The 121896-nt window shown below is 47.5% G+C and overlaps 1 protein-coding gene and 1 long non-coding RNA gene across 4 annotated transcripts; both read left to right on the top strand.

Annotated features, from left to right (window-relative positions):
• Nucleotides 1-1768: 1768 nt before the first annotated feature.
• On the top strand, nucleotides 1769-121640 carry AGAP2 (ArfGAP with GTPase domain, ankyrin repeat and PH domain 2). Of its 3 annotated transcripts, none has more exons than XM_081898514.1 (19): nucleotides 1769-2282; nucleotides 94009-94067; nucleotides 95090-95177; nucleotides 96229-96314; nucleotides 97613-97754; nucleotides 99421-99555; nucleotides 101965-102062; nucleotides 102707-102859; nucleotides 104115-104201; nucleotides 104313-104417; nucleotides 105153-105315; nucleotides 109218-109319; nucleotides 109443-109589; nucleotides 111490-111549; nucleotides 112830-112981; nucleotides 114011-114101; nucleotides 115337-115559; nucleotides 116576-116831; nucleotides 119324-121640. In XM_081898514.1, exons 1-19 carry the CDS (start codon nucleotides 2123-2125, stop codon nucleotides 119528-119530), a joined length of 2514 nt encoding a protein of 837 aa, XP_081754640.1. In that variant the 5' UTR covers nucleotides 1769-2122; the 3' UTR covers nucleotides 119531-121640. The 3 variants fall into 3 exon arrangements, with proteins under 3 accessions (XP_081754640.1, XP_081754638.1, XP_081754639.1); XM_081898512.1 differs by lacking the exon at nucleotides 1769-2282 and adding an exon at nucleotides 49677-51369; XM_081898513.1 differs by lacking the exons at nucleotides 1769-2282; nucleotides 111490-111549 and adding an exon at nucleotides 49677-51369.
• Nucleotides 38767-39847, top strand: LOC309363075. Its single transcript, XR_014165223.1, has 2 exons — nucleotides 38767-38924; nucleotides 39673-39847. It is a non-coding gene; the product is annotated as an uncharacterized lncRNA (long non-coding RNA).
• Nucleotides 121641-121896: the final 256 nt, after the last annotated feature.

The raw sequence follows: 121896 nt of genomic DNA on the forward strand, positions 1-121896 counted from the left end.
CCGGTGTTATATGGCTTCCCAGACAGCAAGACCTCCCTCTTGGCCTCACTGATGTGGCCCAAAGGAAAGCAGAGCAATATGTTAAGCTGGACTGCAGGAGTTGCTGGAAGGAGGCGTGCAAGGGACTCCACACCATATTTGTGTAGGGTTTACTCCTTAGTCTTTTCTTCTCCCAAAGATATTCTGCAAGGCAGCGGAGGTTTAGGATCAGAGTTGTCCTTCTAGATGGGCTACCTTCCCAGGTTGAAGAGCCCCATCTGCCTCTGACTTCTTTCTACGGCATGTGCAGAAACAATCTGCTTGACCCTGGGACCCTGTTGGTCTTGTCTGCTCATTCGGAGCCTGTCTTCGCATGTAGGGGAAGTCCCTAACTTACCAAGGGTTTGAGACCCAATTGGTTATACTCCCCTGGTTTAGCCGGCTAGTTGAAGCCATTCCTGGGGTGTGGCTGCTGTCTCATGCTGACAGCTTCTAGGAGCCACAGGTGAGAGTTGAGAGCAGGTTGGGGACCAAAGGTGGACAAACAACCCCAGAAGGAACACAATGTGTCCCTCACCAGAGGTACTACCCCGTCCCTAATGCCCCAGTATGATTACAATCCTGGTCAAAATAGGCACACCCTAATTTCATTTGCTTCTTGAAATTTTGCTGGGGCTTATACAAATCTATGGTGCAACCACATTTGGAATACAGTTCTGGTCAAAAAAAGGCTCCTGTAGAGTTGGGTGAATAAGAGGTGACATGATAGAAGTTTATAAAATTATGCAGGACATAGAGAAAGTGGACAGAGATTAGTTTTATCTCTCTCTTTCTCATAACATTAGAACTCGTGGAAGAGTCAGGAACTTGCTTCCAAGAGGAGGCAGTGATGGCCACCAACTTGGATGGCTTCAAAAGAGAATTAGATGCATTCATGGTGGAGAGGGCTCTCAGTTAGTACTAGCTGTGATGGCTGTGCTCTGCCTCCACAGCCAGAGGCCATCTGCTAAAGGCAAAGGACCCCTGACCATTAGGTCCAGTCATGACCGACTCTGGGGTTGCGGTGCTCATCTCGCTTTATTGGCCGAGGGAGCCGGCATACAGCTTCCGGGTCATGTGGCTAGCATTATTAAGCTGCTTCTGGCGAACCAGAGAAGCGCATGGAAACGCCGTTTACCTTCCCATCAGAGCGGTACCTATTTATCTACTTGCACTTTGAAGTGGTTTTGAACTGCTAGGTGGGCAGGAGCAGGGACTGAGCAATGGGAGCTCACCCCGTCGCGGGGATTCGAACCGCCGACCTTCTGATCAGCAAGTCCTAGGCTCTGTGGTTTAACTCACAGCACTATCTTTTTTGCTACTGACTACCAATTTCAAGAAAACACAAGAGGGGAGAGGGCTCTTGTGCTTGGTAGGCCAGTGTGAGAACAGGATGCTGGACTAGGTGGCCTTTGGCAAGGCTCTTTTCATGGTCTTACGTTGGTGAGGTCACCCGTTAAAGACCCAAGTTTGCCTTTCATCTCCTGGTGCTGGTTTCTCCTTGCTAGGATGACAGCACACACTTACGAAAAATGATGCGTCAATGTTGGATGGGTGTGTCTGCAGGCATGGACGGCGATGACAAACTGCATGCCTGTTGGCCTCTCAAATGACTTCACATGGCCCTTTGTTTATCTAGGTGCAGCTGCCAGAAAGAAAAAACAAAACAAAAAAGCATTGCCATAATTACACCTTTTGGAAAGCCAGAGCTCCAAACACCTGCCAATCCTGTCCCGCCTGCTTTGGGAGCACCCAGTTCTGCCTGAGATCCTTGGAGGATGTTTCACACAGCCGGGGCTGAGAAGTAGCTGCGCTGTATTTTGGTTGTGCTACGCCCTTGCCTGGTGTCAGAATCAGATAGGCATGGGGGGACCGAAAGCAGTGGCTCTGAAATGTGACGCTCTGCTCAGGAAGTTCAACTGACACAGAAAGAGAGAGAGAGAGAAACAGGCCAACGTCTGAGAAAGGTCGGTGTTTTATCTGCGCATGAGGCACACGTAAGTTTTCTGGCAAGAGAAGACACTGAGCTGGGAGCTGTACCATGGGCTGAGATCCTCTGCCTGCCCTGTCAAGAGGTTTTGTGGTGTTGTTTTTTACGTCCATCATGAATGTGCAAAGGCAGTTGACATCTGCAGCCATCCGGACTGAGGCACAGAGATATGAAGGCGTGAAAGTGCAGCTCAACAAACTTTTCCGGCTGGTGGAGCTGGTCGGGGACCCACATCTGAAGAGCAGCATCAAGACTTCCCTGAGCATCGTGCGAGGTACGGGGGCTGGGCCTTTCAAAGGGAGCGATGGAGGGACTGTCTGGGCAGGCTGGAAGCATTTTTCTCTCGGACCACTCATTTAAAAACACTTTCTGTTGGAGTGAACTCTTCTCCCCCTCCCTCCGCACTTCTCCTGGGGCCGTTAATGGGTCAATCTTTTAAATTGCTTTAACTCTCTCAATTTGCATATACCACAAAGCCTCAAAGTCTCTGAAAGTCTTGAAGGAAGGGAGTGGTAACCCGAAAGAGTCAAATTGACTCTTGAAATGAGAGGGCTCTAACATCCAGATAGAAATGTATTGTAGGTAAAGTTGCCAAGTGGTGTTGTTTACTGCCTCCTGCTCCTCTGCCTTTAACAGAAGCATACATGACCAACATCAGCAGGTGACAGTGCTTATCTATTCATGACAAAAAGCTTAACCAAGCTGATGCTAAAGGCAGAAGAGCTGGTTGTTCCCACCAACTCCCACCCCCACTGGCAACCTGGTTACCTTGCCAGGTGTACCTTGCCATCATCACAAACTAGTCTGGGTTGGGTGGGGGCAAGCTTCTAATCTGACTGAACTTTTAGTTCAGGATTGTGGCATCATTTTCAGCCTGAGAATTACCTTCCCTCGTGGGCCATCTTCTGGGGGAATTCCAGCTGCACAAGAGCTGGACTTTTCTATGCCCATAGACACATCTATTCAACAAGCATTCTCACAGCTCAAGAAGACAATCTGGCAAGGCACAGAGATGGGCTGGTGAAGGGGGTGGCCTGCGGATATAGGGGTGGGGGGTTGCCTTTGGAGATTGTCAAAGGCTGTACAGCAAGGCTGGGAAGGCCGCTTTCAGACCACAGACTGGAGATTCCCTAACCCCACTTTAGTTGACTAATCATACCGGTGAATTTAATACATAATATTTATAATGAGGCCTCTTCCTAGAATGTCTGCTTCTTCTTTTCGCAGTGGCTTCCATCACACAAAAAATGGAGAGGGGGCACAATATATCCAAAAGCTAAGCATGAGCACTATTAAACCCCACTGAAATCAATAGGGCTCAAGCATGCGAAACGTCATCAGGATCATGCTGCAAATCTGCACCCGTATGAAAAGCATGCAGGCAGTATTGTACCTAATTGATGAGTAACAAGTACATCTACTCAATGGATCAGCAACCTGCCAATGAGTGCCACAGCACTGGGCTAACTGTTAAGCACAGGTGTTTAATTTGTTAATGCATTTGAAAGCGTCAATTTAAAGGAAATTAGTCTGCTCGTATTTAAATTTTTGACTGCCTTGCGCTGGTCACTTTTCCAGCTTTGTTACACCAGCGCTGCTGTGATGCTACATTTGCACAGCAGCAGCCTGACAAATGTTTAGGATAAGAATGGAGCAGAAATTATATATGTAATGAGGAAACAATGGCCACCTGCAGTCAGGGGCCTCCATCAGCTATTAGGATTATATGCTCACAAGTGACTCGGTTTGCTATGGCTACGGCTCCAAAGTGCTTCCATTGGGGGGATTTTCTACTAAAATAAAACAAGACAACTGAACAGCAATTAATAAACCATGCTTAAAATATATAAAAGCATTATTTTTTTAAGAAGTGTGTTTTAAGCATAGTTTATTAACTCTTGTCCAGAGGAAGTCCTTTTGGGGCCAAAATGCATTGGGCATTAATAAAAAGCCTCACTCCCTTCAGCATCTTTTGAGAATGGTTCCCTTTTTTTCTTTTTGTCATTTCCGAATTTCATTTAGTAGGGTCAGTCTGCTTTATGGTTCCTGTTGTTTCGTCAGTGTGGCTTGCTATAGCTGTCAGTCTTCAGCGTTCGACTGAAGGATATTTAGAAGCTAAGAGAGCTGAGTGAGGAATGGACAGGGCCGTCCTACCCATAGGTGCTAGGGGGGTGGGGCACCCGGGCGCCGGGCTCTCAGGGGTGCCAGGCTGAGAGTCCAGGACCCGAGAGTTAAGTCTGGGGAAGAGCCCACCCGTTGGTTGGAGTGCCACAGCTGGCTCTTCTGCTGCTGCGAGTTCAGGGGCAACTGAGCCAGCGAGACGCTAAAGCGGCCAGGCGGATCTTTGCACCCCGGCGCCGCATGTGCTTAAGACAGCCCTGGAAATGGATGTGTTCCGTCTCTAGCGCATGTGTGTGTCAATGCACACACACATGCATGTGTAAGGCTCTGTGGCAAACACTGGCATTTTGCATCCTGCATGTGCTGAGGTGTCGTCTGCATGGTTGATATTATGGTTGATATTATTTTATTTATTAGAACGTTTTTATAGTGCCTTTCACATCGGGTCTTGCGAGGTATATAATAACTTTAAAAAATGTCTAACTTAATATATTAAAAAATGCATTAGGAACATAGGAAACTGCCTTATGCTGAATCAGCCTATTGGTCTATCTAACCTGGAATTGTTTGCCCTGACTGGCAGCAGCTGTTCAGGATTTTCAGGCAAGGGACCCTCCCAGCTGTACTCGGAGATGCTGGTGAATGAACCTGGGACTGCTGTGGCTCTTCCCTTTACAATACAAGTGAAATGCCTATTATTATTATTATTATTATTATTATTATTATTATTATTATTTATATCCCGCCCTCCCCAGCCAAGGCTGGGCTCAGGGCGGCTAACAAGCAATAATAATAACAAGTTGAATGATTACAACTTAAAAACAAAATTAAAATACAACAATTAAAATATTGAAACATTAAAATATTAAAATGCAGCCTCATCACAGGAGGAGAAAGGAAAAAGGAAAAAGAAAGAGGGGGAGGGAATCAAATTGGCTCCAAGCCAAAGGCCAGGCGGAACAACTGTGTCTTACAGGCCCTGCGGAAAGAAATAAACCTTAGCAATAAGATTGTAAGGCAGTGTTTTGCTTTTCCAGCGTATCTACATCAAATCACCTTCTTGGCTTTTAATGGAATGGAGGAAAGGTGGCAGCCCAGTCGTCGTGTGTACTGCAGGGGCGGGCAGATGTTGAGCTTGCCAGACCTACTTTTTAAAAATTAGAATTCCAAAATGAACTCAAGAGAGGCAGGTGCAAAAGACGTAGAGCAGGTGTGGGCAGACGTTGGCCCTCCCTTGCTGAGCTCCATCTCCCAGCAGCCTCAGCAAGCCCGTGCTTGATGTTATAACTAAATGAACAGGGTGCCTCGGAGCACATTCTGAGCCTGGAAAGGTATTTTCAGTGCCACAGCTGAACAGGGCTGGCCATCTTTTCTCAAGAAGTGAAGATGCCCCAAGCTACATCAGCAAGCGTGGAAGTTCCCACCTGGCCAGCTTTCTTTAACTCGGCAGCCTGATTTGTCGCTTGCCGATCTACTGCAAACCATGCAGAAATCTACCAGTAGACTCCGAGCTACCTTCTCCTCAAGCCCCTTCAACAGCATTGCAAAAGTTAAACAGAAAACCCCACAAATTCCATATGTAGCTTCCCACACAAACATCCGATTCCCAGGCATGTATTTGCAGCAACTTAGAGGCAGGTAAGATTCTCACACACGTGACAATAGGCAGGCAATATTCCGTACTGGAAAGGCAAGCTTGTACGAAGCCACAGTTTTCCCCTGTGCTGATAAAATGTATCTGAGCTACATGTATTGGAAGAAACTGCTTCATGCAGTCTAAGTTTTCTGGATAGTAGATCTCATGCAAGGAGGTATGTGGTTATGCATGTAGGTTTTGCAATTTCCTGCACATTTTCTCCTGACTGCAGAAATTCAAAGCAGAAACACACAGAGTCTCATTCAGAAGGCTGGGTAGGAGAATGCGATGAAGATTTTTTTTAGCCTCCTCCCATTTACTGATATCCTGTCTTTACACCCATGTGAACCATGTAGTTTCAGGCAAGGGACTGACAACTTATGGGGGAAGTTGTCTCTTGACCATTTGCCTTGCTGACTGGGGCTGATGGAGCACAAAAGCATCTGGGGGAATCAGGTCACCCATCTCTGTTCTAGGCACTGTGGTTGGGAGGGAGAGAAAGAGAAAGAGACACAGGGGATGTTTACGAACAGCAGTAATCAAATTTGCTGAAATGATATTTTGATGAGAGGTTTAGTGCCCTGCACACAAAGCAGGTAGGCGGCTGGCCCAAAACTAGTTGCCGCTGTTACCAGCACTGTTACCACTGTGAGAATAGGATGCTAGACTGGATGGACCATGGCCTGATCCAGTAAGCTCTTAGGTTCTTATGAACTTCGTGAACTGAGGTCCTGCAAGAAACTGGTCTAGCAGCTCAGCCCTTTACAAGCTTATTTAGCTTCTTTGATGAGCTGAGAACATTGTTTAGGGAGAAGGAACGAAGGGAGGGAGGGAGGGAGGTGCATGTGTGATAGCTCATGAGGGGAAATGGAAGGGGATAGGTGGTGAAATTTCAAGGTGGAAGTGATGCTAGGTAGTTTATCTCACGAGATGTAACAGTAGCCAGAACGGCAATTGTAATTCCAAACGGCCATTGTATTTCTGCACTTGGTATTTACAGTGGTACCTCGGGTTAAGTACTTAATTTGTTCCGGAGGTCCTTTCTTAACCTGAAACTGTTCTTAACCTGAAGCACCACTTTAGCTAATGGAGCCTCCTGCTGCTGCTGCACCGCAAGAGCACGATTTCTGTTCTCAACCTAAAGCAAAGTTCTTAACCTGAAGCACTATTTCTGGGTTAGCTGAGTCTGTAACCAGAAGCGTATGTAACCTGAAGCGTATGTAACCCGAGGTAACACTGTATAGGGCTTCGGCAATAAAGCATGCAAGATTCAAATGGGAGGAGGGAGCAAGATTCTTAGCAAGGTTTGCTTCGCGCTACATGGAGAAATTAAACTTCTAACGAAGCACTGTAGCTGAAGAGCCTTTGTTGCGCCTTGTCTTTCTTTAATCCCTCATAGTAATACCCAGGTTCAACAATTGTCCCCTATTTTTGAAGCAAAGGGATGGTGGCGGCTTTGCCATCTGCACTTGGAACACAGGCATTTATCGTGGTTACAATAATAGTCACTTTGTGTAGCAATGGTGAACTGGCCATATACATAAATGCTCCCAAACAGGCTCTATTCTGCTCTGGTGCATCATTCTTGGGCCCTTGGTGGTTCAATATTTGTGTTTAAGAATCTGCAATGTGATAAAGATATATTATTTTGCTTATTTTTTAAAAATCCAGGGCACCATCTTGTACTGAAGCACATTACAACGGAATTAATAAACAGCTGTAATAGATAAGAAGCTGTAAAAATAATGAAACACAGGTCTGCAATTGGGGTGTGTGTGTGGAATATTGATGCCCCAAATGCCTTCTGAATGAAAACAGTATTTCCTTGCTGCTGGAAGACTAGCAGTGAGGGGAAAGAACATACTTACCCCACCCCACCATTGCGGCGGGAGCTCCAAAACTCTGGTGCCGCTGTAAAGGAGGCTGTACTATATAAAATCCCTCCTCTCCAAAGTCTAAAAGTTGTTCCCAATTCCCCCTGAAGTGTGTGTAGCAGAGTGTGTTATGTGAATTATGGACCGTCCATCAGTGGCGTAGCGTGGGTTGTCAGCACCCGGGGCAAGGCAAGTAATTTGCGCCCCCTAACCCGTGGATTTGCGCCCCCTAACCCCCAGATGTTGCGCCCGGTGCGGCCGGCCCCCCCTACACCCCCCACGCTATGCCACTGCCGTCCATAGACAACTCTGTGCCCCTTTAATATACACACGTGGAAATACCGGCTTATCAGCAGTCCCTAAAAATGATGTTCCAAGTAAACTGGGCTGACCCACACAAGGGAAGGTCACCATGTGGGTATCTCAGAAACAGGGAAAGTCTTCTGGGCCTTCTGGGCCTATTCATGTGCAAGCACCATTTATGTGAATGGGTAACCTTGTGAGCCAGGATGGTGTAGTGGTTAGATTCCAACCACAGGGTGTCTTTAAGGGTGTTGGACAAGGACAGAGGAGACTTGGTTTCACATGCACTCTCAGCCATGAAGCCAGAGATGGAGGAGAAATGGACTCAGAATAAATAAGCCCTATGGAATTCAGTGGGGCTTACCCCTAGGCAAGTGGGTTTAGGATGGCCGCCTTAACGTAATAAATAAATCAAACAGCACCTGTAGATTGGCAGTACAGTCATACCTCTCGTTACAGACGCTTCAGGTTACGTTTCTTCGGGTTACGGACCGCCGAAACCCGGAAGTACCAGAACGGGTTACTTCCGGGTTTCGCGCAGCTGCGGGTTGCGGACTCTGCGGGTTGCGAATGTGCATCCTGCATGGATCATGTTTGCAACCCGAGCATCCACTGTAAAATGTAGCTGCTCAGGAATCAGCCTGGTTGGGCTGAGTGACAGCCCCAGTGTGTTGACTTGTGTTTTGTTTTGTAAGGTCTGGTCTTAAGAGCGCAGCATAGGGTGCCCATTCATCCAGATTTTCCCAGACATGTCTTCTTTTTCTTCTTCTTCTTCTTTTTTTTTTTACAAATTTCTCTTTTACAAATTATTCAGACATTTTCATATTTGCCATATTACAAATTTTTGACTTCCACCAGCTCCTCCCACAATCCTCATATTTTATATTGATTACGCATTTCCTTTATAATATATTGCCAGTTAATAATATCCTTTCTTCTCATTTTCTTTTACAATACCCTTTCTCATCACAAAGCCTCTTTAAAACCGACTAGCGTTGTCTGTTCATCACAGATACTTTCCAGATAAATCGTAAACTTTCTCCAGTCCTCAGTGAACTTGTGATCTTTCTGGTATCTAATTTTCCCAGTCATTTTATCTAGTTCTGCAAAGTCCATAAGTTTCATTCTTATGGACCTCTTTTTCAAAGGTAAAATCACTATTCAGGGCGGATTTTTTAAATTTTGCAAAATGCCCTGGGTTTTATTTTTTATTGTTTGTACACCATTCGGCTTCGTGGTGGTGAGGCCTTGGGCAGCCTAGGTCTTGTGTAATAACCAGCCACCAGGCCTGGTTTGGCCTTTCCAGGGCCGCTCAGCATGGCTTGGAGACGCAGCGTCTCGTGAGCAGGAGGCCGAAGACAGCAAAGTTAAGGCCCAGCTAGAAAGGTGTCCTCTTTTTTGCTCTTCGGAATATGAGCATAAAGCTCAGCCTCTGCTGGCAAGGGGCATAATGTATGCCAACTTCTTAATTCATTAATTGTAGAAAATGGTTTCATTTCCTTAACATGCATGTGCAACATCCCACCACCGAGTGTTTTGGGGTGCTTCCCGTACCAGCAGAGATCTATGTGAAAAGTCTGTCAGGGCGAGGGGGAATTTGATGGGAGGGAAAAGAATTTAGACAGAGATAGTGTAGCCTTATGAGGCTTTGCCCTCAGGTGGGAAAAATATTGCGCCTGGGAAAGGGAAGTCAACAGACACTCAAGGAATAGTTTCGGAGAAAAGGCTTTTATTTCTACCATCCATGAACTGGTAGAAGGAGCAAGTGTGATAAGTCACAAAAAGCATGCACGAGTTCACAATCATGTGCACAAGCATATATACCCCTTTCCAGTTCCCTCCTCCTTTCTCCTCCCTCAGGAGTCCTCTGAGCATGAACAGAAAGCTGTCTTGGGACTATTAGGACTCTTGGCACCCTTCCCAGGAAAGGGGTTTCAGAGTGTTCAGATATGTTTCAATCTCTTGTTCTGGCATGGTTCCCGGACAGAAAGCAAGTTGCAATGTGGTTCTTTAGCAAGAAGGCATGAGAAAGGCCTGAGAAACAATGGACTGTTCTCTACCTTTGTTACAGCAGAGCAGAATGTTTCTGATGCTTAGCTGCTGAGAAAATGATTTTGAAAAGCTTTGAGAAGCTTTGAGCCTGCTTTGGTGGGGGGTGACTTCGGGCCTAGGTGGGGTCACTTGTCTTCACCTTCCTTCAATAGGAGAAGGTGGATGATTTCAAACCCATGATAAGCAAACCCATGATAATTCAGCCTTGTATTTCCTGCGGGTGACTTGCCTCATGAGGGCAGCACTAGGCTGTGAGGGAACAGGGAAGGCATGAATCAGCCCAAGGCCTGAGCAGACTTATTGTACAGCAGCCGTTGTCTAAAAGCACAAGGGAGAATTAAAAGGTGTTTAATGCACACATTAGCAGTTTAAAACTCAGCAAGGCCATTCCCTCTGCACCCGTGTGTTTCAAGTCATATTTGCATGTTGCTATACACACCAGAGAGGGGGCAGGGATGCCTTCACCGAACGCACATTTCCTGTTTGGTTCCCCCCTCCACACACACATCTGCAACACCCCTGAACTCCTTTTCACAAAGCTGTTGTCTGAGCATGCGCAGTGGCGGTCTCAAACGTACACACCTCAGTTTAAACTGCAAAGGGAATGTGGATTACAGTGGTACCTCGGGTTAAGTACTTAATTCGTTCCAGAGGTCCGTTATTAACCTGAAACTGTTCTTAACCTGAAGCACCATTCTTAACCTGAAACTGTTCTTAACCTGAAGCACCACTTTAGCTAATGGGGCCTCCTGCTGCCGCCGCGCCACCAAAGCACGATTTCTGTTCTCATCCTGAAGCAAAGTTCTTAACCTGAAGCACTATTTTTGGATTAGCGGAGTCTGTAACCTGAAGCGTATGTAACCTGAAGCGTATGTAACCCGAGGTACCACTGTATATGTTTTCAAATCAGGTGGAAGCTGGTTTGAGGGGTAATGCATCAAACAGCAGCGTTTCTCAAGAAGTTGCAGGATCGATAGGGATGATAGCTCGCATCCGTGTGCACAGCTTCAAACACCAGTGGTAAGACAGCACAGGAGCCAGAGCAAACTGTAATGTGTGCACAGCCTTGGAAAACTGTTGTTGGGGACTGCTTCCACGCTGACCAGCTTTGGAATGGAAAGGCTAGACTTTTCAACGGCCTCTGGACTCACACACACTTTCTGATGTTGCTGCCAACATCATGTGCAAGTTGAGAATTGCACCCAGCGGATGCTACAACAGCGCAGGCTCCCCAGCCCTGGTATGAAACTTCTGGGATAGCTCAGTTGGTAGAGCAGGAGACTCTTAATCTCAGGGTCGTGAGTTTGTGCCTCACTTTGGGCAAAAGATTCCTTCATTTGCAAGGGGTTGGAATGAATGACCCTCAGGGTCCTTCCAACTCTACAGTTCTATGATTCTATGAGGCGCTATTCAACCGTCTTAGAGACTCCGCGTTTCGGGAGGGTTTACTCCTTAGCCTTTTCTTCTCCCAAATATGTCCTTCAAGGCAAGAGGTATGGATTGTTCCCTGGGGTTTTCTCCCGAAGCTTTTCTCAAGAGTGAGTATGGCCGCAAGGCAGTGGGTGTTTAAGATCAGTGCTTATTTCCCCTTCCAAGGATGATGAGCTCCTTCTGCTCTCTTTGACAATACTGTACTTGAGATGAAGAAATCATACCATCCACTTGGCTTCAGTAGGGGGGTCCTCGGAACGGAACGGGGGAGGCAAAAGAAGGATACCCTAGTGTGTGTGCCCATCCCTTGCAATGTTTGTGCGCACTAGAGCCTGAAACAGCAAGTGAAAAGCGCTTGCCTCTCTTGTCACTTCCCATCTTGGTGGGGACTCGGAGACATTGGCTGATCCTCAGCAGCTTGAAATGGATCTATTGAGCAGTAGCAGCAGGCAGCTAGCTGCCTAAAAGGCACGCCCCTTCCTAAAGGGAGCAGCAGGGGGAACCCCTTTGCCTTGATATCCAGTCCGTTGGGGTTAGCTTCACAATGGGGATGAACAGCCCTGACAGCAGAGAGCTCCCTCCTGCTGTTGGCAGCAACAAGGCGCTCTTCTGTGTTCTCCCCAGACAAGTGCCACAGGCAGAAGTATAGTTTCTCCCAGCAGATGGTTGCTAATATACCCAGAGACACATGGCAACGTAAATCCATAGATGGGAAGACCACCTTGGATCTGCAGAACTGGTGCTTTTGCAAGTGCTACCCAAGGTCTGTTCTGCACTTGTACGGAACCGATCTTTCACTGTGGCAACACCCTGGAACTCCCTGCCTATTGATATGAGGCAGTATATTGTTCTGACACCATTGGCTCCCTTGGGAGGAAGCGTGGGATAGTAATTTCATAAATAAATGCATGGTTTTGTTTAGGCAACCCTACTGTAATATGTACAACTGACCTGCATTTTAATAGGTAATTTTCTTCTTTTTGAACATGTAAATTTTTAACTACTGCTTTTATTCGTATTTGAATTATTTTTTAATGTCAACTTGTTTTTAATTTCTGACTTTTATAGATAATTGTAATGTGTGTTTTATGTAAAGTGTTCAGACGTTTTGACAATGAAGTGGTATGCAGATTTTGCTGAGTAAGATAAATATTCACAAAATATTTGCCACTGTGTGATGGCCTATTGCGTAGTATATGGAAGATGGAAATGGAACCTATGCAAAAAGAAAAAACATGAATGAGTGCAGGTATCTAGTAAACAAGGAATATATTTTTAAAGGAACCTGGAAATCATATTCAAAAACATTTTCAAAGATTTCACTTAGACCACATTCATACCATCTATTTGAAGCCCTATGATGCCATGGCTTTCCCCCCAAAATTATGGGAGCTGCAGTTTGTTGCGGGTGGTAAGGTAAAGAGACCCCTGACCATTAGGTCTAGTCATGGACGACTCTGGGGTTGTGGCGCTCATCTCGCTTCACAGGCCGAGGGAGCCAGCGTACAGCTTCCGGATCATGTGGCCAGCATGACTAAGCCGCTTCTGGCGAACCAGAGCAGCGCACGGAAACGCTGTTTACCTTCCCGCCGGAGCAGTACCTATTTATCTACTTGCACTTTGACGTGCTTTCAAACTGCTAGGTTGGCAGGAGCAGGGACCGAGAAATCCTGTCGTGTGGATTTGAACCACCAACCTTCTGATCAGCAAGCCCTAGGCTCTGTGGTTTAGACACCTATTCCCCTCATGGAGCTACAATTCCCAGAGTTCTCTGGGAAGAGGGATTGATTGTTAAACCACTCTGAAAAATGTAGCTCTTTGAGGCGAAAAGGGTCTCCTGACAGCACTCAGCACACGACAATTTAAAGTGGTATGATGTGAATGTGACCTTAAAAAAAATCATACCCTCCAATATTTCACCGATGAAAATAGGGATGTCTTATTCCATTGTTGTTGTTGTTGTTGTTGTTGTTGTTGTTGTATTTCTATCCTGCCCATCTGACTGGGCTGTGCTAGCCACTCTGGGCAGCTTGAAATGAAAATATAGTAAGACATTAAACATAAAAAACTTCCCCATACAGGGCTGCCTTCAGATATCTTCTAAAGGTTGTATAGTTACTTATAACCTTGCCTCGGGGATTGCATAACTCCATACCCTCCAATGAAAATAGGAACGTCCTACCATACCCTCCAACTTTTCTCTGATGATAATAGGGACGTTGTAAGGAAAAGCAGAACATTCCCGGATCAAATCAGAAACCGGGACAGCTTCTGTAAATCCGGGACTGTCCCTGGAAAATAGGGACACTTGGAAGGTCTGAAATATTAAAACTGCTCCACTGTATTAATTCGAGAAAACAGTTGCATTGCTCGTGGCTCATCTGGTCATTATTAACACGGTTGAATTTGGCTTTGGCTAGCAGCTACTCATAGAATTGCATATACAAGAACTGGTCTACCCCTGAGTTAGCTTGCTGTGTTGGCATGAACGTGCTTTGTTGAGAGCACACAAGTATAGCTGGAAGTCAGCAGGGATTTCTGCGTAGGTGAAAGCACCCGTGAAAACCACTGGCTTCTTTCTGCGTTCTGCAAGTAGGGTTGCCAGCTGACCAGAAGGAAAACTGGAATGGCCTGCTGTTGTGTCTTTAATAGCTCTGGATATACAGGATTAGCAAGTGATAATATTTATTTACTTCCATGCCTGTGCAAAGCTTCCCCTGCTGATTCCTGCCTGAGCTACAGAGGTTCAAAAAGTGGGCAACCCTATCTGCCAGATAGGCAGATTATAGGCTATGCTGGAGTTGATATGAGACGTACAATGACTCCCCTAACATGTGTGTGTATGTTTGTTTTTTACATCCCTACTGCAGAAATGTGAATTTGACATTTTTCCAGTACTTTTCAGTCTTGGAGGTTGGAGAGGCTACATGTAGATTCTTACATTATTTTTTAAAAAACAATTCTATACCTGCTGTTCAATTCAGTATTTGAATGCCGTTAGTTTGATGTTGAGGATGTGCAGTTGTAATGTGTTTAATATGAAATTCATTGGTGCTATAATGTTTTCTAGGCTGGTGACAGTCACAAGATGCAAAGCCTATCATTTGTTTGATTTAGCTATTTTTAATGTAGATGTTCGTGCACTACAGTAAAACGAGTTCTGTTTTTTTTTTTAAGCCCACCTCAAACTGTACAGGAACTTTTACTTTGTTAATTATACTAATGGAACTTGATATTTGACTTTGCTTAAAAGCAACTGATGCAGTCTTTTAAAAAAGGCAAGGGTTGTGCAAATATGTGTACACTGTTAAATCAAAATTCATAAGTGTTAATTGGAATATTTCAACTTTATTTGATTCAAGAAGGGATATTAGCCCTCCTGTCAGAGCTGCCTTTTTGTGCGTGTGTGTGTGTGTGGAGGGAACACAATATCCATTTCCATTTGTGTGTTTTTTAAAAGAATAATACTGAGATATTGCAAAAATGTTATTTTTCCAGACTAAGGTTTGTGCAAGAGTGGTAAAGAAGTCTTGTACAAAGTGCCTCTATTAAAAACCGGAGCAAAATAAAGCCTCGTGCATGTGCCACAATTGATCGCCCAGTTAGTCTCCCAAATGCACGGTGTGGAGATTTGGAGCTACAGCTCCTCCTACCTAACCTGGTGGTTGTTGTAATTCAGATGTCCCTTTGCCATGCAACAGTTGGTGGAAATGGACACAATTATATTGTGTGGACCGCCTGAAACAAAATGGCTTAGGTGAGGAGCAGATGGAGGCAGGGCTGTGGCATTAGAAATATATTAGATCACCCCCTGCCCCTTGGAAATGCCACTCCCTGTCTATATTACAGCCTCATAGCCACAGCTGGCTGTTTGCCTATAGCAGGGATGTAGAACTTGTGACTCTCCAGATGTTGAACTACAATTCCCATCATCCCAGAGTATTGGGCCATGCTGGCTGAGGCTGCTGGGAGTTGCAGCCAGAATTCAACAACACTGAGAGGGCCACAAATTCCTCATCGCCAGCAGCAGAGCTGCCATTTGACATTGTTCTTAAGACAGAGGTCCTGTGCTTTCAACAGCTGCTGAACCAGAAGTCTGCTGTGATGCAGCGATGGAGAAAGCTTCCCTTGTTGAACTTCTTCTGCTAGTTATGTAGCCATTACAGGCTCAGAGCTGCAGCTGGATATGTTGATATTGCAGATTTCCTGTGGTCCGTATGGTAGGCAGTTAAATGTTCTGATGGTGTGCTGTGCATTATCAGACGTAATTCAGGTCCAGAACCCAAGTAAAACCTGCTCAGACGCCTAACTCCTTGTGCTGTCCTTTATCTGAAGTGGCAGGTTGTAGTTTGGAAAAGATGGACCAGAAATGTGGATCTGGACTCTAGTTTGCCGATAGTTCCTGTTTCTGCAGAAATCTTCTCCAGGGACAATTTCTAGAAGACCCTAGCAAAGGCAGCTGGAAATCCAGTGACGAGCTCTGACACCTAAGACTCTATTGCACTACAGCTTGATATTAAAGTGGATGTTGTGCACAGCTAGCTAAGGGAAAGGTAGGGTTGCTAACTGACTAGAACCATTCCAGCCTGACATGCCTTTGACATTGACTTGAAATTGGTTTTTCACAGCATGGATATCAGCACTATCGCCTGCTAGGATCTGCACATCACATTGCTGTTAAAGGCAATAGCTATAGGGATGCACATTCTGGTGTGGGGAACAAACCTCACTTCACATATCCGCTTGTAGAGGCTGATCTGGTGGTGAAGGATCAGGAAAGAGATATTGGAGTACTTGTGGTGGACTGCTCGATGAAAATGTCGACCCGGTGTGCGGCAGCTGTGAGAAAAGTGAATTCCATGTTATCATTAGGAAAGGGATTGAAAACAACAAGAACCACCTGCCAATATCATAGTGCCAATGTACAAATTTATGGTGAGACAACACTTGGAATACTCTGTACAGTTTTGGCTGTCGTATCTTCAAAAAGATTGTAGAGCTGGAAAAGGTTCAGAGACGGGCAACCCAAATGGTCACAGTACTAAACCAACTCTCCTATCAGGAATGATTACAACATTTGGGGCTTTGGTGAGTAAAGGGGCTGGGGGTGCGATAAAGATGCATAAAGAATTTTGCATGATGCAAAGGAAGTGGACAGAGAGATGTTTTTCTCCATCTCCCATCATACTAGAACTGAGACCATCCAATGAAGCTGAACGTTGGAAGAGTCAGGACCGACAAAAGAAAGAACGTCTTCAGACAGCACATGGCCCCTCCCTGGTTCTTGGCTTTCTTGCAGGCATTACCTGCAACTTGTCATTGATGCAATAATGGTGCATTAAAAAGGTAAAGGGACCCCTGACCATTAGGTCCAGTCCTGACCGACTCTGGAATTGTGGCGCTCATCTCGCTTTATTGGCCGTGGGAACCGGCGTACAGCTTCCGGGTCATGTGGCCAGCATGACTAAGCCGCTTCTGGCGAACCAGAGCAGCGCATGGAAACGCTGTTTACCTTCCCGCCAGAGCAGTACCTATTTATCTACTTGCACTTGATGTCCTTTCGAACTGCTAGGTTGGCAGGTGCAGGGACCGAGCAACAGGAGCTCACCCCGTCACGGGGATTCAAACCGCCGACCTTCTGATCAGCAAGTCCCTTAGCAGGGTGGGTGGTTCTCCCTAAAAAAAGGGGGGAAGGGTTTTTTAAGAAACCCTTTTAAAAGTTTTTAAAGAAGGGTTGGCAGGAGCAGGGACCGAGCAACGGGAGCTCACCCTGTTGCGGGGATTCGAACCCCCGACCTTCTGATCAGCAAGTCCTAGGCTCTGTGGTTTAACCCACAGCGCCACCCGCGTCCCTTTTAATGGTGCATTAGTGGTGGGTTTATACTGGGCCGCACACATCATTCCCCTTTATCAGCTGTTCTGTGATGCTTCCCTAATGTTACCATATTGCTGCCGTCTGGAGAGATAATTCTTACACTGTGGCACCACAAAAGCTGGAACAAAAAACAAAAAATCCCAGGAACATTTGTGATGTGAGAAGTTGCAGGATTTTGGCCAGAAGCTACAGGGCATGCAGATATCGCAAGCAAAGCAGCATGACTGCCTCAAAGCTTTTGCAGGCACGAATTGAACTGAAAATGCAAATTGCATGTAACCACCCTGATAACACCATGAGTGCAAGTCGTGATGAATGCTTAATAAAAAGGAGGCCTGCAGGGGACCACATACTTAAAACTGTGGAATTTGTATCGGCCATCAGCTTGGATGGCTTTAAAAGGGAGTCAAACAGATTCAGAGAAAAAAAGGCTATAAATGACTATCTGTCACGAACCCCTAATAGGTGCTTCACCTCCTTCATGGTATTAAGGTTGCCAACTTTTTACTTTTCACCCTGCTCCTATGCCTTTAATAGCAGCCTGGTGTGTATAAATTTAAGCAAGTGAAGCTTTTCCTTACATGGGGATAAAGAGCTGGGGAAAGTTTCTTCCCCTACTTAATTTCGGATTACCATTCTTTTTTCATTTTTTAAGTCAGAGGAGTAAGGCTAGTTTTTTTTAAAAAAAGCTGGCAAACTTCCATGGCAATGGCTTACTTTGATTTAACTTTTCAGCACCATTCCAGGAATTCCTGCCTTGCTTGTTTAACATAAAGCAAGCATACCTATTTTTCTCTGTCAAATCCTTAAGCACATGATTGTACTTCTATGTAAAAATAGCAGGAAGTGGCTTGCTAGGCCATTATGTAGATATGGGTTAAGGGAGAAGGGCATCATGAGGCCTCAGTTTTTCAGGTTGCAACCCACAGCTGCTGAGCGCTGTGGTTTTCCTGCCAGACGCAGCTTACTGCCTCGTGTACTACTGATTTGACAAGCTATCTTTTTTCCCTCTCCCACCCTCAAATGTCTAAATGTAGGGTTTTCTGTGTAGAAAAAAACCCAAGTGATCATTCTTCATTGATTCTAGAATAAAATATTGTGTGTATGCAGCCTCTGGGAAGCAACTTGAGATGCCCATCAAATACATGCCCCTCTGAAGCACTGGCAGCCAACCTTTGGTCCTCCAAATTTTGCTCATCCCTGAGCATTGGACACACCGGCTGGGCCTCATGGGAGTTGGAGTCCATTGGCATCTGGAGGGCCACAGTTTCTCCCCTCCTGCTCTAAAGGAGAACCAGGTTGAATCGGATCAAGTCATTGCTCTCAAGAAATGACTTCCATTCACTCAACCAAACTTCTCTCTTTTCCCCTGGCCGCCTTATATGCTCCAGAGGGTTGAGGACAACCCTAGAGCAGATTTTGGGAGGGTACAAGGTAGGAGGACGGATAGGGAGGAGCAGGAGGGGAAGTCCTATTGTGTAAGTGGAAGTTGTACAACTCACAATCTTCAGATGGAAAAGGGAGAAGAATGTAATGCAACACCACCCTATGTCTCTGTTCATGGTAGGCGAGTCCACTGACATCCTTCTTCAGGCTGTATTTGGCCCAGGGAAGTCTGTAGAGTGTGATACTCTTAATCTTAGGGTTGTGGGTTTGAGCCCTACATTGGGGAAAAGATTCTTGAATTGTAGGGGGTTGGACTAGATAACCCAGTCCAATTCTGTGATGGGCGTTGCTATTCCCTCTTCCACTGCCTGTGGTGGAACTCCTTTCGTGCAATCCTTTGCTGGGCCTTAAAGTCAGAGGCACCTGAACCCTGAACTGGCTGAAAGTTTCCCCCTGTACCTGCAACTTTGTGGAACAGCAAAGAATGTTGTTTCCTTATCAATAGCTAACTGTGCCCAATATATACAGTTTCTAGAATTTGTGCTGCTCTGCATGGCATGAAAGTCCTCCACGTAGGAAATATGCACAACCCATGCTGCATACCCTGAAACCAAATATGGACAGAAAGTTTATCAGCATTTACTGGATGTTCTCTGATTTGCTGTAGATTAGCAGAAGTCCTGAATCCTAATTTTTCCCTTCTAAAGTGGACGGGAGATATGAAGGAAGATATGTGGGGCAACAGGGCAGGGGACCAAGGGTAGGGTTTTGTGTGGCAGGACTGTGAGCTCAGCTCTGATTCTGAAAACAAGTTCCTGCACTGAGCATGTGCTCAGAGGCACTCTTGTTCTGTGAATCTGTTGGCATGCTTCCCCACCCCTGCCACCTCAGTATTCTGCATTTGGTTGTGCTGGGTAGGTCTCAGGGTTCTGGTAAAAACAAAATAGATACTATAAGCCTGAAGTCTCCCCACCCTCACAAAAAAAACTTGATACAAAAACAGAAGACTTGTCAGAGTTTGTTCAGTCACAATAAAAGAGGAAGCGCGAGAACGAGCAGAAGGCTAGTGAAGAACTCTCCCCTTGGCCTTCATTAAATGCTTTGTTGTGTTATTGATGGTCTGAGGAAAGGGAGAGAGAAATCTGTATGTCTGTTGCCAGAATTTCTTTTAATGAAAAAAGGAGATATCCTGGAGTTGTGGTATCTGCACGAGTGAGTTATAGAAGCCAGAATGTTCTGAAACAAAAGTACGTCCAAATGTTCAGTGGCAATGCCGCTGCGTTCTAGAATAAAGAGCATTTACATAAAATAATGGACATCTGGCAACCCTGACGCAGGGCCAGGCGAATGGAACAGGAAGTGCCCACAAGAAATTACAGTCACCATCCCCAACTCATCAAAGCTGTAGCTAATTGGTAGTGCAATGCTGTGCATGGATATGGTCCTCTCAGGCTCAGTCCTTGGCATTGGCTGATGAATGGCTAGGAAAGACCTCTCTGCCTGCAATGTTGGGAAGCCACTCCCAGCTGGAGTATGTGGATGAAGGGTAGCCAACGTGGTGCCCTGCACATGTTGTGGAATCCCAACCCCCATCATCTCTGACCATTGACCTTGCTGGCTGGGAGTGATGGGAGTCCAACAGCTTCTGTAGGGTACCACATTGGCTACCCCTGGGACAGACGATGGTCTGATTCAGTTTAAGCGATCTCCTTTATTTGAAGCTCAGTCCATTTGAACAATGGAGAGCAGAAATTGAAGGGCTAGGCAGAGCAGGACTCTGAGAGGGTCTCTAGGAAGGCTACCATGCCCTTCTTCCTTGGTATGGCATTCTCTTTGGGATGTCACATTGCTTTATTGGCACCATTAGAAACATTGCCGCATCTCCAACCCCAATGTCCAGCCTGGACACTGAGGTCCACCTCTGAGGACCTTCTGGTGGCTCCCTCACTGCGAGAAGTGAAGCTACAGGGAACCAGGGAGAGGGCTTTCTCGGCAGTGGAACCCTTCCTGTGGAACGCCCTCCCACCAGATGTCAAGGACTTTTAGAAGACATCTGAAGGCAGCCCTGTATCGGGATGTTTTTAATGTTTGATGTTGTATTATAGTTTTTATATGTGTTGGAAGCTACCCAGAGTGGCTGGGGCAACCCAGCCAGATGGGCGGGGTATAAATAATAAAATTATTATAAAGCTGTGAATCAGGATAATTCTGTGTTATATGGGGTGACTGATCCCTGCTGTCTTGAGCATGCTTTACTCTAGACGTGCATTTTTATACCCATTACGTGGCCGGAGAACGGCATTGCAAAATTCGGGGGAGTGTGAATTTAGAAGGGTGGCTGTTTCAGTTCATGTACTGTTTTGGAAAGCATGAATTTGGCAGTTTTGCCTCCAGATGTGAACTGAATTGAATTCTTCCCCTGTCCATACCTGCATTACACTGAACTGGTCACCTGCCATTTCTGACATCGGCACTGAAATCCACTATGTGGAATACCGCAGACTTCTTACAATGGCTAGATTAAATGTCCTTGACTCTGTGATATTGTGGGGAAGGTACAGGGGAGTACCATATGCCCAGAGAACCTGTCATTGTGCCATGGGTGTGGCTGAGTCCACCAAACACATTCTCTTGACTTGCCCTTCTTATGCAGAGGTTAGACAAAATTTTATAGACCCACTCCTATGTCAATTTAGCTTCCTACCCGAAGAAAACCAGGTTTTACACTTGCTGAATAATGTCACTAGAGCTATACCTTCCTTGGTGGCCAAATTTCTTTTTTTAGCTTTTAAGCGTCGCAAGACTATAATTGACTGTATTGATATGGGGCTATCTGTTTAGCCCATTTTAGTGTTGGCTAAGTTCTAAAATCTTCCTGGATGTTTTAACTGTGTATTGACAAATGTATTTTTTTCTGACTGACGGTCGAATAAAAGGTTGATGACGATGATGATGATGACATCGGCACGTTTCTTGGAAGAGCCTGTCTGCCACCCTCCTTGGCAAGCATCTCCTGCCACGTCTCTTCCTGCTCCCCTTTCCCAGACTCATGAATGGTCGTGTGACTCAGGACTCCTGCCTCCCCTTCTCTCTGTAGCTGCCACCTCACTCCACCCCTCTGCCCCCAGCTGTTCTCTAAACTCCAGGCTGACACACATGTAATGGCAGGGTGGTTTTATGCTAGTTCCCTCTCCTCCCTAAGAGGTCTAGGCCACTGCGCAAGTACAGCCTAGCGCTTTGGCAGTGCCTGCCACCTTACAGGCAGCGGCATCACCCGTTCAACCCTGTCCTCACTGGAAGGCACACGTGTATCTCTCCCCCCCCCCATCTTTCTCCTTGCCTGCCACCTTGCTGCATCTGCTGCTCTAGACAATTGCTGCCATCTCCCACATAGCAACCCAGCATTCTGCTGCCATGACAACAGGACAGCGTGGGAAGGATGGAGGGTTGCTAGGGATGCGATGTGGCACCTTTCTTGGAGTTGATTACAGCCAAAGCATAGGTGCTATAGTACCTTTAGCCTCATGGTGGTAGGACCCTCAGTTAGGACACCCTTCAGGTGAAGCATGAAATGACTTGCATGTGCTATTTCCAGACCCTAGCAGGCTGGGTTAAGTGGATAAAATTCCAAATGCCTGTACTTTTAAGGCAAGGCAAGATTATGTGTTCTGGTCCTGTCTGAGGCACTTCTGCCTGAGTGAAGTTAGTAGGCTGTATCTGGTCCCAGCCTGACATTTTGATATTCCAAAACTGTGCAAAACAGCACACATCGCTCAGAAGATGTACACATGCAAAAGATCCCAGGTTTGGTTTCTGGCATCTCCAGTGACAAGGGTCAAACTCTGATTGGCCAAAGTCATTTCTTTCCTGGCTCCTCCTCTGGGTGGTGCTTCCTGAATCAAAACCCTTGAACTTCCTAAAATCAAATAGTTTCCTCTCCTTCTGAGTTTGTGAGTGAGTGTTTGAGGATGTGATGGGAATATCCTGTAGACCTCGAGCAAGTCAGAGTACAAAAGTCCTGCTGTAAGGCAGCTTTCTGCATTCTAAAAGGGAGCAACTATTGTCCTTATCATTTGTATGTGAACATCCATAAGGAATATTTGTGTCTTCTGACAGCAGAGGAGAATGATGATCTTGAAGATCAGTAGGTCTGGCCAGGCCAACACCCCTGGCATATCCATTCTGATGTTCTTCCATCTTCCAGCTATAAGATAATACATCTTCTGCACTTATATCCCTGAAACATCATGCCCTTTAGTTCATATTTCCCTTTGTGAGAATAGTTCCATATTGTCTGAGAACCTGGCTCTTGGAAGCACTGTATAAAGGACATAAAGTAGGAAAATAAAGGCTGATTGTCTTAATCTGCATAATTTATTCTGAGCACTATTTCCGCTACCTCCCCTTCTAATTTGTGCAACATGAATACAGCTCTGGATTCTGGGATTTTGAGGGAGGGGGGGAGAATCCCCTCTTGCCAGCTTAGCTCTGCCTATTTGGATACCAACCATGAAGCTGCACAAACACCAAACTTTTAAAGCACTCCCCACAAGTTCTGGGAATTGGAGTTTACCTAATGTTGCCATATTTCAAAAAGTGAAAATCTGGACACACAAAAATGACATTTTTGAGGAAATTCAGCAAAATCTAGACTTGTCATGTCCTGATTTTCCTGGAAATTCCAGCGATTTCTGCCCAGACACTGCTTCCGACTGCCATATTCCAGGTATGTCCAGGAAATTCCAGACATATGGCAACCCTAAAATTACCCATCACAGAGCTACAATTGCCAACTCCTTTAGCCAACTACAGCTCTCAGGGGAAGTCAATCTGACAAGGCATTGGCTCCCTTAGAGCTGGCTCTCCCTTTAATTTTTTTTGCAGCCATAACCACAGAAACCATGGTTGGTTCACTAGATGGAGCTGCAAAATTTGGCTTGCCTGGCTGCCTCCTGTGGCCTGCTGTGTGGGCTTCAATCCCTCCTGGTTTCATCGTCTGCTTCCATCAGATGTGCCAATGGGACACGGAAGGGAGCAGGGAGGGGAAAGAGCATGCAATGCTGCAAAATGAATTAATCCCCCAAACAAAATAGTTCTGCAGCATGAATAGACACGGTGCTAAAAACAAGTTCAGCCAAAGCACAGGGGAAGACAGCAGGGCGTCCAAGGAGCATCTGAAGCCAACTCACTTGACTTGGCTTGTCCCCCACCTAACGGCTGCCTTTTGGTGTGAGGTTCCCTTTGGGCACTCTGCATTATGGGAAGAGGTACGGCTGGCTGAGCTGCACAGCAGAGCAGGCAGTTGGATAGAGAAGGCGAACTGAAGGGGGGAAAGTGGCTTAGAGTGGCATGGCATGGCTACTAGCCGTGACAATCTGGAATTGCAGGGCAGCCCTATTCTGTCAAGGCTGAGTTGGGGCCATGAGAAACCCCATCTAAATCCAGGCCTGAAGACAGACCCTCCAGGTGTCCCTGTTTTGCAGGAACAGGCCCGGATTAACAGAAGCCGCCCCGGTTTCTGATTTGATCCTGGAATGTCCGCTTTTCCTTAGGACGTCCCTATTTTCATCATTGAAATGCTGGAGGGTATGGAGTTATGTGACACCCCCCCAAGCCAAGGAGATAAGCAACTATACAACCTTTAGAAGACATCTGAAGGCAGCCCTATAGCAGGCATGTCCAAAGTCCATTTTGGGGGTCTAATCCGGTCCCCGCTGGTTGGTTTAATCTGACCCCTGTGGCAGTTTAAAGCTCAACAACTTCAATCCTTAAAAAAAATGGCCCTTCACTTCATCAAATCTGGCCCACTGTGAGGGAAGGGTGTTTTTTTTTAATGTTTAGTGTTTGGGTTTGTTTTTGGTTTTTTACGTTTTTATATATGTTGGAAGCTGCCCAGAGTGGCTGGGGCAACCCAAGCCCAATAATGAAATTGTTGCTGTTGTTGTGGAATAGGAAGTCACTATGATGGACAAGTCACCATCTTAATTCCCATATACGGATGGGAATAGGAAAGGCTGTTTGTGAGGAAGGCTGAATAAAATACTCCATGGAGGAAGGATTATAGAACACACTGGTGTATAAAAAATGCTGCCTATGCTTCATGAATAATGCTAACCCCTATTGTGACGTCATTGTGGTTGGTGATGTCACAGACAAGGGACAGTGACTTCAGGTGTGACTTGATGTCCAAGCCCAGTGGGCCAACACGGATGAGGGAAGTGGAGGTGCGAAGGACTGCTGTGCTGTTTTAAGGACTGCTTCCCAGGATTGCAAGTGAGTCAGACACACAGCCTTTTCTCCATAATGTTCCAGCCCCTTTAAGGACATCCTTGTCTCGTGTGTGTGGGGGCGAGGACTGTACTTTGCTGCTGTCCTTCCACATGGCAGGGCGGAGAAAGGGAGGGAGGGAGAAGGAGGGAGGGGAAAGGGACAAGTGCGTTGCAAAGCGTGACTGAGAGAGTTGCATCCCACACAACTCGCTGCTCTGCTTGTCAAAACCTGGCAGGCTGTTGGGGGAATCAGCCCCTTGGAGCAGCTGAAATGGAGGGGGTTGGGGTGGAGAGAGCAGGGAAGAGAATGAAACCCCTGCGACTGTTCCTGGGAGAGGATTAATTTGGCAAAAAAGCCAGGTATTGAATAAACTAATGGGTAAGAACTCTCCTTTTTTTAGCTGCTTCTTTGCTGCCAATGAATCTGATTCCCCAAAGCCTGACTCCTTTTCATCTTCTGTCTGAAATGAGGGGAGGAACCAGCTGGGGAACCATCAAGGGCAGAAGGCTGAGAGTCTGGGGAGAGGCGGTGGGACAACGGTGGGAGGTCAGAGAGAGAAGACTGAGGAAAAGAGGGATCAGAAGCTGAGAAGGTAACAGGGCTTAGTGAGCGGGGAGAGTCTGTGGAGAGGGCAGTCCAGAATCAGAGGCTGAAGCTGAAGCAGGAGGGAGGGAAGAGGGAGGCCAAGAGGCAGAGGCGAGTCAGGCTCCCCCTCCTGCAGCCACAAACTCCCCTCCCTCCTGGTCTCTCAGAACCAGAAGAGGCAGGAAAAGGGTGAAGGAGAGAACTTCACACAAGCGCAGTCTCTGCTTGCTTGGGAAAAACCCTGGAGAGGAGCGGACATATGCAACTCCAGGACATGAGCTGCCCTGACCCTTTGCCAAGTCTGTGAAGATCTCCATTGCCTCAAGGACTTATTCCTGAGAGATGGATTGGTTTAGGTACTGCCTGTGCTCAGGGTAAGGAGCCTCTTCTTCAGGTGGCAGATCTGGGGGCTGCCATGGAAAAGCAGCAAAATTACAAATTACTGAAATCTATTTTGAGAATTTTTACTATGATGGGGGTGCTGTGTGGATTTTGCACCTCAGGCATCCCAACATCTTGAATCATCACTGGTCTGGGGATATATATATATATATACTAGTGCCTGATAACTGCAACAAACATTATCTCAATAATCCTTGCAGCAAGCCTATAAGGTAGGGCAGTATTATCATTTCTGTGTGTAGGTGTTGGGATGTAGGAAGGCATCGTTTTCTGTTCTGCCCTGTATCAGATTCATACAGCACTGCTTGCCTTCCACTGCAGTTCATCTTCCACCGAAAACTACGTTGCTCGTCTCTGCCCACAGTGGTGAGATTACATAATTTATGTAATTAGTTATGTAAGTTACATTTTCATTACGCTCTTCAGCCCCATTGATTTCATTGCAAAGGAGGGGAAACATAATCCGTTATGCATTGTTTGCAGGCTGAAAGCAACAGCAGTAAATACCAATCGTATTCACTGGACTGATTTACGTTCCAGACATGAGACAAATAAGTGAACCCTGGCAATTTCCACTCCCGTCTATGTTTTAATCAGAATCCTTAGCTGAAAGTGATGAGGCAATTCTGGCAGGCCTAAGGCTACCTAGTCAGCTCATGACTGATGTATATTGGAGTCAGGATCCTCCCCAGCTCACAGCCCTTAGCTATTATGCTACACCAGATCTCAGCTGCAAGGCTGCACTATCAAGTTCAAACTTCACCACAGCCAGGAACTCAGTAAGTGACACCAGACAAGCCATTATTCACCCTCAACTCCACCCTCTCCTGTCTGTGGGAATAATCCTGACTTTCCTTGTAACAGGAACGGGGAGCCTTTGGTCCTCCAAATTATCTTGGGCTCTCATAAGGCTCAAAAAGCATGGGCCAAGGATGATGGAAGTTGTAGTACAACAAGATTTGGAGAGCCCCAAGTTTCCCATCTCTGCCTTAACATGGTTGTACGAGTTTCTGAAAGGATGTTTGTGAAGCCCTTTGAGTACTTAGGGGGGCTAATTCTAGATAAAGGCAATTAACATAGGTTAATTGTTCTTCATCTACCTGGAATACTCCCATTTATTTTTCCCACCCATCCAATGTGCATGCGTATTGTGGGAATTCAAATCTTTGTTAATGATTCTGAGGGGACACACACACACACACTGCTTTTCAGTAGGGGCAGTTCACCCATGAAATAGAGAATGGTTGTTATTCTGAATTAATGTGGAGTACACAATACAGGTGTATAGGATGCATGCTCTACAGCCAGAGTGTGTGTTGCTTCCTGTGTGTGTTATTGACAATAAGTTGGCTGTTCCTTGGCTTGCTGGATGAGTTCAGTTGCCTGCCAAACACATTGGTGTCAATTCACATATATTGCAAACATATTTGCAGAATTTCAAATATACCTGAAAAGTTCTGATTAACGTATGGTGGTGCTTGTTTTTGTGGTTGGTTTTTATATGGGTTTTAACTATATTATTTGTGCCATTGTAAAGCCACTTCCGGCCTGCCCAGGAGGTGGGGTTGCGGGCTTCGCACCCACCCCCACATGAGCGGGGGCTGGTTTCAGCCCCCGCGAGAGCAGGGGAATCCCGGCCGCAACTCCCCCCCCCCCAGCCAGCCAATCGGCTGGGGGGGCGTGGCCTGTCCTATTTAGGGCCAGTGCAGAGGGGGCTCGCCCTCTTTTCACCGGCTAGCCCCCACGTTTTCCCACCCTCCCTCCCTTAGGGTAGGCTTTAGGTAGGTCTCTGACTTTGCTATGGACTTCGGTCTGTTGCCGCAAGGGGCATGGTAGGAATTTTTCCCAACTGGCAATTTACAGCCATTCGGTTTTTCACCTACCTCGTAGCAACTCGCCACAACTCCTCGGCATTGGCGGTTAGGCATTGGTAAGAAGAGATTAAGAGGATGTGGGGGGGGGAGGAACGCCATCACCTCCCCCCCAGAGAATGAAGGGTGGTCCGATAAAGGACTCCGGGGGGCGTGGCCCTGTCCGAAGCCTATGGAGGTGTGGGCCAAAGGCACGCCCCCGAGCGGTGACCCGGGGGAGCTCCTAGTTGACGTGCCTCAGCAGGAGACTCCCCCTCTATGGTGTTAACCCTTCCCGTGTCTCCAGCAAATGGGCTGGAGCCGGATAGTCGATAGGACCAATGCCTAAGCCAATGCCTCTCATTCCTGAATTCAATAAAGTTGTGGCCTAATTCGCCCATTTAACCTTAAATTATGGTGCCTTGTGTCTTTATTTATCCTGGTGGGGGGCAGGAACTCGCCACACAACCCACCCTGTAGTGTTATGGAAAAGGGCAAGGCCGGCCCACCCATGAGGCAGACTGAGGCAGCTGCCTCAGGCAGCAGAATCCGTCAGGGTAGTGCTCTCGTGGGTAGCCTGCCGTCGCCACTACCACAAGAGAAGCAAGGGGAACTGGTGGTAACAAGGAGAATGGGCAGGGGTGGCACCTTCTTGTTTCACCTTAGGTGGTGACATGGGATGGGCTGCTTCTTTTTGAATGGCATCTAATCTAACAGTGTTGTTATTATTCATAGAATCATAGAAATTTAGAGTTGGATGGGACCCCAGTCCAAACCCCTGCAATGCAGGAATCTCAGCTAATGCATCCATGACAGACGATGTCTGGGTGGAGAGTTCAATGGGGGGCAACCCCAGTCCCAGAGAGTCTGCCTGCTCACATCTGTCTATAAGGTTGCACAGCAAGAATTTCCATACCTTTCACCGTTCCTAGAGAATCAGCCATACCATGTGAGCCATGGACAGCTTACACATGGCTTTTCTCTTGAACCTGCAGGCTGTTTGGCAAGGAAAGTAAATCTGTGTGTTCAAAGTAACTTCCCTTTCCATGGTTACCACAAATACCAGCCCAAATGCTTCAGAGATGAGGCAAGGCTTCTGGGTGTGTCTTTTAGTCAAACATCAGAATCTGCACTCTCTGTCTCCGCAGCAAATTAAACCCTGCTTCAAAACTCCCTCCCAGTCTCTGTTTGCGAGAACTTGCGACTTTGCAAGGTCTCTTAAAGCGGTGCAGGGCTGGCTCAGGGTGGGCAGCGGGAGCAGCAGGCACCCAGAAAAATGGGCCCGGGGTGAAGCCAACCAGTTCTTGCTTTGTCCCCACCCTCCTCTTTGCCGAGTTGTAGAAGGTCAACACTGAGGATGGAGGAAGCTGCCCCGGGCAGTGGCGTAGCGTGGGTTGTCAGCACCCGGGGCAAGGCAAGTAATTTGTGCCCCCCTACCCGTGGATTTGCGCCCCGTAACCCGTGGATTTGCGCCCCTAACCCTAACCCCCAGATGTTGCGCCCGGTGCGGCCGGGCCCCCCTGACCCCCCACGCTACGCCACTGGCCCCAGGCAGTGGCTCCCCCTGGACCAGTTGTATGTAAGGAGGCAGGCAGGTTGGGCCTGGCTGAGGGCAAGTAGAGGTTGTTGGGGCATTGGCCTGCCCACCCTAATGGACCTGCCTCTGAGGCTGGAAGGTCTCTCCAGAAGGGTGCAGGGCCAGCCTGCCAAGCAGTGTGGGTTGGGGGAGGCTGGGACTGGCATGGGAGAGGGAACTCTTCCAGAATCAAGCAAGCAGACCTCTGATGAGAGTTGTAGGCCAAAACAGCTGAAGAGCACCAAGTCGTTGAAGTCTGCTTTGCATTAATGGTGGCTTTCCGTTTTGCTTTTGGATAGTTTGGTCCTGAGATAGACATGGTTGTATTTTCCATTCTAATTTACTTCTCTTCCTCCAAGGAGCTGAAGAGCAGTTCACATGTTCTTTGCAAACAGTCTTCTTAATGCAGATCCTTAGCTTCTAACTTCAGCCGTTGAAGCTTATCAGATGCCTTCAGGCAGTCTTCTAGGTTTCAAGCTTCCATAGCCGATGGCTAATTCTACCCTGGGCATTTCTTCACAGGGGGACCCTTTTTCTGGGCTCTAGTGGGGGTTGGAAAAAGATGATGAAGCCAGCAGGAAGCTGGGACAATGTGGGTGCGTCGCTATGGAGACGCCAGCAGTACTATCACTGTGATGCAGGGTGCCATTCCTCAACCATCCTCTTAGTATGGCATGTTCCTGCATTGCTGAATACTGCGGGAGATCCGTGTCTAAAGGAGAAAAATGGAAGAACTGGGCTATTCCTCTGTGCGTTCCTCTGCCGAAAGAGAGTTGGAAATGGGAGAAAGAACACCGTCTAAGGGTTGATACATGACCAGCTCATGCAATGGCACCCATATAAATTGCAGTATTGGGAGAGGACGTGGCACATATATCTTGACATGCTATATGTATTCAGAATCCTGATTTTGCAACATGCAGGTGCAAATAATAGTACTGGATCCCCAATGCTCTAAGCTTTCATAAATTCCCAGTGCTTAAGGGGGTGAGGTTAGTGTGAAAGTTAAACTGTGAGAAACTAGGAAAGGTGGGGGCAGGGCAGCCCTCTGTTATTGCCCTGTGGACTTCCCTACCCTTCACTATGGTTAAATAAGCTGAACAAGTTGTGCCAAATAAGTGTGTTAATTTTGTGTGCTTTATACTGGTTGCAAAATTCAGCTTTTCTTGATGCAGGCTTTTTAAACACCAGAACAGGTTGCACAGGTCCATTTTATTCAGGTGCACTTTTGTGCACGCTCATCCGCACACAAGCACTTTAATAATAATAATAATAATAATAATAATAATAATAATAATAATAATAATAAATTTATTTATATCCCGCCCTCCCCAGCCGAAGCCGGGCTCAGGGCGGCTAACAACACCAAAGTAGTGCAACATTATAAAAACATTATAAAAATTAATTAAAATCAAAATTGATGGCAACCATAAAGTTTTGTAAAGATTGCCAAAGGAGGGAGTCAGGCTGCACCCTGACCAAAGGCCTGGCGGAACAGCTCTCTCTTGCAGGCCTTACGGAAAGATGTCAAGTCCTGCAGGGCCCTTGTCTCTTGTGACAGAGCATTCCACCAGATCGGAGCCACAGCCGAAAAAGCCCTGGCTCTAGTTGAGGCCAGCCTAACCTCTCTGTGGCCTGGGACCTTCAAGATGTTTTTATTTGAAGACCGTAAGTTCCTCTGTGGGGCATACCAGGAGAGGCGGTCCCGTTTCATTCAACTCTTTCTCTGCATTTCCCTTCCAGACTTTAATGAGTGGTGCTTGATGGGATGCATTTTCACTTTGTCTTGGTGTCCACTCCCCTTAACTAATATTTCCCCAGCCTCCATGAGTTTCTGGAAACCTGAGGTCCATTGTGAGCATGCGCCCAGGTATTTATCTACATGTCTGCAAGGTCAAATTTTTAAAAATTATTTTTGAGAAACACGTCTTTTGATATATCAGACTTGCAAAAAGCAGCGGAACATAGGTCAACAATGTGGCCCCCACAGACACACATGAGCCTTCAGAGTAAGTAAGTAAATTTTTATTTATACCCCGCTCTCCCCAGCCAAGACCGGGCTCAGGGCGGCTAACATCAAATATCAAATACATTAAAACACAAACAATTGATTAAAATGCAGCTTAAAAATTAGAATCAGGATAAAATCAAATGATTGCCCATGAATTACAACCATAGGGGTCAGGAACCTCAAATATTTATCAGGGCCAGCTATCCATGTTGGTCCCACATGAGCTGATAAAAGGGCCAAAGAGGTAACTTACAGGGTCCCATAGAGGGGTGGGGGTCAAACTGGGCCCAGACCGAAGACCAGGTGGAACAACTCTGTCTTGCAAGCCCCGCGGAAAGATGTCAAGTCCCACAAGGCCCTGGTCTCCTGCGATAGAGTGTTCCACCAGGCTGGGGCCAGAGCCGAAAAGACCTTGACCCTGGTTGAGGCCCGTTTAACCTCCTTGTGGCCTGGGACCTCCAAGATATTATTATTTGCGGACTGTAAGGTCCTCCACAGGGCATACTAGGAGGGGTGGTCCTGTAGGTACGAGGGTCCTAGGCCATATAGGGCTTTAAAGGTTAAAACCAGCACCTTAAACCTGACCCTGTACTCCACCGGGAGCCAGTGCAGCTGGTATAGCACTGGATGAATGTGGTCCCGCGGCAAGGACCCTGTAAGGAGCCTCGCAGTGGCATTCTGCACCTGCTGGAGTTTCTGGGTCAGCTTCAAGGGCAGACCTGCCTTTCCTGACACCTGCAGGGACCTGTCCCCTTGCCTTTCCCTCTGGTGAATGGAACCTCTTTTGGCCAACATAAGACTTTTTCTCTCCATTATAACAAAATAGTTTCAAGCCTAATTGCAGCCTGGGGTGATATGGGGTTGCAGCTCAGGTGGGGAGCGCTGGGTGCACATGTGGTGTCCACATCAGTATTTCCGGCTTGCAGATATTTTCACGGGCCCACAAAGGTTGTATGTGGAAAGATCTTGGCCACTTGGGTGAGCAACGCTAGATAATACGGTGCTGTGTTAAGTGCTGTGTGGATCTTCCATTTTAAATCCAGATGGTTGCAGAAAAGCAACACCTCCTCAGTGCTAAAGGGCTCTGAGCATTGAAGGAACGTATGCTTTGCAGTCAAGCATGTTGAAGATATAAGCGTGTGAGGGGATTTAAGAGCAGCTCCTCCCTACAAAGAGAGGTTGCCGCTGCTGCTCTCATCATACCCAGCCCCCTGTTTTGCAGGTTTCTGATCAGCTTGTCCATGGCAACAGTTTTTAAAGGGGAGCTGGCAACACCAAAGGATTAAGACTGTTCCTATAGGCAGATTACTCTTGGCACCGTCTGTTGTGTATACACATGAAACACATCGGTGGATCTGGGTGTTAGGAGTATAGGCCAAGAACTAACATGTCTTTGCTCTGCATATTTCCTTAGCCACTGCAATGCACCTTCAGTCCTTTCCCTTCAACTCTAAACATTCCTAAATAGCCGCCCCAGCGTGCCATTTAGCTCCCCTCTCTGCCACAATCGTTGTCAAATAATTCCCAGTTCTGCAAAACATGACTATTTGAAACAGACAAACCGCAATGTTTGGTATGAATGTAACGCAGAATGCAGATTTTTCTCATTTGCAAAATGTCCAATGTTAGGGTCAGAAATCCGGTCCTGCAACTGCAAGATGGGCTTGCAGAGCAAGCAGAATGATTGGCGTGTAGCCTAGCCTGGGGAGAGGGGAGCAGGAGGAATGTTTCTATTTTATACACAGTTGCACTGCCTCCTAATTCCATTGTGCTGGCTATATGTGTGTGTGAATGTTCAGAAGATGAGTGAGGGAGGCATGGAGCTATAAATAGTATATTCAAAGAGGAGTTTCTTTTTTTAAGAAAAGCTGCTTGGTTTGTCGGAAAAGGGGGAGGTGAAGGGTTAAAGGGATAATTTGCACCCATATCTCCCAGTAGGATTAGAGATCAGTCATATTAAAGAGAAAAGAACCTTCCATTCCGTCAGAAAGAAAATGGAGAGTACAAGTTGGAACACCTACAAAAACCATAAGAAAGCTCACTAGCTTGCTTCCATTTTGACTAGTGGCTGCCTGAGAGCCCATTTCATTCTTCCTGGGTGCCCTGTTCCTGCTGTCTTGCTTTCACCCTTTGGGGAAGAAAATGTTTCCCTTTGCAAGGTGCCTGAGTGACAAGGAGGTGATGCTGGTGATTACATCCCAAAACAAGTTGCTCTGCAATGCTTTTCTGTGGCTACAGCATGCGTGTTCTGTTCCACTACGAAGCCAGTGGCTTGCCAGCGCCAGCATTTCCCCTCTGGCTTTTGGCAAACCTTCGCATTCCCTGCTTTAATTTGAGCCCTGAATCATTCATATCTCCATGACGCTGGTAAGTGTCTTGATAGTGCATCTGCACACCCGTCCTTGTTGGTATAGAGATATGTGGCTTGAGAGGCAGCGACAGGATGGAGGAAAGTCGGCTCCTAGTCAGGAGTTGCATTGCAGAGGCATCGTGAGTCAGGGGCTGAGGGAAATTAGCAGATGTAGCGACAAGAACCCACCTCTAGAATGACATGCCGATCGGCACTTGAGAAATGAAGTGAACCAGCTGTGCCTGTGCTTTATATAAAGGCTGATTCACACAACTTGAGGGGAAGGGGCTCTGGTTCAGTCCCTGATAGCAGCTCTCCGGGGCTGGCTGGGAAAATTCTCTGCCTGACAACACGCCTGCCAGTGCTGACAATACTGAGCAAGATGACCAATGGTCAGATGGGGAATAAGGCAGCTTCCTACTGGGGAGCTTCTGTGTTGACTGGCCCTGCAAGTGCTTGGAAGTGCTCGGAGAGCCAGTGTGGTGTAGTGGTTAAGAGCGGTAGTCTCGTAATCTGGGGAACCGGGTTCGCGTCTCCGCTCCTCCACATGCAGCTGCTGGGTGACCTTGGGCCAGTCACACTTCTCTGAAGTCTCTCAGCCCCACTCACCTCACAGAGTGTTTTTGTGGGGGAGGAAGGGAAAGGAGATTGTTAGCCGCTTTGAGACTCCTTAAAGGGAGTGAAAGGCGGGATATCAAATCCAAACTCTTCTTCTTCTTCTTGGAAGGAGGACAGCCAGGGCCAACCCGAGACATTTTGTTGCCTGAGGCATTGTGCCCAAGACCAACCAAGTGATTTTGGCACCTGTGGCGGGAAACCCTGTGAGTCCCTCTCCCTGGGAGTGAAAACACAATCGTAATTTGTTAAATACCATATTTTTTGCTCTATAAGACTCACTTTTCCCCTCCTAAAAAGTAAGGGGAAATGTGTGTGCATCTTATGGAGCGAATGCAGGCTGTGCAGCTATCCCAGAAGCCAGAACAGCAAGAAGGATTGCTGCTTTCCCTGCGCATCCTGTTCTGGCTTCTGAGATTCAGAATATTTTTTTTTCTTGTTTTCCTCCTCCAAAAACTAGGTGTGTCTTGTGGTCTGGTGCATCTTATAGAGCGAAAAATATGGTAATGAAGAGTTTGCTTTGTTTTCATAAAACCCCAAACCAATAGCTTGAAGCAACCACCTTATGCTGTCTGGCGATAGGGCCAACCCTGGAGACAGCTCAAAATCATGGTGCCACTTCCAGGTTCAACCCAACGTGCCAAGGTTTTTTCAGATCATGGTGTAATGTGTTATATTACTATTTGGGTTTCCTGTAGCACTTACTAAATGTGGATTATTATCCCCAAAGCAACAGTGAGCAAGCCAAGCAAGCTATGCTTCTGGAGCCTATGGGCTGCTTCATACATCATGTTCTCCAGGACTGAACAAAATATTCTGTGGCAGATCCTAGTCTAGGAACCTGCAGAGCAGCAGGAGAACGTTTTTTTGGGTGGGGGGAGTGGGGGCTCCCTCAATTTGGAATGGAGAAGCAGCAGGAGGAGGAGAGGATGATTAACCCTTTCTTACCTGCCATTTCTCTCCTGCTCTCTCTCAGCTGTATTTCTGCCAGTTGTAGCTAACATAGATCTGGGAACTCTAGTTGGGGGAAACAGTGTGGAGGAAAAGAGCAGGCCTCCTTTCTAAACTGCCATCTCTGACACTTTACAGGTGATCAGCTGGTCGGCCACCAAATTTCTAGTTCACCCAAACACAAAGGAATGAGGCAAGCACATTTTGCCAACATGTATGTGTATTATAGGGACGCGGGTGGTGCTGTGGGTAAAACCTCAGTGCCTAGGACTTGTCGATCGTATGGTCGGCGGTTCGAATCCCCACGACAGGGTGAGCTCCCGTTGCTCGGTCCCTGCTCCTGCCAACCTAGCAGTTTGAAAGCACTTCAAAATGCAAGTAGATAAATAGGTGCCGCTCCAGCGGGAAGGTAAACGGCGTTTCCGTGCGCTGCTCTGGTTCGCCAGAAGCGGTTTAGTCATGCTGGCCACATGACCTGGAAGCTGTATGCTGGCTCCCTTGGCCAATAAAGCGAGATGAGCGCCGCAACCCCAGAGTCGGTCACGACTGGACCTAATGGTCAGGGGTCCCTTTACCTTTACCTTTATGTGTATTATATATGGACCCTCACGAGTGAACTAGGATTAGCTTCAGCTCCCTGTTGTGTACACTCAATTGCAAATCCTAAGTTACCAGTACCTGTTGAAAGCATTTCAAGTACTGAGTCTTCTTTTTGTGGGGTGTGTTTGTGTGTGTAGAATAATGCCTTACTTTTGTACAGGACAAAGATCCCCATCATTCTGCATGTTAAAACTGTGCCTTCAAGGTTATAGGGAAAGAAGTTAGTTCACAACCACACTGTGAATTTAAAACATTCTTATACAACTTTAACAGTCATGGCACCCACCACCAACAAGAATCCTGGGAAATGTAGTTTGTTAAGGGTGCTGGGAACTGCAGCTCCGTAAGGAGTCTCCTGGCAACTCTCAATCAGTCTTAACAAACAACACTTCCCAAGATTCTTTGGCAGAAGCCATGACTGTTTAAAGTGGTGTAAGAGTATTTTCAATGTATGGTGTGGATGTGATTTAGCTCTTTTCAGCAGGGCTGAAAATTGTCAGACCCAGTGAGAAGAGCCAGGGTACCCATTCAAGATTACAATACAGATTACGCTTAATCTCTAATCCTCTGTTGTAATCACAACCGGTGGTGCGATGTGTACTTATGGTATGAAGTGGGAATTGGTGATTGGGTAAGCATGAAATTAATGGGGAGTAGCCATCAGTTGTTAAATATTATTATTTTGAAAAGGCTCTCTGAAAACCACACCCATTGACCTAGAATCCCTGCCCACTGATTCCAGATCTGGGTGGGTGGACACTTACTAGTGAGAGAACTGCACTCTGCAGGTTTGAAGGTGCTCTTCCCATTACAGTTTTGGCAGTACATAAATTAGCAAATAAGTACAACTGTACTCTTCGTTCCAGATCCTGGCATCGAGAAACAGGTTGCTAGGCTGAATCTTGCCTCATGTTAAGGCCTGATATCCATTAATTTGGGCTACAAGGGTATGTGATTCAGTTGAATCAAATGAGCCTCAACTGGCTTAAAATCGCATCCTTTGATTTCGTTGGGATGCGGATTGGGCAGTAAGCTGTCACATCCCTGACGCTGCCTGCTGAAACTAATGGCTCCCTTGGAACAAAGAGCTACTTTGAAAAGGGCCAAGAGTCCCCAGGTTCAGCTGTGGATTTTTAGTGCTGGTGCCAATGCAGCCCACAGGATTCGGAGGATGCCTCTTTCAGGCAGCCCCTCCCAGCTAGCACTGGCATTAAAGAAAGAGATGGGAGCAGCTGGATCTGTGAGAGCTGCTGGGATTTTGTTTGCAAGGCTTTGTGGGGCCGCATGAGCCGCTTGGATGCCTGGGCTTGTAAGCTTGCAAAGCACACCTGCTGACCAGCAAAAGGTATTCCCTAACAAGGGCTTGCAACGGGAAACCCTACAGTTATCCTTTTGAGCTTTCAGCCAGGGCTGCTGGATTTCCATTTCAAATTAGTGCTATACAAAGCGCTTGTTCTGGAAAACCTTCCCGTGAAGTGATGAGGTTCAAAAATATAGGATGCCCATTATGACATCGTGATGATTATATGTCACATTTACAATACACCAAGAGCTTTACAGCGCTTTCTATGCCCTCCAAAACATCGTGGGGAGGCAGGGATGTAAGGAGGCAGCGGTTTCTGTCCTGTCCTGCGTCCGTTTGTCGCAATCAGCAGTTTCCAGTCTGCTACAGTTTGACAGCGGCTGAAACCTACATTATTTGTTTTACTATTCCCTGCGGCCAAAACTAAAGTAATTAATGGCGTAATTAATTTCAATGCATTTCAGCTGTAGCTTTCCCCTCCCAAAGCTGCCATTTCCAGCACCCTTAAGAAATTACAGTTTCCAGGATTCTTTTGGGGGAAGCCATGGGCATCTCCTCCCTCTGTAGGCCCCCTGCACCCCCTGAAATTGGCTCTGGGGCGGCCCTAGAACAGAGTGTGAGGGATCATTCTGACTGTTGTTGTTGTTTAGTCGTTTAGTCGTGTCCAACTCTTCGTGACCCCATGGACCAGAGCACGCCAGGCCCTCCTGTCTTCCACTGCCTCCCGCAGTTTGGTCAAACTCATGCTGGTAGCTTTGAGAACACTGTCCAACCATCTCGTCCTCTGGCGTCCCCTTCTCCTTGCGCCCTCCATCTTTACCAACATCAGGGTCTTTTCCAGGGAGTCTTCTCTTCTCATGAGGTGGCCAAAGTATTGGAGCCTCAGCTTCAGGATCTGTCCTTCCAGTAAGTACTCAAGGCTGATTTCCTTAGGATAGGTTTGATCTTTTTGCACTCCATGGGACTCTCAAGAGTCTCCTCCAGCACCAGAATTCAAAAGCATCAATTCTTCGGCAATCAGCCTTCTTTATGGTCCAGCTCTCACTTCCATACGTCACTACTGGGAAAACCATAGCTTTAACTATTTGGACCTTTGTTGGCAAAGTGATGTCTCTGCTTTTTAATATGCTGTCTAGGTTTGTCACTGCTTTTCTCCCAAGAAGCAGGCATCTTTTAATTTCGTGACTATCATTCTGACTGGCAAGCGGCAATGCTTATGCCAATGGGACATTCATCATAGCATGACATTGAATTCCACCTGTGTCTAGAGGAAGTTCAATATTACACGAATGGCAGCCGTGGACCTAGTAACATCCCTAATTTTTTGGAGTATCCTATATAGGAACTCAAAGCTTCTTCCCCATACCATTATTCCCCCATCTGCTAGGACTTGTGCTTGCACTATATCAGCCTGCCCCCTGTCCAACTCTCAGCAACTCGTGTTTATTGCATATGCGCATTATAGAGGACATGGGAACCACTGGCAATATAGGTTGTTTGCTGTTCTTCTACACCCAAGTAAGCAGAATAAATGCCCTCCTTTTTGTATTATTTATTATATGTATATTATATACCGCCTTCATCATAAGATCTCAGGGTGGTTCACATGATAAAACTATGTACATTGTATCTCTCCGAAAAGAGCTAGAAGATCCAAGAAAGTGTAAATTGGCCACTGGGACAGGTCCTCAGTGGAAACGAATACATCAGATTTCACTTATTACAGTCAGTGGAATAAAATTACCACCTGCTATAATCTGGCTCCCACCTTCCCCTCCTAGAATGAAGTGAAGCCCAAACTACATCTGTTAAAAGCCACCTACCCAATCTCCAGCCAGTGAAACTGATACAGCTTCATTGTGGTCAGGTTGGGGGGGGGGTCACTTGTGCATCAGCACAAAAGGGGACATGGGTCTGAATATGCTAATTTAGTTGCACAGATATATATTTAGAAGCAATCACTTTAATTGAGATCAAAATAGAATAGAATAGAATGTACCTCACCATAGTGGGGAAGGCTGTGATTGAGTTATTTGTATGGCTGCTCAGTCAGTTTCTCCGGGTGCTGCCAATTGATGGATGATGGGCAATTCTGAAAGCCCTTGCTCAGGCATAGGCAAACTCGGGCCCTCCAGGAGTTTTGGGACTACAACTCCCATCATCCCTAGCTAAGAGGACCAGTGGTCAGGGATGATGGGAATTGTAGTCCCAAAACATCTGGAGGGCTGAGTTTGCCTATGCCTGCCCTTCCTGGTCTCCTTTCCTCATGTTCTTTATGTTCAAACTGGACTTGGACCAGAAGGCCCTCCTCTGACAGCCCTTCAAACAGAGAATGGTCCTCTGTAAAGAAGGACGCATGGGTTTGCTAAATTATTCATTTATGTAATTGTTTTAGAGGAATCTCTGGTGTAATCTCAGGTGTAATCTCAGTTACTCTACTGGTACATCTCTCTCTCCTTTTTGCAGTTTAAAGGAAGGAGATTCCCTGCAATTGTGGCTGCCTTTTATCCTTTCCATGAGCCTATTTCAGTCTTTCTTTTGGGGTATTCATAATCTTTCCAGCCATAGGAGCCAACTCCTGGGGACCGAGACCCCTTCACTCCCCCAATAAAATATTTGAGCCCAAGTCGATGGGCATTGTCATTCAACTGGTATGCATGAGCTATAATAACAATAACAATAATAATAATAATAATAATAATAATAATTTATTATTTGTACCCCGCCCATCTGGCTGGGTTTCCCCAGCCACTCTGGGCGGCTTCCATAGAAACAAAAAATACACTAAAATATCACAGATTAAAAACTTCCCTGAACAGGGCTGCCTTAAGATGTCTTCTGAATGTCAGGTAGTTATTTATCGCTTTGACATCTGATGGGAGGGCGTTCCACAGGGCAGGCGCCACTACCGAGAAGGCCCTCTGCCTGGTACCCTGTAGCTTTGTTTCTCTCAATGAGGGAACCACCAGAAGGCCCTCGGCGTTGGACCTCAGCGTCCAGGCAGAACGATGGGGGTAAAGACGCTCCTTCAGGTATACTGGGACGAGGCCGTTTAGGTCTTTAAAGGTCAACACCAGCACTTTGAATTGTGCTCGGAAACGTACTGGGAGCCAATGTAGGTCTTTCAAGACCGGTGCTATGTCTTGTGATTGATTATGTGGGGTGGGGTTTACCTGCCCCCCCCCAATATTTTATTCAAGTTGGTACTCTCGTTTCCAGCCCCTTCCCCACCACCACTCTTGCACATCCTTCCTCCTTTGATGAACTTGGAATTGAGGTACATTTGACTGTTCCCATTAATGCTGATTTCACTGCTTAGTTTAATTATTCCTGCTGTTTTCCTACATTTTCAGAGCTTTGGTTGCTATAACAACAAAATGTAGGGATTTTTTTAAAAAAATCAAAGACGTATTTTTGTTAGCTTCTCTGACTCAGAAAGAAGCAGTCGGATTTGACAAGGATAGGAGTGATGGAAATAACCAAGATAAAGCGTGACTGGCAGGGAGCTCTTTGCAGAGTGGCTATTTGTTTGCTTGCTTTTTATTTATTTCCTTGCTTATTTATTTATTCATTTACTAACTCCCAGTTAAGATTTAAAAAGGGTTTCTCATCTTGCGTTTCATAGTTCCATCTGCAATCTGCAGACTGGGATTTCAAAAGGTTCCAGTTAGCAGCACACAAAGTGCTTGTGAAAAATCTGGCCTGTCGTGAAACAAAAAGAGCCGCTGAATGCTAGTCACAGTCTGGTTCATACGGAGCAATCTGTTGCTTCCCAGTAAATGTGGTTCAGTGTATTGGCTTGTTTGTCTCAGTTAGCTGAGGAAGCTCTGAAGAAGGCCCAAGATTAGGACTGACAACTTCTGTGTCGTCAAAGCAGAGGAAATGCATTGTTTAAAAAAGGACGCAGATTTGCATAAGATGTGTATAAAGTAAAGGTAAAGGTACCCCTGCCCGTACGGGCCAGTCTTGACAGACTCTGGGGTTGTGCGCCCATCTCACTTAAGAGGCCAGGGGCCAGCGCTGTCCGGAGACACTTCTGGGTCACGTGGCCAGCGTGACATCGCTGCTCTGGCGAGCCAGAGCCGCACACGGAAACGCCGTTTACCTTCCCGCTAGTAAGCGGTCCCTATTTATCTACTTGCACCCGGAGGTGCTTTCGAACTGCTAGGTTGGCAGGCGCTAGGACCGAGCTGCGGGAGCGCACCCCACCGCAGGGATTCGAACCGCCGACCTTTCGATCGGCAAGTCCTAGGCGCTGAGGCTTTAACCCACAGCGCCACCTGCGTCCCATAAGATGTGTATACAGTATATTAATTTATATGCATAGACATCCATTTACTATAACTTAAACAGAAGTGCAATACATCTCATTATAGTGGGAAAGACTTTGACCAAGTGACCACTGGACCTGTTTGGTCTGCTACCCAGGTGCCAAACTGTTGACAGGCAACTTCAAGCTACCTTCCTTGGAATCCTTACCTTTAAATTAGCCTCAAACTGGGACAGCTTTTTTTAAGGGGCCTTTAGGGGGCGCATTGGAAGATGGCTGACAATACCATCTCTCCGACCCACACGGGGTAATTAAGATGCTGTTATGGGAGTAGGCAGCCTCCCTTGTTGCCCCAAGGAAATGGGGTACACCACCCTTGCCTGCTGTGCCCATAAATCACAAAGAAAAAGGGGGTGAGGGCCCTAGGCAGAATGCCCCCGTGTGGACCTCAGCTCTGCTGGACGCTGTCTCTGATCGCGCACTAGTTGCAGCAATTTGGAATAATTAATTCCAAAAGAAGCAAATGCACATATTTCAAGTGAAGAAGGGGAGTGAAGTCTGCTAATTTAAGTGACCTCTGCGAAAGAAGACGACGGACTGGAGAAACAGGAATATTTTACGATGAAGATACACCAAAGGCTGGGTGTGTTGGCAACGGGGCTGAATGGGGGGGGGGGGACCTTTTTTACTTTCCTTCTGTGTGATTTACAAGAACCCCTCCTCATTAGAATCGTCGGTTGAACTGACCCAAGCAGGATGATTAAGGTCTGTGGGGAGATAAACTTTAACCAAAAGTATGCTTTATGGAGATCGAGAAGCAATAAGAGCTTTTGGGAATGGCGCAGCAATTAATTCAGAGTCGCCATCTTGCCAAAGGATTTATAGCCGAGAGAAGGAACGGACTTGTTTTCAGACTGCATTCCTGGTGAATCTCCTCAGAGGTTTTGAGAAAGGAGGCAGATTGGTGAAGATTAATGACACTAAGACTGTTTTGATGTATGGAAGTGATGTTATATGGAAAACGTCTGGATATGGCTACTGGATAAAAAAAATAATATCCACGCAGGATTACAAACTGTTCTAACCAGCTTGCGGAGACTATCAGAGGTCACAAAGAGAAAGGAAAAATATATGAAAATAACAACAAGAGATGTGGAAAAATAATAAGAAAGGACTGGATAGTACTGTGAACATCATAAGGTTAGATTTGTGGACATTAAAACAGCAGTAAGAAGCAAGAAGTTGATTGGATCCCTTCGGAAGTTGAAATATGGGTACCCCATACAAAAATTTAAAATTCGGCTGTGTAATTTGGAATTTATGTAATTTGGTTTGATTTGATGTGATTGGTCAGTTAATAAAAAATTATTCTTAAAAAAACAAACTGGGACGGCTTTTCAAAGAGAGGGCACCTTCAAATGTAACGCTGTCCACTGTAAAGCGGGACCCATAGCCACCTTATGAGGCAATGGCCAGGAGGCTGACATGCACAAATTGGTTTGAACTAGCCAGCCATTGTGAAGAAAGGAGTGGGTTGCTCTGAGCAGGCTCCTTCAGTTGTCGCTCATGAGAGACTGTCAACAATGTCTAGGCAACACGATGACCATATACATACGTAATAGACAATCTTTATAGAATTCCTTCAAAACATAAAAAGTTCAAAATGAAATCTTTAGTCTCAAAGTCTCTGAAAATCTTTAAATGAAGCGAGGTACCAAACTTTGTACAGTGGAAGACAAGCTGTGAAGCTTTGTGTATTCAACGATGATGTCCAACACTGAACAGTAATTCCAGATATTGACTACTGTTTCGTAGAATTCTTCGTCACCGTGGTGGGTGGATATAGAATGCTTCATAAACCCATCTTATTTCGAATGAATATATATAAATGAAAATATCAAATGCTGTGGAACAGTGCTCAGGTAATAATGTAGTCACTGCTCATGAGATACTGGCATGGTTTCAATACTACAGTGGTACCTCGGTTTTTGAACGTAATCCGTTCCAGAAGACCGTTCGAGTTCTGAAACGTTCAAAAACTGAGGCACCATTTCCCAGCCAACAGGACTCAACAGCCGACAGGATCTTGCACTCAGCCGAAGCCACCTCAGAAGTTCGATTTCTAAGGTGTGTTCGAAAACGGAAGCATTTACTTCCGGGTTTATGGTGTTCGAAAACTGAAACATTCGTCAACGGAGATGTTCAAAAACTGAGGTACCACTGTATTTTAAATTGTTATAACCCACCCTGGGACCTTAAGGTGAAATGTGTGTAATAAATTAAAATAATAAGAGAAGGGATGGTAGTTTGGTTGGTTGGTATCACAGTGGTGGGTAAGATTGGACTAAGCCTTGGTCCTGGCTTCGGTGTTATATTCCACAGACAGGCCTCAATGGTTGCACTACACTTGTGGCAATAACAGTAATGACATGTATCCCAGGGCTGTTATGAGCATGTAGAGTTTTAAAGAAGAAATATTGATGACGACGATGACATGATAACCTGTTTTAAACACATCACATCGACTTGAACCCTGTTAAAGTTTCAATGATGGTCAGTCACTGGAGACTTACATCTATGGCAGGAAGACAGCAACACTCCCCCTTTGTTTGCCTCTCAGCAATTAGTACTCTGGGGGACCCTGTTTCTGTACATTAAAAAAGGAATTAGGATTCTTTAAGGCTAAAAATTGAGTCTTCTTAGTTTGCACTATACAGTGCAAAAACAGACCTGTACAGCCACCTAGCAGGAGAAAGCTGGATGCATTCAATAATAGTGGTCAGCCAAGACAATGACCCTGCAGGTGTCTGTAAGGACCCCTTCCTCATCATAGGAAGAATCCCCATAAAGGTGAAGTGAAACCATCTCCAAAACCCTTTTGACAGTCTCAATAACAATGGGCATTACCGTATTTTTTGCATCATGACACTCACTTTTTTTCCTCCTAGAAAGTAAGGGGAAATGTCTGTGCGTGTTATGGAGGGAATGCCTACGGGTGGCATGCCTACGGATATTCCTCCTCTAAAAACTACGTGCGTGTTATGGTCGGGTGCGTGTTATAGAGCGAAAAATACGGTATATAAGGGTTGGATCCTGAGCTTGTCCCAGAAAAGGGAAATTACATTTAGGAATCTTGATTACATAATTAGTGTCACCATGATCACTAAGACTGCACTTTGTTTTAAACAATTTTTAATATTGTGGGGTTTTTTATTGCTGTAAACTTCCATGCAACCTTATAGTAAAAGGTGGCTAAGAAACTGAAATTATTGTGATGATTATGATTATCCTTTTATGCCATAGTGGATTCAGTAGGACATTTCAACATCTTTATCCCAGACTGCATTTAAATGGGAATGGTTTTTAATGGTTTCAATGGTGGATTTTTAAAGATGTTTTTAATTGTATTCTTTTATTGCTGATGTGTTTCCTGCCCTGAGTTCCTTTGGGAGGGGTGGTGGGATATACATTTCATAAATAATGGTTAGGATTGTGCTGTAAATCGGATGCTTTTGAGAGGAAAGCTCAAACTGAGTTCAAAGGGAAGGCACAGAATAGGTGGGAATCTTCCACATGCATTTGGGAACAAAGGAAAATACAATCCATTCAGAATGGCACAACCTTTTTAACCCTCGTACAAGTTTTACAATCAAGATGGTTACAAAGATTAATACACAATTATTAATATGGATGTGATGAAGAAAACCTAGGGATGAGGACATGTCTGACCCTGTGCAAGTGCTGACACAGAGATTTCACATGCAATTCCACTGGTCTGTGTGCAAACTCTACACCCTAGTTACTCATACATACCTACTGCCTCGGGGTACAATGGAGATTGTGTGAATCTCTTCTGCATTGGTGCACTGCTGTTGCTGAACTGACGGGTGGATTTCTGTCCATGCAGATATGATATACGTCCTTGCAGACCTGAGCCCAGTTCTCTGTGTCTGGGTATTAATTTCACATGTAGGGGAGATCATTTGGTCTCGGAATGACCACGTCTCTACCACTCATTGTGTACACCTGCTCTTAAAAGCAGCACGGGTCCTGCATGGGGTGCCTTCCAGTGAAACCTTTCTATAGCAGCGCAGCACGGCAGATTGTGACCCAGGTAAGAGAACTGTGGCGATTATGTGCTGTGATGTAAGTACAGTTGGCTAGAAATGCTCCCTCAGCACTTTGGAAAGGAAGCAGCCAGGGCAGAATGTGCTGCTGCCTGAATATGAATCATTTTCAACGGTGCCGTCAGTTGGGATATTTAGGTGCAATTAGCATTAATTGGTCCTTTGCTGGCAACATCAGAATACTGGCTGGACCAGCACATTGAGAAGCTCTTTGAGGGGGGTGCACACATGTCTTCTAAGAGAGGCAATGGTATGGATGGATTCCTTCTTGGTACTCAGTGGCGTAGCGTGGGTTGTCAGCACCCAGGGCAAGGCAAGTAATTTGCGCCCCCTAACCCGTGGATTTGCACCCCCTAACCCTAACCCCCAGATGTTGCGCCCGGTGCGGCCGGCCCCCCCTGCACCCCCCACGCTACGCCACTGTTGGTACTTGTTTTGAAAGCATAGAAATGGCCAGGGAAGGCTGCTGGGTGTACTTAGGACACATTGTACCAGATGTCTGGCAGGGGAGGAGATAATAATAATAATAATAATAATAATAATAATAATAATAATAATAATTTGTACCCCACCCATCTGGCTGGGTTTCCCCAGCCACTCTGGGCGGCTTCCACAAAGACCAAAAATACACTAAAATGTCACACATTAAAAACTTCCCTGAACAGGGCTGCCTTAAGATGTCTTCGGAATGTCAGGTAGTTGTTTATCTCTTTGACATCTGGTGGGAGGGCGTTCCACAGGGCGGGCGCCACTACTGAGAAGGCCCTCCGTCTGGTTCCCTGTAACCTCACTTCTCGCAATGAGGGAACCGCCAGAAGGCCCTTGGTGCTGGATCTCAGTGTCCGGGCTGAACGATGGGGATGGAGACGCTCCTTCAGGTATACAGGACCGAGGCTCTTTAGGGCTTTAAAGGTCAACACCAACACTTTGAATTGTGCTCGGAAACGTACTGGGAGAGAGCCTCAAGGTACCCTGTTCCCAAGCCATGAAGGCCTTTGAACAAAACCAAATAACTTTGAACTGGGCCTGGAAATGGACTGGAGGCCTGCGTAGTTCACAAAGAGCCAGTGCAGTGGCGTAGCGTGGGGGGGCCGGCCGCACCGGGCGCAACATCTGGGGGTTAGGGTTAGGGGGCACAAATCCACGGGTTAGGGGGTGCAAATTACTTGCCGTGCCCCGGGTGCTGACAACCCACGCTACGCCACTGAGCCAGTGTCCTATAATTGAAACACCAGCAAATTTTGGCCACCTTGTATTGACAGCAGGTTGCTTTTTGACACCTGGAATCATGACGCAACATGCCCCTATTTATTCCCCACCCCCACCCATGTAAAAACAATGGGTGAAGAGGCAGTAGTGATTGAGTGAAACTAGAAGGTGGCAAATTACTCCAGATCTTCTGTGTATGCAGCATTTAGTCAAGGCAATTCTTCCCCCTCCCCCTTGAAATAATATTTTTTCCCAGCAAACACTTTCTTCAATTGCCATAGAATTACCAGGTCTGCAGTACTTGCTGTCATATAACCTAACCTCCTTCATCTCCACTGCCAATCACAGTTTGATTCTGCCTTCACATTTGTCCCTATACTATACCACACTAATTCACTTGACCCGTTTGGGCACGATGATGCTCATGCCAATTTTGGCAAAAGTGGTCAGTTGTGCAACTTCCCCCATGCGTGTTGAGATTATGTCTCAAATATGTTCTAGGTCAATTAGCATTTCAGCACCCTTTTAGAACATAGGGAGCTGTGATCTTGCTACATGTTAAAAAGATTTGCCAGCACATTCACAAAGCTGGCTGCCATGCTAAAAATAACCCAGTGCCATAGTTTCATCACCCAATGGACATGAATAACAAGCAGCCCTTAGATCTGATGGGCAACACCCATCATCTTGGGATGATGGGAGCTTTAGCTGCACAATACCTGGAGGGTCACAATTTGCCACCCATCTTTGATTTCATACTTACTGGGCAGAGATTCTCTGTGCTCTGTGCCATTCCTAACCTTGGGGTTAAACATATGAACCACCTTCATCAAAGCCCTTCTCCTTGGATCTCATCTGAGGAAGATGGGAAGGGTGGCCACATGAGAACTGTCCTCCTCGGTGGTGCCCCCACCCCAATTTGTGGAAAGCTTTCCCTAGGGAAATGTGCCTGGTGCCATCATGGTCTGTTTTTTAGGCACCAGACTAAAGACATTGCTATTTACCCAGGCTTTTAATAGTTAAATCAGCCTCTGCTGTGGTGCTCATGTTTTAGTGGGGTGGGATAGGACTTGTCCTTCTTGTTGTGCTGTTGGATGAGCGTTTTAAAGAATTTTGCATTTACATATTTTGCCATTTTTTTTATTTTTATCTGTATTTTGTTAAGTTGCTTTGAGACTACACACACACACATACATATACACACACATATACACTGAACAAATGTAAATCTAATAATAATAATTGATGTGCTTTTTTAATAAACAACAACAACCCAGAAACATATGACCGAAACCGGTGCACCAGTCACTCCTGCTTGATTAAGTCATAGGCATGTCCTCTGTGGAAATGAATGGGAGGAGCAGTTGATGGAGGTGCGGGTGGGTGGTGGCCGGGCCAGAAAGGCAGGCTTGTTAAGACAATTGCAGCCACCTGTAACTCCACCTGCAGCCTCACCTTAACATCGTTTCCCTTCTCGAATTACCTGGATGCTTATGCCACAGCAGGTGGGGATTTGAGCACATTAGCCGCATCATCCCCCTAAGCCTCCAGATGTTGCGCCTTCCCAGCTGGGTCGCCAGATGACCTTGTCCGTTGGGGCAGACTAAGGAAGCCAATCAGCGCAGGCTAATTTTAGTCCCACGACATGTAACATCTGCGGGTGGCGGCGGCGGCGCCTGTCCCCCCCCCTCTTGCGCCAGCGCCGGAAGGGTGCCTGATGAATCCCTGAGCCAGGCAATCTCTCAGGTCTCGTGCGCGCGCGTGCGCGGGGCCAGATTCCATGCGATCCAGTCCGGGATTTCCACGTGCCCCTGCAGAAACCCTTCACTTCTTGGCTTGTGCATTCCCAATGTGAGATTTTTCAGGATCTGCCTCCCCACCCCGTTTTAATTCTCCCCTCTCTCATTCTCCCCCCACCTATAACTCCGTAGGCTACAGCAAATGGCCGTAGCTTCTTCCTCTTTTCCCCTCCTTCGGAAACCGTCGGCGAAGGGGTTTGGCGTCGCTGCTGCTGCTGCCATAGCTCTGCTTTTTTGATTTCCACGATCCCACCCGCCCACCAGCACCTTGATCTCCGCATTCCGGCTCGCCACCAGCCGCTGCTGTCGCCCAGGCAGGCGCAAGAGCACCTCTCCAAACGCGCGCCCCTAACCTCGCCAAAGAGGCACTAGAAAGTAGAAGCCAGAAGGAAGGCGGCGGCGGCGGAGGGGGGGTGGCAGCGGCGAAGAAGAAGAAGGAGGAAGGCTCGGAGGAGGGCATTGGCGCAGCGGCGCGGGGGGGGGGGGGAGCGGGAAGAGGCGGCCTCCTGGTACGCGAGCGCGGATTTCCAGCCAGGACCCGGTGGCAGCGGCGGGAAGGCGGAGATGCGCCCTTGGAGGCGGGCTGCGAGTGCCAAGACCCGGCGGGGGAGCAGCAGAGCGGCTGGCGCCTTGCCCGAGCCGTGAGGTCCGCGCCGAGGGGCGGCCGAGCTTGCGGCAAGACCGCGAAGGGGGATCCGCTCGCCGATTCGCGCCCCCCCCCCGCCCGCCTCTGAACCCGCCCGCGCTCCGGCTCGTCTGCATGGGAACAGCCACCCGTCTCCTCGTGCCGCCCTGCCTTGCGCAGCCTGCTCGGGAGAAGCGCGCACCCCGCCTCGGCTTGGGCGATCGCCTCCGGTGAGCGACCCAGGACCAGCCCCCCGGTGGCCCACCTCCGCCGCCCCTTCTTCTTCCTCCGGCGGAAGATGCGCGCCTGCCCGCCCGCCGCTGCGCTGCGGAGGAGCAGGTAAGGGTTCCCGGGATCGCCGTGCTTGGGAGATGCCCAGGCGGCTCCTGCACCGTCCCTGTCGAGCTGCCCTTTGTGCGCGGGGGCGCTAGGGGTCCGCGGCGGCGGCGGGCGACCGGTGCCATCCAAAGGGGGCGGCGGCGGCAGCAGCAGCAGAAGGAGCGAGTGGCCCATGTTGGTTAGCGGCGTGGCCGCCGCCGGCGGTTCCCGCAGAGACTCATGAGCAGAGGGGCGACCCTGCAGCGCCGGACCACCTACCTGATCTCGCTGACCCTGGTCAAGCTCGAGTCGGTGCAGCAGCAACAAGGCGACGACAAGGCGGGCGCCGGCGATGGGGGCGTCGTGCCCGACGGCAGGGACGGCGGCCCCGCGCGAGTCTCGTCGCCCTGCGCGGCGGATCCCTCCGGGCTGAAGGAGCGCAAGGAAGCCGAGGAAGCGGCGGCCGCCAAGCTCAAGAGGCAGGAGCGCATCTTCCACCGGCAGGATGCGCTCTGGATCAGCACCAGCAGCGCCAGCACGTCCGACTACCTGCTGCAGCTCTCGCCCAGCAGCCCCGGGACGCCCAGCTCGTCCCCGTCCCCAGATGGCACAGGGCGGCCGGGCTCCGTGTGGACACCCCCCAGGGGCAGCGTGGGCCGAGGAAGCCCGTGGGACCCCAAGGCCAAAGCCGCCATGAGCCCAGAAGGAAGACCCCTTGCGCCAAAGCCCGAAGGGTCTTTGGGTGCTCCGGCGGTGCCCCCCAAACCTGAGCTGCCAGTGCCCCCCAAGCCGGCGACAGCTGCGCTCTCCAAATCTGAACCAGCTGTGCCCTTTGTAGCCCCGCCTTTGGCCCCCAAACCTGAACTGGCTGTTCCTTCTATAGCCCCGACTGTCCCCCCCAAACCTGAGCTGCCTCCAGCTGTTCTCTTTTCGCCCACCACTCCTAAGGTGGAGGCTGCCATTCCTCCAGCTGCAACTGCCAAGCCTGAAGTAACTGTGGTTTCTGCAGCTCCAGCTGTGGCTCCGAAACCCAAAGCCATTTTGGTCCCCGTCGTTCCCCCCATTCCCCCCAAGCCAGAGGTGATTCCAATCCCCCCCAAGGCTGGGCTGAAGGAGACCTTGGGGGTGCCTGGGGACGAGTCGCCAGTTCCAACGCCCACCACTGCCAGTTGCTCTTCCAGTGCTGCTGCGCCAGGGCGCCGTATGTTGGTGAGCCATGCCAGCTGGGGTGGCCCAGAGCCCGGGACCCTGGAAATGAGTGTGGGCCGGGTGGGCGGCTCTTCTTTCTCACACTCGGGAGCCTCCTCTCCTCACCCGGCTGCTGGGAACCGCCGCCTTCGCCTGGCCACCAATAAGCCTTTCAAGACAGTGACCACCAGCGGGGCCAAGGTGAGTGCCGAGCCAAAGGCTGGCAAAGGGGGCCACAAGGGGGCCACCCCCAACCGCCTGTCGTGGCCTGAGAGCGAAGTCAAGGGACGCATGAAGGTAGCTGTCAAGGGCAGTGGGGAGACGGTCCCCAGAGGAGGATCCCGGGCAAAACTATCCCCTCACAAGAACAAAAGCAAGACTCTGGACAACAGTGACCTCAACCATGGGCCGGGCAGTCTGGCCTCTTCTGGCTCCTGCTCCTCAGAGGCAGCTGTGGGGCTGAAGAGAGGCCGGGAGGGTGGTCGGGCCTCTACCCGGGACCGTAAAATGCTCAAGTTCATCAGCGGCATCTTCACCAAGAGCCCGGCATCCACTCCCACCCACCCTGGACCCGGCTGGAGCCTTAGCCATAAGGAGCTGCTCAGCGTCGAACTGGCCAAGGGTGAATTGCCCAGTAAGTACAGTGGCCTAAGAGGCCCGGCTTCTCTCTGAATGGAAGGGATGGGTTGGGGTGTTGAGGGTGGAGGTTTGACTGTGGAACATGGGAGATGGGCTTGAGGACCGAAGGTGTTCCATTACTGGCTTGGAAGATGTTGGCACCAAGAACTTTGCCTTGGGATGTGACGATGGGAATGCTAGGCTGGTTTCTTTCCAGCAAGGAGCTCCAGAATGAAAAATTGGCATGGAGCAGCCACAGATCTGTGTGGGCCTCTGCTCAACTTCTTCTATAGCAAGGCTGAGGAACATGTGGCCCTCTAGATGTTGCCAGGCTATATCTCCCATCATCCTTGGCCCATTGAGTGTGCCGGTCCAGCTGATGGGGTCCTGGAGTCAAACAACACCTAGAGGGCATCAGGTTCCCCATCCCTGCTCTGTAGAGTCACCTCTGTAGATTTCACTCCAAAGATATGGAGTCTGGGCTGAGTAGGCCCTCAAGACCACTGGTGGGTGTACCCTGCGAGAGAAACGTGGAATTTCTCTGGGAAAGAGATTCTGGACTGCTTAGCTCTGTTGCCACGGTGATGGGTAGGTGATGGCAGCCAATGAGTATGTACTCAAAAATGGAACAGTTCACTTAGGTGAGGAGGGGTGAGCCCAGGTATGTGCTGCAGCAGCAGCTCCTCAAACTGTGTGTGTGTGTGTGTGATGGGATTCACAACCTTAATATCTCCCTTATGGTGGAATGTGACAAAAATGATATTATCACTATTGGGTTTCTGCGGAGGCTGGTAAGGATGCTTTCTCCAGTGGGTTTTTCCACTATGTGGTCAACAAGCCAGATGCTGAAGGGGGTAACATTTAGGGTGGATCTCAGTCCTGAGGATGGCTTAGAACTACCGGTGTAGTGGTACAGGTTGTGAAGCCATTCAAGAAACAAAATCCCTGGGCTAGCTGTTGACGAATTTTCAAATGCAAGAACATTCTGCTTCCCATATATTTTCTCCCCCCGCCCCCACTACGTGTTACGTGCCAAAGCCTTGTCGTAATGAATGGTTGTGATTTAGGGATTACCTGGGAGGTGCTCGGCTAACTCTGAAAGGGGTGGTGGTATCTCTGCATCCTCTACGGCACAACGAATTGGACCCCACCAAAGCAGAAGCAGTAAGTGCAGAACAGGAGCGTAATCAACCTCTGCAGCAAATGGTTCTCTTGCTCACTGTGCTGAACAAGAACTCTGCTGATTTTACAGGTTGCTTCAATGAGTATTGGATGGGAGGCAGGTGTGGTGTGCACACATACCTGTGTGTGTGTGTGTGTGTGTGTGTGTGTGTGTGTGAGTGTGTGTAATGGATTCTTAGAGTTCTATAAAATATAATTAAGCAGAGATACTGGCAATTGTATTTGACAGTGTATGGGGAGCTGGGTACCTCTTTTTGCCCTTTCCTACCAGGCAAGCGATAACAGCATCCAACAAAATCTAACAGGCAACAAGAATTTAAAAATATACAGTGGTACCTCGGGTTAAGTACTTAATTCGTTCCGGAGGTCCGTTCTTAACCTGAAACTGTACTTAACCTGAAGCACCACTTTAGCTAATGGGGCCTCCTGCTGCTGCCGCACAGCCGGAGCACGATTTCTGTTCTCATCCTGAAGCCAAGTTCTTAACCCAAGGTACTATTTCTGGGTTAGCGGAGTCTGTAACCTGAAGCGTATGTAACCCGAGGTACCATTGTAATAGAAAGTAAAGGCAACTGTTATTGTTTTCAGAAAATTCAGACACCATTCCATATGGATGTGAATGGTGGGACACAGCTATATGGTGTTGTGGAAGTTTTAATAGAAACTGGTATGTGTTCTGAGTGATTATTTGATACCTGTTGTGGATTTTGACCTGAGAATCTCAGTTGTGCATGTGCCTGTCTCTTTCTATTTTTAAAACGCAGGTTGCTATCCCTCATGGTTGTGAAGATAAGTTTCACGTTGTCCAGTGTACTTCAACGGAAAGCTCCATTGTACAAGAGGCAGAGTCGCTTGCCTGTCTCTCTGATTTCTGTCATGGTCTCCAGTTGTATTCTTCTCCCATTGCCCTTCTGTTCCTTTAAGGAAGGGGCCATAGCGCAGCAGTAGAAGTCGGAGTTTCAATCCCTGGCATCTCCAGCCAATAGGTTCAGGTAGCAAATGATTGGGGAAGACTTCTGCCTGAGTCCCTGGAGAGCATCTTCCTCTAATCAACCTCTCCCAACATGGTGCTCTCCAGGTAGTGTGGACTCTCAAACTCCCATCAGCCTGGTTGTTAAGACTGATGGGCATTGCAGTCCAAGATATCTGGAGAGCACCAGGTTGGGAAAGGCTGGCGCAGGCATTACTGTGGAAACTGTGAAAACTGGCACACAGCTCAGTATCATGTTTGACAGATTAATTTATGTCAGCATGCATCTATTTTCTATTATATTAATGTACAATTAATGTTCCAGTTCTCTTGGTGCAGAGTTTAGGCTTTTAATTTGGGTGTGTGTGTAATAATTAAGTTCACAACAAAGATATCTCCATCAGTTGGTGATCAAAAGATTCTACCTGCTTAGGAGTTTTTCTTTGGTATATCCATTGGTTGCCTAAGGATGGATCACTTTTCCCATTTCTGGGTAGTTTTAAAAAATGTCTTCTCTAATCCTGCCACCCTCAAAGGACCAGATTATGGTCTTAATGGCTTCTTTGCAGCCCGTCAAAGTCTAGTTGTTCTTCTGATTTTGATGTGTTCCCATTGTGGGAGGGTTGGGAGACCTTCTAGCCAGAAGGACTGTTCTTCTAATTGCTCTCTGAAGTGAGAGGTTAATTGCAGTGGAAAGTTTTAGATTAAAGGGTATATTTTAGAAGGCAGGAATTAGTCGTCGTCCCCCCTCATCTAAGGCAAGTCCTTGTTCCCATTGTGCTGTTAGCAGGAAACACCCCTGCAAATTTATATGGTACTGTGTGAAGAACTGATCCTCTCCCTTCTCCAAGGTCATATTTCTGCATTCAGCTCCCCTTGGCAACTGATAGCTTCTGGTAATTAGGAGAACATTGAGGGATGGAAGGAGGTTATAGCTAGCTGACCCCAGTCTGGGGAGATCTCCCAAAAGAGCTCAGCATGATCCTCTGTGGACAGACACCTGCACCAGAGACTTATAGCTGGTTTAGTAGTCATTTCCTCTTCCTAGGATCCCTGTGAGTTATAAATCCTATGAAGGGAGCTAAGGGGAGTTCTCTTATTAGAGAATTCTTAGCAGTCATGCCAAACTGCATTCTGGGGGTTCTTTGCAGGAGGCTAGATTTGCATGGTAGGAGTGTTTTGAGTGAAGAGCGGTTTCTGTAAAGAATAAACAAGGAATGGGAGACTCAATGAAATTTGAGAACCTGACAGCATACACTCCTCCCAATTTCAAGGAAAAGACCTGCTAACCATGTGCACATAGATTTTGAAAAATGTCTAGAAATGCATATTAACATGCCTCTTGCGGTACACATGCGTGTTGAGGCTACAATGAATGGTGCCTGTTGTGAGCCTGGCAGTCCCGATTAACAAAGGGGATGAGCCCTATATCAGAAAGAAGAATTGTTCATCCTGCACATGGAAGGCAGGGTGAAAGTTGCCTCTCTCTCTTTCGGTTAGCGGTTTATCTTTCTGATTTAGTGCTGAAGCTGTAGCTGAGCAGAAGCCGCCATTCTTAGGGAGAGCTGTAGGCTTCATTTGGGATGTGCAACTCAAAAAATAAAATAAAATGTATATGCAGTCCATCCAAAAGTGCTCAGAGCAGCCAACAGTCAAAACCCCTGCAACCAATATGTTTGAGATTGAGGCCTTACTATGCTGAATGCTGACCATCTCTACCAAGTATTATGGTCTACCAGGTGTTTGATAATCTCCCCTGCTCTGGCAGTTTCTGGGATCTTCCAGATATCCTTCTCATTGTGGATTCAGGATTATCTGTGCTCATGATGGTACGCTGGCGCTTACATGCAACCCTGATTTCAGTATTTTCTGCCCTTGAAAAGGTTTTGGGATATTGCTTTGTTTTCATTTGACACATGTCCTACAACTTCCAGCTGAAATGCTGTTAATAGTTCAGGTTGTTTGCTGTTCTGCTTTGGCCAAGGTTCCTTTGTGCGTGTGCCCCCCGTAGTTGATGGGCATTGCCATTCAAATAGTGTGCATGCACAGTGCCATGTGATCAATTATGCAGGGTGAGGCTTACGTGGGTATCCCAACATTTTATTCATGTTGGCACCCCTGAGTGCAAATGCCCCCCATCAGATGGCAATAACACAGTCATATTGGATAAGCATCACAGAAGAACTAATGAAGTGGAATAATGTGTGGGTAGCCCAATATAAATCCATCACCAATGCACTATTTTTGTATCAATGACACCTGCAAAGAAGGGTCACACCTGCAGAGAAGGGTCTGGAGGGGCCCTGCGCTGTCTGAAGTTCTTTCCTTTGCCTGTCTTGAATCTTCCAGCGTTCAGTTTCATTAGATGGTTGCAGTTCTAGTATGATGTGAGATGGAGAAAAAGTCTCGCTGTCCACTTTCTCTGCATCATGCATAGCTTTTATAGATTTGCATCATGCCCCTATCACGATCAGTGGCATGTTGCAGAATACCCCTTCAAAAACAAACAAAAAGCCACCTAGTCTGGAGGACTCCCACCAGTGGCGTAGCGTGGGGGGTGCAGGGGGGGCCGGCCGCACCGGGTGCAACATCTGGGGGTTAGGGTTAGGGGACGCAAATCCACGGGTTAGGGGGTGCAAATTACTTGCCTTGCCCCGGGTGCTGACAACCCACGCTACACCACTGACTCCCACAGTTGTTTATCCTGCAGGAGGCAAAACCAGGAGATTCATCAAGCCCCTACTGAGGTGTGTTCAGCTTGGCGGACTACTGGTTTTGCTGGCCTGCCCAAGAAGCGTTTTCAGGCTGAAAAGCACCTTTTGAGCTATTGCTATCATTATCATTATTAATGAATATTGTTAATGCAGGATAAAATTGAATGGAGGAGAAATTGAATGTACGTTATTGGGGGTGTACACTCTTGCATATAAGGATTTAAGGGAAGAACCCCTTTTGGCATCCAGGCTGAGGAAGTTTTCTAGTAGGGTGGTCCAGAGTTGTCGGGGGGAATTCAAGGAAACATTGAACTTAAACATCAAGCCCTCCTTTGTGGTGTGGTGTCCAGATACGTGCCATTTTAGGAAACGAGCCACAATTTTTTCAGCTGCCTTTTAAAATATATGACAGACCGGGGAATGCTTTCTCTTGTCAGAGCAGCCAATTCTTTTCTATAGCTTTCCTGTTTCTGTGCCCAGATGGGCTCCCTAGAATTAATGGAACTCCTTACAGCTGCTGACAATGAGCTGAATGTAGCATCTCAGTATAAGGATCACGGAGCCATTTACTAGTACTGACCATTGGCAGTTTTCAGTCCTCCTAAGTTGATCACTGGCCTGGTTAAAGAGAAACTGAGGCACAGGCTCAAGATGCAGCCTTGGACCTTCCTGAAGGTCACCTGGAAAGTCAAAGGCAGGAACCAGGTGGAAGTGAGCACTCCCAGCCTCTCTGCTTGTATGACCCCACCCCCCTCTTGGATAATTTTTGATGTGTCACTCTTAAGCTCTGATCTGTTTGTACGAACAAGAAAAGCTCCTGCGGTGGCTTTAAAGTCTTGTTGTACGCAAGCATCCATGGGCTAGGAGTCCCAAAAGTTATGCCAGTATAACTGATTAGCCATTAAGGGGACTTGGGATTCTTTTTTTCTGCTACCAAATACATTTAACATGGCGGCTTTCTGCAAAGTGTTTGCAACTCTAAATGAAAGTCAGGACTTGCAGGTTGAATATCTGTTTTGTGCCATGGTGGAGGAAATCCAAGGTTTCACAGCAATTCATCAGGTGTCTGTAACCCTACAACCCTGGTGTAAGGAGCCATTTGGTGCCTAGCTTATATATCTGAGTTTCCAACACTGGGGGCGGGGCGGGGGTGTAAATTACAGTTCCCATAATTCTTCTTTTTAGGTGTTTTAAATGTTCTTTAAATGTACAGTGTGTACATAGCTCCTGTTGATAAGTGGACCACCATATTTTCGCCTCTAGGAAAGTGAGTTGCAGTGGCATAGCACATGCAAACGCCGCCCGGGGCGGGTGTGCAGGGCATGCCCCTAAGGAGGGTGGGACGCAGAAGAAGCCCGCTGCGGCTTGCCACGCAAAGCGGCACAGGGGGTGCATTCATGCAACACAGTCCACCACTGTCCTCTCTCAGCCAGAGCTACCAGGCTGGGCGCCTTGTGTGCTGCAACCTCTCTCCACACTGGAAATGGAGCTGCTGTTGGTGGCGTTGGGCTGTCGCATGAGGAAGCTGTACCTGCAGCTCCCTCGCATGCATTGGAGCCAGCCCCCCCCAGTCCCCCCCATGCCACTGGTGACTTGTTGACCGGGGAGCTAGAATTGGGATCATCTGTGTGATCAGTTGGTGGGGAGCGCTATATGAAAATAAGGCTTGGCGTCAAGCTTAAATAAGGCATTTATATCCTGTCTTTCCTTTGCAAAGCTCCAGTCGGCTGACGACAAATAGTTAAAAACAAATGAAGCCGAAATAACTAAAAGCAACAGAAGACAAAAAGGCACAAGGCAGCCATAATTTCGCAGAACTGGACATCCTCCAGGAATGGAACCAAATTAAATGCAGCAAGTTAAAAATACAGTTTAGTGCAGGAGTTCGAAGCCAACTTGGCCAGATCAGCTTTATGATCCATGAGGAAGAGTGAACCTGTGTCAATTTTGTGATCTCAACTCTTCCTCTCTAGTTGTTGCAACCAACTATTGGAGATGCGCTAGCTCTGAATTCCCTTCATCAAGCAGGGAGTTGATCCAGCTTAGACTTTCCCCAGCCTCCTAAAATGAAGTTGGTCACCAACCGGGGTGGGGCGTGATGTGTCCCATTTTGCTGCGTGAGGTGAAACAGGATGTGCCGCTGTGCCCTGCCGTGCCTGTGCTGCCTCTGCTGGTGGAAAAGTGGGAACAGCACTGGCACCAATTTTCAGTGAGGTTTTGTGGATTTATGGTGAAATCTCACAAGATCTTACCAGAAAATGGTGCCAGTGTTGGTGCTGCTTCTCTGCCAGTGGCAGAGTGCCCGTGAGTGTAACACCTTAGCAAAGGTCAGCAACCTTTTCCAGCCGTGGGCCGGTCTACCGCCCCTCAGACCATGTGGTGGGCCAGACAATATTTTTTGGGGGAAATGAACAAATTCCTATGCCCTGCAAATAACCCAGAGATGCATTTAAAATAAAAGGACACATTCTACTCATGTAAAAACACGCTGATTCCCGGACCATCTGTGGGCTGGATTGAGAAAGTGATTGCCGCATTTGGCCCACAGGCCTTAGGTTGCCTACCCCTGCCTTAGGGGCTTCCATGGTCTGAATAGGTGGGGCCTGCCTCCAACTCCCATTAGCCCCACCCATCAAGGATTGCAGTTCAACAATATCTGGAGGACACCAGATACTGGGGAAGACTGGAGTGGGCTTTTTTCCAGGTCTATGGTTTTCTGCCTTTCCTTGGAAAGTCCCAGAGCGTCGCCAGATACAGATTTGGGGTGTGTATAAGCTCGAGGTATGCAGTGGGGAACAGCTGTGTGTAGATAGTTTTGTGTGGTATGGCTTGAGGCAGGGTTCTTCTTTAAAAAAATGAAAGCCTGAGGCCGCTTTTAACTAATTTTTTACTTAGCGCAGACCCACTGAAATCAAAGTTAGGCCCACTAATTTCAGTGGACCTACTCCCAATAATCAGCCCTGAGTGCTCACTGGAAGAACAGATCCTGAAGCTGAAGCTCCAATACTTTGGCCACCTCATGAGAAGAGAAGACTCCCTGGAAAAGACCCTGATGTTGGGAAAGATGGAGGACACAAGGAGAAGGGGACAACAGAGGAGGAGATGGTTGGACAGTGTTCTCAAAGCTACCAGCATGAGTTTGATCAAACTGCGGGAGGCAGTGGAGGACAGGAGTGCCTGGCGTGCTCTGGTCCATGGGGTCATGAAGAGTCAGACACGACTAAATGACTAAACAACAACAAACTCCCAGTAAAACTTACCGCTCCTTAGTTGTTGTTTTAAAATGGAATCCCAATCTGCTGGAGAGAAATAGACCAGGAAGATTTGCTGGTGAGTCCTACTGTTTGGTTTCTGTTATGGGAACTGGTACTTCAGACTTTACCCCTCTGGTTGAAGATACATTTTAAATAGATGGTGGCAATACTGCAGAGACTCTGGTACTATGAAGCATCTGCGAGTAGGTCCAGAGTGCCCCCAACTACTCACCTGGGATGAAAGCAAGTCTTGTGATTCAAGTCTTTATAAAGTACTTTGTGGTTTATTTTTGCTGCAACAGATTAATGTTCTTCCTGCTCTGGAAGTTGTTTCCCTAGATACTGTCCCTCCCCATGAGTCACCTGGAGCTATCTGCTCCACCAGCTCCTCCTTGCCTTGCACCTCCCTCTCAGCATTCCTGTGGCCTTGATTATATGGGTCAATCTGCGGGATGGGACTCAGTAGGTGGAAAAATTTGGCCTTGTGTTGGAGGTGGAGTTACAATCCCTTGCAGCCCTGTGATTCTGTGGTATCAAAGCCATATTGGTATGCTGCTTACTGCTTGCAAATATCCTGCAAATCTCATCTTTTTATTTTCGTCATTATTGCATCACTGTGTTGGTGGGCAATTGTGGGGCTTTGTGTACAGGCAACCCCTGATTTGTGTAGGGATTGCATTCTGGGTCATCATGTGTGAAGGCAGAGTGGACACAAGCCCGTTCCACCCCCTTGTGGATCACCATGATGTGCACGGTCACACATCTATTGCTCAATGTCTGGACACCACACACAGAGGCAATCCTGGGTATACCAGCAAATGTGTGCTCAACAGGGAGCTGTGACAAGTCCAGGCTCTCCTGGTGAGTATGCTTGGGTGATGTGCTTGCAGACTCTTACTTCTCACTTGTGTTACTTCTCACAGGTCAAATCTGTGTCCAGGGCAGCTGTTTACCAGCTCCATCTGGTACGTAGGCTGAGACCCTATCTGCCCACGGACTGTCTCGCCAGAGTGGTACATGCTCTGGTTATCTCCCGCTTGCACTACTGCAATGCACTCTACATGGGGCTACCTTTGAAGGTGACTCGGAAACTACAACTAATCCAGAATGCGGCAGCTAGACTGGTGACTGGTGGCGGCCGCCGAGACCATATAACACCGGTCTTGAAAGACCTACACTGGCTCCCAGTATGTTTCAGAGCACAATTCAAAGTGTTGGTGCTGACCTTTAAAGCCCTAAACGGCCTCGGTCCAGTATACCTGAAGGAGCGTCTCCTCCCCCATCGTTCTGTCCGGACGCTGAGGTCCAGCGCCGAGGGCCTTCTGGCGGTTCCCTCATTGTGAGAAGCAAAGCTACAGGGAACCAGGCAGAGGGCCTTCTCGGTAGTGGCGCCCGCCCTGTGGAACGCCCTCCCATCAGATGTCAAAGCGATAAACAACTACCTGACATTCAGAAGACATCTTAAGGCAGCCCTGTTCAGGGAAGTTTTTAACGTGTGATATTTTACTGTATTTTTGGTTTTTATGGAAGCCGCCCAGAGTGGCTGGGGAGGCCCAGCCAAATGGGTGGGGTATAAATAATAAATTATTATTATTATTATTATCATTATTGTTATTATTATTTTGTACTTTTTTTACTAGGTGTATAATATATATGTGTGTATATATATGTATGTAATATATGAGGATGCCCTTTGGATAGCTTTGTCTATGCCGTCCTACCCTCCAACATTTCTCTGATAAAAATAGGGATGTCTTATTCAATAACAACAAGAACAACAACAATACCCCACCCATCTGGTTGCAGTATATGAAAACATTAAACACTAAACAACTTCCCTATAAAGGGCTGCCATCAGAGGTCTTCTAAAGGTTGCATAGTTACTTATCTAATTGGCTTTGGGGGATTTTTGCATAACTCCATACCCTCCAACATTTCTCCAGTGAAAATGGCAATGTCCTAAGGAAAAGCGGGACATTCCAGGATCAAATCAGAAACCAGGATGGCTTCTGTAAATCCAGGACTGCCCCAGGAAAATAGAGACACTTGGAGTTTATGCGTCATATAATGCTGCCTTCTGCTGAGTCCTGCAATTCGCTCATCTAGCCCAGTATTGTTCCCCAGTATGGTCCTCCTTAGGGAAGGACCATAGCTCAGTGACAGAGCATTGTCTGCATGCAGAAGGTTCCACGATGAAGCCCTCCAGCATCTCCCAGCCCAAAACCATGGAGAACCTCTAGCAGTCAATGCAGACCATACTGAGCTACTTAGAATAAGGCAGCTTCCTCTGGTCCCAATGTCAACTCTGACTGGTAGTGGCACTCCAAGGGGTCAGGCAGGGGTCTTTCCCTGTTCCTGCTACATGAGCTACTTTTAGCTGGGCACACTAGGGATTGAGCAGAGAACTTTCAGCATGCAGAACATGTGCGCTTCCATTGAGATATAGTCCATTCCCAACCAACGATATACTGGCAAATTATGGCTGCAGCAGCTGCTGAATGGAATTTGTGAACTCTGCAATCCAGGCACATTTATTTGACAGTTTTATTGGCGCATTACATCAAATAGCATTGATTCAGTTTGTCAGCGGGGAAGTGCATATATACTGCAACTCTGTGCAAGATTGGGGGGGACAGAACCAAAATGTGGTATTGACTGCAGACGTAAGCCCCCCCCCCCGAACCTCGGCATTTAGGGTTTTTTTATGTTTCTGGTCCTTATGGTTGCAAAAAGATTTTTCTGTGTGGGTGACTCTTTGTGGAGCCTCTGAATCCTGAGTGCTGGATTTCCTGTGGGGTCGCAGTGCACTGCACAGACCTCTGCCTCTCCCACGACTAGCACAAGCAAAATAGATTATGGGTGGAGGAGATGCAAATTTACTTGCTTTTCACAACTTGCTTAGATTGCAGTATTTAGGTTTTCTTGGCTTCAACACATAAAGCTCACATTTATAGAGTCTAGCCCAAGGATGGGGATCTTGTGGACCTCCAGATATTGTTGGACTGCAGTTCCCACCAGCCCCAGACAGTCAATGGTCAGAGATGATGGGAGCTGGAGTTTGGAGGGCCACAGACTCTCCTCCGCTCAGCAAAATAAGGTAATGAAAGGGATCTGCAGACATACAATATATGTGCTTGTGGTTCCCTTTGTCAAGGGATGATTCAGTGAGAGATGCAACGTTCACATCCTGTAATTGCAAAGTGAATATAAAATAATTCCCTCCTCCTCCGTTAAAGTCCTGGGGTGGTTCTGAGCGGGAATGCACTCGGCATACAGAGTGCCACAGAATGGAAGGAGATGTCTGTGAGGGGCTCTGCTGCTAGCGCGCACACAGGGAGAACGGCTCCATTTATCAGCAGCACACCAGCTGCAGTTTCAAAGGAGACGCATTTTGTATTCTGCCTGTGGGTGTTTTTATGACCATTGCAGGATGCCAAGTGTGTGAATTGTGGTACGGTCCAATGCAACGCAACCACATGCATGGTCGGCATCCTGACCTGTAAAAATAGGTGGCAAATGTGTGCTGCCTGCGAAGGCACCTTCACAGTGGAAAATAGGACCTTAAATATTTTTAACTTATAAGGTTTTGAAAGACCTGAGTTGGGGATGAGAATGTTGATGCCTCTATAGCCAAAAACAACAGGGAGATAAATTTCTTGGCACACTGAAGTATATTAAAAAGTTTATATAACGATTTTGCTTTGTTTTATGCATACTCAGAGGTACACTTGATTTTAATATTATTGGCTAAGAGTTGCCAGGCAATAGATTGGGATCTACTAGTGGTTGCTTGGATGATTGTAAATTACACCGGATTCTGATCCCACCCTCCGGTGGGATCCCTGCTAACGGTAGCAACTAAAATTGACTCCCCCACAAAAACAAAAACAACTCCCCTGAAATGAAGAATGTATGTAGGCACCAACTGTGAGTAGTTCTCCACATCAAGTTTTCTGCAGAAATTTATGATTTAAATAATAATAATCATGAAAATTGTTCAGAATTTTATTGCAAAATTTTCCTAGTAAACACATTTTGTGTGCAGTTTTGATGGACGTACACATTTTTGCAAGCGATTTCTCCTAATATATTTTTTTGTATGTTGTTTTCACTAAGATACTCATTTTTATGCACACTTTCCCCCAAATATATATGCATTTTTGGAAATGTTGTTTGGCCAGAGAACTGCACCACAAAATTCAGATAAGTGTGAATTTTGAAGGATGGTTGTGTTTTGGTTCTCATATTGTTTTGGAAAGTGAAAATTTGACAAACTAGGCTTTAAATGTGAACTAAATCAAACTTCTCTCCCTTTCCTAACTGTGCACTCAGTTTCAGTACTCAAAACCAATTTCTTGTTTCAGAATTCTTTAATCCTTAGCGTGTCTCTTTTGCGCCTGACTGGTGGGTCTCAAGAGTCTAGTGTTCTGTCCCATCTGTGCTATATTGCTTGCTCTGTGCTGGTTGCTATTATGAGGCAGGCCTGAGCCCTGGGGGTACCGAGCGAGAGAGATGAAAGTGTTATTTAATAAAGTGATGTAGAATCTGTGTGAGTGGTGTGCGTGCTGGACTTCAGCTTTCAATCGTTTGTGGAAGTTCCCCAACAATTTTGACTCATGGAAAAGAGGATATGGCCACATCCACACCATACATTTAAAGCACTATTAAGTCACTTTATCAGTCATGGCTCCACCCCCAAAGCATCCTGGGAACTGTAGTTTATTAAGAATGCTAGAAGAGACCCCTGTTCCTCTTACAGAGATAACAATTTCTAGGGTTCCCTGGGAAGAGGTCTTGATTGCTGCACCCTCTCAGATCCTCCAAGTGTTCCTATTTTCCAGGGACATTTCCAGATTTACAGACGCCTTCCCTGTTTCTGATTTGATCCCGGAGTGTCCCACTTTTCCTTAAGATGTATTCTGTATTCTGCTCTGGTCAGACCTCACTTGGAGTACTGTGTCCAGTTCTGGGCACCACAGTTCAAGAAGGACACTGACAAACTGGAACGTGTCCAGAGGAGGGCAACCAAAATGGTCAAAGGCCTGGAAATGATGCCTTATGAGGAACGGCTAAGGGAGCTGGGCATGTTTAGCCTGGAGAAGAGGAGGTTAAGGGGTGATATGATAGCCATGTTCAAATATATAAAAGGATGTCACATAGAGGAGGGAGAAAGGTTGTTTTCTGCTGCTCCAGAGAAGCGGACATGGAGCAATGGATCCAAACTACAAGAAAGAAGATTCCACCTAAACATTAGGAAGAACTTCCTGACAGTAAGAGCTGTTCGACAGTGGAATTTGCTGCCAAGGAGTGTGGTGGAGTCTCCTTCTTTGGAGGTCTTTAAGCAGAGGCTTGACAACCATATGTCAGGAGTGCTCTGATGGTGTTTCCTGCTTGGCAGGGGGTTGGACTCAATGGCCCTTGTGGTCTCTTCCAACTCTATGGTTCTATGATTCTATGTCCCTATTTTCATCAGAGAAATATTGGAGGGTATGGAGTTATGCGATCCCTGAGCCAAGGAGATAAGTAACCATTCAACCTTTAGAAGAATCTGAAGGCAGCTCTGTATAGGGTAGTTTTTTAAAAAATGTATAGTGTTTTATCATGTTTTTATATATGTTGCAAGCCACCCAGAGTGGCTGGGGCAACCCGGTCAGATGGTGGGGTATAAATAATAAGCATTATTATTATTATTGAATAGGATGTCCCTATTTTCACTGGAGAACTGTTGGAGGGTATGCCTCTGGGAATTGTAGCTCTGTGATGGGAATAACAGTCTCCTAACAATTCTCAGGACCCTTGACAAACTACACTTCCCAAGTTCCTTTGCAGTGGGGAAACCATGACTGTTTAAAGTGGCATAATAGTGCTTTAAATATATGCTGGGAATGTGGCCTGAGTCAGTGAGTGAGGCTGAAGCATCTTTAGACAGGGTTAGACATATGAGAAATCTGCGTGAGCGTTGAACAGTCTCGCTATGAGAGGTTTCCCAGAAATCTGTGGGACACATGGGAGATGGTCATTGACTGGAAGTATCTCTTCATTCTCTCATTTTCGCGGGCTCCGCCTCAAGTCAGTCCCCTCTCCCGCCTGCAATTAGCATGAGCGGCAAGCAGGCATGGTGCCAGCTGAGCCATCTTGTAATTTGCTATCTTGGGTCCCACCTGACCTCTTGGTTTACAAGATAGGAAGACATGCAGCAGCCTCTTGGCAGAGTTCAAAGCCAAGTACGAGTGAGGTTGGCATTCTCTTCTGGATGCTGGAGAGAAGAGTAAAGCCGATCTTTCCCCCCAGAGCACATCCATCACGTGCCTGGCAATTGGAAATCAATGGAAAGCGAACTGTATTGCCAAGACTGTCAAGGTATTGGGAGGAACTAAGATGGGAAGAAGGCTTTGTGATTTTGGGGAGGGGGTGTAGTTGGGCAGGGCTTGACCATGCTGAATCAGAAGTGGTGTTGAGCTGGCCAGCTTTCTGAACACTGAGCCTCTACGCTATTGGGCAATTTTTTAATTGATTTTAACATATAAATTATAAAATGTACCACAAAACTTATCACTTATACAATCTTTTTAGACTTCCATCAGCACCTCTGATGATCCACCGTTTTAACCACTTCTTATGCATTTCTTAGCTTTATATTGCCTTTACATCTCTTAAACAAATCATCCTTCCCCTTCTCCATTTTTGCAATACTTCCAATAATACTCCTCACAAAATTTCTTGCAAACCTACAAACGTCGTCTGATCTTCACAAATACTTTTCAAATAGTCCATAAATTTACTTCAGTCTTCCGTGAATTTCTGGTCCGAATCCTTTCTGTTAGTTTATCTAGTTCTGCATAGTCCATTAACTTCATCCTCTAGTCTTCAATCGTCCGTAATTCTTCTTGCTTCCATTTTTGGGCCAGTAATATTCTTGCTACTGTTACTGCATATAAAAAGAGCTTACATTCCTTTCTATTTATATCACTCCCCACAATGCCCAGTAAAAATGCTTCTCGTTTCTTTATGAATGTATATTTCAACATTTTTTTCATCTCATTATATATCATCTCCCAGAAGCGTTTCACCTTTTTACATTCCCACCACATGTCATAAAATGTTCCCTCTTTTTCTGCTTTTGGGCAATTTTAGATGAGCTTACATGGAAACTAATGCAAGCAGACCTGAACGGATATTGTGGTCTGCTAAGGACTTGCATTGCGTTAAGCACCAGTCCTGTACCAGACTGAATTTATATTTCCCATTTTTTTCATGGAAGTTCTGCATTTCCATGTGTCTAGTTTCCTCCCCACACCCAGCATTGGGCAGGTTTCCATTCTGCTTAGAAATAGATATGATCTTGAGGCCAATTCACATTCTACTCTGGTCGACTCTGGACTCAGCTTCATTAGTTGTTGTTGTTTTTTTAAAAAGTATTTAAAATGTGTTATAACACTGTGGCACCTGATGGCGCTGTACAGTTTGATCCTTTGGCAATTTGATTTCCCATTATGAGCTTTTCAATGTGTTTTCCTGAAACAATTGTTTTGATGTGTCTAGGTTCCAGCCTCTGTGTGGGTTTTGGTGTGTTGATTAACTGGTTTCACAACCAGTGTATTTGACTTGTCCACTCAGGTGTGGTCCATCCTGATTCAGGAGTTGCCATATCTTGAAAAGCTTCCTAAAAAGTTGCTCGAGGTAAGAATGTGATAAGTCTTGATTTTGGGTACTTATACTATTTTTATTTAGGATTTCTTGCTCTCCCTATTCCACGGGGCCAGGGCAACTAACAAATGAAACCTGATTTAGTCCACAAATCCTCGTTTTGGATAGGCAGGATTTCTAGGAACTGCTTCTACTGGCAACAGTGTGATCATATTTCACCTTTACAGCCTTATATCTTTCACAAACCATCATATATTGTCCAATATTGAGCCTCAGAAATTCTAACTCTGAAGGAGAAGCCCCCACAGAGAAATCTGCAAAGCCCAAATCACTAAACCTACAAAGGAGAGGTGTTCTGTCAAACAATCCCATATAACATGATCAACCATTTCCTCCCCCCTACAAATTTCACAGACCTCCCAACCTGTACAAGCAAGCCTCCTCAAAATTCTGAACAGCCTAACTTTCGTCTGCTGCCCTTTCGGTTTGAACAATTCAGTTTAAAAGCACCTTGCTTTATTTCTGGGAATTGTTTGGACTTGTACTTCAGCAAACCTCCAGAGGAAGGTATTTACATGGTTATGTGGTAGCCCTTGTACTTACCATAGAGGTGAGCTTACCATAGGTGTAGTCAAGAGAGTGTTCGTGGCGGAATGTGCAGGACCCAAGCCATTCAGGATTTTGTAGACTGAAAGTGGCGTCACAGAACACAAAAGCAGCATCTTGGATAATTTCTGCATAAGGACAGGGGAACTTGTGCCTCAGCATGGGCAGTAATCAAGGATGATGGGAGTTGCAATCCAACAACTTCTTGAGGCACCAGTTCCCCATCTGTGGTTTAAGCCATCAGGACAATGAAGGGTGGGCTGATCCTGACCAGATTAAAGTGAACAAACCTGCCATATTTTTTATTTTCCAAACATACAGCTATAGGGAGGATGTGTGTGGAACCTCCTTGAGAAATGTTACCAATGTATGGGACCTCCTTGAAAAATGTTGAAACCTTCCCCCCCACCCAAAGTTCTTGGGTATTTGTGCAAGAGTCTCCAATTTCATCACAATGGTGCTTTATGACACACACACACACCCCACTTGCCTTGAAACTTTGGATGCTAAGTCTGAAAAGCCCTGAAATGTTGTATTTGATGAAAGTTGCTGGTGACGTCCAGAGAGTACCCATCTTGACTCCAGTTTTCCATGGCTTTGGGTAACTATGCAGGACATTGGCCCAGGGTAAACAGATCCTGTTCCAAAGAAGGTGTTAAACGTGGGATGGGGAACCTGTGATCCTCTGGATGTTGTTGGATTGCAACTCCTGTCATCCATTGACTGTTGGGTTGAAATAAACGACAGAGTGTCATATGGGAGGCATCTCTCGAGCATGTCTCGGGGAGTCCCTTTTATTGAATATTACAGCATTGCCACATATGTGCTTGTTGCTGATTGGTTAACACAAATACAATGCAAAGGTTACATATAGGCATTAATCATCAATAGATTAAAGGTTGGGAAAGGGAACACAGAATTGGACAGGTATGAAAACCTCCTTATTAAACTATTACTCGTGATTGATATAGCAAAACTTAAAAGAACATAACTATCGCATTCTGTAGATGTGGTCAACCATGCATTAAGAACAGGTCAGGGTGCAATGTTTCATGAACTCAATGTGAACTAAACATTCTAGGGTGGGTGAGGAAGGAATGCTTCAGCCTAGAGCGGTTTGCCAGAGTCATGTGCAGAAGCAAAACTTCCCATCAATTGACCATGCTGGCTGGGAATGTTGGGAGGTGAAGTCCAACAACATATGGAGAGTCAAAGGTAGCTGATTCTGAGCACAATTCATAGTGTTGGTGCTGACCTTTAAAGCCCTAAACAGCCTCAGTCCAGTATACCTGAAGGAGCGTCTCCACCTCCATCGTTCTGCCCGGACACTGAGGTCCAGCTCCGAGGGCCTTCTGGCGTTGCGAGAAGCCAAGTTACAGGGAACCAGGCAGAGGGCCTTCTCGGTAGTGGCACCCGCCCTGTGGAACACCCTCCCACCAGATGTCAAAGAGAAAAATAACTACCAAACTTTTAGAAGACACCTGAAGGCAGCCCTGTTTAGCAAAGCTTTTAATGTTTCATAGGTTATTGTATTTTAGTGTTTTGTTGGAAGCTGCCCAGAGTGGCTGGGGAAACCCAGCCAGATGGGCGGGGTATAAATAATAAATTATTATTATTATAATGGGCAGGAAGCTTGCAATGAAGTTTGAATACCTGCTTTTGGCAAGGTTAAGTAAGGGGAAACTGGAATTAAAATTCCACTGTCTGCTAAACACTCCAAATTGTTATTGCTTCCTGCTCACTGCCCTTGTTGTGAGCACAGCACAATTGAGAACGCCAACTCTCATTTCCTGAGTTGTTCTTCTGGGTGTTTGGGCTTCCCCAGGCAATTTTTACTTCTTGAGTCTGATTTGATAAGATGTAGTTTCCTCCACCTGTCAGAAAATATAATCGGTTTTTTAAGCATTCTGCTCTCTGGAGACTGTTTGCCTGAGGGAAGATCCTGGCCTACCCGAAGGGATGGTCATGGTGAACTGGGGAGATCTTAAGATGATGTCCTCAACCCACCCAAATAACATCTACAGTCCACCAGCAGGAGGAGAGTTCCTTTCTGATGTGGACTTTAACTCTGAAACTTCTCTGTAAAAGATTAAGAGTCCAGCAGGGGCTTATGTAAGGTTTCTGGATATCTACAATTGTGGGTAGGTGGGTCCCTTCTGACCCAGATGTGGATAAAATGCCAGTGGTGGGTTTGCTTAGGACAGATGTGGGCAGATTTTAAGCTTGCGGGAACGACTTTATTTTTTTAGAACTCAGAGGTGCATCCATGGAAGCCAAAATGCAAAATGGTGGCTTGGGGAATTAAGCAGAGCCAGGGTCACAGTTAGTTGTGCTCATTCCTTTCAGTAGGTCTACTCTGATGTCAGATACAAGCCTGTGTCCCAAGTTTTGATTTCCTGGAAAGGCTTTTGTGCAAATTGCCTCTCTGCTCCCCGCCCGTCTCTTCCTCACGCTGACACCTTCCTTCTTGTCAGCCTCCGACTGTAGCTTCCTTTGGGCAGAGACCTTCCTGCATGGTAGGTGCCACACATTCCATTTAGACCTCCATTTAGAAGTACAAATCCACAGCTAAGTTACTACAGATCAGGAATTCTAACACCAACATTTATGAAGAAAGGGGCTTCTTGTTGTGGCTATTGCTGATATACTACAAATCATCCAGTGATCTGTCAGTATGTTCTAATTTGCTTTTTTCCTGCCCCATGGCTTTGGGACTAGTTTCCCATGGGCACCCCATAGGATTTCTTTTCAAGCCGTCGTGTCTATGATTTGTATAGGTCATTTCTAGATTGTGCCTCTAGTGGATTTGCTGAGTGGCCTTGAGCCAGTCACTCTCCATTGAGTCTGTGCCTGATTCCAGAAATATTGTTGTCACATGCTTCATCAGGAGGCCATTTCAATCCCAGTCCCAAAGAAGTTGCTAGAAATGGGTGTGTTCAGGAATGTTGTCCCATTTTGGCACAGATCTCATTAGAACCCCATATTGCAGAAGGCAGACACTGAAGGGTGCAAGGAAATCTCTCCCCCCCCCCCGATCGCTTTAGAGCAGTTCTGATTGTGAGTACAATGCGGTTATATTTTTTTTAAAATAATGGACAACTTAAATGAGTGTGTTAAGTGAGCTTCTATATACACTTTTACGTTACTCACTTTTTTTAAAAGTAAAGTGAACACAGATGGCTGAGCATCCACCCTCTCCTCTGTTTAATGTCCTTTCCTTGAAGGATAAACAAAAGTCCACATAGCTGGAAAGCCATCTCCACTAGCTGACAAAAGGCAAGGATTTCATTCAGCAAAGTCGCCTGAAAGAATCACAGGCATTGTTCCTGGAATATTTCCCTTCGCTCCTGCATTTCCTTCCTTCCTTCGCACAACACCAGAAGCTTGCATAGTTGGCATCCTCAAGGAAACAGCTGAGCTAACCCCGGCGGCAGCGGATGGTGTGGGCTGGGCTCACGCTTGAATGCAGGCTCACCTGCAGTGTAGGCTTTGTGCTTCCATTTATTGCTGTAAATAATAGGAGGTTTCTCTCCCCAGCCTTTTGATTCTGGCTGCAAACCTTTCACAGCCTGGGTGGGAGCAGAAGCTGCCTTCGGGTCTCTTCCAACAGCCACCTCACAAATGTTCAGATCTAGAATCTCCCTCATTCCACTTTCCTGGTTCTAGAAGATGCATCACACAATGAGGCCGGCCCAGATCTAAGGTTCACAGTTTCGTGACTTGAGAGGTGCCTGGAAATTCGTGCCCTTTGTCTCTTGGACACCTGTAACAGAGGTTAATGGGGATTCTTCCTTAACCTGTTCCATAGCTAAACTCTGACGTAACTGAAGGTGCAGAGGGAGAAGAGCCCTTGATCCTAGAACCATAGAATTGTAGAGTTGGGAGGGGACCCCAAGGGTCCAACGCTCTGCAATGCAGGCATGTCAAAGCCATCTCTACTAGCTGACATTCACTCAAGCCTGAAGGTTGCGAGCCACCTTTAGTGTATTTAATTAATTAAAGTATTTTAACTAGAAATCAATTCCTTAAAACAGGCATAGGCAAACTCGGCCCTCCAGATGTTTTGGGACTACAGCTCCCATGATCCCTAGCTAACAGGTCAGGGATGTTGGAAAACACCTGGAGGGCCGAGTTTGCCTATGCCTTAAAACCTTCCAGAGGACCAGTTTTATAAAAACAAGTTGACTGGAAAGAGGGGGGCAGTTGGCTGTTTGTGCAGCTTTAAGGCTCATCTCTGGCTTTAAAAAAGGATTAGACAAATTCATGGAGGAGACGGCTAGCAATGGCTATTAGGTGTGATGGCTATCTTCCAATGCTTCTGAATGCCAGTTTCTGGAAACCTCAGGAGGGGAGAGGGCTCTTGCAGGTTTCCCACAGGCATCTGGGTGGACACTGTGAGTACAGGATTCTGCAGGAGATAGGTCACTGGCTAGAGTCAGCAGGCTCCTCTTGTGTTTTCTGGACCTAACCTGCCCCTCTGCAGAGGGATGGACTATTAAATGCCAACCTGGCTTGCTTTGAAAGAGAGATAGGATATAAACGTAACGAACAGCTAGCAGATCTCAGCCAAGGAGGCAGCAAAGGCACACTCTAACTTGACTTCAATTTTCCTTTCAACTTTTTCCTTTCAACCTCCTGGACTGAACTCTCCACCCCAGACTCTCATTTAAGCTTGCTTGAGGCCACCCCCTAAATTACATGGCAGCCGGCACTAATGTATTTTTCAGGAGGTTTTTTTAAAAATAAAATAAAAACAAACAACAAACATATTGCAGCCACAATTTGAAACAGAAGATCAGCATGTGTGAGGAGGGGGAAAGCTTTTTCTATATCAGCCCATCAGCTGCACAACTTCAGCAGCTCCTGGGGTGCTGCTTTTGGGTGTCAGCTCAATCAGTAAAGAACGCAGCCATGCCTGTTATTCTGTGCAGATGGTGGCCTGAATGTACACTGCAAATCTGGGGAGCACCCATGAGAAGGTTCAAAACCTAAAAAAAAAATGAGGTTATATGCTCAGTTATGTGCATTATAAATTTGTGCTTGCCAGAAAACTGGGACTGACTGAAGCTCCTTGTCTCGTGTTATGCATCAGACATGCATTTGCCACTATTTCCTGTGGTATAGTGTGGCCATGATGCTCCGCTGTGGCTGTGCATTGTAAGCAGTGGCATGCAATGAAATTTTTCTGTAGGAGAACTGTTAGGGCCAGAGGTGCCAGCTTGTGAGGGCGATTGGGGGGCGGAGCTGACATCACGATGTCCTGATGTTGCATGCAGGAGAATCGCGCCTTCCTCCCTAAGCTGTGCAGAAGCTTTCTGGGCTTTGGGAAGAAGGTGTCAGGCCTCTGGCGGGATGCTGGAGCCCTCCTGCCTTCTTTCCAAAGCTGGTTGGGCTTTGGGAAGGTGGCAGGAGGGCTCTTGGACACTGTCTGAGCATCACACCTCCCTCCTTAAGCCCGGCTGAAGCTTCACAGGCTTTGGGAAGGAAGTGCCAGGGGAACATTTAGGGGACTAGCCTAGTTCCCTAGTCCACTGACTGCACACCACTGATTGCAAGGGAAGATCAGCAGCAGTGGACAGTGGACAGATTGTCTTTTGCAGGGGTAGCCAACTCCCAAGAGACTGCGATCTATTCACAGAGTTAAGGTCAAAGTTGTTGAGCTTTTTTCAGGAAGGAGGAAAGAAAGTTGTTAAAGAGGTAAAATATTGAGGCTTTTTTTAGGGGAGCCACAGTTGTTCAGCTTCTTTGCGGGGAGCCTATGATCTACCAGTGATCTACTGCAGACGTCCAGTGATCTACCAGCAGATCACAATCTACCTGTTGGACATGCCTGGTCTATTGCATTTTCCTCATTGTGGAGCCCTGTGCAGTGGCGTAGCGTGGGTTGTCAGCACCCGGGGCAAGGCAAGTAATTTGCGTCCCCTAACCCTAACCCCATATGTTGCGCCCGGTGCGGCCGGCCCTCCCTGCACCCCCCACACTACGCCACTGGCCCTGTGGAATGGCAGAGTGACCTAGAACACATGTTGGAAACTGACAGAGAGCCCTAGCCCAGGTGGTGATGGTGATCTTGATCCTCAACCTGCTTTGGGGTGGCTTCCCTACAAGGACAGGATGTAACAGCGAAGCACCAGGAGGAGTCAGTAGGCAGAGTCGGGGATGGAAGAAGAACATTGTTCTGCTCATTCCCTCCCCATTGTTTTTTTTCTTTTTTAACCCACTAGGGCATTGCTCTTTGTTTTCCCCCTTCTCTTTCTTATAAAAAGAGCTCCATAGCACTCAAACTCCCACTCAGGGGCGTTTCTGCTCATTCCTCTTAGCAGCCTTTTAAAAATGAGTTAATGACACACGCAGGCTGAAACAATGCTTGCTAGATTACCCCCACCCCAGTCCCCCCGCCCCTCTCCCCATTCCCCACTGCACTCACTTCCATTTGTGGCATCGGAGTTTGGCAGGGGCTGACGTTTTAATGAGCTGCCTGGCTGGTGACTCAGAGTGCAGGAGCTGACAGTAACTTTTCAGCTCGGAGTCGAGGCATCATCACCCACCATTGTGTCTTTGAAGGTCTCTTCCCTGCACTCGTCTTCAAGGGAGGCAAACAGCTGCTGAGCTGTGTACACAGAGTCCCTGTTTACATCAACGTGCCCCCATGATCTATAGGGTGCCTCGCAAAGGGGAGCATATTTATCCCTCTGTTCTGCTGACAGTTGCTCTTGCCTTCTCTCAGCCACCTGGTACTGTGGGAACATTTCCCAGAATGCCATTCTCCAGAGATTTTGACGCTGTGCGTTATGGAAAACATTGAGCAGGGAATGGGGGGAATCAGTGGTTCCTCTGCAGATGCTCTTGGACTCCCAACTCTTTGCTACACAGCCAGTGGTCGGGGACAATGGAGAGCTGTAGTGCAGCAACATCTGGAGGGGTGCTGGTCCCCCATCCCTGCTATTGATATCCCATGCCTGAGGGCTGCCATGTAAACAAGACTTGGGACTGAGAAGTTGGACAGATCCTGGAGATCCTTCACATACAGGTTGGCTCCTGCAGCTTCTGATGGATATCATAGAATTGTAGAGTTGGAACCCCTGCAATGCAGGAATCTCAACCAAAGCATCCATGACAGTTGGCCATGGTTTGCTTTGGATTTCACTGTGGCAAGCACTCAAAATAAGATGCCAACTTTCCTTCAAGGAAGTGTTCCCCGGGTCATTTTAACCTATGGTAGAAGCTCATCACAGTTTTCTGACTCTTACCTGAAAACAGCTCCTCTAATGTTGATAGGTTCTGTCGAGAAAGGATTGTTTGCTAGTTAGGGAAATGTGTGTGGAATTGAGGAGAGCTGATTTGATTATGTCACCAGTGTGCCATGTGTGACTAGCATGGGGATGAGCACTTATCTCAAGTTATTTATCTCAAGCCAGGCACTTATCTCAAGTTATTTACAAGGCTCCTTTAAAGCAGTGGCCACCAACATGGTGCTCATGGGCACAATGGTCTTTCCCTGATGCCAGTAAAAACCCTGAGTGGTCATTCCCCCCCCCCCCCAATTCTCTTAGTCATTAGGTGGTGAATACGGTTACCTTTTTCTCCCTAGAGCTGAAGGAGGACGTTGGAAGAATAACACTTTCCCACTTCCTCTCTATGTGATTTTCAAGGCTCAGAGAATAGATTGTTTTGCAGAGAACAGCACCAGGGGTATTTGAGCTGCTGTCCTTTGATAGCCAGGGTGACAGGCAGCTGAGAGGATCAGCCCCTTCCAGTCTTGACCAGTACAAATAGAAATAATAATAATAAAATACTTGGTATTTGAGCAGTGCCTTTTCTAACTGCTCCACCTGCATTATTGCAGCAATCTGTACAGAAGCACCAACTTATAAAACAGGCTGCCGTTATTGCTTCCATTTTGCAGGGTGTGTGTGTGCCTCTTGTGCTGCTCTAGATTTGGAAGAAGTCCAGTGGATTGACTAGCAGTCCACACCCCTGCTCTATGACAGGGTGTTCCTATACCTACAGAATCCCCGATGAGTGCCTGTCAAACCTCTGTGAGAAAACCTTCTCAGAAGGAGATGCTTCGTGAGTTGGCTCTCTTGGTTCTGAGCACAGCATAATTGAGAGATGCCAACCCTTATTAGGAGTACAGCTGGTGAGCTAAGAGCGTGCTTTCTGCCATCATTTCCAAAGTATGAAGCACAGAAAGTCGCCAGGAGATGTAGGCTCTCTTTCCTGCCTCTCTTGGTGTGTTTCTCGAACAGGCCAAATGCCAGAATGGCAACCCACTCCCACGCCAGTTGCTACACTCATCACGGCCACTTTGCCTCTCCCTGGCTGCTTATGGCAACTTCAGTTGTGTAACTGCAACACATTATTAATGTCCTGACTCTCACGGTATTGACTAGAGAGATCCTGGAGGCAGCCCCTGTTGTTGTAGCATGATCAAGTCTGTACAGGTGGAACAGAGGAATGTGGAACAAAGACTGAAGGAAAAGATGATGAGGAAGAAACAGGAGAACCGACATCCACACACAGGCATATCAGTGTTTGCTAGTTTCAGCAGAAGTTTTAAATAGCGGAAGAGAGAGCCCTAAAATTTGACCACAGCTCAAACATAAGATTGGCCTATACTGAGATGAAAGTGTTGGCTAGTTCAGGACCTTGGAGAGCGAGAGTAGTTGAAAGGGGCACTATTCTTTTTGGTAGAGATGCTCAAATAGAGATGGAGGAGTCTGTTTCACAGTTCGTTTCTGTTCAGTATGAGACACTGTTGTCATAGACATCATGCGATTGGAGGAAAAGAAAGGGGAGGGAGGGAGATTGGGGTTAATGTTCTTGCATAGTGTTAGTGTAGGATTTGTGTCAGCATCACGTGAGTAGGTCCTTTATTTGTATTGGCACTGCAAGACATTAGGGGGTCCAGACTCTATGAATCGAAAATGGAGATGCAATATGTATTTTCCCTTGTTTATTTGTTTGTTTTGTAACACAATAAAATCATTTTTTTTAAAAAAAAGGATGGAGGACCAAACATTGCTCTGTATTGTGGATGGGTCACTAGGCTGCTGTTTAGTGGGACAGTGCAGGACACAGAGGTAAGAGAGATTACAGTTCAGAACATGAGTCCAGAATATGACAAATTAGAGCAGTGGGTCTCTTTGTTAAAACTACTAAAGGCTCTTTGTGTACAGGAAGAAACCATAACCCACAGCGGTGGTCACCGTGGGATCATCAACTGGTTGTACACAAATATCAGCAAGTCAGTGAGTGGAGGCTGATGGGTTGGTGCAGTTGTCAAGGATACTAGCCAATATGTGCCTTTTAAAGCCAACATTTTTCATGATTCAGACCGAACCGTGCTGAAAACATACTGAACTGGTAGTGTTGTGTTGCCACAATCTTCTACAGATTTATAATCTGACTTGATTTTAGATTTATCGTGTTGTGTGTCTTCTCTGGCTGTGTGATTGTACAACTGACATCTTAGATGATGGAATGGGGGTACCTTTGAAATTGGCACTGCATAACCTCTTCAGTTTCACTGTCCCTAGAACTGTACAAATGCTGGAACAATGGTTGCTTAATCCTGACATCCCCTCAAACCATGAATTGTACCAATCCAAACCATGATTTGAGCTTTATTCTAAACTATGGTTTAGAACTGCTTGTCTGTTTTTCATTTGTAAGCTCCCTTGATCTTGGCAGTGAAAAGGTGGCATGCAAAAAGAAGTATTTATGTGTATATGGCATGTCAGAGCCTCTGGAGTTGGAGTGTATGTAACTGATTCAGACACCATGCAATGCCATTTCAAATCACATTTTCTCATTCTGGTTTGCTGATTGCAAACTATGTTTTGTCAATGCAGAGGTCTCATGCTTTCATGTGATGGCTGAATTAGATCTAGCCAGGTGGCTATGGCTTCTGCAATAACTCCATATCCACATGGAGTTTTATAAAGAGTGAAGAATTTGGAATTAAAAGATTTGGGGTTTTATTGATTTCCAGCCCTCTTGGGCTGACATGAGAGTGTAAGGATAGTGCATTGCAAGATATTTGAAGCTACAATAGAAGCTAAGTAGGATCTTCACAACTTTGTCCATTTCTGTGATTAGTACAGTGGTACCTCGGGTTACAGACGCTTCAGGTTTCAGACTCCGCTAACCCAGAAATAGTACCTCGGGTTAAGAACTTTGCTTTAGGATGAGAACAGAAATCGTGCAGTGGTGGTGTGGCGGCACTGGGAGGCCCCATTAGCTAAAGTGGTACCCTAGGTTAAGAACAGTTTCAGGTTAAGAACGGACCTCCAGAACGAATTAGGTTCTTAACCCAAGGTACCACTGTAAAAGCTGAATATACGATGCAGATATATGCACATGGCTTCGCTTAATTTATGCAGGTTGCAGCATTTGAGTTAGCTCAAGACAGAGTTTTGCAATTGTTTAGTTCATATCTACAGTCCTTGCTATGGCACACTGAAAATAACTGCATTTCCTTCTGATGACCCTAAGAGCCCTGTAAAGTAGACCCACCATTCCTTTTTAACAGATGGGGAACTGAGGCTGCAAAATAGTCACAGCTCTGTGAGTGTTGATAGGGGCCATGGCTGAGTTGAGAGCTGAACTTGTGTTGCTATCTTGATTTTCTTTGTATAATACGGACCCTCTCTCACCCAACTTGTGCTTGGAACATCAAGAGGTATCAATTAACCTGTTGTGAATCTTGATTTCATGGTTGTCAATCAAAATAATTATATAAATTCATGACTTCACAGTTATGAGCCTCAATTTGTCTTGCCAGGGGCATTTGCAGAGAGTGCCAAGGAACCTCTGCAGGTAAACATTTTATGGGCCAGTCCCATGCATGTTCACCCACAGATCAGACACTACTAAGCACAGTGGGACCCTAATGCGATGTAAGCGTGCATAAGGTTGGAAGTTAATTGGCAAAACTGTGAGATATAGATAGAAAAATGACATCTACCCTTCTGCCCAGTCTGCTGTTGATCTGCTTGTTGCAACATGAGCCTCCCTCATTGTGATGTCATGAGCTTCCTCCATTATGAGGTCATGAGCCTCTCACTGTTAGGAGTCTGTGAACCCAGGGGACAGTTAGTTGACCCAGGTACTGGAGGCTTTGAGTCTGGGAGAGCTGGGCTCATGTTTAACCTCTATTGTGGACTCTTTGTGCAGTCCTAGGCAAGTCTTTATCTCTACATCTCCATTTCCATTTTCTAAAGTGGAGGTAAGTGAACATTCTCACGAATGTCTCCTGTGAGAATGTGGCTGGCATTGTAAAGTACTTTGCAGATTAAAAGTGATGTATATGTATGTAAGGGACGCAGGTGGCGCTGTGGGTTAAAGCCTCAGCGCCTAGGACTTGCCGATCGAAAGGTCGGTGGTTCGAATCCCTGCGGCGGGGTGCGCTCCCGCTGCTCGGTCCCAGCGCCTGCCAACCTAGCAGTTCGAAAGCACCTCCGGGTGCAAGTAGATAAATAGGGACCGCTTACCAGCGGGAAGGTAAACGGCGTTTCCGTGTGCGGCTCTGGCTCGCCAGAGCAGCGATGTCACGCTGGCCACGTGACCCGGAAGTGTCTCCGGACAGCGCTGGCCCCTGGCCTCTTAAGTGAGATGGGCGCACAACCCCAGAGTCTGTCAAGACTGGCCCGTACGGGCAGGGGTACCTTTACCTTTACCTTTATATGTATGTATAGGGGTAGCACTGGAAGGATGCTATGCCTTGTACAGCGGGACCAAGGAATGGGGAACCTGGAAGTTATTGGACTCCACCTCCCATCATCCCCAGCCAGCATGGTCAGTGGTCAGGGATGGTGGGAGTCATAGTTCAGCCACATCTGGGGCCCACAGGTCCCCCACACTTGCTTTAGAATCCAAGGCTGAAGATGTAGAATTAGGAGTATTGGTGCATCAGTTAGCAGTGCTGAATGCCCTGTGTTTGATCCTTCCCCCATCACTTCATTTTTCTGTCTCTTAGCTACCTGTAGTAACGTAGAGGCAATAAGCTCCATGCTTCCAGAGAGTGTCTGGGGAGGGGGGAGTCTGTACCTCAGCTGCAGCATTAAGGATGACATGATTCTATCTCCCCCCTGCCCGCCTTTCCCAGCTAGCGCTCGGATCTGCTGTATGAACAGAATCCCCTAGACAGCTGTGCCAGGCTGTCTTTGATGCCCTGATTCCATCTTCTCTCTCTTTCTTTCTCTCCCTCTCTCCCTCCTTCCCAGCCATAAACCTCTGTCTGAGCAGATGTGTTAATCAGGAGGAATTATAAGGGTGTAAAATGACTTCTCCAGCTTTCCCTTTGATCCTCTCTGATTGACGTTTCAAAAAAGCCACCAGCCCCAGAGAATCGGTATGCAGCAAGCTTCGAAAGAAAGAGCAAGGCGAGGAGAGGGGAGATTTATTAGAAATGCACTTTGTTTTGGGTGCTCTGGTACCAGATCGCACTTCTGAGCATTTACAGCGGGCAACTAGCGGCTGTCAGCTCTCATCATTGCACATAATCGACTGGAACGTGCGCGCCAAGCCCCTGGCATAAGGTTGCAGAATGCGCTCTGCTCCCCCCGCCCCGGGGTCTGTGAGTCAGAGGCTGGAGATTAACCAGCACCTGGGTCCTCCTGGATGGGCCTTGCAGGGGAATATGTGGCCAAGGCTTAATTGGAGGCATGGCACAGCCTCTTGACCTCTTTTTCAAACCCTGGAACAGGTTGAAAGTACAGTAGTGGTAATAAAGGAAAGTATCTCTGTACACAGGAAGAGTGTTTTTCCCGTTCTAATAATCAGCCTTCTATAGCAGGTGTAGGGAACTTTTGGCTCCCCAGTTGTTCCTAAACTATTGCTCTCATCATCCTTGGCTATGGGCTGCACATGCTGCGGCTGATGGGAGTTGTAGTTTAGCAGTACCCAAAGGGCCAAACGTTCCCCAGCCCTGTTCTAAAGGGACAACCAACGGAGTCCTTTGATCAGAAGGTGGGCTGCCGGGCTTGGCTTGAACCCTAGCATCTTCCTATTAAGGAACTAATCCCAGATTGTCTGATTTGAATCAAACTCTCTGTAGTCACAGCTCTGTGTTTGTGTGTATGTTCTGCAAGAAGAAGAATTCGCACAAAAACTCTGTGTGACTGTATCCCAAATCCTTCATCCAGATTTGCAGGAATGATCCTAACAGTTATGCACCTGCTTATTGTGCCGTATTTATGTTGTTGTCCCAGATCCACCATCTTGAAAGGATTTGGGACTTCTCTAAGTGAGAATTGGGAAAGTGGGAAAGGGCTGGCTGTAGGGACAGAGGGTAGTAGGGTGTAATGAGGGGTTGTGTAGGACACCAGATCCCCATCTTCTGATGGCTGGCAATCCCAGCCAGCATCCTCCTAACATAAAAATAGCCCTGCCAGATCATTCCAAAAGCCCATCTACTCCTTGCGTCCTGCGCTAAAAACAATGTATGCAAACTCTGAAGTTAGAGCCATCCTGGATGTGACTTTATATTGTCTGACTTGTAATTTCACTGATGGCTCTGGGTTCTTGTAGTCTGAGACTGAGAGAAAATAATTCGGTCTCATAATCCAAGCAGAAGGTTCTGTTGGTGGGCCTTCTCTGCTCCCACTTGTATGTTTTCTCCAGCAACAGTAAAAACAGTCTTGAGGGAGAGGGATTAAGAAACTTCCCCCCGTCCCTTTGCAACTGATCTTTCCTTTCCAATGGCAGATTCAGTGGATAAATGTTACTGGAAACGAAACAAGGAACTGCCCATAAACAGAATTGTTTTCTGGAACTGCTGTTTGCAAAATCCATGGTAGGGATTATTAGGAAAATGACTGAAAATGAAACTGCCTATATCATAATAAATTTTACACACATCCCTGGTGCAGCCACGTTTAGAATACTGTGTACGTTGCTGGTTGCTCCATCTTCTTAAAAAGTACATTGCGGATCTGTGAAAGGTACGGAAAAATGCAACAAAAATGAATCAAGAGGCCAGAGCACCTTATATACATGCATACATATATCCATACATACATACCGAAAACTTAAACAAAAACCCAAAGTGTTCAGGGCTTTTATTGGGGGGTTTTTTTGTGCAGAGAAGGATGAATTTAGGGAGGCATGTTAAAGAATTATTAAAGGATGCATGGTGTGGAAGGATAATATTTTTGTCCTTTCTCACAAAATTATAACTCAGTGGTGACATGCACACCATACAATTAAAACACCAAAGCTTTTAATTTGCCTCCTCCAAAGGTTCCTCCAAGCTGTAGTTTGTGAAGTGTGCAGGGGATTGGAGCTCTGTGAGGAGCAAACTGCATTCCCCATGATTCTTTTGTGGAGGCCGTGTAGTGTTTTAAATGCATGGTGTGGATGTGACCCTGGTGAAACTGGGCAGCAGATTCAGGAAATTTGGTTAATTTGTGTTCACTGGCATGAGATGTGGCGGCAAATACTGACTTGGAAGGGAAAACCCTCTGTGGCTCTCTAGATGTTGCTGGAATAAACTCCCATCACCCCTGGCCATTGGCCATGAATCCAAAAACATTGAATGAATCTCCTACCCTTGCTTTTGAAAGAGAGTAAACCAGTTCATGGACGGGGGCACTCTATCCACAGCTGTTGGCCATTGGAGCGAAATGGTACTTCCACTGTCAGGCGCAGCATATCTTTGAATGGTATTCTCTGGGGGCCAAAGAACTGGAGCGCACTCTTGCTTTCATGCCTTGCTTGTCGGCTGCTTAGAAGTATCTGGCTGTCTACCTTTGGGATCAGAATGCTGGAGTAGATAGACTTTTGGTACACTCCCTACAGGTGTCTTGTTTGGTGGTGGTATGTTTTTGATGCAGCCTCCATGCATAGGTCTTTATGACGCATCATTGCTGGCAAAGCTGGGTAGCAACTTGTTGAATAAGTGAGAGGCTGATTCCTCAATCAGCTGCAGGTTTCCAGGCTTGCTGAGACAGCATTTTGTATAGCTCTGCTTGGGCAGTTTAATTTACGGGAGCTGCCAGCAGCCCGGGAAAGATGGGCAATAAGAACTGGCTACTTCATTCCCGTTGGCCTGCAGGAGCTCAGACGTAGCTGAGAGGATAATTGCTCCCCTAATAGCAATGGAGCACCACTGCCCTGCATAGAAAGGGGCTCACATGCAGGGCTGCTTTTCATTATTGCTGTTTATCTAAATACTGGCTTGAAATTGGTTTCAGGTTTGTTTGTTTGTCTTCCTACTTCTCTCTTCCTCACCTTCGAGCCACAAGCTTTTCTTTCCATTGATTTCTTCAGATATCCGTCCATTTCAACAGGGTGACTCCCTTCCATGTGACTTGGCAGCAGGAGGGGTGGCTAATTTGGCAGTTTGAACCCCCCCCCCAACTGTCCCAGCGGCCATTTTGTAAAATGGGCTATGTGCTCTTTGGCATTTCTTCTCTCTCATAAAAACCCTTGCAAACGACATACCCATCGCCCACAATGGAATCATAGAATCATAGAATCATAGAATCATAGAGTTGGAAGAGACCACAAGGGCCATCGAGTCCAACCCCCTGCCAAGCAGGAAACACCATCAGAGCACTCCTGACATATGGTTGTCAAGCCTCTGCTTAAAGACCTCCAAAGAAGGAGACTCCACCACACTCCTGGGCAGCAAATTCCACTGTCGAACAGCTCTTACTGTCAGGAAGTTCTTCCTAATGTTTAGGTGGAATCTTCTTTCTTGTAGTTTGGATCCATTGCTCCGTGTCCGCTTCTCTGGAGCAGCAGAAAACAACCTTTCTCCCTCCTCTATGTGACATCCTTTTATATATTTGAACATGGCTATCATATCACCCCTTAACCTTCTCTTCTCCAGGCTAAACATGCCCAGCTCCCTTAGCCGTTCCTCATAAGGCATCATTTCCAGGCCTTTGACCATTTTGGTTGCCCTCCTCTGGACACGTTCCAGTTTGTCAGTGTCCTTCTTGAACTGTGGTGCCCAGAACTGGACACAGTACTCCAGGTGAGGTCTGACCAGAGCAACTGGTTCAGCAACTGGCTCAGCAACTGGCCAGTCTGCCTGGCATGGCTGAATCTCCTTATCAAGCTGGTACTGATCCTGCTATTAAGGCAAGGTTAGACTGCCTTCCTAAGGCAAACACCCAGTTTCAAGCCTGGGTGAAAATTATTACAGTGTTGTCCTCCAAGGAGCTGATGTTCTTCCCCCTCTCCATTTAATCCTCAGAACAACCCTGTCAGGTAAGCCAGGCTGAGGGACCGTGGCTGGCACAGGCACCAATTGCACTCAGCATTTGGGGAGGCTAATGTCATGCATACGTGTGACATCATGCGCATCGCACGTAGCGTGTGTGATGGCTGTCGCATCAGGAGAGGCTGACCAGGTGTGATATTTGCCTCTCGATGCAACATTTGCCTGCCAGGCCATGTTAGTCTGCACAGCATCTCCCAAAGACTCCCTGCCAGGCTGCACGGTGGCAGAAGATGACACACAGCCCAGGGCAACGCCCAGCCGGCCTCCTCTGCCCCCTCAAGATTGCTGAGGGGGTTGAGCCCCATCCCAGTGGACATGGAGGGGGGCGGTAGATGCCTCAGCCCCATGGAGTTGGTGCGCCTGGTGGATGGCCAGAGGTCACCCAGTGGGTTTCATGGCTGAGTGAGGAATCTGAACCCTGGTTTCACAGCTCCTGGCTCAACAACACTATTCGCCACTACACTGTACTGGCTCTTACCTGTTCATATCGCCTTCTGCTCCTCATTGCTGCTCCCCAGGCAGGTTTTATTCACACTTAGCTTTTGCTCTGCTCTTTACAGGCACAGATCTGTACTTTAAAGCTGAGCTCCTTCCCTCCCCCCCCCCTCTGGAGTGTCCCCTGTGAAAACCCGCTCTTTAAAGCTGAATTGCAACAAATGGCAATTTGAGTTTTCTAGAGATTGCTGTTTTCTCCAGTTGAGCATTAAAGAGAGGGTTTTCACAGAGAAAACTCCAGAGCAAAAAAAGGGGGAGGATCTCTGACATGGAGCGCTGAGGAAAGGTAAGTTTGGATAAGCCCTCAGTTGAGCCTCTGGACCCAGTCTGTGTTTTTAACACCGTTTTGGGTTGTTCTGTGGATATTCCACAGATTTCAGGGAGCTGTCCACAGGAATTTTGTTTTTTGAATCAGGCCCAACAAAGGGCACTGGTGGATGGTGCAAACACATGAGCTCTTTAAAAGAGAAAGGTGGCTAGTCTTACTCCAGAGCAACTTGTTCATTCTGATTGTGATTGGAGCAGGATTCCCAGCACCCCGTCTGTGGGTGCTCAGCCACTCGAAGGGAGATGGGAACACTTTCTGCCTAGAAAGCAAGAGTGGAAGAAAAAACACCCTGAGGTGTCCTCTTGCGGCTTCACAGCACATGATTCTCCTGTGTGTGGGAGAAAGAGAGAAGGAGAAGGAACAAACTCCTACACATAAAGGATGTGGGAACTTTAGAGAAGCTCATGGCTTCTCCGCATCCCTTTCAACCTGTATCTAATGTTGTTTGCCTCTGCTCGTGTTGCTGGAGGGGAAGATTTGAGCGCCCCAGGTTTGAGGATTTGGGGAGCAGAAGATGAATGCCTGTTTGGAAATTGGCTGCTGTTGTCACCTAGACGTGAGGCTCTAGGCTTGGAAGCGTACATCCCTTGCATGCAAGCCGTGGTGCAGCCCTCCTTTTGCAGGCAACAAAGGCAGGAAGTGAGCAGTGGTGCCTTGTGAGGCATCTTCCATATTCTGCCGTGTTGCATCTCCAAGCCCAAGTCTTCAGAAAAGGGGAGAAGCTGCTGCTGCAGGTGGAGGAGGAGGAGGGTGCCAGTATCCTCTACACACACACACACACACACACACACACACACACACTGCTCCTTATGTAACATCCTAAGAGGAGAGAACACTGTCAGCCTGGAGCAGTCACTCAAAAGGGAAGCTTCAAGCCTGTCACGGGAACTCTTCTTTGCAAGAGAATTATGTACGGAGTTTGGGACAGAAGTCGCACTGTGAGTGAGTGCGTGCTTGCATGTGGTAATGGATGCCTGCCAACCACTCTGCCATGATGCCACAACCCTCCCAGGATCTTAAATCAACAGTTCCTCCTCAGGCAATAGAGGCAGCTATATTAACCCTGACTTGTAGTTTTGTACCGTAAGGTAAATTTATTTAGTGCGCTGGCCAGAGGCCAGAGTACTTTGAAAGTATTTGCAGGCCAGAAGAAGAAGAATTTCGCAAATGCAACTAGGCACTTCAAAAAATAGGATTAAATTGAAAGTTAGAGTCAGGGATTGTGCGCATCCATTTTGGGCAAAATGGAAGGTCATAGAAAGAGCAAGAGGCAATCATCATAATGGGATAGTTATCAGCCTCAATTTTCTGCAGCCAAAGACTGCAAAGAGGTCACATGCCTGGTTGTTTTGAAGTCTTTGCCACTCCAGAGATGGGCAAACTTGCCTCTGGTAGACAGAGTAGGAAATTTGACCCAAACCAGTGCTTTAGTAATTTAGGGACAGTACTTACACCAAGGAACGGCCTGGATTGATAATGTAATCATCTACCCGTAGGGCCTTTGTAGGGCTTAGCTCAGGTGCAATGTCTGCACCTCCCCTCGGCAGATTGGGCCTTTCACCCTCTCATACTGGGTCCAGAAAATGATGTTCACATCCTTATGTTTATGTTTGAGGGCTGGGAAAGAGGTACAGAGACGTTTCCACCTTTGCCTTAATATTTTGTTGTTGGCATCCGTCTGTTTCAGAAGAGAATGGAAGAGGGTGCCTTTTGGGGTGGAAAACTGCTGGAAGCAGTGCCTGCTGTGTCTGTAGAGACTGATATGGGAGAGACATGTTTTATTGCAGCTGGAACAGATGAAAGTGTCCGGTTGTGCGACTGCAGATGCACCATGGTGTTTCTTCTCTCTGCGCTCCTCCCAGTGGTCATTTCTTCTCTGGTCACTCTTGTGGATACACAGTCCAATTGATTGTCTCCAGGTGCTGTGGTTGTCTGCAAGGGATTCCCACATGGCGGGGTTAATCTTGCCAACCATCATGTCACTTTTGTAGACATCTCTGTAATTCAGAGTTGGTCTGTCAATAGGCCTGGTGCCTGAAGCCAGCTCCCTGTGGAGCAGGTCTTTGGAGAACCTGCCATGTTCCATTCTGTGGGCGTGACCATGCCAGCATCAACGTCGCTGACACAGCAGTGCGAACATGCTGGGAACGTGGGCTTGGGAGAACACATCTTTGTTTGCGGCTCTGTCCTGCCTTGTAATGCCCCAAATCTTCCTGATGTAGCACATGTAGACAGAGGCAGGAGCAGGGAAACTAACAGTATGGTGATGTCATGTCATGCACTGTGTTAAGCTAGGTGTTTAGCAGGAAAAGAGGAAGAAAAATGTCTAGAGAGCTGGCGACTCCATGTTCTTTCTTAGGTGTATTTTAAAAACAGAGAGAAAGAGACTCTTGTCAATGGCCACCTAGACTGTGTACACACCAGTGGTGTAGCATGGGTTGCCAGCACCCAGGGCCACAAAGAGGGAGGGAAATGGACAGAGTATGCATGCACATTCAACTGCCTAATGGTGTCTGCCTCACCCAGGAGATCGCAGCTACAGAGATCAGAAAAGAAGAGTTGTTCCCTTGTCTGAAGGTCCCTTCCTGGTTCACATGGCGAAACCAGAGGCCAGGAACAGAAGTGTGCAACTGTATTGAGGCAGCACTTGGTATTGGTTTTTTGTGCCCCTAACAGTTTTGTGCCCAGGGCGACTGCCCCTGATGGTACACACACCATACATTCAAAGCACCTAACTTCCCCCAGTGAATCCTGAGAACTGTAGTTAATCCCTCACAAAGCTACAATTCCTAGCATCCTTAACAAACTACAGTTCTTGGGATTCTTTGGGGGGAAAGTCGTGTGCATTAAATGTGTGGTGTGTACACAGCCCCAGTGTGCTTTGTGGCTGAGTGGGGAATTTGAACCCAGGTTTTCCAAATCCAGACACAACCTGCCTTTCCTTTTGCTTATGAATGTCTGCAAAGTCCTTTATAGTTCATCAATGGCACTGTATACATAATTAAAAAGCAAGAGACTGGACATGGATTATGTACATGCTTGAGTCACGCCCAAATACATTGCAGTTGTAAAAGTCAAAAGTGTTGTAGCCCCTTAGAAACTGAGGCTGCGGTGATGTAACAACAGAAATGTTCCTAAGCTACTTTGGAAAGGGTAAATCAGGAATGCGCATGTGGCTGGCATACTGCTTAAATCCAGGGTGTACCTTGCCCACATTTTCCCCTATCAGGAAGTCATGTGAAGCTAACAATCATTTCTTCCCTCCACGGCTTTCTAGAGTGGACATCCTTTTTTTGGTGTATTGAACAGAGGCACCCTGGGAAAGGGAGGGAGCTCCCCTCAGCTCTAACAAAAATAAAAATGCAGAAGGGATATGTGCCTTCTGAATGTATGTCCTCCTTCGTCACTTCCATATCTATTCAGTTTTCACCAAGAGAAGTTAAGCAGTGTTTATTGTTTGTGTTTCCCAGGGTTCACGCACACAGTTTTTCTAGCTGAAGGATTGTGTTGGAAACATGCGTGTAAGCTGCAGCGTGCGAATGGCAGATCAAATATCTAACATTCAGCTGTGAAACTGGAGCCAAGTCCTAGAATGGAAAACACCGCCCTTATAAAATGGCAGCTGTCCCGATTTATTATTTAGGGTTCATAATTATATTCCTTAATCAATTTGCATCCGCTGAGTAATGTTGCATCATAATGTATGCATGTAGTAGCAGTTTATGCTGCTGCTGCTCTCCTGCTTTAGGCACCCACAGATACCGTTACCATGAGCAAAGGGCTGTTTCCCCTGGTTATTTGGCTGGTTGACTGACAGCTGACATTGCTGTACCAGAGAGAGGAAAATTAACCCAGTCACCTTTATTGTGTACTTTAGAGTGTCCCTCCTACCCTGTGCTTAACCTAATGCAGCCTCTGATTGTAGCCAGCTGCATCAGACAGAAATTCAACAGGTTACAGCTATGCTGGGGATGGTTGCACCTGTTGAATTTTTGACCGCTGTATGGCAGAAGGCCGCCAGCAATGGAAGAAGATGGCGACAGTAGTTTGCTGGTGTGAGAGGGAGGGGAAGGTTGGCTGGCTGGCTGGCTAGCGGGTGGCAGCAGGATTAGTCAAATTGCGGAGGGGGTGGCATTGCTTCAAAGTGGGCAACAGCTTTGCCCTTTTGGCTCTGCATCAAAAGGCCAGCAGGGGCTGCTGCACCTTTCCTCATCCCCCTTCCCTCTCCGGTTACCTTGGTGATGTGTGCAGGGTGCTGCTGCTAAGCAACCGTTTCGTAGTAACACACACAGGGAGAGCGAGAAAAGGCGTGAGCTGTGCTTTTGTGCAGGGCTCCCTTTGCTCAGGTGCATGCAAGGCGAGGGCCGTTCCGCCCAGGAGCCTGCAAAGCCAGCATTGGGGTTCAAACAGGGGGGAGTTGGCAGGAGGCGGAGGAAACGGCGTCTCGCCACCCCAACATGTGAGGAGAGGGAGGCCGGCCAGGATGGCTTAAGGTCTGTTTCACACACCACCGGCAGCACAAATTTGCTACCGACCACCAGGTATAAACCAAATTAGTTTCCAGGCCCAATTAAAGTGCTGGTTTTGACCTATAAAGCCTTAAATGGCTCAGGACCACAACACCTCAAAGATCACCTCTCCCCATGTGAACCCACCCAAGACCTTGCAATCATCATCTAAGGTCCTTCTTTGTGTGTCTCCTCCATGAGAGGTCTGGAGTGTGGCAACACGAGAACGGGCCTTTTCTGCAATGGCTTCCTGTTTGTGGAGTGCTCTCCCCAGGGAGGTTCGCCTGGTGCCTTCATTATATATATTTTAGGCACCGGGCAAAAACATTCCTCTTTAACCAGGCCTTTGGCTGACTGTGTTGGGGAGGAGGTTGAGTTACTTTTGTCTTTATTTTTATTACGTATTTTATGTTTTCATATTGTGATTTTATGTTGTAACCACCCTGAGACCCGCGGGTATAGGGCAGTATACAAATTTAATAAATAATCGTAATTATAATAATCTGGAGGCATCTCAATGTCACCTGGCTGCTTACACACGGGGACGGCTGCAGGGTTTTCTGGCATCAGTGAGATGGAGAAAGAAAGAACAGCCTTGTTGAGTCCTGGACTGAAATTTTGTGTTTATTTAAATCAGCGTGTTTATTTAAATCAGGGGCAGCCCAACTTTTCATACCAAGCAGGCTGCAAGAGTATTTTGACACCGAACCCGCCCATTGCCTTGCTGCATATTGTGGGGGAGTGAGCCCTAAATTTGATTCTGGAAAAGTGCTAAGTAGGCTTTGGGAGCAAGGCAGGAGGACTCTAGGAGCCTGTCAGAGCCCTCATGCCTCCTTCCCAAAGCCCAGCTCCTTGTTTACCCAGGTTTGGTGTTATGTACTGAAGTTCTCACCCTGGGCCAGCAGGGGGATACTGTAGATAGTTATGCAAATGAAGGATCGAAAGTGACGTTCAGTGATTGGATAGTTTTAGAAAGTTGCTACAGTAATGTACTAGAGCTCTATATAAGCAGGCTGACTGAGCCCTTCAGCTCAGTTCTGTTCTGGCCTCTGAATAAACAAGAGCTGTTTGAAGAATCACTGTGTCGTCTGATATGTTCACCCACAACTTAACATTTGGGAAGGCATTGTGGACTCTGGGGGACATCAAATGTTGCCGAGGGCCATCACAAAACGTCCTGAGGGCCACATGTTGGACCAACTTGATTTAGATCATGGGTTGGGAACTTCTGGCCCAGAGACCAGATACAGTCCTCCAAACCCCTCTAGGTGGCCACCAGAACTATCCCCAGGCCATTTTCCTCACCAGCCCTGCTTCATACATTTTTGCCTGTCTGGACTGTGTCCTTGAGCTCTGATAATGCCCTTTGGTTGCCCAGATGGAGGAAAGAGAGGGATGTAGGAGTGTGTGTAGATACAAAGAGGATATTTCCATTTGTTCCTCTGCCTACATTTGCCTCTGGCTCCACCTACCACTGCCATGCAGCCCTGGGAATATCGCAGGGAAATATTTTCCTCATCCCCGATTTGAATCCTATCTCCTCTGCCTGTTAGGTCCTCATGATGACTATCTGCATGATCAATGAAACATTTTTAAAACATCAATTAAAAATAGTTAATAAACAGGGGGGAGAGCTCTTAACAAAATATCATTCAACAACAAGGGAGTCAGGCAGGATGTCAACAATACAAAATCAAACTCCTCACTTTCCCTTGCCCCAAATGTCAGTTGTTTTAATACTGAAAATACATCATTGGGAGTATTGGCTCTTAGGAGGAAGAGTACACTGGTAGAAAATTATTTCAAAACTGATAATAAGCCACTCAATGAGAATTTATAGCTGATTTTGGTCCAAGATTCCCCTAGACCACATGAGGAATTTAGGGAGGCCTGGGATACATAGTCCTATAACTGTGGATTTAATACCTGGCAAAATTTAATAGCTGACATGGAATGGTGTTGATATCTGGCAGTATTTGATGACTACCTAATACTTTACAGTATCTGACCATGGACATGCAATGGCATTTAGCATTTGCATTTTAAATTTTGGGATAAAATTCCACACTTACGTACAAATTCAGTGTCAGTATTTGACTTTCAAACTGTGAGCCGCCAAAGTTGAAATTCTGATTAATTTTAATATTGGCAAATAATTTTAGTGCCTGCACTTGCATCCTTGTCTCTGGAGCACTTTCCAGAACTGGTTCCTTCCTTAGTGCCATCTAGCTGCCTGGTTCTCGTTAGTTCTTCCATGGGCGGTCGAAGCCTCAGGTGTGATTTGCCTATTCCCTGTACATTCAGTGTCAACTGAGCAACAGCACTCCACCAGGGACATCTCTACAGATGGATGTGGGGCTCAGAGGGAGGGCTAGTGGTGGTTCTGTTGCTGTCTCTTGGAGTGGAGGAGCTCCATGCCTGGGAAATAAATGTGGCCCTCCAGGTAACTCTGCCTGACACCTGAATCTCTCCCCAGGCCAAGTCCCCTTTCTAGGCCACGCCCCCTCTCTCCAGGCCACACCCTTCACTGTCTGTGCTCAACACCCTCCTTGAGTGCTTTTGCCTTGTGGGAATGCGTCCTTGAACTGCAACAATGCCTCTTACTTGTATGTGGAGCATGCATGCGGGGAGTGTGGAAATCTCTGGTGCTTTCCTGGTTAGAATGTAGCCTGCTGTGGAAATACGAGACACTTCCATTTTGCCTCCGGCATGTGGCCCCTGAAAAGCTCGCCCCAAGGAATGTGGCCCTCAGGCTGCAAAGAAGGTTCCCTGCTCCTGCTATCAACAGGCAGACATATAAGCAAGCAATCTGGCCATAGGCACCTGTGTATACAGTGGTACCTTGGATTACAGATGCTTCAGGTTACAGATGCCGCTAACCCAGAAATAGTACCTCGGGTTAAGAACTTTGCTTCAGAATGAGAGCAGAAATTGTGTGGTGGCAGCGGGAGGCTCCCATTAGCTAAAGTGGCACCTCAGGTTAAGAACAGTTTCAGGTTCAGAATGAACCTCCAGAACAAATTAAGTTCTTAACCCAAGGCACCACTGTATATCTGTTTGTCCTGTCATTTGTTTCTCAAAAGAGAACTGCTGGGCGGTGAAGTCTTCCTGGGAGCTATGCTATGTGACCTCTATCCCTCAAAATGCAGGTGTGTGAAATGCAGGTATCCCTCAAAATGCAGGCAATAGCGGGGGAAAACACTCTTTATATGTTCAGAAGCACTTTTTATTAATACTTAAAGCATTTAAGGAAAATAGGGGGCAGGGGGCAGTGAGCACTCTCCAGATTAAGAGTTCCCAAGATAGCCTGTTTATTTGGCACTCATCTTGATTTTCCTTCCGCAAAGCTTAGAGCCTTAGACTATGTTTGGTCTTTGTTTCATTCTGATTTGTTTCTGAGGTGGTTATATAACAATGAGCGCTCATTGGGGTGTTGCCTCGCCTTCCCATTAATCATCTGTGCACCCCATACTTTTCAGTGAATCTCCCTGTTTCTTTCCAAATGGCAAAAAACCCTCTCCCCCCCCCAGTGGATTTGTTGTGCTAGGGTGGCAGAGGCCTTTAATCCACTTCAATTGCACAAACCTAAAGTTCTGGTATGTGCTTGTGTCCCTCCAACAAAATACTGACATCCTGGAGATACCCTAAGATATATTTTCTATTCCCTTCTGTCTGCCCCATACCTCCCTATACCACAGTCTCTTACTCTATGAATCCTTATCCCCATCTATCCATCGTGTTGTAGACTAAAGTATCTCAGAGCAATTTACAGGGCAAAAATCAGAATAACAAGAAACATTAAACCAAGATTAAAAAAACAAAAAACAGCCGTAAAACTAGACCAGGTCCTGAGGTTGCCAATACCAGGTTCTCAGCAAAGGGTGCAGAACTCCCAGGCATTGGAATCAAATGCCATGGAAATGGGCATGGAAATCAAAATGCTTCTTTGAGCCTCAGAGTTGGCAACTCAGACCTTGGCTGCAGGTGCCTAAAGAGGGAAAAGTCCTCTTTATATTCCCCTCCTGCCCTCCCGCCAATTTTCCCATGCAGCCTGCCAGGACACCTGCTCCGAGCCTCGCTTCCTGACTCCCAGGCAGCTCACATTGGGCCTTAAACTGGCTCTTTATCCCATGGCGGATGCATCCCGCCACTGTGACTCTTGTCCCAGGGACCCTGGATGGGTATTGTGCTCTGTGCCCACCCACTTGCAGCTGCCTTCTCCGTTCCTTTGCCACCCCGGAAGTAGCACAAAGGAGAAACTGTTGCGTGCGGGAGAGTCAAAGGGCTAGAGGAGTTGTCCCCACAGAGCAGCTTATGGTACGTGAAGGGGAGACGCTCACCCCTGCCTTTCTTCTCTGTCCTTCCTCCCCATTCCTCCATCCACACACACAGGCACACATGCCCAGCTGTGCTCCCCAACTTCCTGCCTCCTCAGAAAGCCGCAAACAGCAGTCGGGGAGGGGGGTGATCTCCAGCTCTGTGTAGAGGACCAACTTGTCTTGAGACTAATCTGCTAAGAGCTCTGTGAGCTGTAAATCAGTGGTCCGGTGGTGCCTCTGCTGCAAATTCACCACTTGCCCTAGAGCGAATCACGATTTCTCAGCTTCCTCCACCTGCAGTGTGGGAGTGATAAGCTACGGGCCTGTCTCACAGGGCTGTTGCATGGATTCTTGAGATTACTAATTTCTTACCTGTCTCTCTTGTTTCCTTTCCTCAGAGGCCGTTGCAAACAGCCAAGAATGGACCCTTGGACGTTCCGTTCCGGAGCTACGACTGGTAGGTGTCTTGATGACCTTTGTCACCTATACATGCACTGAGTATGTATCTGGATATCATAAATGTGTTCCTTACATTGCAAGCTGATGGAGGCCTGCCATCTTTTCCTTCTGCAAATGGACATTCACATCAATGGGCCTATATAAATAACACAGTTCATTTTACTTGTCCATGCTGCCTCATATATGGACATTGGTGTCCCTAGCCAACTGCATCAATTTGAGCTGATTCTCTTAGGTAGCTTTGGCACACAGAAAAATCAATTCAAAATTGATTTTATTTATACCCCACCTTTCCTCCAAGGTCAGGGTGGCATTCGTGGTCCCCATCTTCCCCATTTTGTCCTCACAACAACCCTGTGAGGTAGGTTAGGCTGAGAGACAGTGACTGGCCCAAGATCCCCCAGCTTTGAACCTGGGTCTCCCAAGTCCCAGTCCACCACTCTAACTCGACTGCACCACACAGAGCCAGCCTGACCTTATGGTGGCATGAGTGGCCAGTTCCACTTCCTGTCTCTCTTCAGCCTTAGCTATCCTACTTTGCTGCCTCGTCACTGGACTTTCTCTGGGGTAGGGATCCTTGAAAAAATTAATCTTTACGAATTCTGATATTTTTTAAAATGTGCCAAACCAAGTTTAGAAATGAGCATTTTGAGGAAGAAACCGCTTTTTAAATACATATTAAAATGGGACTTTCCTTGCAGATTTTCTTGCCGATCGATGCAAGAAAAGGACAAGTATACCGTAACAGTGGCACAGACCACTGAACATACTGAATTGCCCATGGCTACTCAGGGCGAGCTTCTGCCACAAGCCAACTTCTTCTCATGCTAATTCTGGTTCCAGGCTTGGTGGTGAGGGGGCACTCTTTGGCGAGCGTGTGTGTAGGGGATGGGAGAAAGTTCTGGAACAGTGAGGTTAGCATGTTCCGAAAGCACCTAGAGAGCCACGGGATGAGGGTGTTGTTGTTGTACTATGTCAAGCTATGTCCTGCCAGTGACTTCTGTTCTTTTGCCTCCGCAGGGTATTCTCGGAACCATCAAGAGTGGGAAATCCGCACTCGTTCATCGTTACCTGACCGGCTCCTACTTGGGCCTGGAACCTGCAGAGGGTGAGCTGCTTTCCCCCGCCCTGTCCCCAAATTTTAACTCACTTCTTTGTGCCCTGCCCAATGCGCACCTACTCAGTTTTCTTTCCCTCATGGGGAAGTAAGAAAGGAAGACGAGGAAAGTAAACAGAGTAAATTTTGCCTTTCACATCATCTGCTTTTAACTGGAGATGGCAGGGATTGAACCTGGGAACATACCCCAGCCAGCTATCATCCCCCACGTACAATACTTGTTTCTGAGCCACTGGTTTTCTCCTTCCCATCTCAGGCTTCAGCTATCTGCATGTTCCACCCCCAGAGCCAGTATTATTATTATTATTATTATTATTATTATTATTATTATTATTATTAAAATTTGTATACCGCACTTCATCCAAAGATCCCAGGGTGGTTCACAACAGCAAAATACAAAATGAGAACACAAGTTAAATAACGAAACGAAAACAAACCATTAACTCCCCTCCCCACAAAACACATTTAAAAGGCCATAGAATCTCAATCGGCCAAAGGGCTGATTATTGAGAAACATTTTTGCCTGGCGCCTGCAGGTATGTAAAGAAGGTCAGAGCCACCCAGAGTGGCTGGGGAAACCCAGCCAGATGGGCAGGGTATAAATAATAAATTATTATTATTATTATTATTATTATTATTATTATTATGGGGAGAGCATCCCACAAACGGGGTGCCGAGCCATCCCAGAAAAGGCCGGTCCTTGTGTTGCTGCCTCTGGACCTGTCCTGGAGGAGGCACACAAAGAAGGGCCTCAGATGATGATTGCAGAGGGAGAGATGGTCCTTGAGGTATTGCAGCCTGGGAATCACAAGTGAGGGGAATGCTACTTGTAGGTCTTTCTTGTAGGCTTTCCTGGTTGGCCGCTGTGAGAACAGGAAGCTGGACTAGATGGGCCAATGACTTGACCCAGCGTCGCTTTTCTTATGTTGTTATACTGAGTTGTGTTAATTTTCCACTTGGGAGCCATTGCACTGAAAGGACAGCTTTGTTTCTGCTGCTTGGCTGCTCCCCAACCCCAGCTCTGCCTCCTTCTGTTTTTCAGGGGGCCAGTTCAAGAAGGAAGTGGTGGTGGATGGGCAGAGCCACCTCCTGCTGATTCGAGAGGAAGCAGGACCTCCAGATGCCAAGGTAGGCCGAGGAATGTGTGGAGGTCCTTGTGGGGTCCCTTTGGGGCGCTGTGGACCCTCCCAGGCTGCAGTTCTCACTGCGTCAGAAGCTGCATGGAGCATCCTTCAAGAGGATGATGCCAAGAAAAGTTATTATTAAAGTGCCAATTTGGGAATTAAAAGAAGAAGAAGTTGCAAGACCTCTTGTCCCTGAAATCCTTCTCTTAGCTGAGCCGAGTTGGGGAGCGGGGGGAAGGGACACCTGAGGCAACAGAGAGGAAAGGAGGGGGCTTGGTTTTGCTTACCCTCACAGCTGATTTTATCTGAAATCAGACAGTCGCCCCTCCTCCAATCATGACTTGTGAATGAACTTAAAAGAACTGCACCTGAAATGTCTGGATTCACCATAAACAGCACTACAGAGACCTAATTGCAGGAAACCTGGGAAAAAGTAAGCCTGGCATGGTCCGAGGTTCTCCACATAGTTGAGCTTCTGTAGGAATGTAGGTCCTTGGGACGCGGGTGGAGCTGTGGTCTAAACCACAGAGCCTAGGACTTGCTGATCAGAAGGTCGGCGGTTCGAATCCCACAACGGGGTGAGCTCCCGTTGCTCGGTCCCTGCTCCTGCCAACCTAGCAGCTCGAAAGCACGTCAACGTGCAAGTAGATAAATAGGTACCGCTCCAGTGGGAAGGTAAACGGCTTTTCTGTGCGCTGCTCTGGTTCGCCAGAAGCGGCTTAGTCATGCTGGCCACATGACCCGGAAGCTGTATGCCGGCTCCCTCGGCCAATAAAGCAAGATGAGCGCCACAACCCCAGAGTCGTCCTCGACTGGACCTAATGGTCAGGGGTCCCTTTACCTTTAGGAATGTAGGAAGCTGCCTTATCCTATTGGTCCATCTAGCTCTGTATTGTCTACGCCAAGTGGCAGCAGCAGTTTCAGGCAGGCGTCTATCCAAGTCACAGAATCATAGAGTTGGAAGGGACCCTGAGGATCATCTAGTCCAACCCTCTGCAATACAGGAATATGCAGCTATCTCATATGGGGATTGCACCTTTCACACATGGAGATGCTGGGGGCTTCTGCATGCAAGGTAGATTCTCTTCCACTGAGCTATGGCCCCTCCACCACTGAGCTGCCGGTTTTGTATAATTGGAGTGGAGTGGAGGGTATGGGGTAGACCTTAGAACAGTAGCATCCCTTCATACTCCTGCTTCCACCCTGACTCAGTGCCAAAAACAGAGGAAGAAGGTGTGACCGGTCTGAACACTGTCCCCCCGTTGATATGCCTCTCCCTCTCCATTTCCTTCCTGCTTGCAGTTTGCAAACTGGGCAGATGCCGTCATCTTTGTCTTCAGCCTGGAGAACGAGGCCAGTTTTCAAGAACTGACCCAGTACTACGGGTTCCTCACAAACTACCGCGCGGTCTCCGACATGGCTCTCGCGCTTGTGGGCACTCAGGGTGAGTGGGCGAGAGTATCTGCCCTACAGAGAATTTAATCTTGGGGGCATGGGCGGGCTGCAAGGGGCAGTCAGGTGGAGTTGTTCCTTGGGGTCTTCCTGAGGCCAACTGGAAGAAGCTTTTGTATTCACTAGGCTTGCTATTAGCTGTTTCTTTATACATTAAGAGATTGACAGGCCAGTTAGGACTATAATTACCGTATTTTTTGCTCTATAAGACTCACCTTTTCCCTCCTAAAAAGTAAGGGGAAATGTGTGTGTGTCTTATGGAGCGAATGCAGGCTGCACAGCTATCCCAGAAGCCAGAACAGCAAGAGGGATTGCTGCTTTCACTGCGCAGCGATCCCTCTTGCTGTTCTGGCTTCTGAGATTCAGAATATTTTTTTGCTTGTTTTCCTCCTCCAAAAACTAGGTGCGTCTTGTGGTCTGGTGCGTCTTATAGAGCGAAAAATACGGTAATTTTGCTAGGGGGCTACACAGAGACCCTGCCCCTTTCCCCCTCCCAACCACTTAAAGCTCTGCTCAGGCTTTCTCTGGTTTCTCAACTTCCACCATACATTGCCTGCTTACTTTCAAGCCTGTCCTCATTTGTTTAAAGGAATATCATCCTAGTATCCATATCTGCATGTGCACAATGCACTCACAGAATGCATACACCTGGTGGTTCTGTTAGCCAGGCAAGGAATTCCCTTGCAGGACATCTGTTGGTTCTTAGCCTTGACCCAGTGTCTTGGCGTATCCCAGACAGCAGACTGGGGGTGGTATGGCCAGGTAAGCCTTTGCTGGATCCAATCCAAAGTTTAGCGTGGCAGCAGCAGCAGCAGTCAGCCTGATCCAGCAGGGAAGGTTGCACAGAAGCAAAGTTAAGTGCAAGCCGGTTTAGTATTACTAGGTCACCTGTCCAGCTGGGTCAAGATGCCGATGAGAATAGCTGGGGCAGAATAAAGAGGCCAGCTGAGGTCAGAAACCAAGAGGTAGCGGCACATGCTGAAACACAGTCCAGTAGGAACTCTAGTTGTGAGTGTTCATATCACTGGTGGAGAAATGAAAGCACCAAATTGGGACAAGGCAACACCATAGAAAAAGCAAAACCCGGTCAGTTTTCTAGATCTGTGGTTGCCTCTGTTACTAGGGATGCTGAAGGATTCCAGTGGAAATTGCCAAAATTTGTTGCCCCGTGTCCAGAATGGAAACCAATCCAGTGAATACAAGCGGTAGTCACTGTTATTGCTGTTTCCAGTCTGCAAATGATATGCAATTGGTGGCATTTCCTCTCCGACATTTGCATTAAAATGAGTATTGTGGAATTATGTAACAGAATTAATTATATCAAGTTCTGCCACAGAGGACAGGGAGGCAAATAACGTAGGCTTTTTTGGAAGTCGAACTGTGGCGGAACAGAAACAGCACTGCATGCAGTGTACGTGGGTCAGAAAGGAAATTGATACCTTCTTACATCCCAAATAAAACAGCAGGGCCGTATATAGGAGCATGTTTTTGTGGTGAGGAGATAACACAGCTAAGGCAGAATGAGAATACTTTCCAGTCCAATCCTATGCATGTTTATTCAAAAGCAAGTCCTGTTGATTCCAGAAAATTTCTGTCCAGCTCAGAGATGAAGTGTGTGTGTGTGTGTGTGTGTTTCTTTTTTTGCTTCTTCCTTGCAGATAAAATCAGTGCCAGCAACCCACGTGTGATTGAGGATTCCCGAGCCAGAGCTCTGTGCACTGAAATGCGCCGCTGTCTCTACTATGAGACATGTGCCACTTATGGACTCAATGTTGACCGGGTCTTCAATGAAGGTGAGGACTTTTCCGGGATGTGTTCCTGGGAAACTGGATGGGAAGTTGGGTTCCTTGGCCGCAAGAGCACCTGTGAACATGAGCCAAGGGAGAACACATTTCAGGACATGGCAAACAAGAGCAGTTCCACCCTGTGTGTAGGGCAAGAGAGTGTGTCCTGGGTTTGCAGACCCTTCAGTGGTGCATGTCCATCTTCACGTGTGGACATCTTGAATGCCTACACAATGCAAACATAAGAAGAGCCCTGCTTGATCGGGCCAAAGGTCCACCCAGTCCTGTCTACTAGTTACACAATGGCCAACTAGGTGCCTATAAGACACCCTCAAGCAGGACCAATCTGTATGCTGCAAAAATGGTGGGTTGTGCAAGCAAGACGAACATATTTTCATGCAAGGATGCACCAACTGCACCTGATATAATAGTTTAAATTTGTTTTGTGAGGTGTTATTATTATTATTAATTATTATTGTGTTGTTGTTGTTATTGTTCTCTGGCATTATAAAAGGTAAAGGCAAAGGTACCCCTGCCCATACGGGCCAGTCTTGCCAGACTCTGGGGTTGTGCGCCCATCTCACTCAAGAGGCCAGGGGCCAGCGCTGTCCGAAGACACTTCCGGGTCACGTGGCCAGCGTGACATCGCTGCTCTGGCGAGCCAGAGCTGCACACGGAAACGCCGTTTACCTTCCCGCTAGAAAGCGGTCCCTATTTATCTACTTGCACCCGAGGGTGCTTTCGAACTGCTAGGTTGGCAGGCGCTGGGACCGAGCAGCGGGAGCGCACCCCGCCGCGGGGATTCGAACCGTCGACCTTTCGATCGGCAAGCCCTAGGCGCTGAGGCTTTAACCCACAGCGCCACCTGCGTCCCTCTGGCATTATACTTGGTGCTTTAAATGTGTTGCTTCATTCTGTCACTTTGATACCTGTTCTGGGCATGAGGAGAGTGGAAACGGCCATTAAATAAATAAACAGGCAATGGGGGTGTGCCAGGGACCTCATGACCGCCTTGTGTGCTCCATCATATGAGGAGTCTACAGGCCGGTAGAACTGTGAGAATAATAATAATAATAATAATAATAATAATAATAATAATAATAATAATATATTATTTGTACCCCGCCCATCTGGCTGGGCTTCCCCAGCCACTCTGGGTGGCTTCCAAAAAAATATTAAAATACTCTAATACATCAAACATTAAAAGCTTCCCTAAACAGGGCTGCCTTCAGATGTCTTCTAAAAGTCTGGTAGTTGTTGTTCTCTTTGACATCTGGTGGGAGGGCGTTCCACAGGGAGGGCGCCACTACCGAGAAGGCCCTCTGCCTGGTTCCCTGTAACTTGGCTTCTCGCAGTGAGGGAACCGCCAGAAGGCCTTCGGAGCTGGACCTAAGTGTCCGGGTAGAACGATGGGGGTGGAGATGCTCCTTCAGGTATACAGGTATACAGGTATACAGAACTGCTTCTTCCGTGTCAATGGTTGGAGAGTCAGTGGCTTGAGGCGGCTATGCTCAAGCCTCTACTGTTCTCGGGAGGTGTGCTCCGGCATAATAAGAATTGGGACAAGCAGCTTGTGTTGTGTATGGGGGGGATTTGTTGACTCCAGGACTGACTTCTGTCTACATAGAGGGGTCTGGAGCAGAGAGAGTACACTTTGCAGGCAGTGTGTTACAGGTCAAAAGCTTTTCTTGTGCTCAGTTTTGTGGTTGTGGCGGAAACCCTGGTTTGCGACCCAAAGTACTTTTGCTTTCTGCACATCCGGCATACAAGAACGAGACAGCCATCTGAGGAGTCTCTGATAGCACCATATATTTATTGGTTTAGGCCAGGGTTGGCAGTTTTGGGGCGCTACAGGCGTTGCTTAAGTCCGACTCCCATGGCCAATGGTTGCGCATGATGAGAGCTGGAGTCCAGCAACACCTGGAAAGTCGCAGGTTCCCCACCCTGGGCTGGACACAGGGAGCCCAAGCTCCCCATCACCTGGTGAGATCTCATGCTGCAGAAGAGCACATGGGAATAATATGGCCAGGTTTGGGCGAAGGGGATGCATCAGATGTGTATTTCCCACCCAATTGGCACCCTCCCAGCATGGGGCTAATTGCGTGAAGAAAGACCCCTTTCCTGAGCCCTTCCTGGATGTGACTCCTATTCTGCTAGATGGGGGGGGGGTGTCAAGAGCCCCAGCAGAGAGTTTGTTCAAGGTGTGCATGACCTTGCCCTTGCAGGACTGGCAAATGTGGATGGGACTCAAACAAAAGAGCTTGGATGTTGGAGGGTCTGCAGTCATGTCCCCTGCAAAGTTTTTTTCCCTTTCGAGCAGTTATAGCCGATTTCCAGTGTGGCAACTGGAGGAACTGAGCAGCCCTACGATTTACAGATATATATATGTGTATTTTCCTCCCCCCACCCCAACTGCAGTTGCTCAGAAGATTGTGAATATGAAGAAACAACAGCAGCTCCTTGCATCTTGCAAATCTTTGCCCAGCACCCCCAGCCATTCAGCCGTCTCCACGCCGGTGGGTGGAATCTACCTTGCGCAAGTACATCTCCCTGAATGGCCCAGTTACGGGAATTGGAGTTTCCTCCTGCTGGTGGCACAGCACCACGAATGGAGAGGGAGGGCGTGAGGCTAAGCCCCATGGATCTAGTGGACCTCCTTGCATGAGCTTCCTCTGCGCAACATCTGGGGGTTAGGGTTGGGGGGCGCAAATCCAGGGTTAGGGGGCGCAAATCCACGGGTTAGGGGGCGCAAATTACTTGCCTTGCCCCGGGTGCTGACAACCCACGCTACGCCACTGCACGGATCCAAGCGGTTTCTCATTTGTCCCATCACTTTACCACTGAATCAGAGGAAACATAAATCCACATAAAAACCTGTTGCCACTGGTTCCGATTAAGTGGTAAACAGTGGGTTTTCCTGGGAGAAAGTGGAAGGACAAGCAGAAGTGTGGACGAAAAAATTCCACAGCCTAGCCATCTCCTTGACAGTGCTAGTTTTGTATCTGGGGTGCTGCTTCTTTCATTTTCAAGCATTCAATCCCACACGCAGGACCTTTGCCTCTTGATTTCGCGCAGCCAAGGCCCCGCCGGACCTGCGTGTCTGTCTTCCTTTGCTTTAGGGGCTGGCATAAGTCTGCCTGGTCTTTCCCTCCCCCTCTAGGCAAGTAACGGTGGCCACATGAGCGACTACTCCTCATCCCTTCCTTCCACGCCCAACATCAGCCACCGGGAGCTGCGTGGGGAGGCCACGGCTATAATTGGCACACCCAGCTCCCTGCATCGTGGGACCAAACGCCGAACCAGCCTTTTTGCGGTGAGTTCCAGGGGAGTCCACCAGCCATGGGACAAGGGAGGCCAAAGGGTGGGTCGCCCAGTCCAGGCTGAGGATGGAAGGATCTCTCCATTTCTGGTTCTCTCAGTTTCTCATTTTCCCCATCTTAAATTTGCTTCTCCGCCTTTTTGCAGCAATTTGAAGATTATTTTTTTTTTTAAAGAGTCTTTGGTGTGGTTTTCTTCTAATAAACACATTTTTAATTCTGTGCTGGCTGAGCTACACGTTTTTGCAATCACGCATTTTTGTACATTATTTTCAGGAGCATCTTCATTTCTGTAAGCACGGTTTGGCTAGAAAACGGCATTGCAAAATTCAGATAAATGCAGTGGTGCCCCGCAAGACGAACGCCTCGCAAGACAGAAAACCCGCTTTTTCCCCAAGCCGCTAAGCCGCTTAACAGCTGATCCGCTGATAAGCCGCTTAACAGCTGATCGCTAGAAGCCGCTAGACCGCTGTAGCGCTAATCTGCTAAGCTGTCAATGGGCTTGCTTCGCAAGACGAAAAAACCGCTAGACGAAGAGAATCGTGGAACGGATTCTTTTCGTCTTGCGAGGCACCACTGTATTTCAAAGGGTAGCTGTGCTTTGGTTCTTACGTTGTTTCGGAAAATGCAAATTTGAGAAATGAAGCTTTAAATGCAAATTGAATCAAATTTCTCCCCCACCCCCTAGTCCAGACCGAAAATAACCCTCTGCTATAAAGGGGCAACATCGTGAACCACAGCAACACCGAGGGATTGGGTAACAGGAGATGGGAAAGTGTTTCTCTATAACACCCTGGATAACCGCTGCTGTCATTCAGAGTAGGCATTACTGTATTACGGTAGATTAACAAATAAGGCAGCTTCCCTTGCTTTTGAATCTCTTCTGGGCCCTGCCCTCCTCAACCTTCCCTGGCCTCCCTCCCCTCTCCCTGTGTGATTTGATGGTGAGACAGGCCGCCATGGAAGCAACTCCACCAGCCCCAGTATCCAAAGACTTTCAGGTCTGTTTCCTCACTTCGTAGGCTATTCTCAGCTTTGGGGCAAGCAATGCCCCACCCCCCCCCAAAAAAACCCATGCTTTGTTGTTTCGACTGTAACATCACTTTGCCCGAACGATTGTTTGTAAATTAGCTTCAAGCCATAGTTTACAGATTCACGTTGCTGGCTATTTTGTAAGGCTTGTTTTGTGAAGGCATAATGGCAAACCATGGTTGGACGTTACCTTTGAACCCCAGCTGTGTCTCTTTGCAGAATCGCAGAGGGAGTGACACCGAGAAGCGGAGCCTGGACAGCAGAGGGGACAACACGGGAAGTGGCCGAGCCATACCCATCAAACAGGTGACCTCCTTATATTTGTCCTGGCAACTGTTTGCCAGTCCTCTGAACGCCGGTTACAAGAGTCCGGGCACTGTCGGTAACCCCCGGCCTTCACCGCCTCTCTCCCATTAGAGTTTCCTGCTGAAACGAAGTGGCAATTCTCTGAACAAGGAGTGGAAGAAAAAATACGTGACTCTCTCCAGCAATGGGCTTCTCTTCTATCACCCCAGCATTAATGTAAGTGCGCCATGTACTCCAGCTTCCATCAGCTCCAAACACACCAGGGCTCGGCTTGCCGCATTGTCAAGTCCTACACATTACCATCTAAAGGCAGCAGACTCTGCAATAAGACCACAAAATGTGAATGAGGGAGACATCCGACAGATCATGGCCAGATTGGAAAATAGACATATGGATTAGATCACATTTCTACAGACCGTTCTGAGCCTGGTCCACTTACGCTTACGTTGTTGCTGTTGCTAGGGGCTGTCTTTGTTTTGTTTTGGAGTTTTTATTTGCAAGGTAATGCCAGGGCTTTCTGGCTCTTGCCCCCGCCCCCTTTTCTTTTTACAAAACATTTCTAGCTGATTGGAGGTGATAGAAAGCATGGTACTTGTGACATTCATTCAAAGGTTTCAAGTAAAAGGCCCCAGGAAGTGGCAGCACATGATGCCATAACAGCAGTCCCTGGGCAATGGTATGAAGAAAAAGGTGTGTGCTTCCAACAGGTGCATTTTAAAAGCGTGTGTGTCCCCCCGCCCTCAGATTTCACCTAAAAATCCACACAATCACTTGGTGTAACAGCCCTGCTGGTCTACTTGTGTGCAAGGGACACAGAGACTGGGTGCATCCCGTTCTGTCCATCCCTACCAGTGTCCAAAACAGCTGCACCATTCTGTATGTATGTGCATGCGATCCATTCTCCTAATTCCTGCCCCACCCAAAAAGAATCTGGTCTTTGTGCCTTTGCAGGACTATATCCATAGCAGCCACGGCAAAGAAATGGACCTGCTCCGCACCACCGTCAAGGTGCCCGGCAAACGCCCACCCAGAGCCATCTCTGCCTGTAGCACCTCCTCGAGCATCAACGGTTTGGTCAAAGACGTGAGCAGCGTAGGAGTCGGGGACACCAGCAGTAAGTGGCTTGTTCCCACATCATGGGCATAGCAGATTGAGGGTGGGAGCGCACTGCAGCGGTTGTATCTCTTGACATTAAGAAAAAAACCCAAACCCTTTTAAGTTGCTGAGGTAGGAGCGGGAGAGGATTTTTAACTTTAACAGGAGACCCCGAGTGCTTTGTTCCTGTGGGAATGTTCAGGGGTGCAGGAGAGGATATATTGTGAGATTATATCCTTATCCAACTTGTGCTAACAAGTTCCCAAAATATCAGCAGAGTTAGACATTACCCTTTTTAAGTTCGCAACGGTAACGTGTGCTCTGGTTCGCTAGAACCTCTATAATAATCACTCTGGTAATTTCCCCTTTGTTCCCTCTTAAAATACAAGACATGACACTGTCTTTCATAAAAGTATAAAAGAGTTTACTCACGTTCTGTTCACAATAGGATCCCAGAAGGCAGACAGGCTTAAAAAGGTAAAATACATTTAGAATCTATCTTATAGGAAGATAGTCCTATCCTCCTCTCTTGGCTGGGAGCCAAGAGGTCATCTTTAGCAGATGTTGCTTCTTCGAAGATGAGAAGAGAGAGCAAGAGAGAGATGGCTGTCCTGCCCTGTGCTTTTATCATTACCTGCACAGGTGAGGCCACACCCACCTCTGGTCACATGCGGAGGAAGTCTGCCCCAGGCAGTTTACCTGCTGGCTGGACAGACATCCCTCCCCATGTCTTAACATGTTCACTCTAGGAATGTTGTAATTGACTGCTCCTGTGTTTTCCATCCCACAGTTCCTTCCCTGCCCCAGCACTTTTAGGGATCACACTACAACACACTGAGTGTCACGTGTGGCCTGGACACCCTAGCCTGGCAGGTTGATGCCTCAGTGTGAGACTCAAATGGGGTTTCTTGGGCAGCAACAGCACAAAAATCAGAGCTCTGACACTTGCAGGCTTGCCAGAGAAGGAATACTTGCATGGTGTTTGGCTGTGTAGGTGTGTGTATAATTACTGCTTGTTAGTTCACACTCCCAATACGTTGTGTTTTCTTTATTTGCAATTCTCTGAGATTCCAGCCACTCGGGAAGCCAAGCCTCCCCCCTCCCTTTGCACTATGGTGTTGATGCACTCACACTTTTGTTTAACCTCAATTAGTAACAGCCAAGGAAGGGTGTAACAGAAGGAAATCATGAAAAACAACAAAAGAGTGTTTTTAACGAAGGGCTGGCTCAGCTATGACACGCCTTCCTACATTGGAAACACCCTCATATGGGGGGGGAGAGAAACCCACATGTCATGCATGATGGTTGAACATGTGTCTCTTTCTCTGTACATGTGCATGCTGTCATGACAGGCCAGTTTGCACATGCCATGTGCTGGGAAACAGGTGTGTGAGAGATTGTCAGACAACCTGTGTGTGAGTATTTAATGCTTTGCATGTGAGAAAGTTTGAAGTGGCTGTGCCTCCTGAAATATTTTTATTCTACTGATACAGACATAGGAATCAAGAAAATAAGTCAACCTCTTAAAAAGTGAATCAGCTGGGAGCAGGAAATAAAAACCACATTCTGCTCACAGCGTAATGCATTAAGGCAAAATAATTAAAGACATAAGTGATCTAAAATAGGGCTTCCACAAGCTTCATTCAGGTGGTCTGTGGCATTAAATATTCATACTGCTTTTCGATTTTTATTGCTTCTTATGTTGTATTTCATCGTATTATAATTTGTATTCCATTGAATGCAAATTGTAATCTAATAAAATACAACATGATCAGCAAAAATGCAATTAAAAGTCATGCAACATCTAACAACATTGCTACAACAAGCAGAAAAGGCATTAAATGTTCCGCCAAGAAAATCAGCAATTTTCAAGTAGCCCATGAGAACTGTTTGGGAACCACTGAAGTCCCAGATGACTCCCTAAGAAATATACACACTGCATAAAACAGATCAAGAGTATCAAATCATGAACATGAGCTGAGGGACATCACCCAAAAAGTGGTGCGTGGGCGTTCATAAATCTGCAAATGTGAATAGTATTTCCCAGTCTTCCAATTAAATCCAAAATGGGAGGCAAGTCCATCAAAATGGAGAAATAGCTTCCATTTGGGATTGAATTATGTCCGATGAAAATAGAAATATCGTCCCACGGCCATGGTACCTTAAAAAGGAAATGTCAAGGTGAGCAGTTCTGTACATTCCAACCACTCCTTAAACAGCATGCAATTTGCCCCCTGATGGGGAGCGATCACCCTTCCTCCTTCTCCTCCTCATTGTACATCAGAACCATTCACCTCTTTCCAGCAGAGGATGTAAAAATCCATACAGTGGGGCCTCTTGTGACCCACCTGAATATCAGCCCCCCCCATAACTGTCTGCTAGGATCTTGACACCCCTTCCCCCCACATTCTGCAGTCTTGGGCAGGCAGCAAACCCAGGAGATCTATTGCCACCATGTGACTAACTTCCTGGAACTATTCCACAGCCAGTTCTTCTTAGCAGCCTGGCAGCATGCACCTACGTTAGGCGTTTGTACCCGGAAGATAAAAAGAGCCGGCTTCAATAAAGCTTCCCTGCTTTTGTCACCATTTTACCACAGGTGACCAGGCTAGTGGTTATTTGCAAAGTTGGTCTATCGAGCTCCTCTTAATACATCCCCATTCGTGGTTGGTGGGACACAAGTTATGTACATCTGCTGCAAGGAGTTCCAGCTCCAAAACACAACATTCCCTTCCTGCACGATTGCAGTAAATGAACTCCACGATATCTTTGGGTTTCCTGGAGGTGCTGCACACCTTCTCCTCCTCTGTGAAAATGCTCAAATTGAAGAATTGATTCCTATCTAATCTAATCAAAGCTCTAATAAAAAAAAATGATAATATTGGCTTTGGGCAATTAGCTTAGCTTATTAAATGAAGTCATATTTCTTTGTTCCGAGGTGTCTAATGGTGCCAAGTTGAATTGGAGCATTTGCTAAGTATAATCGTTTCAGTTTAATTCACAAACCTGGAGAACTGAATTTTCCCTTCAGCCTTAGTGTGGGGAAAACAGCTGTAAGATGAAGCAGCAGCGCCCCCTACAGGAAGCCTTTCAACTGCAAATCGTAGAATTTTCCCTTGTATGCACAGCACAAGTGGAAGTGGGGATAAAGCCCAAGGCCCTTTTATATTTGCTGCCTCATTCAAAGGTGGAGAAATTATAGGTGGGATTGGCGATGGGGGGCAGAATTGGGGGCCTAACCAGTGGCCTGTTTCATCTTTTGAGCCTCAACCTATTTTGAGCTGAAGATATGCTCAGGAGAAATTTAGGCTTAGCTTTGGACACACTGCTGTGATTTCTCACTGGTTCAGAATGATGAAATGACCGTGTAAATAACCAGCCCTGGTCATTCTGCTTCTCCAAGCCACAGCCCAGGAGTCCCCATTTTTTTCTGAGAAATGGGGCACATTTAGAAATCTCAGAAACTGTTGTGGGTACCACAGAATTCATTTCACAAAAGAATGCTCACTGGCAATGCTCAGAATCGATACCCAAAACACTCACACCTCCAACAAAACAAATAGAATGCAGGCCCAAAAAATTAAAAAATCAGATACCGCCCCCCTCCTCAAAAGCCAGTTATTTAGATGAACTAAAATGGGAAGAGCAAGTGATGTCTTAGGGCCCCATGGGTACTATGTTGAGGAACTCACATCTAGGAAACTAGGATATTCACACCTTGACAGGCTTACTCTTGTGCAAATTCTTTTCATGCAGAAGGTATCAGGTATACAGGTTTCCACCTATTTCAGTTGAAACCTGGAGAAAACCTGAGAGAGTTTAAAGTGCTGATGGGAGTCAGAGGTGGCAGTTCTGGGACAGTTGTGGGAACATCCTGACTGACACAGCTTCATAATTTCATTCTCTTCCCCTCCACCCCAGCTTGCCCCAGTCCAGGTCTGCTGAATCCTCCTGTCGACCCAGCGATCAAACTCTTAGGCAAACCTGAGCGCCTGCAGCGATCTGTGTCCTCTTCCAAGGCTGGTAAGTTCAGCCCAGACCTGGAAGCTCCCAGGATGGAGGAGAGAGGATGCTGGGAAAGGGCTGCTTTGAGCCCAGAGGGAAGGAGGGAGCCATGTGATCTGTTTCTCCTGCCTGTTTCTGCAGAGGTAGCCATGGCTGCAGAAGGGCTCTCCAGCCCTGGCAGCGGTGGGAAAGACCCTCCTCCGTCCCCTATGGTTGACAGAAAGAAGCACCGGAGGAAGAAGCTGTCAACTCCTTCAAAAACAGAGGGGTCTGCAGGGCAGGCAGAAGGTAAGTCTACCGCTCTGCCTTGGTTTTGTCTGCAAGGGAGACTGGCTTGTGGGCTCCTGACCCCTGAGAACCTCAAGAGCCAGTGTGGTGTAGTGGTTAAGAGCAGTAGACTCGTAATCTGGTGAACCGGGTTCGATTCCCTGCTCCTCCACATGCAGCTGCTGGGTGACCTTGGGCCAGTCACACTTCTCTGAAGTCTATCAGCCCCACTCACCTCACAGAGTGTTTGTTGTGGGGGAGGAAGGGAAAGGAGAATGTTAGCCACTTTGAGACTCCTTCGGGTAGTGATAAAGCGGGATATCAAATCCAAACTCTCCCTCCAGACTGCGGACACAGACTTAGGAATGATGCATTGAGCTGATTTTTAAAAATGGTGCCTGTAGTGACATCACACTGACCCTACATTTCAGGGGTTAACATTTTTTTAAAATGTTTTTATTGAAGATTTTCTTGGGTTACAAAGGTACATACATCGTCTCTGTCTTCAGATAGGGGTTAACATTTTTGAGATCTTAGAAGGACCACCCCGTTGTTTTCTAGGGTAGGAAAAGTTGTGGCTCCAGCTGGTTTGCTCCTGGTAATGCAAATTTTCATAAGAACAGGAGAAGGAGCTTGCTCGCCTCACCATTCAAAATAAGTAGCCCATTCCTGGGAAGACATGCATATATTTGCCAGAGTGACAGTCTTCGCAGGAGAGGGAAGGCTCCCTTCCACAGTGCAGATAACATCTCTTGCAAACCCCCAAGCACTCCGCCCAAATGCCCACTTCGCACCTTCCTTCTCCCTCAGAAAAATGTAGGGAATGATCCTGTGAACTGGGATTGGGTATTTACCGTGACTGACAGGTGAGTGGGGCCATCCACCTGTCAGTCACCTTACATCACTATGAAGGCAAGCTGGTTTTCGAAGGGAAAATGGATCCTCTGATGATCTCTGATCTTTGAAGTTGGGTGTGGAGCAGATGGTTGTCTGTGGGGCGGAAATGGTCTCTGCTGGGACTAATATGGTCTGTGAACTGGAAGCTCCCTCTGCCTGATCTAGTGGATCACACTAGATCATGACTGGGGAACCTGTGGTTCTCAAAGTTGTTAGACTCCCAACTCTCATCCGCTCCAGCCAGCATGCAAGGGCTCATCCACACGTCCATTTGTCCCCTGCTTTGTAGGCATGGATCCAAGCGGGTTTGCCTTCGCCCAACTGCTTCCCGCTGGAAAACCTATTCTTTAGTGCTCAATTGGAGCATACGTCAACCCAGAGAAATCCAATTGACTTTTGGTCCGATTTAGCTCTAAAGAATGGATTTTCCTGGGGGAAATGTGGATGAGTCCTAAGAGTGTGTGGTGGCCACACCCACTCTTGGCACCTTAACTTGCTGGAGAATTGGCCAAAGGGTTCAAGGAAAATGTTAGCCACTCCTGATCTAGAGGAAAGGCCAGCACTGTCTTCAGTCTGCCCGCCCTCAGGAAGTACGAATTTAGACTGCGGGGAGGCCATGCTGAAACCAGTGGGTTTTTTGAAGGGTAGCACCCCACAGATTCCGAGTCCGGAAGGCACCACCCCAAGTCCAACTGGGCTTCCCACTCCCACCCCCACCTCTTCTGTTCTGTCTACACTAGGCAGCTGATGTGAAGCCTTTCTTTTCCACTCTTGCGGTTTTGCTGTATGCCCCCTTGCCCAGGAAGGGTTTGTCGCGGCTCACGCAGCTTCCTCCCCTCACTCTCCCTTGCGACTCTTCACGCGTCCACCGCCACTGCCACCCCCTGGGCCCGTGGGTTCTGGATAGCCTCTGCTTTTTTTGGTTCTTATTTTTCTCCTCCTCTGAACACTCTCCCCTTTCTTCTTTTCCTCCCTTCTCTTTCTCTGCCTCTCGCTTCCTGCTTCCCCTCCGGACCCTCCGCAGCCAAGCGTAAAATGTGGAAATTAAAAACCTTTGGTAGTTTAAGAAATATTTATAAAACAGGTAATGAGTGGCGGGGGGCAGGCGCGAGCTCCTTTTGTGCCGTGGCGCCTGTTGCATGCGATTGTGCTTACATCGTGACGTGCAGCCTGCGTAGATGTCTATCCCCAAAACGCTTCCCCCGTGATCAAGAAAGCTTCCATCCTATTCTGCCTCTCCTTAACAAGCCCCCCAGCCCCCAGGGGAGTGTTAAAATGTCCCTCCCTGCTCACATCGGGTTTGCAAAGGTGGCTGAGCTCCTGGAATTCCTTTAAGATGGCTGTTTCCAAACTGTGTTCCACAGAGCCTGCGGGCTCCTCAGGGCTTCCTCAACTGGAAGATCTGTAATGACAGATGAGCCCCATCTCGTCCTGCACTGTACAGCCGTGGGGATTGCTAGGTGTGCCTGGAGTGCCCTCTTAGTGTGTGCAGGTGAACAGGAAGGCCCCATGGGTGCCCTAGAATGCATTCCCCCAGAAACCTCTGCCATGCCCAGAGGTTCCTTGGCAGGCACGTCAACAGAGCAGAGAGAGCCCTGAAGGGGGAGAGTTTGGAAAGCCAGCACATTGTGGCATTATGGCACCAGCCCCTTTTTAATGCCCTGGTGGTTGTCGTTGTCGTGTCCTTCCACCAACCTGATGAAGGGTTTTGATGAACTAAAAACCTTGCTTGTTTGCTTGTCACCTTTTAGTTGCCCTTACATAAGGGCACTGCTGTACCGTTAACTTTTGGAGATTTTCTTGAAGACTCCGGAAGAGACTAAGGCCCATTTATTCAAGCCGCAGGTCTGGGGCTGAGGGGACCTGAGTTCAAGCCCCGCCTCTTCTGGACCCCACAGTGTGTTCCATTTTTTCACTCCCCTGCCCCCCATCTGTAACATGGGAAATGGCAGTTTATAGCACAGTTGTGAGAGAGCCGGCAAAAAACCCCAGGCAAAACACACATTGTACAGCATTCCACAACTTCAGGGCGCTATGTAAATACTTTTGCAGTAGCAAATATGTTTGCACGTTGGCAGTGGCAAATATTTGAATAAGTGTAATCGTGGGACTCGTGCTCTCAGGAAGGTGTGTGCCTTAAAACTCTGCCTCTGGCTCTCCTTATGGGGTTTAAGGCTGTTAGTGAACACAAGCCGTGGCTCTTGTCCATGTCATTCCCCCTGCAGGGCATCCTCCCCATTCTCTGGTTGTGTTGAACCTGCCCCTTAGGGGAGCGCAGGGAGGGAAAATATGTTGGTTGGAAGCCCTAGGGTTCATCCAGCCTCCACTGCGGTCCAGCTGGAACCTGCTCTTTTGTATCCACAGAGGAGGAGAACTTTGAGTTCATCATCGTCTCCAGTACAGGGCAGACATGGCATTTTGAAGCCAGCACCATTGAAGAGAGGGACTCCTGGGTCCAGGCCATCGAGAGCCAGATCTTGGCTAGCTTGCAGTGCTGCGAGAGTAGCAAGAACAAGGTACTGATCCCCCCCTCCCCCCCAAAAAAACCACGGGGACACACACATATGACTCTACCCTGCAATGATCTAGGCTTGCCTGTCTCAATATTGGCTACCATTGTCATGATCACACCTTCCACTTAATGTGTTATATAAAGGTAAAGGGACCCCTGATCATTAGGTCCCGTCGTGACCGACTCTGGGGTTGTGGCACTCATCTCACTTTATTGTCCGAGGGAGCCGGCATACAGCTTCCAGGTCATGTGGCCAGCATGACTAAGTTGCTTCTGGCGACCAGAGCAGTGCACGGAAACGCCGTTTACCTTCCCACCGGAGCGGTACCTATTTATCTACTTGCACTTTGACGTGCTTTCGAACTGCTAAGTTGGCAGGATCTGGGACTGAGCAATGGGAGCTCACCCCTTCTTGGGGATTCGAACCCCCAACCTTTGGATTGGCAAGTCCTAGGCTCCGTGGTTTAACCCACAGCGCCACCTGTGTGTTATATAGATGGGCCTTTTCTGTAATAGCTCTCCATTTTCCCAACACTCTCCACATTTTTCTGGCACCAGGGAAGAACATCTCCACCCCACCCCCTGGGTGTTTGGTGGCGATGAGATTTTTCACTTTGAATAGGGAGGGTGGAAATGGCAACTTGCATAAGAACCGTACCAAAAAAATACAACAAAATCAACACAAACAGAGAAGACAGTAGAAATCCAAACATGCAGTGCAAAAACTTGGGGCGAGGTAGGGTTCTCGATCGACCTCCCTATGTAGAGCGTTCCATAAAGCAGGTCCCATCTCAGAGTCAGCTCCTCTGTGATCCCATTTGTCTCAGCTCAAATAAGGGAAGTCCATGGCACAAGGCAATGTCTCCAGGGGTCACCCTGTTGCAGTTGGGGGTGAAGACTGCCACACAAAGCGAGAACCTTGCTCAAGGTTTGAAGAGGGACTGAACTGTTGCCTTGGGGAGGGAGACCAGGCTTCGAGCGCTCTGAAGAAAAGGCTAGCAGGAAGATCCACCCTCTGTCTCTATCCCTACAGGCTCGCATGGACAGCCAGAGTGAAGCAGTGGCAATCCAGGCCATCCGTAATGCCAAAGGCAATTCCTTATGTGTGGACTGTGGGGCCTTCAGTAAGTATTTCTCTTTTGTATGCAGTCGGATCTAAAGAGATTCCAGATGTGTGTGTGTGTGTGTGTTCCCCCTGGGTGGCAGTGATTGATCCTTGGGTATTATTAGCACTAAAGCTATTGAGATATTAGTGCTGCCATTTGGCACCACACAGCTCTGCTTTCTGCCAGTTCCTTAGGAACAGGTAGTTCCCTTTCAGCACGTTGGTTAATCCTGTCTGGAGACAAGAGGATCCAGGGAGTATTATGACAGCTTCTATGTAATCTTTATTTTATGTGCTAGATGCTATGCAGAACAGAGAGAGGGTGTGACTCCTGCCCAAGATGAAACAATCTATGATAGGCAAAATGCCATAGTCGCAGGGAGGGGAACAGGAGTGAGCTGGGATTGAGTGTGTTTAATTCTTTTAAAAAAATTATCCCATTCTTATTTTACAAAGCGTACAAAAATCCTCCTTTATCTTTACAACAGCAGTCTGAAGTAGGTTGGGCTAGAGTGGGGTATAGGCCCAACGTCACGTGGCGAGCAGGGACATGAACCCAGGTCTCCCTAGTCCCTGTCCACTAGATCAGCCTTCTTCAATCTGGTTCCCTCCAGATGTTTTGGATTACAATTCCCATCAAACCTGAACATTGACCATGCTGGTTGGGACTGACAGGGGTTGTAAGTCTGTGAAGCAATTGAACTTTGCTGTCCTGGATTGTTTGTATGAATTCTGTGTCATGTCTTTCTTGTCTGTTCATTTGGGCTATTGTAGCATTAACTTGATAACTCCTGGGGCTCAGATGTGAAGGCAGCAGAAAGCCATTGTTTCACTGGAAGATGGCACAGTCCCTTGTTTGTGGGCAGGAAAATCAAAAGCTCCAAGCTTTCTTCAGTGGAGCATATGATTGTCAGGGGGAGGTAGAGGAAACCTTTAAAAAGACAGGTGAGCAGTTCAAGGTGGATCTTGGCATGATGAGCACGAGAGAGGCCCCATCTTCACTATGCATTTAAAGAGCACCATGCCACTTTAAACAATTATGGCTTCCCCCAAAGCATCCTAGCGACTGTAGTCTGCAAAAAGAGCAGAGAGCTGGTAGGAAATTCCTATTCCCCTTTCAGAGCTACAATTCCCAGAGTGGTTCAACAACCTCACTTCCGGGAGAACTCTGGGAATTGTAGCTCTGTGAGCTTTTTGCAGGGGGCGAGAGGAGCCTTCCCTGATTTCTGATTGGCTGGCTTGTCTCACCCCCAGACCCAACCTGGGCCAGCCTGAACTTGGGGGCGTTGATCTGCATTGAGTGCTCTGGCATCCACCGGAACCTTGGCACCCACCTCTCCCGGGTCCGCTCCCTCGACTTGGACGACTGGCCGCTGGAGCTCACGCTGGTCCTCACCTCCATCGGCAACGAAACGGCCAACAGCGTCTGGGAGAAATGCACGCAAGGACGCCGGAAACCCACTTGCGAGTCGTCACGGTGAGTGCAGGGCAAGCTGCCACCGTAACACAGCCACAACTGGAGCCTCCAGGACCTAAGGCTGCAGCCCTGTGCAGAAGCGTAATCTTGTGGAAAGTCGTGGGCGTTAAATTCTGAGTCCACATGCGCAGAATTGCGCTGTTAAACTACCAGTTTAGACTGGTACCTGGGGTAGGTGGGGGAACTTAAGCACTTGCCACACCTTCTCTCAAAATGGCTTCACTTTGCCTGGCTTGTTGTGCCCTTAACTGAATGGAGTTTGTGGTTCTACTTAATAGCTACTCTAAATAAATAATAATAATAATAATAATAATAATAATAATACAATGAGTTAAAGAAAAAGAATACATAAAACATTAAAAGCCACAGGAAAAACAATATGAAAATAAAATATAATTAAGATTACAGAACAATATAACATATATGTAAATGAATGAACATACTGTTTCTCTCAAATATACATTGATTCATGGGTCACTATGGTTTCTATAAATAAGTTCCAAATATTGTTAAATTTGTCCATACATAATCTTCATCTGAAAATGATCTGTTCATGGGTTGCAAGTTGTCATGTCATCTATCCATTGATCAAAAGAGGCCATATTTTTGTCCTTCCAATCTATCAATATCAATCTTTTTGCAGATGTAAGGGCACAGAGAATCCGTTTACATTCACCGATTACAAACTCTAGGTGTACATTGTTATGGGTTTTGCTCTTTCCTTTTACTGCTTAGACTCAGAATGATTATATTGCAGAGTTGGGTCCCTGAGAATCATCTAGTTTATTCTTCACTTGGCGGGATGGTCTTCTCTACTTAAGAAGGACCATGCTGAGTGGATCATGCCAACTGTTCCATCCAGTCCTGTTTCTCACTGGGGGAAAGAAACCTCAACCAGGGTCATAAGCGCACTAGCCCTTCCCTTCTGTTCCCCTTGTATTCCACAGCATACAGACTCTGAAAATGGAATTTGCGTATAGCCATCATAACCCCTCTTTCTCTGTCTGTCTTCCCAGGGAAGAGCGGGAGTCATGGATTCGAGCCAAATACGAGCAGCGGCTGTTCTTGGCACCGCTGCCCCCCTCTGAACTTTCCCTCGGGTGCCAGCTCTTCCAGGCCGTGCTGGACCAGGACCTGGGTGCTGTGCTGCTGTTGCTGGCCCACAGCTCCAAGGATCAGATCAACGCCCCCACGGGCGACAAAGACCGGCGCTCGGCGCTGCACGTGGCATGTGACCTGGCGCACGTGGTTATTACTCAGCTTCTGGTCTGGGTAAGTTCTTGGCAGTGGACGGTGAAGGATGTTGGGGATCCAAGGGAAGCAGATGTTCCCTTCCAGCTCTCTTCATGTGCCCTGGGTCAAAAAGGATTAAGGCCCTATCTGCACTCTACAGTTAAAGCAGTATCATACCACTTTCAACAGTCATGGCTTGCCCCCAAAGAATCCTGAGTAGTGTAGTCTGTTAAGGCTGCTGAGAGTTGCTAGGAGACCTTTATTTCTCTTCCCAAAGTTCCCTGGATGCAGGGGTTGATGGATTCATAAACCACTCTGGAAATAGTAGCTCTGGGAGGGCAATAGAGGTCTCCTAACATCCCTCAGCCCCCTTTAAATGCAGAGTGCAGATGAGATGAAGAATGTTAATTGCTCAGATAAGCCTTGGTGTCCAGCCCGCTTTGGTTGCGCAGTTCTGCTAGGCCTCCGGACTTCAAAGGCCACATTCCAAAGGCTCTGAGCAACACGCAGAGATGAGCAGCGGTCAGAGAAAGCTGCAAGCTCCAATGCTTTCTTCAGTGTGCTTAAATAAAATCCACTGAGGATCTTAGCAGCTAGAAGCAGTTTTTATTTACAGCAGACTATCCATTGTCTATCACAGCGAACAGCATCGTGAAAACACGTCCTCTCTCCTCAAAAGCGAAAGTAGAGAGAAAGAACAAAGGCTGGAGACTCTCGGATATGACGAATCTCCCCCCTCCCATTAGTAGGCAGGGCGTACACTCTGAGCTGTTTTACCCTGTAAGCTCAGGTTCTCCTCACATGAGAGCCTTATATATGGAGAAAGAGAAACAAGAGACAGGCGTCTACAAGGGCTGCCATAGAGCTGACTCTCAGAGTTACTCCATATGGCTAGTTTAGGTGCCCCTCTTTGATGCTGCTTTTTGTAGCTTGTATACATCGACTAGAATCTCTGAGTTATTCATCAAAAGCACCATTTCCCATGCCCTAGCTCCAAATCACATTAAGACACTTCTGTAGTAGCATGTACAACTGCAATGTGGGCTCTTTAAGAAATGATTCAGACACCTGTATCAGCTGAGATTTTAAAAAGCAGCCTTAAAAAAAATGCAGAGCATCCATGGTCCAAATCTAAAGCCCATGGAGCTTCAACCTGCAATCGATATAAGGGAAAGGGGCCAGAGTTCACTAGCAGAGCATGTGATTTGCAAGAAGGTCCCAGGTTCAAACCCTATAGGATCAGGTTGCAGGGGACGTGAAATACTTCTACCTGAGACCCTCTGCCAATCAGAGTGGACAGTCCTGGGATGGATGGACTAGTGTAGCTTCTAATCAGTGTGTCTTCCCACCAGCAGTTTTTGGCAATGACCATCCCAGGCCAAAGTATTTGTGCCGCTTAGCAGATTTCCCCAAACTGCCCCCCCAATCCCACCTGCAGTTCTCACGGTTTCACTGTTCTAAGTTAAAATCAAAACAGTACTCTAGATAGTATTAGCAAAGGTCAGCAGGGTGCATAAAAATGTTGGTGGACCATTCCATACGCAGGATAACTTGGTACTACGTTGCGGCAGGGGTGGCTGGCTAGTGTGCTGCTGGGGCCGTATGTCAGATTGGCAGGTTGGAAGTGCCTGCTGCATAGAGAGTGGGGCACAGGGATAGTTACCGTATTTTTTGCTCCATAGGGCACACTTTTTCCCTCCTAAAAAGCAAGGGGAAATGTGTGTGCATCCTATGGAGCGAATGCAGGGGGGAGGCAGGCGGGAAAAGCCCCCAAGATCCGCACACAAGCTCCGTGCGCTCTTGGGGGCTTTTCTACGAGGAGGGACAAGGGACTGACTGGCCGCGTCAGTCCCTTCTCCCTCCTCGTAGAAAAGCCCGCAGGAGCCGTGCACTCCTTAAAGGGTGCGTGGTTCCTGTGGGCTTTTGCGGGAGATGGGGGAATTCCCCCACCTCCCGCAAAAGAAGGAAGAAGGTCTGGGAGAAGCCCACAGGCTGCCTGCAGCCTGTCCGCTGCTCCCAGAGCTGGGGGAGGGGGGGTCATATTTTTTTACTTGATTTCGCCCTCTGAAAACTAGGTGCGCCCTATGGTCAGGTGCACCCTATGGAGCGAAAAATACGGTATTTACTGAAAGGCTCTTTGGAATGGATGGGAAAGAAGGGTTGTTGTTGTTTTAAAAAAACCAAGATAGTAGTCACAGGTGGTTTGGCAGACTCCATAACGAGGCCCTCCCAAACCCAAGCAACAGGGCAGTGTCCCAGCCCTAGGAAGTTGTTCTAGCCTGCCGTTACAGCTGTGGGGAAAGCAGGAGAGAGTCTGAGAAAAAGCTAAGAAGGGAAGTAAGGTGGTGGTGAGAGAGGTAGCCTCTGGACTGAGAGAAGTGGAAGGGAAGCCGAGGGTGCAAACGTACGCTGTTGACTCAGTGAAACCCTAATTTCCCAATTCTCAGCATGAGCCTAGGTGTATGTTTGTGTCTTTTTGGAGTGAGCACCTTGGGGTTCCTAACACGTCTCAACCGCTCTTTCCCCCACAGTATGGGGCTGACGTGAAGGCGTGCGACGCCACTGGGCACACAGCCCTCTTCTACGCCCGCCAATCAGGGAGCCAGGAATGCGCTGACATCCTCTTGCAACATGGCTGCCCGAACGAAGGCTACAGCAGCATCGCCACCCCTGGCCTGCGCCGGAAGAGCAGCAGTGCCAGCGTGGGAAGGACCGAGGCCCGGACTGCCCTGGTGTAGCATCCCAGGGGGAGCCTCTTTCCCTATCCCAGTGGTGCAGCAGGGGTCCAGCAACTGATGCCTCTTCTCCCTAGGGAGACCCCACACCCCTCTGGCATCCGGACTACGTGCCAAGGAGCTTGGATCGTGAGTTCCCGTCTCGCACAGGATGAGGAGGTGGTGGCCACCCAGAGCTCTGCTCCAATGGCTCTGCTTGGCGCAGGCTGCCGCCGCCGTCACCCGAACCACCTCGGCGGCTCGCGACTCTCCTCCCGACTGCCAGGCCTTGAGCTGCTCTGCTGGTCTCCAGGGCAACAGCCATCTCTAAAGGCAGGCCGCCAACGCCTGCGGGGAAGAGAGAGAGCAATGCGCCCCAGCGCTTGGAGTGAAGGATCAGGGCCCAGGATGGCTTTCTCTACCCAGTTACTGGGGACTTTTAGAAATGGGGAGGGCGGGGGTGGGCAAGTGGTGAGTGGGGGTTTTCCTTTTCTTTCTTTCTGTGTTTGTAACAAGCTTTGAAGGTGGAATGTAAATCAGTGTTATTGGAGTGGTCAGTGACCCAGCCTCACCTAACCAACTCTAAGAGGGCCCAGAAAAGCTTGGCTGTCGGGGAGAAGGTTAAAAATGGTCCAGCGAGTCTTGTCTTTTGTAAGGCAGTGCGCAGGGGCCTAAGGTTTGAGAGGCGGCCTCCGTGCCATTTGCAGAGGGAGAAACCCTTTGGGCCTTTCCACATGGCCCTGCCAGGCCTCTCCAAATAGGCCACACACCCCTTTCAGTCTTGGCACCTTGATTCCTTTCCCTCTGGGGAGGGGGTGAGAAGGCACCGCTTCAACCCTTCACCTTTTCTGCCTTTCAGCAAGGTTTCTTTTTGGCCCTAAACCACCATGCGCACTCCCTCTCCCCAAACCACCATGCACCTGCCACTGATCTGCCCCCTCACCTGCTCTCTGCTCATCCCTTCAAATCACTTTCTGGTTCCCTGGGAGAGGCTCCCGCCATCAGCCACCAAAACACTGCCTACCAGCTCAGGCGTGGCTGTTGTTTGCTGTGAATGCAGCTTACAGCAGCCTGCTGGCGGTGTGGCCTACAAAAAGCCGGGAGAGTGTGACAAAGGACACCAATAGGAAAGCCCAGGCCTTGGCTTTTAAAACAAGAGTGCTTTTATAAAGGGTTATTTGTTGAAAACTAAAGAAAAAGGCCCTTCCCTCCCTCCCTCCCCCTGTCACCCAGACACCAACTCCACTTCCTTCTCTGGCTAGACTACTGCTGTTTTAATTTATTGATTCATAAAACTCTTCCCTCTCTCTGGCTGGGCAGCATGTCTGGTGCCAGGCTTCGTCGTCCTCCTGTCCCATCACTGCAGCAGAGGCACCTGTGTGGTTTGCGATGCGTGGTGTGGCCTCGGGCTTTATTTCAAATCCGTGATGAGGGTCATGGCAATGAAGTCCAGGAGGAAGGTGACCAGGCACTGACTCCCCACAGTGGTTGGCTGTGGCTCAGTTCATATCCGGGCTGCTTTGTTCAGGGCTGGAGCTAACGAGTGGGCCAGATGCACAAGCCCATCTTGGCCACATCACGGAGGCGCCAGGCCTTTCTCTGCCCTTCTGAATTGGACCACACTCATGAATGTATTGGCGATTGTGTTGCACGAGGCTTACAGGCCCTGGGTGGAGGTGGAAGGGCCTGCTGGCAAGGACTACCCTGGTGCCATTGCCTCCTCCCTTGCAGAGAGAAGCTGGGCCTGGCACAACCAGATGTTGAGAGGGGCTACCTTGCACCTCGGACCCCTGCGCTCCACCTCCCCCTGCCTTGGAGGACTAGAGCCTGTGGTCATGAGGGGGACAGGTGGGGTATGGGGGGCTCTTGAAGACTGAATGTAATTTATGCTGTTGGGCATGGCAGTTCAGCACAAGGTTCTAGGAGAGCCTCTGGTGCAAGCCCTCACAGTGGGATGGGATTATAATACCTCCTGGGGGGAAATGTGAGGTTTGGGGGTGGGGGGAGGGGGACGCAGAAGTGCCAGAGCTGATAGTATTGGCCCTGTGCCGCTGTTGTAATCTCTTGGATTGTAACTTGTAAGTACGTGACAATGTAAGAAGATGTAATAACAAAGACTGGTTATTCCTTCTTGTGACTGTGGTCTGGAGTTGGATTTGCTGCTGGGCAGGAAACAGTTCTTACTCGGTTTCCTTCCTTCCTAGCAGAGATTAAAGCCAGAAAGGATGCCTTTTAAGGCCACCTTGAATTGCACGGGTGAGGGAGTAGGAAAGTGTTTGTGGCCACAAGAGATTTTATCAAGGCTGGGTGTCAAGAGGTTGGTGGAGGACTGGCTGCACAGACACTTCAATGCTGCTCTCGCCTTGAGAGGTCTCAGAAGCAGCAAGCAA

This window comes from Podarcis melisellensis (assembly GCF_964234715.1).
Source record: "Podarcis melisellensis genome assembly, chromosome: 2".
Lineage (NCBI taxonomy): Eukaryota > Metazoa > Chordata > Lepidosauria > Squamata > Lacertidae > Podarcis > Podarcis melisellensis.

Coding starts and splice junctions, on each gene's coding strand:
- AGAP2 (XM_081898512.1), top strand. CDS start 49,788: ATGAGCAGAGGGGCGACCCTGCAGCGCCGGACCACCTACCTGATCTCG. Junction 51,370..94,008: donor GGCCAAGGGTGAATTGCCCA/GTAAGTACAGTG, acceptor TCCTTTCCTCAG/AGGCCGTTGCAAACAGCCAA. Junction 112,982..114,010: donor GCGAGAGTAGCAAGAACAAG/GTACTGATCCCC, acceptor CTATCCCTACAG/GCTCGCATGGACAGCCAGAG.